Here is a 125,493-nt window from a genome sequence, read left to right on the forward strand (position 1 = left end):
TGTCTATATTTTAAAAAATCCTGCCGAGATTGTGATAGGAATCCTGTTAAGCAAGTATATCAATCTGGAAAGAATTGACATCTTTACTATGTTGAGTGTTTTAACCCATAAACACATTATGTCCCTCCTACTATTTTAGATCTGCTTTGATTTCTTTCATCGGTATGGCGGTCTGTTCGGCACAGAAGTCTTGCACATGTTTTGTTTGATTTATATCTAAGTATTTCTTTTCTTTTCAGTGATTCTCAATGGTATCGCATTTTTAATTCCAGGGTCCCTGTGTTCATCGCCGGTATATAGAAATACCGTCTTTGTAGGTTTATCTTTTACCCTGTGATCTTGCTGGATCCTAGAAGGTTTATTAGTCCTAGGAAGGTCTAACACATTTTTGGGGGCTATATTCCTTGGGATTTTCCATGTGGACACTCAAGTCATCTGCAAATAGGGTCGCATTTACGTTCTCTCTTTCAATTTGTATGCTTTTATTTCCTTTTTTTTTTCTTCTGTTGCACCAGCAGGACTTCGAGAACATGTTAAACAATAGTGGAGCAAACAGACATCCTTGCCTCGTTCCCCGTCTTTGCGGGGAAACATTCAGCCTTTAGTTAGGATGTGTCTTGGTCTGGATTTCTTTGGGCTTGTCCTGTTTGGGATTCACTTAGTTTCTCGAATCTACAGGTTTATGTCTCACCAAATTCGAGGATTTTCCAGCCTTTATTTCTTCAACTGCTTTCTCAGTCCTGCCCTCTTTCTTCTCTGCTCCCAAGATTCTAATAAGACAAATGTTGCGCCTTCTGTTATAGTTCCACGGGTCCCTGAGGTTCTGCTCATTCTTTTTTTCACCTTATTTTCTCTCTTTTATTCAGATTTGCCGATTTCTATTGTTTTATGTTCCAGATTACAAATTCTTTCCTCTGTCCTTCCATTCTGCTATTAAGACCATCCACTGGGGGGGATCCCCGGGTGGCTCAGCGGTTTGGCGCCTGCCTTCGGCCCAGGGCATGATCCTGGAGACCCGGGATCGAGTCCCACATCAGGCTCCCTGCACGGAGCCTGCTTCTCCCTCTGCCTGTGTCTCTGCCTCTCTCTGTGTGTCTCTCATGAATAAATAAATAAAATCTTAAAAAAAAAACCTGGATATTTTAACATTGTGTTTTGAAGCTCTGGATCTTATTTAGATCTTTTGTTTTAGGTGATTTTCTCTGACATCACTATGGAGATTTCTTGGATTTCAAGGTCCCTAGCTTGTCCACCCTCTTCTCTATACCTTTCAGGCTCTTTTTTACATTGGTTTGCCATATACTATTCAGGGTTTTTAGTTGTATTTAGCAGGAGGAATAAATAAAACTGCATCTACTCTATCTTCCCAGAAGCAGAAGTCAGGCAGGAATTTTAAAACTTTAAATTTATCTGTTCCTGTTACACATGGAAGCAAAACAATAAGACGTTTCTTATATGCAGACTGTTCTAGAAGCTATGTGGTCGGGGGCATTTGAACATGACCCAAATGGAATCTAACAAAATGAAAAGTTATTGAGAAGAGATAGTGGTAGGATACATGGGGAGAAAGAACAGATCCTTGGGATATTTAGGGGATGACATTGACATAGGTGATGGCTGGAGAATGGGGAATGAAAGAAAGGAAGGAGTCTAGACGGTCGGTTTAGAGCTTGGGTTTGTTTTTGTTTTTGTTTTTTGAGAGAGAAGGAGAGCAAGCAAGGGGGGAGGGGCAGGGAGAGAGGAAGAGAGTCTTTTTTTTAAAAAAAGATTTTATTTATTTGACTCAGAGAGAGAGAGCACAAGCGGGGGTGGGGGGGTGGGGGAGGGAGAAGCAGGCTCCCCCGCTGAGCAGAGATTTCCCCACGTGGGACTCGATCCCAGGCCCCGGGATCATGACCTGACCCAAAGGCAGGTGTTTAACTGACTGAGCCACCCAGGCGCCCTGAGAGAACCTTAAGCAGACCCCTTGCCCAGCAAGGAGCCTGACATGGGCTGGACACAGGGCTTGATCTCGTGACCCTGAGATCTGGATCCGAGGCAAAATCAAGAGAGTCGGATGCTTAAGGGACCGAGTCACCCGGGCGCCCCATAGCTTGGGATTTCAAGAAGTGACGATATTCTAAGATTGGGAACACGGGAGCAGGAGCAGTTCTCGGAAAGGGGGAAAGGAAGATGGATTTTAGGTGTATCGGGTTCAAGACGCTTACGGATCCTCCAAGTGGAGGCACCTCCCGAGCAGGGACGCCAGCGCGAGGAGGCACAGCGGAGAAGCCGAGGCTGGTGCCACTTGTCTGAACGGCCTCAGTACAACACGGTAGTAAAGTGACAAGGAAGGAGGTCACGTGCTGAGAACGGAGAGGGAAGCGCAGCGCGCCAAGAAGGGAACCTGCAGAGGAACAAGGCAGGAGGAGAGGGGAGGGTTGTCTTGGAAACAACAGGGGGGGGACTTGGGAGACAGAAGTGACCAGTGCACCAGACTCTGCAGGAAAGGGCGCCGCGGGAGAGGGCAGGGCCCCTGGATTTGGCCTCCCAGGAGCCGAGGAGCCTTTTCCAGAGCAGCTGCAGTGAGGTGCTCAGGCAGGAGCTTGAATGCAGAGGAGGGAGTGAAGGGAGCGAGGGAGGAGGGAGAGCACGTGTACACTCGCTTCTCAAAGCTTGGCCTCACGGGGCTGGGGGGCTGGGGGGCTGGGGAAGGAGCTGGCTGGCGGGGTCTTGTACTCATGCTTTAGGGTAGGAAGGACCTCAGCAGTTACAGGATGAAGGGGAAGAGCCAGTAGGGCAGGGGGTGCCTGAAGGTCCTGGGAAGGGAGGAGCTGCCTAGCAGAGCCGGGTCCCAAAGGCAAGGTGCAAACCACAAATCAGGGACGCAGGGGAGACGCCCGGGGCTCGGAGTCTGGAGGGACAGAGCTAAAGATGGGGGGGGGGGGTAATGTGTGGATAAGTTGGAGGCAGGAAACAAGAGGAATTTGTTTACTGGTGTCCGCCCCGATTACCTCGGTCAAGTGGGTGGTGGGGCCCCTGCCGGCTGCTACTTCGGGGGGCGACTGGACGGGGAGCTCGGAGAGGGAGGAGGTGCTGACCGTGGACGAGGTTAAGGGTCATCAGCCGGTCAGGTCGGACCCACGGACAAGAAAGGAATGAGCCAGACTTCTTGGGGATGGTCTCTTGGCGCAGGAACAAAAAAGGTTAATGTGCAGCTGGTCTGTGGGACACTGTGCAGACGGCGCTGCTGCCGGCGCACGGGGCTTGGATGGCTCGCGCTGCGCGGTTGTCGCAGCAGAAAGGAAGGACTTCCGTGACTCGCGGGGAGTTCCCTGGGCATCGGAGCCGCGAGGTCAGGTAGTAAGACGCGGTCCCGCCCCCAGCAGTTCCTGCTGCCAGGACGATGCTCCTCTTTATGCCACGCCGGGCCCGGCTGCTGTGACTGTGGGAAGCCCCGCGGCTCAGCACTTGGCTTGGTGACCCGGGTCCTCAGGGCCCAGCATCCGGGGCAGCCGGGGCCGTGGACACATCCGCGGCCCCGCTCTGCACACGGCAGCCACGGAAAGGTGCAGGGTGGGGACGCGGCGCAGGGCCCCGCTCAGCCTGCGGAGCCCCGAGGACACCGGGCCCGACATCAGCCTGGGCTCCAGGCCACTGCAGTCTCCAGGTGGGGGAGGCGGGGGCTGTCTCTGCGGCCACCTGCTGAGGCTGGCGGGGCGGGGATGACCAGCTGTCCGGGGGTCAGGCGCCACTCAGGGTTGCAGGAAAGGCCGCGATGGCAGAGGGAGGGGGAGACAAATCGTGTATTTCCAAGCCGGAGGCTCCGATGTGTGACCGAATCCTCTTGAGACGAAGCCCTGAGACAGGTCGTCCCCGGTCCCGCGGGAACAAGTGCCCACGGTGGGCCTCCTTCCCCAGGCAGCCAACAGCCCTCTCCTGGCCCTCCGCTGGCGTGTCCTCTCTTCCTTCCACTAGGGAAGGACAGGGACAGGACACCTTCTTGGATGGTCCTTCCTTAACCCGCACGGACCCCCGCGACGTGGAGCGGGGCCTCCCCTTGACGGAGGAGCAAGTGGGGAGTCAAGGGGCTTGGGGAGATCGGCAGTGGCCACGCGCACCCAAGCGGCGGGGCCGCGACTCGAACACAGGCCGCGTGCGTGGTGGCCTGTGAACGCTCCTCCCACGACACACGAAATCCACACGGCAGCGTGCGCGGGGCTGCCTTGTGCTCGGAGCGTCTGGTTACACGTCACAGAAGTTTGCAGCCCGAGACTCAAGGACGTCAGAGAGCAAGGGGGTGTGTGCCCGGCGGCCCGGGGTGGAGACGCGGTTCCCACCAGGGCAGGGTTGGGACTGAGCGCAGCCCACTGGGCGCCCCTCGGCGCTCCCGCCCTGACCCAGGTGGGCCTCCCGGGGCCTCGGCCGCGGCGTCTGGCTGCCCGGCCACCGCCCTCACCTGTAATACGCGCCGGTGGAAGCATGAGCCCTGGCGACCGCCACTCACCCGCACGTTGCCGAGGACTGTCATGGAAGACGCACGACGGCGAGACGCCCGCTGGATGAGGGCGGCTTCCGGCTGAGCTGGGCCCTCGGCCGGGGGCCGCACCCGCGCACTGGGACGCGGGCGTCTAGACTCGGCCTCTATCGACATCCACCGGTGGGTGGCACCTGGCAGGGGGCCTTCAGGAGTGTTGCTCATTCTCTCAGTGAGGCTCCGTGAAGCTGCCCAACCTGCCCCCCCAGTGTCCAGGGCCTGGGCTGGCCCCTTGGGTCCGAGGTCCCCAGAGGCGTCCCCGCCGGGCGCCAGGGCGACCCTGCCCCGCAGCCTGCACGCTGCACGGACCAGGACGGGGCGCTCGGCCCCGAGGCTGCTCCACAGCCCCCGCCAGCAGGGGCGTCTACACCTGCGCCCCGCGGCCTCCGATTTCTGCCCTGCTTCCGCTCCCTGGACGGCGACCCGCCCGACCCTCGGACCCTGGGGACAGCCGTCAGCTAGGAATCCGGTGCGGATCACTGCTCCCTGTGCTCTGGTCTCCAGGCGCCTGGCGCAACCTTCCTGCCACGTCCCGCCTTGGATGGCCGGCCCGCCGGGAGGGCCGCGGCCTGGGGCCCCCGGTGTCGCCCGGGACGCCGCACAGCCCATCTGCAGCACGACTCGGGGAAGCGCGAGGCTCGTGGCTCAACGGGGCACCTTGCTGGGTGGGCTGAGGGCGGCTTCCCAGCCCGGGGGGTGGGCAGAGGGTCCGCTGACCCACGCAGAGGCCCAGGCCTTGGACGGGGAGGGGCCTTATGGGCCTGACACCCGGTCGCCCGGCCTCATTAGCAGCCGCGGCGGCCGAGCCGGAGCACGTGGGGACCCGCGGAAGCCAGCGGGCCGGGACGGTGGCCAGGACGGCTCCCACACTTCCCCTTCCAGGTCACAGCGTGTCATCTGCAAACCGAGTCTTACTTCTCCCTGTCTTGTTGCCTGTGCTAGAGCTTCCGGTACGTTCTAGATTGGAACTGGGGAGAACAGAGCTTGTCTTGCTCCTGAGCTTAGCGGGAGAGCGTTCGGTTTCTCTCCACGAAGCCCGCCGTCAGCTGTGGAATTTTCAAAGATGTTCTTTCCCGGACGGAGGACGTTCCCGTCCGTTCCTCGACTGTGCAATGTTTCCATCACAAGCAGCGTCGGATTTGGTCAAACGCCTTGTCTGCACCTATTAGATGATCACGCGGGTTCTCACCTCTAACCTAGGAATCTGGTCTTTGCAGGAACTTGCCTCTCGGGCTGGAGTAACCCCCCGTCGCTGCCTGGGTCCCCGTGCGTTTTACATTTGGGGCGAGGGCTTGACGGTATCTACCACATGGACGGGCACCGAGGCGTGACTTAGCGTCTGCAGATCACCCTGAGAGGTGGTGGGTGGTGCGGCCCTGGGCAGGAGCCGAGCAGCTGGCAGTGGGGGAGTGCGGCCCTCCTCACTGATGAACACCCTGTCGGCGCAGCAGCCAAACCCACGTAGTTACCCAAGATCATGTTCACGTTCACCCCTTGGCTCAGGTTGGTTTCCAAGCCGAGTCCATCGGAGCTTCCCGGCCGCTGCCAAGTAGCAATTACCGAGGCCTCCCTCTGTCCCCCGCGGAGGTGCCCCGCCAGGAGTGCCAGACACGCAGGTGCCTGTTGGGGCGCCGGGACTGCCCTCTGCTGGCGGCAGGGACCAGCCACCTGCCTGACTGCAGGCCTCCGCGGGAGCAGGCTTCCAGAAAATGCCCAAGGTTCAAGGAGCCTCATTAGGGCCGCCTCCCCGCTTCTGGTGGCGATAAAGCCCCACACGACCACGACCACGACCACGTGAGAAAGCACAGAGACGCACGCCCTGCCTGAGAGGGTACTGGAGAGGCCCAGACGGCGCCCGGGCGGCTGCAGGCAGAGGGGGGCGGAGAGGGGTGGAGGGGGTGGAGGGGGGCAGAGGGGGGCAAAGGGAGGTAGAGGGGGCGGAGGGGGGCGGAGGGGGGCGGAGGGGGGCGGAGGGGGGCGGAGGGGGGCGGAGGGGGGCGGAGGGGGTGGAGGGGGGCAGAGGGGGGTGGAGGGGCAAGGGGGAGTACAGGCAGGGGTGTCACCCAGCCGGCAGGTGGCACGAGGCCCGGTGGACAGGGGAGGATGTGTCTCCGTGGGGACGACGGGCTGTCCACGCTGTCACGGGAGGAGGGCAGAGAGGAGACATGGGCCAGCGCTCGTGTCCCGTCGGGCATTGGTGGAAGGTTTCTCTTCAGTCAGTAAAACGGGAAGCAAATGCCTCAGCTGAGAGGGAGTTTTCAGGAGGAAGAGGGAAAGGCTGCAACAGCCGTCGGGGCGAGGGACGCAGCGGCTCCCCAGGGCCGGGGACCGCGGTGAGGGAGCCGCAGCACGACCTCCGAGAGCAACCAGTGGAGGGGCCCCTTCTGCTGAGGACGTGGAAAGCGACCGCTGTCACCATTCCCACCCGGTTACACAATCCCGGTTTTTCTAGAACCATCAGAGAGCTGAGATGACGAGGCACAAGCTTTTCAGCTCCTTTGCCGAGAGGTCAGTTGTAGGAAGAGGCCTAGCCTTTTCCTTCGGCCCCACACTGTAGGCTCTTCTCTAGATATATGGAACTTCTGTCCAGGGGCCACATGGGACTGCGGGGCGGGCGGAGGGGGGGGGTGTCCCGGTGCCGGCGAGGCGAGTGCTCCGTCGTGCACCGGGAAGACCCAGCTCGGGTCAGGCGGTCTCCACGCTCATCCTGAAGAGCGAGGCGCCCACGGGGGACCCCGCCAGCGTGGCCCACTCCCAGCAGAGGCCTAGCAGAGCGGCTGAAGCAAGGAAAGGGCGACACGGCTTCCCATTATGAGGGAGGAATTGGCGATCACCAGACAGAAGACAGACACCCGAGTGTGGAACAACAGCCGCACAACATCACCGGGAAGGGACCAGGCCAAGGGGAGAAAACGTGAAAGCAGCCCCCTGACGAACGTCCGCAGGGTTTTCAAGATGTCGTGCGGATATGAACAAAACAAGAGCAGGGCGCCGTTGGAAAGGAACAATCAGAAAATTGTTTAGAAAAAATGAATAGAGCAGTCGGAAGATCAAGTCCAAGCGCTTTCCTAGGACATAAGGCCAAGAGCTGGAAACCCGGGAGGAAAGGTAAAAGGCCTGAAAGTATCAATCCAGGAAGTCGATTACTTGACTAATAGACGTTCCGGAGGAGAAATAGAGAAAGTGGATCAAAAAAAATAATAATTTAAGATACTTCCCTAAGGCTCAAAAGAAACCAAATTTTTGGATTTTAAAAGTCCAAGCAGTATTGACCCCCACACACATCTTTAATGACTCTCTGCATTTTGAGGGGAGGGTACGTCCCAGAGCCAGGAGAGGGAGCAGGGCAGGGAGTTGGGGGCCGCGGAGGAGAGGGAGGGATGGGGGGGAGGCAAAGAGACAGTCGTTAAAAATCAGAAAACAAGGGCCCCTCGGCGGCTCAGTCGGTTGAGCAGCTAATTCTTGATTTTGGCTCAGGTCGTGGTCTCGGGGTCCTGAGGTCAAGCACCTTGCTGGGCTCCCGCGTGCTCCCTCTCCCCCTGCCCCTCCCCCACTCATGCTCGCGGGCTCTCGCTCTTTTTCTCAAATGAATAAATAAATCTGAAAAACATAAAAATCACAAATCAGATTGTCATCAGGTTGCTTGTCCACAACCGGATTTTAAAAGATAATGGATCCAATTCCTTCAAAGTTCTAAGGAAAAACGATTTTGGATCTAGAATTCCAACCAAACGTGAGGCTGAGGGGCGGCTGGGTGGCCCAGTCGCTCACACGGCCGACTCTCGATTTCCGCCCAGGTTACTGCGTCGGGGTCCTGAGATCAAGCCCCACGCTGGGCTCTGTGCTCCGTGTAGGTTCTCTCTCCCTCTCCCTCCAGCCTGCCTTCTCCTTCGCTCTCAAATAAATAAATAGAATCTTTTTAAAAACATGAGGCTGAAATAAAATGGTTTCAGCAATGCAGAGCAGACGACGATGGCTGCCGTGAAAACACACCCCGTGGACCTCTGGTTATGGGGACTGTCACTGAGGTGGGTCCACCTTTGTGCCTAAAATCTGTGACACATTTGTCAGCCGGTGACTGACTGTCGTGCAGACGGGGGACCCTTCAGTGTATCTGCCGAAGCTTTCCTTTGACTCGGCGGCAGTCTAGGTCACCGCACCCTCTGTCCCTCTCTCCGTCACCCGGCAGCCCACCTGCATCGCCGTCCGACGGCCTTCTAGGCCTTGCCCAGCTTCCTCCCTACCCCCTCATGCAAATACATTTAACCCCATCCTGGAACCTACTCGTATGTACAGAGAAACCTGGAGATGTGAGTCGCAGACAAAAGGGATCCAACATGCGTGTAATTGAAGAAGAAAACCAAAGTAATGAACCACGGGCGTTTTATTAAATGTCAGGGCACGCGGAGTACGGTCTGCTTCCTGGTGTTGACGACGACCTTCCGGAATTCTGAGCCCGCCCGAAGCCCTCCTTGGCTTTGAAGCCATGTGGTCTTGCATTTGCCTCTCCTGTCTTCCGGTTACTACAAGCGGTTTCAGCAGGTTCCTTACCCCCCACCCCGCCGGGGCCCTGGGGTCCTCATACGTACAGTGTGCCCAGTAATACCCACAACACACGGACGCACTGAAAACCACACGAGAGCGGAACACAGTGCCTGGTGCAAGACAGGCAGAGTGAACAAAGGTACAATTTAACTAGAAACAAGTTGCTGAAGAGAATCAGAGCAGATCACGCTACGTCTTTTCGTAACTGGGTCCTAGAGTAAATACAGGAACATTTCTCGAGCAAGACTGTGTGTAGACGTGGGACCAAATTTAGGGGCTTGAATCCCAGCATTATCACGTACTGATTGGGAGGTCTTCCATAATAGCTCTGCGCCTCAGTTTCCCCATTTGAAAACTATCGTCCTTATCTCTTAGGGCCGATATGAGAGTTTAAATGAGTTAGTACATGTGAGTATTTAGATGACTGCCCAGATCACAATAAATAATCAAAAATATTGGCTGTCACTGGGTTTGGATTACAGGCTTTGAGACGCTCCGGGTCCAGGCGCCCGATTGAATAGAATATAGGCCTGGCCTTTCTCCCCAGGGAAGAAACTTTAAAACAAAACGAAAACAAACTCACGATGGGCGATGCGGAGAACAAGAGCCACAAAAACTGTGAAGCTGGGAACCAGGCGGCTGTGCAGGAGCCCGGGGAGCAGAGCTGGTGGAGCCGTCTGCCGACTGCGGGGGCGGCCAGCCCGACTCACCTTCCAAGCCCTCCGAGGGCTCAGGAATGGGCTGCACCGGGCGCCTTCAGCACAGGGGGTACGGGAGGGGCTCACATACGAAGCCGGGGTTGGGGGGTGGAGAGCTGGCAAGGAGCGGTGAGGCTTCTTCCTTCTGGGCGCCCCGGGGCTGCACCAACGCGGCATCAGGCACAGGCCTTTCCGCACAGAGGGAAGCCGAGGCCTGTGTGCTGCCGGGGAACAGGCTTGGGGCGGGAGCGACCTGCAGGCTCCCTGACGGGAGGGGCCAGCCCGAGAAGCCCGGCCTGGGGAGCCCGGCCAGCCCGAGAAGGAGGCCAGTGGCAGGTGCCCGGTACACAACCTGTGACCCCCCGGAACAGGCTCCCACCTGCCAAGGCCTTCACACGTCCAGGACTTCCCAGTCGCTGTTTTCAGAGCCCAGTGTTAGTCAAGAGCAGACAGTCAAGGCTGCTCAGACCTTGGGGAAGTTCTCTGCTGTGGGATAAAGAGGCCCAGCAAATAGGTGCAAGGGAACCTAGGGGCGCCTGGGTGCCTCAGCCCCCGAAGCGTCTCTTGATTTCGGCTCGGGTCATGATCTCAGGCTGTGAGGTTGGGCTCCACACTGGGCATGGAGCCTGCCTGAGATCCTCTTTCTCCCTCTGCCCCGCCCCACCCTCTCCCTCTCTCTCAGAAAAGAAAAAAAATAATCTAAAAGAAATGGAATGAATGTGAGTAAGAAGAAAACTTCTTTTTTAGAACTACCGTTAATACTCCTGGAGAACAAGGAGAGACGACGTCGATGAAGCGAGAACTCTGTGTCCACCCAACCCCCCACCCTGATAATAACAATAACAAACGAGCTCTTGAAAATTAAAGCAGGATGGCAGAAACGAGACACTCAGTAGAAAAGCCAGATGCTAAATTTCTTCCAGGAAGAAATTTCCTGGAAAGTGGAGCAAAAGAACAAAGAAATACAAATTAAGAGAGATGACATGAGAAGTTAGAGGGCAAGTGGAATAGACCCAAAATCTGACCAAGAGGAATTTTTAAAAGAGAACGGGGGAGGCTAAGGGGACTAGATCATCAGAAATAGTTTAAGGAAATCCCCCAGAACTGAAGAACCTGACTTTCCAGACTCAAAGGGCCCAGTGGGAGCCTGCAAATCCACGTGACGGGCGTCACCGAGGACTGTCGGAATGTAAGATCCTCCAAGCTTCCAGAGAGGAAAACCAGATCACACATAAAAGGGATCTAGTGGCTTTGTGCTTCTCAGTAGCCACAGTGGCAAGGAGAGCCCAGCGGAGAAATGCTCCAAAATTCGGGGCAATTCGAATTTTGAAAAAAAAAAAAAAAATTCCAACTTGAAGAATTATTTCCAACTTCAAATTCTAGAGTCAGTTAACCATCAAGGAAATGTGAGGACAGATATGATAAAGACAACTTTGGGTTCAAAACCTCTACCTCCCATGCACCCCTTCTCAGGAGGCCGTTGCAAGCAAAGCAAGAAAGGGAAGGACATGGGATAAAGAGGATGAATTTCAACCCAGAGACGAAATCACTAGAAACATGGTGAAGGGAGATCCCAGAGCGACAGCCGTAGGCCAGGTGATAGGGCGAGTGTCTTGTCCAGATTGGGGCGGCGCGATGAGCATGGGCACAACCTCGACGGCTGGACCGTCTTTTTAACCCGACGAGGCTCCCGGAACCGTGTTCCGTTCCACCAGCGGGTTAAACTAAAACGGGGCAGACGTCCAGGAAACAGGAAATCCAACCTCAAGAGAAAGGCAAAAGTAAGTTCAGGGACGACCCCAAAGAGCAGTCGATCCCAGGAAGACAGCTACGCCGCAGGCCCCATAATGGGGAGCGGCCCCGATAGGAGGCAGCCGGGCTTCGTGAGGGTCGTTCCAACAGCCAAGGAGAAGGGAGAGAAAAAAGAAAGAATTAAATCCCTTGATGTCTGTTGACCTTGTATAAAAACGTTCTCAGACACGTTTGGAAGTTGTGGGGTGAACTGACAAGTCCAGAAAATTCCGCCAATGAACAAGCAAAGGGATCATTAACTCCAGATCAAACAGCAATTAAGAAAGGAAACACAATCGCAGCGCCCTGCAGTGCACGGCCGCGAACCGAGCGTCCTAGGCCATCGGGGTCACTGCAGGGTGTACGTGGGGGGAGGAGGGACGGGAAACGGGTGCGCCGGGCGGCGGGGGACTGGGTGCGCACCCAGCGCAGCGGGGAGGCAGCGCCCTGCACCTGGACACGAAACAGTGAAGGACGACACCATGTGCTTGTCACTCAGAAACGTGGGGACGCGGACACCCGGGAAGTGGCACTGCTGGCCGGGCTCCAGGACGGGCGTGCGCGGGGCGCGGGGCGCGGGGCGCGGGGCACGGGCAGGGAGCCCTACTTCCTTCTCAACGTGTTGCTTCACTTTGACGTTGAAACCCCGTGCGCTGCCAAAAAAACCCGCTTTATGAATGGATCGATTTCTCCTCGAGCCTTGGCTTGCAGCCTCGTGGCGGCCTCTGCACGGTTCCTTCTAGAAGGCTCAGCTTCCCTTCCGAGGATGGGGACTGCTCCCTAAGCTACGGCCGGCTCACCACGCAGCCGGGTGCCCACCGTGCTCCGAGATGATGGCCTGAGTGACACCAACTGCCTGCCCGGCCGCAGCTCGGCCCTGGAGCCTGGGACCTCGGGGCTAGGACCTCACCCCTGGGACCTCACCCCCGGTACCTCCGTCCTGGGACCTCGGGGCTAGGACCTCACCCCCGGGATCTCACCCCCGGGACCTCGGGGCTAGGACCTCACCCCCAGGACCTCAGCCCTGGGACCTCACCCCCGGGACCTCCGTCCTGGGACCTCGGGGCTAGGACCTCACCCTGGGACCTCAGCACAGCCCTAGGAGCGCCGTGGGGCCCTGGGGCCGTCCTGTGTGATGAGCCAGCAGCTCCCCATCCCGCTTGCAGTCCGATTCCAGGCAGTGCGTGTCCCGTCCCCTCCCCCCTGCCTCCCCCCCAGGCTGGGCCGCGAGGCCCCACCAAGGGCCACCAGGCCGTGTCTGTCTGGCTCTGGAGGCTGGAGGGCGTCCCCGAGGGTGGGCCCGGCCACTCCCTCCCCTGGCGCAGACCTTCCCTGAGTCCCCGCTCCCCCCAGGGCCCCGCTCCTCTGCCCTGTCCCCCGGGGCCGCCTGGCTGTGCTGGGGTGTCCGCGGGGCCGTTCACTCTCCTTGTGAAGACACGGGTTACACGGATAGAGGCTCCCCTCATCCAGCACGGCCCCTCGGACCCAGGGCTCAGCAGCACCCCACCCATGAGGGGTCGTGGGCTGAGGCTGTGAAGAGCCGTGGGGAGGAGTCGGGTGGGGGCCTGGGGCGCAGGTGGGGGTCGGGGGGGACACAGGATCCCATCCTGTCTGCGGGAGGAGCCCGGGGGGTGGGAGGACCCCGGTGGGGGCCTGGGGCGTGGGGCAGGGGGTAGGGGGGCAGCGGGGACGGGGCAGCCACAGGATCCCAGCCCGTTTGCTGGAAGATCCCCGGGGGGGTACCCGGGTGGGGGCCTGGGGCGCGGGGAGCAGGGGCCCAGGCACCGGGCGTCAGGAGCACCCTGTGCTTCCACCGGCGCGAAGTTTGGAGGCGGCGATAAGGCGCCGGCCCTTCGTCTCCGCATGTGACTGTCCCGCGGCACTAACCGGCCTGGTCCCCCAGGAGGGAGGACGGGACACGTGGGTGTCACCAGGGCAGGATGGTCGGCTCCTGGCCGGGGAGCCCCGGACTGAGCCAGGACACGGGTCCCGCCAGCCCCACCAGCCTGCGCTCTCGGGCCAAGTCCCTGCGTGGGAGAGTCCCGGCCCTCACCGCGGTGACGGTGGTGGGAGGCGCCTGCTTGCCCGCGAGCCCATCCCGCGGAGGCGAACATCGAGGCCCGGGGGACCACCGGCTTCAGGAGTGACTAGACCTGCGGTGGGGACGTGCGGGTCCCAGCCTGCTCCCGGGCCGAGGGCCCCACGGGACCGTCTATGGGACTCGGCGCTTCCCCGCAGCCAGGAGTGCCAGCAGGTGTCGGCCCACGTGGCCCCCATCCCAGCCATCCCGAGCCACTGGCCCCCGCGTCACTGGCTTCCTACTCCTCCCCGAAGCTTCTGGAACATTGTTGGTGGAGACAATCGGGGGGGCTGCGCGTGTCCTCACCTGCCAGTATTGGGAAAGGGCTGACTCGTCACTGGTGAGGGGGCATCACGGCAGTGACGTCAGACTCCGCATCAGATCGGTGACGTCAGACCCTGCCCACGTCAGTCTCACCCTCGTCCCTCTGCCCCCCGCCGTCCCTCTGCGCCCCCCGCCCTCCCCCTGCCCCCCATCCCGTCCCTCTGACTCTCCTCCCTGCGCTGTCCTGACCACCCCCCAGATGCCTCTGCACCCCCAGGGGTTAGTCCCCTGCCGGGCGGCCCCCCGATGCCGCGAGGCCTCAGGACGGTCTGCAGGGCCGCGGGCGGGGGCCGTAGGGGCTTGTGCAGGGAGGCCCCCGCTTCTCCCTCCATGGTCTCTGCTCCCTGCACACCTGTCGCCTCCCCCCAGCCCCCAGCCCCCCTGGCCCCCCCGAGCCCACCTTGCTTCCTGCCTCACAGGGAACAAATAACAGGTCACCCCCAGACACCCGCTCGCCGCCCGGCTGCTCCTCCCCTGTGCGTGTCCCTCCCGCAGGCCGGGCCCGGTGGCCTCTGCCTTGTCACTGCCTCCAGGCGGGTGCCCTGGGGCGACCCATGGGCGACGGGGCCACCGAGGAGCCCCGGGCTCAGGACGGCGGGGGGGCGGGGAGGGGAAGACGCCCAGGTCGGGGTCCAAGGCCCGGCGCTCGCCGCGGGTGGCGCTCTCACGCCTGTTTCTTCCCATGTTAGTTCTAATAAATAGGATTTCTGACAGCGACGTCCCTCGGCTGGGAACTCGCTGGGGCTCCAGCCACGCGGCTGACCAAACCTCGTTCTCCTGTCACCTGATGCTACGTGGTCCCAGCTTGCGGTGCTCAAGGACGAACCCGACCTCCAGGAGAATAAACCGTGTGACCACATAGGACGGTAGCGAGAGGCCCCGCCTGTCCCCTGGAGCGTCCCCGCCCAGTCCTGTGGAGCGTCCCCGTCCTGTCCTGTGGAGTGTCCCCGTCCCTGTCCCCGTCCTGTGGAGCATCCCCGTCCGTCCCCGTCCTGTCCTGTGGAGCGTCCCCGTCCCCGTCCCGTCCTGTGGAGCGTCCCCGTCCCATCCTGTGGAATGTCCCCGTCCTGTCCTGTGGAGTGTCCCCGTCCCTGTCCCCATCCTGTGGAGCATCCCCGTCCGTCCCCATCCTGTCCTGTGGAGCGTCCTCGTCCCCGTCCTGTGGAGCGTCCCCATCCCTGTTCCTGTCCTGTGGAGCATCCCCGTCCGTCCCCGTCCTGTCCTGTGGAGCGTCCTTGTCCCTGTCCTGTGGAGCGTCCCTGTCCCTGTCCTGTGGAGCGTCCCCGTCCCCGTTGTGCGGAGCGGCCCCGTCCCCGTCCTGTGGAGTGTCCCCGTCCCTGTCCCTGTCCTGTGGAGCATCCCCGTCCCTGTCCCCATCCTGAGGAGCGTCCCCATCCCTGTCCTGTGGAGCGGCCCCGTCCCCGTCCTGTGGAGTGTCCCCGTCCCATCCTGTGGAGCGTCCCCGTCCCTGTCCCTGTCCTGTGGAGCATCCCCGTCCCTGTCCCCATCCTGAGGAGCGTCCCCATCCCTGTCCTGTGGAGCGGCCCCGTCCCCGTCCTGTGGAGTGTCCCCGTCCCATCCTGTGGAGCGTTCCCGTCCCCGTCCCTGTTGTGCGGAGCGGCCCCGTCCCCGTCCTGTGGAGCGTCCCCGTCCCTGTCCCCATCCTGAGGAGCGTCCCCATCCCTGTCCTGTGGAGCATCCCCGTCCCAGTCCCATCCTGTGGAGCGTCCCCGTCCCTGTCCCCGTCCTGTGGAGCGTCCCCGTCCCTGTCCCCATCCTGTGGAGCGTCCCCATCCCTGTCCTGTGGAGCGTCCACGTCCTGTCCTGTGGAGCATCCCCGTCCCAGTCCCATCCTGTGGAGCGTCCCCGTCCCTGTCCCCGTCCTGTGGAGCGTCCCCATCCCTGTCCTGTGGAGCGTCCACGTCCTGTCCTGTGGAGCATCCCCGTCCCAGTCCCATCCTGTGGAGCGTCCCCGTCCCTGTCCCCGTCCTGTGGAGCGTCCCCATCCCTGTCCTGTGGAGCGTCCACGTCCTGTCCTGTGGAGCATCCCCGTCCCAGTCCCATCCTGTGGAGCGTCCCCGTCCCTGTCCCCGTCCTGTGGAGCGTCCCCATCCCTGTCCTGTGGAGCGTCCACGTCCTGTCCTGTGGAGCATCCCCGTCCCAGTCCCATCCTGTGGAGCGTCCCCGTCCCTGTCCCCGTCCTGTGGAGCGTCCCCATCCCTGTCCTGTGGAGCGTCCACGTCCTGTCCTGTGGAGCATCCCCGTCCCAGTCCCATCCTGTGGAGTGGCCCCGTCCCTGTGGTGTCCCAGCAGCTGTGGCGTCCTCCCCTCTGGGTCGAGGGTCCCCGTGGCCCTGCGGTCCTCCCCGTCTTGGGCCTTTCTCTTGGTGCCATCCCATGTGGCTTGTCACCCGCCGTCCCTCCGAGGCAGGTGGTGCCCACGCCCCAAGGCCTGTCCAGCTTCTGGCGCTGCCCGTGGCTCCCGCGTCCCGGCCCCTCCCCTCCGGGCCCCGCTCCGTCCTGCCCCTCCTACCTGGCCAGCGGTTCCTTCTCAGCCCCCTGCCCAGGTCACCCCTCAAAGCCTTGTCCGGGGCTCCTGTCACCCCCTCCATCATCCCTTTCCTTGCCGTCTGTCCCCCACCTGGCTCACGGGTCACTGGCAACGTGTCCAGCTCCCCGGCTGCTGTCCTGGGGGCCGTCACCCGCCGTGACGGAGCACCCCGGGGAGCTGTGCGCCTCCAGCCTGACCCTGTCCAGCACTCCCTGTCTCGGCAGGGGCAGGCGGCTCGGCAGGGCCAGGGGGACTCAGTCCCCACCCCGGGACCACTGTGTGCAGCTCAAGGAGCCTGTCCCTGCCTCTTGGAGTGGGACACGGAGGGGACGTGAGATGCAGGGTCCTGGCAGCACCGTCTGCAGCGAGACGAGGCTGGGGCCATGCATGGTTCAGCCCCGGGGCCTTGAATGCCGGGCCCAGACCCGGGCTCCTGCCCCCGTGCCCACCTGGCTTCCTCCTCTGTGGCCTCCGTGTCCACCCGGTCACCCAGACTTCTTGTTGATGCCAGTTTTCGTGAAGACTCAGGGGCAGTTACGGAGGGAAGAGGCCAAGGCCTCCCCGGCTTCCTGATCCTGCGGGTTCACTGGCCCCGGGGAGCTGAGGGTGGCTGCGTAGAGCTGCGGGGAGCTGGCGGGGCCGGGTAGAGGCCGCTCTGCACGTCCTGCCTATAGTCATGGTCTCAGCAGCCACTCAGGACACGGAGGGAGCCGTTCCACGGCTGTGGGCTCCTCGGCTCGCTGCCGTGGGCGTCCCCGCAAGGGGCTCACGCAGCCTGCGGTTGCGGGGAGAAGGCTGCCAGGTGTCAGCCTGCCCAGCGACGGGCCCTCGGGTGGACCTCGCACGTGTGTCCCTTCCCTGGTGTCAGCCCGGCTCGCTGCGCAGCCCAGCTCAGGGCTCACTCTCTGGGACGGGAAGGGGGCAGGGCCTGCCCTCTGGGGAGCCCTATGGGGGACGCCACCGCCCCCCGGGCCCTCGGGCTGCACCCCAGGGGCCCTGCCCCATCCCGCTGCGGCATCAGCAGGGCCCCGGGCTGTGCACACCCCCCGCCCCCCGAGCTCCAGGGCTCTGGCCACTCAGGACCCGGATGCCCGGCTCCAGGGCCTGCACAGGTCCCTGACGGGGTCCGTACCCTGGGGCTCACACTGCGGCCAGGGGCGGCTGTTGGGTGCGCCCCAACTCTGAGCCTGGCCTTTGGCCCCGTATGAGTGTGCATTTGTGCAGGTGGGAGGTGGAACCTACTCGGCCTAAGACGTGCAGCTTTGAGTGCTTGGAGCCTGGGCGCGTGCGGGAGTGCCCCGGGCCTGCCCTTGCAGGGTCCAGGGCCGGCACGTCGGGGCCGGGGGGTGGGGGGGACCCTCGCTGCGTGCGGAGCCCGTGGAGGTGCAGAGCCGCCTCCGGAGGGGAGCGATCCCGCCGTGCGCTCCGGAGGCAGGACGTCACGCGTGGACACCACCACGGAAGCAGACGCCATCGATTTCACGTTTATTGAGAAAGAAGCCGGGGGAGCGAGAGCGAGAGCGAGAGCCAGTGCGTGTTTGCAGATACGGGCACGGTGGCTCCGAGGCGTCAAGGGGCCACCCAAGGGCGCAGGGCGCGGGCTCAGCTGCTGGGGGCCAGGTGGGGCCCGGGGGAGGCGAGGCCAGGACCGGGGCGGGGGGGGCACCTGCCGGCGTCGGGGCAGCAGAGGGGGCAACGCCGCCTCCTGGCTCATCCTCCAGGGTCTGTAGGGCCGTCCCCCAGGAGCTGCCCCGTTTGGTGGTACTTTAGGGGCACGCGGCGTTGTTACACCGTCTTAGCTGGATTCCCGAGCTCAGTGATTGGAAGCTCCAGCGCCTTTTAATGAAAATCGCGCCCACGTGTTCCTCGGCTCCTCCGCGGTCACGGCCTCGTGTGCAGGTGAACCGCTGCTCCGCAGGGACGACCTGGGAACGGCCGAGGCACCACATCCTCCCACCGGTGTCCAGCGCAGTCTCCGTCTCTTCCGCCCCCACACGTGCCTGTGCCAGGGCCTGCTTTTATTTATTCTTTTATTATATTTTTATTTATTAATTTATGGAACTGCTTTTTTAAGCAATTGCTTCAGGTTTCTTAAATTGATCGTGAAAAACTAGACGTGGCTGCAAACTTCTTTAACCGCTCACTGCCATGTTGTATTTTTTTATTTTTTTATTTTTTTTATTTTTTTATTTTTTTTTTTTATTTTTTTTTTTTATTTTTTAATTATTATTTTTTTTACCACGTTTTAATTCCGTGTTTCCTCCTTTCTCGGGTTTCTTACTTGTATTGATTTTCTGACCAACCGGAGGCGTGACCGGCTCATTTTTTCGCCGTGATGGGCTCGGGATCCGCACGTGAGTAAACGTGCCTCGCGTGCTCCCCTCCCCTCAACGGCATCGAGCCTGCGGTTGACAGTCGGTGCCTTGTTTTAAAATAGGACGTTTTTTTTTTTTTAAATAGGACGTTTTCAAAAAAAAAAAAGGGTGTTTTGCACTTGATGGGATGAGCACTGGGTGTTATGCTGTATGTTGGCAAATTGAACTCCAATAAAAAGAAGTTTAAAAAAATAAAATAAAATATGATGTTTTCCATCACCAAAAAGCCATTTTATTTCTCTATTTGAAGTACCCCCTTTTCACGAGCGGCTGGTGCCAGTAAACGGACGTTACCTCCCGGCAGTGATTCTGCTCCACGGGGGAGCCGGTCCCCCAACTTGTCAGACTCGTCTCCTGCTTTGGAACTGCGGAGTCTCTACCGTGTTGTTTGCTGGCAGCGGGCGCTCCTGTCAGCCTAAGTGTGGCACCTGCCGGACGGGTGTGGGTCCACGTGCAGAGGCCCAAGGGGACAGGGAAGGGAAGAGTCCTGTGTCTGCTGGTCACGCGGCGTCAGGTTAGAGGGTGGGCACGAGGCCGTGGGGGCAGCCGCCACGTTGGGCCGAGTCCCCTGCTGCAGCTCGCATCAGGGCAGCAGGACAGGCGGGCTCCAGGGTCCCCCCCACCGACGCCTGACCGACCCCGGGGTCCCTCCCCGATGCCTGGCCGGCTCCTGGTGCCGAGGCATCCCCCGCCCCGTGCACCTTGCAAACAGGGCTGCCAACAGCACCCTGGCACCGTGGCCCGCCCGTGCCCCGCGCCCACTCCCAGGGGTGCTCAGTGCGCTCCGGGGGAAGCTGCACCCGCTGCCAGGCCCCTGCTTCGGGCCTGGCCACTCCCCTTCCCCACGGGGCACTGCGGGGCCCTGGCCTGGTGTCTGCGCCAAGCAGCCCCAGCATTTCTAGAGGGTGCACGGCCCTCAGCTGCCGCCTCTGTGCACCCCACACGGAGTGGAGCGAGGGGGCTGTGGGCCAGATGGGGCGATGGGGGTGGGGTCCCCTGTGAGGCAGGGCTCCCCCGCTGACCTAGAGCCGGCTTCCTCCTCTGTGTGGGTGATGACGGGAGCACCGTGGGGGTCTGTGGGGTTTACCCGAAGTGCTGCGGAGGGGACATGAGGCCTGACATGCGCAGGTGGACGCTCAGCAGCTCCTGGGCCGTCCCCTCGTGAAGCTCAGGATGGGGGGCTCCTTCGTCCTCTCACCCCCCCAGCACCCCTGCCCCCTTCACCCTGTGGCCTCCGCCCCTGCTGCCCGGTGGGCACCACCTGTGTGTGTTCTTGCGGCCCCTCCCCGCCCCGTGCGTCCAGGCTGATCTTCCTTGACGAGCTGCGTGCAGGTGCATGTGGCTGTTGCCTCCCGGGGTCCCCGTGCCCATCACCTCCTGGGGTCTCCATGCTCGCCACCTCCTGGGGTCCCCATGCTTGCCACCTCCCGGCCCCGCCTGAGCTCAGGCACACGCTCGGCTCCCCCCGTGCAAGGGCTGGTCTCAAAGGCAGAATGTCCCCGTGTGGCTGGAAGTCTCTACACGAGCCGCCCCGGGGGCAGGGAGGTCAGGGGCCGGGCCATGGTCGCACACCGGGAGCATTCACCAGGGCGAGTCTGCAGGTGAGACAACAGCAGGGACAGAGGTCCACCCGCCCCACAGACACGGAGGGGGGGGCACGTGGCTTCGGAAAGTTCTCCTGAAAATCCAAGGGCAGCTTTGGTGCTCAGAGGTTCAAACAGAAAACTGCACAAAACCACCCCGTAAATATATATAATAGATGTGTGTGTGCGTGTGTGCGTGTGTGTGTTTGAGCGTAAAGTCACAAGATAAGAGCCCAGGAAGTGGACCATCAGTCTGCACGTCAGCGGCTCGGGCAGCTCCCCTCTGAGGGGACGGCGAGGCCCGGGGCTGGCATCCCGGGGACCGCACGGACGGGGCACCCAGGGGACACGTGTCACCGCCCCCTGCCTGCCGGTCCCAGCCTCGCACCCCTGCACACGCGCCCTCGGGGGTCGGGAGCGCGGCGGGGGCCCCAGCGGCTGCGGCACGGACACCAGGGACTCGGGGAGCCCCGGCCTCGGAGGTCAAGCTGCCACCCCGACATCGGCCCCCGGGCATGGCTGCAAGGGATCCCCCCACGCGGTCCCGGCTGCGAGAGCTCTGACGTTCGCCGACGGGCCCCTGCGTCCCGGGTGCAAGTGCTGCCGCCGGGCCGACTCCCTCAGAACGAGGTCTGGAGGCCACGGGGCCCCTCTGAGCTCTTCTCCCGCCGCCCCAGCCCCCACACTCCTCCAGCCCCCTGGGGGCCGCCGGGCGAGGACAGCGTGGAGCCAGCCCGGCCCGCTCACGACGGCGCCGTCTGCCCCACACGCAGGCCCCGTTCCCTCCGTGCCAGCCCGGCCTCGGGGACGTCCTCACGGCGCCGAACGCCGACTTGGCGAACCCCCGTGCAGGCTGGTACAAGCCATCAGTCCCGCACCCCAAGGCAAACCTCGGCAGGGACGCGGCCGGCCCCCGGGGGGAGCGACCAGGGCTCTCCAGCAGGGGACGCCCCCCGTGTCCACACGGCCCGCGGGACGGTGCTCACGGCCAACACGGCGCCCGCACGCCCTGGGGGGGTTGGCCAGCCCGTGTCCCGCTCGCCTCCCACGACAGCTGGAACGGGTAAGTAGCCGACCGCGTGCTCCTTCGGGGCTGCTCAGGGCCCCGGGTATCGGGCTCATGCGTGGCTTTTGGAGCAGACGGTGAACAACCGTGGGGCCCCGTCCCCCCGTGGGGTGGAAAGCAAGCGTCTCCGCCACCTGACGCTGCTCGGCCTCTGCGGGGCTGCTGAGACTCGGGGGCATGACAGCTGCGTCCCTGGTGCTCGCGGGCGGCTCACGGGCTGGTGCGTGTGCAGGACGCGAGCGGGGCCGCGTGTTCTCCCAGGTGCTCAGCAGTGGAGGACGGCGCACCCCCGACCCGGAGCCACGGCGGGCCGACCGGGCGACCCCCGCAAGCCTCGCGCAGCAACCCACGCTCGGGGTTGATCTCTTTGGTGTCCGGGAGTGAGTCACGCCGCCGGGGTGGTTCGCTCAGCCCCAGGGTCAGCGGCGGGGCGGCCTCGGGGGGGGGGGCGCAGGGTGGGGACGGCGCGGACTGCCCGATGGCCCCGCCACCTCCGGATGCGGGGCGAGGGCTGGCTCAGCTGTTCCCAGCGTGGCCCTGACTACACCGGGTCCTTCCCTAACCCTGCAGGCCTCTGAGGAAGGACCCGGGGGTGCCCGGGGCTCGGTGGGCGCCTGCCCTCGGCTCAGCAGGGTCCTGCCTGTCCCTCCCTCTCCCTGCACGCGGCCCCCTCGCGCTCCGTCGGGTAAATAAGATCTTAAAGCAAGAACCTCTGTCTGCGGAGGAAGATCCCCATCTTCACTCCGGACTGTTGGGGGAGGCTGATTCTTCAAGGATTTATTTATTTTAGAGAGAGGGAGGGCGGGAGGGCGGGCGAGCACGAGGGGCGCAGAGGGAGGGGGGAGGCTCTCAAGCAGACTCTCTGAGCAGGGAGCCCGAGGCGCGGCTCGACCCGGACCCCAGGCCACGAGCTGAGCGGAAACCACGCTGTGGCCCTGGAGGGCGGTCGCCGCTGCCTGCGTGGGACCCGGCGGGAGGCCGGGGACTTGGGCCAGCGCAGAGCTCGGCGGAGCTGCAGAGCAGGTGACAGGGAGGGACGGCTCTGTGCCCTCCCCCCCCCGTGACCGCAGGCTGGCCCCGAGCTCCGTCCCCGGGAGCCCACGTGCCCAGCTCTGCACAGCCCCCTCCTCCCCGCGGACACCAGCCGAGGTCCGCAGCCCCCTCCACCCGGACCCCGAGGAGAAGCCCCAGCCCCCGAGCCCGTGCTCTCGCGTGGACCATCCCCCCCAGCACCCGGTGGTGGCCTCCGAGGTGCCACCCTGCATGCGGGCGGGGAAGGGCCTGGCTGGGGCCTCGGCAGCCCGGCGGCCCCTCTGCGGACGGACGCACAGACCTGGAAACGGCAAAGGGGTTCGCCCCCCGCCCCGCCCGCCGGAAGCGCCTTAGGGAACTGGAGCCCCGTGCCCTGTGTCTGCCTCCTGGCCCGTCCCGGTGCCTCGGGGCCTCTGTGCACCCTGCCCTCAGCGCGGACACCCACCGACCCCCATCCTCCTGGAGGGTCCCTGTTTGCCTGCAAACCTAACTCCATCGTCACGTCCTCCAGGAGAATCCCTCCGGCCCAGAGGACAGGAAGCCCTTACGTCCCTGTTGACCCCACCCCTTGCCCTCCTGGCAACGCGTCTAGGCGCCCCCTGTCCTTGGACACCCGTGTGGGCAGGGACCGCCTGCTGCCCCGCGACCCAGCTCTCGGGGTTTGCCGTGGCGGCCGCTTGTTGGACCGCGTGGCAGGAGCACAGGAACACACACGGCGGACCCGTGGCGTGAGGTCCCGGGACGATGCCCTAGAAGGCTCTGGCATTTGCACCCCACGAGGCCTCAAGGTTGGGAAGGGAATAAAGAGAATTTGCTGAGCGCAGAGCCCGTCGACGTCCCCTCGGAGCTGCAGCCACCGGCACGGGCAGCCGCGTCCTCCTGTGTCCCGGTCGCTCCAGCCACAGCGAGGCAATGCCCGCCGCCCCGGGGCACTTGACAAACACGGCGGGGACCAAAGAATGAACGTGAGATCTATTTTTTCAGAGAAGGCATCAAAGGATCGGCTTTTCAAGGCATTTCCCACATCACAGATTTTTTTTTTTGAGGCAGCGATGCCCCCGGCCGCCGGGTGGCCATCACAGGGAAGAGCGGGGCGGGGCGGGGGCGGCAGGGAGGGTGGGCAGGACGGTCACGGTCCGTCCCCAGGGGCAGCCCGCGCTCCGGCCCGGCCCGCGGCGCCCTCGTCACAGGGCAGCCTGGCCCCACCCCGGTCCCCGGTCCTCAAGACCTTCGCGTGCACGGACGGGGGAGCACACGGGGGCTCCCGCCTTCACTCCACGGTGCAGACCGGGCGCCGGCGAGGTCCTGGGCTGAAACCACCCTCCTCGGGGATTTGCTCGTCGTCTTGTCATCGTAACTGAAGAACAAAGGCTCCGGACCTTCCTGGAACAAGTCGATTGTCCTTCTGGGGCTCGGCTCCCGTACGCGTCGGGCAGGAGCATCTCACCCGCACAGCAGGGTTGGCATGACGCCCGAGGGTGCGACGCACGGAAAGCTGCAGGGTGTCCACGTGGAAAGTGAGGGCTCACGCGGGGGACACGGGCATCGAGAACTTTCACAAGTGCTTTCACGATCATCAGGACACGGAGGAAAAATACTCTTTGAAGACGCTGTGCTGTGAAGAGCGTGGATTGTCTGCTTCTCAGGAGCCAGCAACGCTCATTAGTTGATGCCCCGTGGGAGGACGTGACGACGGTGCCGGCACCTGCGACGACGGCTGCGGCCGTCACGAGGCCCCAGACGGACACACAGTGACGGGCAAGGGCGCTCAGGCTCCATCTGACCCTGGCCCGAGAGCACTGATCCCCGAGGGCTCACCTCATTCTCCTCTGCTGGACCCCGAGTGAGGGCCGGACCCCAAAGCGGCCACGGGTTCGCCGCCGGTTCCCGTCGGTCTGGAGGACGGGCCGGGGACACCTGACCGCACGGGAGCGAAACAGGTGCAGCCGCATCGCTCCTGCGTCATGCAAAGCCCGGGAGGCGCGGCGCTTCCCGTCTCGCGTTGATCCTCTCGCACAACCCAAGGCCGACAAGAGGATCTAACCCCCCCGATTTCTGCCCTGAGCGTGAGACCACGTTTACCCTAAGCTAAATTTGGTTTCAGTTTTGAATGCGCGACTCAAACGGGCCGGTTCCTGGCTGCTGACACCCAGCAAACCCTCCCGCCGGCCCGCTCCCCGGGTCCTTCGTCGTCCGCCGTCCAGGGCCCGTGAAGACAGCTCGGGGTTAGCGGCTGGGGAAGCGCAAGCGAAGCCATCAGCCCTTGGGAACAAAGGGGGGGGGTGGCAATGTGTCTGCTGAGTGTGCGCAGCGGGCGGGGACCCCACAGGGAGAGATTCCTGGCTGGGGCAGCTCCGTGGGCGGGAGGCCGCATGCCTGCGGGGAGGACCTGGCTCCTCGGGAGAGTCGGGCCCTGCCTGGGTTGGTCCGAGGCTGTGGGCGCCTGCAGCCCCCTCCGGCCTTCCGCCCGGGGCTCGGCGCGGTGCACGGCGTCCCCACGGGGGCGGCGCGCAGCCAGGCAGTGGCGGTGGCGAGAGCACTGGGCCGGGCGGGCGCCCAGCAGACCCACGCTCCGGCACAGGCTTCGCCACCAGCGAGCCGCGCGGCCGGGGGGAGTCTCCTGATTTCTCCGGAGCAGCCCTAGACGGAGGGCTTGGTCGCGCGATCTCCAAGTTCGCCCTCAGAGGGTGGTCCAGGGTCCTTGCCTACCCCTCCTTGGCCCTGCGCCTGCCTCCGGGGACAGAGATGGGAGAAGGGAAGGGGTGAGGGGAGAGGGTGCGGATGGGAGCCGAAGCTGCTACCAATCAGGACTCCACCTTCTCCTTCTTTTTGCTCTTTTTCAGGAAGGACGGGGTTCGGAATTTCTTCTTCTTTTTGGAGGGAGACTTGGAGGGTGAGCCCTCCGGGGACATGGGGCCGCTGGTGACCGACTCGGTTTTGTCCTTAGAGGTGTCGACATCCGTGTCGGCCGTGGTGGTCATCTGGCTCAAGCCCTTGCTGAGGATGTCCTCTGGGGTTGGCTCGTCCTCCCTGCCGTTGACCACCACTCCTTCCGGCTGCGTTGCTTCAGGCTCTGCGGTGCCTTTGCTTGTTTCCGTCTTAGCACCTTCTAGAAAAAGACCAAAAGATACGACCCATGAGAGTTCGATCGGGCGGGAGTTTCCACGCGGGGTTAACAGAAGCATTTCTAGGCGACTCTATAAAATAAGTCTAGAGCCACGGGAGGGACGGGCTGACGCCGTAGGGCCGAGGGCTGGGCAGGGTTCTCGCCCACCCCTGGGCCCCGGGCAGCTCTGACACTCTGGGGTCGCGTCTACAAACAGACACAGGTAACAGGGTCCAGAGGTGACGGGGGCCCCGCTTCCCTAGGCACAAAGCGAGGGGACAGACCCAGGTGAGGAGAGAGGCCCCAGGACCACGGAGAGCATCTAAGAATCGCTGTGACCGGTTCACGTTCACCAGTGAAAACACGGAAATGGCATTTTTAAAAAGCTTTTGCTTAAATTCCAGTTAGTTGAAATGAAAACGTTGGGTTTTCGTACCCGTTTCACATCCTAGGCCAGGGAGGGACTTTTGGACAAAGGGAGAGCGTCTCCCCAGGTGGCCCAGAGGGGAAGGCAGAGGGAGGATGGGAGTCCCCGCGACGTGGACCCACGTCCCGAAGGGAAGATGCCGGTCGGCCCACCCCAGCAGCTGCCTGGCGGCTCCGGGATCGCGGCCGTGCTCAGAGCCGGAGCTGCTCAGACCCGAAATGGAGCTCCCGCCCGCCCTCCCCGTTCCCAGTGTCCCCTCACTCTGCTTCCCTCGAGCTTTGAAGTGTCTGGGTGGGGAGGGAGCGTGGGGGTGCATGAGCAGAGGAGCTGCCTGACAGCATGGGGTGGGGGTGCACCCGCTGCGCCCCTGGGGTGGGGGCACTGGATGAGATATGACGCAGGAGGAATGAAGGGGAGACGGGAGGACTTCCAGGAAAATCAGGATTCTCAGGGGTAAAGGCTGGAGAAACGTGTGGTTACCTGGGACGCGGGGCGACGAGGGTCCGTCTGGGGGCAGGTGGGATGGGCTAGTTTGACTGGTACGGCCCCCCCCACCCGGTGAAAGCCAGCGCCCCCGATGGCTCCCTCTCAGCACCGACACAGGTCCTGGCCCCTGTGGGGTCGACCCCAGCCGCGCCCTCCAGGCCCCGGACGCCAGCGGCCACGTCCCTGCCCTTCCCACCGTGGGCTCCCACGCCCCCACCCGCCGGCTGTCCTCAGCAGCCCTCCCGTCGGCCCCAAGCAGACCCTGACCCCTGACCCTGAGCTTGACCGGCCCTAAATCTACTGCCAATTTACGCATTTTTCACTTTCATGTGTCATTTTTTTTAAGAGGACACAGCTGTTTGTGGTCCCCCGCGGCTCCGAGGAAGTCCACGGAGTGGCCGCAGCCGGGGGGGCTGGAGGAGGCCCAGGAGCTTCTGCTCCAAAGGTCTGGGGAGCCGCACCCCTGCGCCCTGGACGGTGGCACACACGAGCGGTGCTCCAGCCACATGGACGTGGGGACAGGGAGTGACTCCGCCACCCCGTGTCCCAGGGGCCCGCAGCCTCCCTGCCGGGCACCTGCCGGGCACCTGCCGAGCACGTCACCTTGTACGCTCCGGGCCGGGCACGGCCACCCAGCGGACCCCGCGGCCCAGGGCGCAGAGGTCTGGGGAGCAGCTCCCCCACGCCCTGGGACCCAGCGTCATCCATGCTGCGGAGTGACCCACGCCTGCTGCGTGACGTGGGCCCATAGCCTCTCACGCCGAGCGCAGCCCAGGAGGGCGACACACTCACGGGGGCCAGGGCATTCCGGGCTCATGGCTCCGCTGAGCCCAGGGACAACGCTCTGGACGGGCCCGCGAGGACCTGGGGTGGCGGCCCCCACGCCGCAGGCTCTCTAGGTGACTCATCTGTGACGGCAAAATAGTAGGCGACGGAGCCCGTGTGACGCTGATGCTGGGCTAACCCTCGGGAGGCACAGGACGTGCTCCGGACGGGCCACGGGGACAGAGGGTCAGCAGGACAGGGGCGGCCGGCAGGTGGGGGGAGGGGGGTGGACACACTAGACACGGAGGAAGAGGCTGGGACGGAGGGTCCTTCACGGAGGCCAAGGGGCAGGACACAGACGGGGGGACACTGAGGGGTCAGCTGGAAGGACAGAAGGGGACACTGAGGGGTCAGCTGGGGGGAGATGAGGGGGGACACTGAGGGGTCAGCTGGGGGGACACAGACGGGGGCACTGAGGGGTCAGCTGGGGGGACACAGACGGGGGGACAGTGAGGGGTCAGCTGGGGGGACAGAGATGGGGGGACAATGAGGGGTCAGCTGCAGGGGACACAGACGGGGGACACTGAGGGGTCAGCTGGGGGGACACAGATGGGGGACACTGAGGGTCAGCTGTGGGGGATAGAGATGGGAGGACACTGAGGGGTCAGCTGGGGGGACACAGACAGGGGGACAGTGAGGGGTCAGCTGGGGGGAAAGAGATGGGGGGACACTGAGGGGTCAGCTGGGGGGACACAGACGGGGGACACTGAGGGGTCAGCTGGGGGGAAAGAGATGGGGGGACACTGAGGGGTCAGCTGGGGGGACACAGATGGGGGACACTGAGGGGTCAGCTGGGGGGACACAGATGGGGGACACTGAGGGGTCAGCTGGGGGGACACAGATGGGAGGACACTGAGGGGTCAGCTGGGGGGACACAGACAGGGGGACAGTGAGGGGTCAGCTGGGGGGAAAGAGATGGGGGGACACTGAGGGGTCAGCTGGGGGGACACAGACGGGGGACACTGAGGGGTCAGCTGGGGGGACACAGATGGGGGACACTGAGGGGTCAGCTGGGGGAACACAGATGGGAGGACACTGAGGGGTCAGCTGGGGGGACACAGACAGGGGGACAGTGAGGGGTCAGCTGGGGGGAAAGAGATGGGGGGACACTGAGGGGTCAGCTGGGGGGACACAGACGGGGGACACTGAGGGGTCAGCTGGGGGGACACAGATGGGGGACACTGAGGGGTCAGCTGGGGGGACACAGATGGGGGACACTGAGGGGTCAGCTGGGGGGACACAGATGGGGGACAATGAGGGGTCAGCTGGGGGGACACAGACAGGGGGACAGTGAGGGGTCAGCTGGGGGGACACAGACAGGGGGACAGTGAGGGGTCAGCTGGGGGGACACAGATGGGGGACACTGAGGGGTCAGCTGGGGGGAGAGAGATGGGGGACACTGAGGGGTCAGCTGGGGGGACACAGATGGGGGACACTGAGGGGTCAGCTGGGGGGACTCAGATGGGGGACACTGAGGGGTCAGCTGGGGGGACACAGATGGGGGACACTGAGGGGTCAGCTGGGGGGACACAGATGGGAGGACACTGAGGGGTCAGCTGGGGGGACACAGACAGGGGGACAGTGAGGGGTCAGCTGGGGGGAAAGAGATGGGGGGACACTGAGGGGTCAGCTGGGGGGACACAGACGGGGGACACTGAGGGGTCAGCTGGGGGGACACAGATGGGGGACACTGAGGGGTCAGCTGGGGGGACACAGATGGGGGACACTGAGGGGTCAGCTGGGGGGACACAGATGGGGGACAATGAGGGGTCAGCTGGGGGGACACAGACAGGGGGACAGTGAGGGGTCAGCTGGGGGGACACAGACAGGGGGACACTGAGGGGTCAGCTGGGGGGACACAGATGGGGGACACTGAGGGGTCAGCTGGGGGGAGAGAGATGGGGGACACTGAGGGGTCAGCTGGGGGGACACAGATGGGGGACACTGAGGGGTCAGCTGGGGGGACTCAGATGGGGGACACTGAGGGGTCAGCTGGGGGGAGAGAGATGGGGGACACTGAGGGGTCAGCTGGGGGGACACAGACGGGGGACACTGAGGGGTCAGTTGCGGGGGACACAGATGGGGGACACTGAGGGGTCAGTTGCTGGGGACACAGATGGGGGGCACTGAGGGGTCAGCCCGGGGCAGGGAGGAGGCCCCCCACCTGCAGCGCATCGCCTGCCGGAGCAGCGTGGCCCAGGCCCGTCCCGCGTGTGTGCACCCGGGGGAGCCGAGCTCGCACAGGGCAGCGGCGGCGCAGGTCGTGGGTTTTACAGCAGGACACCCCCGAAGCCCCGGCTGCCCAAGCAAAAGCTGGCGGAGACCCACTCGGTTTGACGAAGCCCTTCCCCGCCCCCCCCCCCCCGCGGCAAGTGTTGGGGTGAGGAAGCCGCCCGCCTCACTCACTACGGAGACAGGTGCTGAGAATCGGGGACCCTCCATTGATGAAGCACAAAGGGGCAGCGATCGGGCGACAGGAGACGGTCCCGACGCTCGGTGAGGCCGGGGAGCGCAGCGGCCGGGGCACGTCGCTTGGAGCCCTGGCCCCGAGCAGACGGTGTCCTCGGGCGGCACCGGGACCGCGCTCGAGGCGGCGACCCAGCCGTGGAGGGGGCCGGGGGGCTGCAGGGCGCATAGCAGTCTCCCGGTCCCGGACACGGAAGATGTCATCGGGCCACCAGCCCTGCTGGGCAGCCCAGCGCCGAGTCCGGGGCCCCGGGGAGGACGGCCCCCGCTCCGGGGGCTCCAGAGCTCGGTCGAGACCCTTGGGTAATCTCGGGGGCACAGGCCGCAGCGGGGCCGGTACCCGCCGTGCGCAGCGTTGATCGTGACCCCGGCTGGATCTTACCCTTAAGTGTTTTTATTCTTTCTTTCATTGTATTTTTAGATTCTATTTGTTACGCTCTCAAGGACAGCTTCCCTCTAAGGACCCTGGGAAGGGAGAATACCTTGACAGACAAGGAAACTGAGGCACAAAGATGCTCCGATCTCCAGTCGGGCCTGGACCTAAACGCTCTGGGCCAGCACGTGCGCAGCGGTTCTCAGCCCGGGAGGGAGCAGGCCCGGCACGTTCTCCTCTGCCCCGGCCCGGACCGCTGGCGGGGACCACGGGGCTGCTGTGCTGGGGTCCAGGCCGCTGTCGGGGGTGGGAAGCCCCCCAGGTGGCTCCACCTGCCGAGGTCCCAGGGCTGCGCAGGACATCGCCAGCCTAACCTGGGAGCTTCTGGAAACAGCTCAGCTCCCACCTCAGACCTTCCGCCCAGGACCTTCGTCTTCGCGAGATCCCGGGGACCCCCACCCGCAGTGAAGCCTGAGCCCCGTGCCGGTGCCCCTAGAGGGACCACCAGCAGCCTCGTCGGGGTCAGGGGTCGGGAGGCCGCGCGCCAGCCGTCAGCTTCCTCATCATCCCGCAGGCGGAGACGCAAGTGTTAGGCCGCGATGTCCCGGCTCGTGAAGGAAAGAAGCTTAACTTTGGTGGCCCCGGTCTCAGATCCCAGAAAGCCCCCGGGCCCCCCGCGGAGCCCGCCCGGCCGTGGAGGCGCCTGGTCCCCTCCGCTCACCGTCTGCAGACCTGGAGGGAGACACCGCGGGGCTCTTCGTCTCCGACCGCGCTGGGCTCTGGGCCGCGGAAGCTGGAGCCGACCCCGGAGAGCCCGGCCCCTCCGCTGGGGTCTCCTTCTCCCCTGAAAGCACAGAAAGCCGCCTCGGGGTGGGCTCGAGCGGAGGAGAGGAGGGCAGACGGGACACCCACGGGTGCTTCTTCCTCCTCGCTGACCCCACAAGCCTCTGGGAGTCTGTCCTACATCCCGGGGGAGGCAGACGGAGGAGGGAGTCGGGGTCCCCGCAGGTCTCCCAGGGCGGCGTCACCCCGACGGGACCACGGGGCCGCAGGCTTCCCGCCCACGGTCTGGGTGCTCGGAGCTTCTTTTTCTGACTTCACGTTCGGCCCAATAACCCCCCGGGGATACAAAGCACCCGTTTTCTCCCCACTTTTTCAACCGTCACACGAGCACCCCGAGCCCGCCAGGCAGGGCCTGCTGGGTGCCCGGAAGGTGCCGAGCCCGCGTGGGGAGGGGGCGTGACCAGGGCTGCGCCTGGGAGGACGAAAGCCGGCCGGGAGCTGACGTCTCCGTGCCTCGGCCCCGCGTGCTATTGAAACACGGGGCGGGGGGGGGGGGGCGGTGAGGAGGGACGGGGCTGAGACGGCAGTTCTGGGGCTGGAGCCTGGGGGGAAGCCGTGCCAGGTGGGGACACAGGCGTGACTGCGAGCACGCAGCCGCCGTGATGGCACGTGTGGGGTCGACCTGAGACACGGGCCGGGCTGCAGATCCCGCAGCGAAGGAGGGGTGAGGGGGAGACGGGAGGCTGCTGGCGGGCGTCCCCCTGCAGGCGGGCCGGCTGGTGCCCAATGCAACGGGTCCGCCGTGGGCTCCCCTCCTGTCACCCAGTCACCCCCCAAGCGCCCTGCGGCCCCGTCGCACACCCAGCAGGCCCGGAGGGGCCGCACCCGTCACCCCGGGGGGCCCCTCACCGTCCAGCTCCAGCGTCTTCCGCTCCACCTCCTTCTTGTACTCCTCCAGGTCCTGGTCCGTGAGCTGGCTGAAGGGGTTGGGCGCCGTCTCCTCCGCGTCGTCTTTGGTGTCCGCGTCGCCCTGGGCCGCCAGCTGGCTCTCCGTGGACTGAAAGTCAACCACAGAGCGCGTGTCGCCCCCTGAGCGCCGCCACGGGGCCCGGGCCCAAGCTTCTGTCCCTCCCGCGGCTGCCGGCGCTCTCGCTCCTGGAAACAGCACGGCCCTGGGCCTCGGGGCGTCCGCTCCCCCCGCTGCCTCCCCCTGCCCTGGGGTCTCTGCCGTGCTCTGGATGCAGGGAGCCCGCCCTGTGCCCCGGAAAGAAAGGCGAAGGATGCGCCCAAGCAGAAGAAGACGCGTTTATTGCAGCCCCGCGGGTCGCCCGCGCCGTCCGCATGCACAGCCGCAGCCCCGCAGCCCCGCAGCCCCGCAGCCCCGCAGCCCCGCAGCCCCGCGTCCCGCCGCCGGCCAGCGCCCCCGCCCCCCCCACGGCAGCACGAGCCACAGCACAGGCACGAGGTCAGCGCAAGACACAGCGGCTTCAGCGTCGGTCCGGCGGTTAGTCCTGCTCCGCGCACGGCCGTAAGTCACAAGCGAGCCAAGGTCCTGAGTCCTGGATCTTCGGGGCCGGCGTCGCGGGTCCCTGGGGGCACTGCGGAGCCCCGGCTCGGGGGAGCTCACAGCCGGGCCTCGCGGGAGCCTCCGCAGTCCTCTGACCCCTCGGCCCCTTCTAATGTGGGCCTCATGCTGGCCTTCAAGGGCGCCGTGCTCGGAAGCCGAGGAGCAGCCAAAGAGCCGGCGCTCAAGGGACGCGAGCCCCGGCAGGGCCTGCGCCGGCCTCCGGCCACCTTCTCCTGACGACGCCGCGGTGCCCCCAAGGGACCTGCACACAGGCCCGTGTTGAGGACTCACTGCCCCGCCCCGGGGTCGCGGCAACTCTGACTCCCCACCCTGGCGCGTTGGCGGCCGGTGACCCTCACGGCGCCTGCACGGCCCCTCCCTGTGGCTGCAGCCTGAGCTCAGCGGCCTCCATCTGCTCCATGGGCGGAGCCGGTCCTGTGTCCCTCCCTCCTGGCCGCCCTCGGGGCAATGGCTTGCGACACAAGCTGCGCCTCTGACCTCCTGCCCTTCCCTATGCACTAGACCTGGGCGGCCCCATCTCAGCCCCAGAGCGACTCCCTACGTCCTACTCTACGTGGGTGTGGGGGCTCCCGGCCAGCCTGAGCGTGCACCGTCCTCACACATGTGCCCCTCCTCTGCGAGCACGTGGACGTCCCCCAGCGCCACGGCCGGCAGCTGCCGTGTCCACGCGCAGAGGCCAAGAGCACCAAGGGCAGGCCGGCCGGGAGCCCCTGGAACCGCCAGCCGCGCTCCCGCGACGCCCACTGGGCAGGAGCCGTGGGGGCCGAGCGGGGTTCCCTGGGCCAAGCTTGGAAGTCAGCGTCACTGCGGGGCGGGCGGGCGCTGCTCCCCGCCCCGGCCCCACGCCGTCCCTGGTCCTCACAGCGTCCGTCCTGCAGCAAGAGCGGCAGCGCCCAAGATCACGGACAAGGGTGGGCCTGAGGACTCAGGGGTCCCGCTGCCCGGCCTCGGGCCCCGAAGGCCCCGAAGGCGAGCACGCTTCCCCTCCGGGCAGGGGCGGCTTCTGCTGTACCGGGCTTCGGCTCTTCTCGGCAATGACGCTCGCCAGGAGCTGGGACTGAGGCCCCGCTGACTTCACGTCCTGTCGGTTTTGTTCTCGAATCTGCAGGCAGGGAAGAGAGAGCGAGCTAGCGGCTGCGCGTCGGGGGCGCTGTCGAGGGCGCCGGGGCCCAGGGCTACCGCCGTCCCCCGGGGCTGGAGGCCCATGTCCCCCGGGAGGCCCTGTCGGCGAGCGGAGCCCACGAGCACTGGGAGCCGCCGCGGGGGTGCAGGCCGAGGCGAGGTGCACCCTGGGGGGCTCGGTCTACCGAAGCCCCCGAGGGGTCTCCTCACTGCGCCGGCTTCCGGGAGCCACGACTCTGGAGCCTGGGTCTCTCCCTGGGGAGGCACCTGTCACCCAAGCCCCGCACACGGTCCTCGGACCACCGACCACCGTCACATCCCCGCTCCACGGGCGTGTCGACCTCGCACGGGCTCGGCTACGCCCGGAGTCTTTAACACGAGAAACGTAGCGAGCGACTCGTGGAGGACGAGAAATAAATACAAAGGACCGTGGCACTTCGAGGATGAGCCCAAAGGGAACAGGCATAAGGTCCACGTGGACTCGAGTTGGGCTCAGGCAGCGTCTGTAGGGCTGGGGTCGCCGGCTACCACCGCCCGGAGGGTTCTTTCTCGTCAGAGGGCCTGGGCACATCCTGGTACCTGCGGGGCCTCAGGCAGCGCGGCTCGGGCGAGGGGCGGCGGGCTGGGCAGCTGCCCTTACCTTGTTCCGCATGTCCAGAACCTCCTGGGGGTCGGTATAGAGAGGCACAAACTGGTTGGGGTTCTCGATCCGTATGGGCATGCCGCTGCTGGACTTGTCCACCTCGTCGGCCTTCATCCACTGCAGACACACGAGACCGGGGGGTGAGGCAGAGGCGTAAGGTCCGCACGCCGCCCCACGGCCCACCCGAGGTCTGGCCGGGCGGCCCACGGGGATGGTCAGCAGGCCCACGCACGGACGCTCCCCGCCTGGGCCTCCTGCAGGGCTGGCCGCCTCCCGGAGCAGAGACGGGCATCGGGGCCCTGGAGCGGAGACGGGCATCGGGGCCCCGGAGCGGAGACGGGCATCGGGGCCCGGGGGCCAAAGGGCCCGGCCAGCGGTCGGTGGCAGCTGGAGAGCCGGCTCCGCACCCTGACCCCCGGCGTGACGGGCAGGCAGCCGCCCAAGCACAGTGTCCGGTGACTTACCGGCTTCAGGTTCTATGTACTTGCTCAGAGCGGGGGGGGGGGGGGGGGGGGGGGGGGGCAGAGGGAGAGAGGGTCCCAAGCGGAGTCCGCGCTGAGCACGCAGAGCCCGACACGGGGCTGGGTCCCTCAACCCTGAGGTCGCGACCTGCGCTGTGGTCGCCAGCTGGGAGCCTGACGGTCGGAGCCACCCGGGGGCCCTGACTTATGATTGCACTTTGCAGGGCTGCTTTTTTTTTTTTCTTTCTTTCTTTTTAACAAAAGCCTATTCTCTTTGGCTCCTAGCTACTTTAGTGTCAACAAAACATCAGATGAAGAACCAACGTGTCCGTGAGTGTGCGAGAGCCCGAGACGGAGAAGGGGCGTGAGCGGGAGACTACGCAGGAGACCGCAGCATCCCGCCCACCTCCTGGGTTTGCACCCGCAGTCCAAATGCTGGACGCCCGGGACCTCCCCAGAAGCCCCGTGGGTGGGGGCAGGAAGCAAAAGCCACGTGCTCCCGGGTGGTGTGCAGTGGGGAGCGAGGGCCGGGCGGCCCCGGAGGGAGCTGCTCCCCAGGACCCCAGCCCAGCGCAGAGGTGCGGGAACAGGGACAGAGCCCCAGGGGCGTGAGCCCAGTGGGAAGCCCCATGGGAATCTGACCCCAGCCCCAGGCTTAACCAGAGGCGGGGCCAGGCCCCCCGTCCGCCCGCCGTCCCCCTTACTGTGGTCTTGGGCCGCGGACTACCCATGCTCCTCTGCACCTCATCAGCCACGTTGACCCGCAGGTAGGTGTTGGGCGTGTTGAGCCAACGGGTCTTCTCCTTCTGCTGCTTCTGGGCGTGCTGCCGCAGGGCGGGCACCGGGGCACCGTCCTCCTCAAACACGAAGGCCGTGACGGTGGCTGGGATTTCCACCTCGCTCTTGTGTTTGGTTTTCTCTTGAACAAAGGGGTAGCGGTAGGTGTAGCCTGTTCTGTAACCCTAGAAGGGACGGGGGCGCGGCCACTTACCGTGGGGAGAACCGTCCCCCGTGCACGGCTCCCACACGCCGCGCCCCCCCTTCTCCAGGACTCGGTCTCCATCCCAGTCTGTGCCCCGGCCCCAACCTCCTTCCTCCTTCACCGGGGGGCTTCCAAGGCTGTGCCCGGCCCTCAGAGCTCCCGCGTGCTCTGCGCTGCAGGATTTTTAAGAGTTTCCAGTTGATTCCAACAGTCAGCCCTCGTTTTCCCGACTCCCAGGTCTCTAAGCCGTTTCCTTCTCCGAAGCCGAAGGTCCGGCTCAGGAACCCCCGCCCCTGAGCGAGGGGGGGCCGCTGCGCACTGGGAACTGTCATCTGGACAGCTCCTGACCCGTCCTCCTTGGCTTTGCCTTTTTTTTTTCTTGGATTAAGGAGGCATTAAAATATGTTTCTGATTATAAAGAAAATACAGACCTATCTACAAAAACCAGGCAATATGGAAAAACATAAGAAAAAAGTGGGTTTTACACAAAAATCTCATCCCCAGGGACGAGCACTAAAAATCTCTGCGGTTGGGCTGCTCGGGTGGCTCAGTGAGTCAAGCCTCGGCCTTTGGTTTGGGTCACGATCCCAGGGTCCTGGGGCGGTGCTCTGCGTGGGGGGCTCCCTGGGTCAGCGCTCCCCACTGGGCGTGCCTCCCAGCGTTAGGATGAGAGGGAGGGAGAGTGTATAAAAATATACATTTTCAATTTTATTTTAAATTTTTTTTTAATTTATTTATGATAGTCACAGAGAGAGAGAGAGAGAGAGGCAGAGACATAGGCAGAGGGAGAAGCAGGCTCCATGCACCGGGAGCCTGACGTGGGATTCGATCCCGGGTCTCCAGGATCGCGCCCTGGGCCAAAGGCAGGCGCTAAACCTCTGCACCACCCAGGGATCCCACATTTTCAATTTTAATATCATATCTGTCAATGCTCGTCATCATGGTTTCAGACTTTCCCACCCTGCTCGGTAAGTTGTTTCCCAACAAAAGAGCATCAAACGTATAAATACGTTTTTAAATATCTAGGGGTCTATTTTATGTTATAAATTTTTGATAAATCAGGAATTCTTCTGGTTGAAATAAATGATTTATCTTATTTATTTCCCAAAGGGCTAGCAGTCAATCCTCCTCCTCCTGCTTCATAAGATGCCTACTTGCCCTGTGTTAAGCCCCCATATATTTAGGATCCATTTCTGATTCTCTGTCCCACTGCTTCGCCTGTCCATCCTGCACTGGGGCTCCGCTCTTTAGTTGCTAAAACTTTTTCACGCTTTACCATGTGATGGGACAAGTATCCTCAATTACTCTTCTTTTCATAGGGTTTTCCTGGCCACCCTGAGTTCCACTTGGAAAAACATGTTTGCAAAGTCCTTCTGTGCTCCCCTATCATTGAAGGGTTACATTGAGGTCATTGATTTGGAAAGGGGACCTCTTAACCCTATGGAATTATTTTTTTCAGATTTTATTTATTTATTCATGAGAGACAGAGAGAGGCAGAGACACAGGCAGAGGGAGAAGCAGGCTCCATGCAGGGAGCCCGACGCGGGATTCGATCCCGGGACCTGGAGTCACGACCTGAGCCCAAGGCAGATGCTCTACCACTGAGCCACCGGGTGTCCCCACCTTATGGAATTTTCTAACCAAGAGGAAACTGTGTCTCTTCACTGAATTCAGGCTTCCTCTGACATCTACTGGTAAAATTTTATGGTTTCCTTTAAATCAGTTCTGCTCAATGTTTTATGGTTTTTCTGCATTTGCAAATAGGGCTATTTCCTCCCATTACTGTATTTTCAAATATATTATTATATGTTAAGATGCAAAAAAACCGACCACTTTTTAAAATGCATTTTCTTAACTGACTACTTGAAAATGCACTTGTTATTTCTAATGTTTTTGTCTCCGTTGACTCTTTGGGACTTTATAGGCATGTAACCATAATACCTATACAGACAAGTAACTTTGTTTCCTTTTCAATATTTATTTTATTTTGATGCTTCACTATTTCAGATCGTGTTCCAGTATTATTCTAGAACAATATTAAAAGTGCTGACAGCAAGAATCATTATTTTGTTTCAAAATTAGTGGAAATACTTCTAGTATTTCACCAAGATATTGGCTCTTGTTCCGAGAAAAAAAAATATTTTAATCATGTTAAGTAAGTGCCCTCCTCTCTTAACAGCTATTATTTTTTTTATAAATGGATACATTTTCATCAAATAACCTTTTTTTTAAGATTTTATTTATTTATTCATGAGACACACAGAGAGAGGCAGAGACACAGGCCGAGGGAGAAGCAGGCTCCATGCAGGGAGCCCGACGCGGGACTCGATCCCAGGTCTCCAGGATCACACCCTGGGCCAAAGGCAGGTGCCAAACCCCTGAGCCACCCAGGGGTCCCCCAAATAACTTTTTTTTTTAGATTTTATTTATTCGCGAGAGTGAGAGAGAGCAAGCATGAGTGTGGTGGGGGGGAGCAGAGACAGCGGGAGAGGGAGAGAAGCTGGCTCCATAAGCAGGAAGCCCGATGCAGGACTCGATCCCGGGACTGTGAGATCATGACCAGAGCCGAAGGCAGACCCCTACCGACTGAGCCACCCGGGCACCCCGCAGATAACTTTTGATATTTATTTAAAAGACCAAAAGGCTTTTATCCTTTGATTCACTAAGATCATGGAACATACTTAGAAGATTTGTAACATCAGGCCCTCCTGGAATACTAGGGATGAGCCGTCCCGGGGTTATCGCGTGTTCTGACTAACGTCCCGCTGGACACCACCTGCCGGTCTTCGCGCAGCACTCGCCATCCACTCAAAGCGAGACGGCCCCGCACCTGTTAGAATTATGTGATGTTCCACGTCCTACTTTCACTCTCTGAAACAGTTTATTTATTTATTTATTTATTTATTTATTTATTTATTTATTTTTCTGAAACAGTTTAAATGGCAGAAGAATTATCTGTTTCTTAAAGATTTGATAGAATTTCTGTAGGAAACTCCCTTGCCCTGGTGCTTTGTCTAGGCGTCGGTTACTCGGCACATGAGTGTTAATGGGAATTGTAGTTTCCAGGCAGATTGTATTTTCCATCGTTACAAAGTGACCCTCATGGTCAGCCTGGCGATAAGGTAGGGATGGTTTGGACCGACCGGGGCAAGGAGAAAAAGATCAAGCAGGGCAACGACCTGGTCACGATAAAGAGGGTCCACGGCGGTGGCAGTGAGGACGGGAACACGAGTCAGGTACGGAAACGGTCCGGGGATGGGTTTTGTCCTTCACTTCTCCGACCAATCAGAGAAGCCACAGTCTCTTCCCGCACCCAGCTCCTCGTCGTGCGCTCTCCTCGCCTCCCAGCTGCCCCCCCCCCCCCCCCCGGTTATGTCACGTCACCAACTAAACTCTGCACCCAGGGACACCCGGGTGGCTCAGCGGTTGAGCATCTGCCTGCAGCCTGGGGCATGATCCTGGAGACTCGGGATCGAGTCCTGCGTCGGGATCCCTGCGTGGAGCCTGCTTCTCCCTCTGCCTGCGTCTCTGCCTCTCTCTCTCTCTCTCTGTCTCTCATGAATAAATAAATTTTTAAAAATAATTAAAAAATAAACTCTACACCCCATATCCTTTAAAGCCAACACGTCCGGGTGACCCCCTCCACGATGGACTCACGCAGCCGTTACGCAGGACACTGTAGGGCAGTCCGTGTATCACGTGGTTGCTACATTCAAGTCATGAGATAAGAGAAGCAGAAATAACTGCCCGAGAGAGAGCTGAGCCACAACATAAGACGGCGTCTGCAGCCCCAGAACTGGGGGCGCTCGGCCATCGTCTAAAAAAACTCAACTCCTACTAGAATGACTCCAAACTGTGAGTCAGTCTCCAACCGACGAGGCCTTGACAGCTTAACCCGGGTGCCGCCCCTCTCGTGCCCGCCTCCCGCGTCCCCCCGACTGTCTCAGCGGACCGGCCGGGAAGGGCAGTGGCAGGGGACTCACCAGGTTGTCCAGCATCCTCATGAGGGCCTCGAACTCGTGCTCCCCCAGCCGGCTCTTCTGCATGGGCCCGAAGGTGCTCCCTGCCCACTGCACGGAGCCGACCTCGTGGGGTCGGTGCTTCTCCTGCTTCAGGAGGATGAGGTTCTCCACGCCCCCAGCGCTGGACAGGGCGGACACCTGCGGGGAGGAGCAGAAGGCTCAGCCTGCGTGTGTGCACGCGCCTGGAGGTGTGAGCGGTGGTTGGGGTTTTCCTCCCGGAGGAAACGCCACTCCAGCCCTTGGAGACCAGAAGAGGAAGAAACCGCAAGTGTGAAGCCTTAGGAATAACGCAATACAGGGACGCCCGGGGGGCTCAGCGGCGGAGCGTGACCCCGGGGTCCCGGGATCGAGTCCCGCGTCGGGCTCCCCGCATGGAGCCTGCTTCTCCCGCTGCCTGGGTCTCTGCCTCTCTCTCTCTCCGTGTCTCACGAATAACTAAGCAACATCCCTCTAGAATACTAAACACTAAAGCAATACGGAAGGCTGAAGCGTTACCTGGGCTACAGGCCAACCTCAACCTGTGGTCATTTCTGGGGAAGGTGGGGGTCAGCTCCCGAGCGGCCGTCAGCGCCTGTGGGCACCGGCTCCTTCCCCGGGGAGGAAGACGTCTGGCGTCTGGCGGCTTTAACTTCCTCGGCCTGGGTGGTGGGCAGTGGGTGCGCACCGTGTTCTCCTTCTTCATCTTTCTGTTCGTCTAAAATCTCCCTCCCTGCCTTTTCCTTGTTTAGGAAGAGCCGCTCGAAGGAAGCAGGCTGGCGTCCTGGCCCTCGAAGCACGGCGCGGCCTGACCGGGCCTGACGGAGACTCCTCGTTCGCAGCAGTGAGCGCGTCCGGGAAGCCCAGACGGGGCCACACGACGCCTGGACCCCTGGACCTGGGGTGACCACCGCACCGTCCGGGCCCCACAGCCAGGGGCTACAACACGCGGCTGCGGGCCGCGGGCTTCAGGTTTGAGGGCGAGAGCCGTGCGACCCCAGCGGCCGGGTGCACGAGCCTGACCATCTCCTTGCCTCCTGGTCCCTCCCCGGGTCCAGCGCTCAGATATGACAGGTCACGACCGGGCGTCCGGCTGACTCCAGCAGCAGGAGCGCGGCGGCTCCGGGGGCTCCGGGTCGTGCGCCCGGGGCTGAGCTGCGCCCCTGGTCGCCTCGTGCCAGCCTGTCAGCTCCTCGTCAGAAGGGGACGCCGATCACACGAGCCCCAGCGCTCCAGTCTCTGCCAAGGACCAAAGGCTGCACTTCGGCCTGCGGGTGAGCCCGCGTGTCTGAGCCCACGGGTGGGAACACGCCCCAGCCCGCGCGGGCTCCGGCAGTGTGACAAGTGCCCAGGGGCATCCTGGAGGTCAGCCAGGCCGTCCCTGCGAGGTGACCCGGGACCCTGTGAAGACGAGGGGCCACAGCCCTCACTTTCCTCGCCCTCCGCATCCGGGACGCGTGCCCGCGGAAGCCTCATCTTGGACCCATGACTCCACACCTGGTGAAAATGGGGACTCCCCGTGGTTCATTCCAGCCCCAGAGCCGGGGGCCCGGCGTCCGGGGGGCAGACCTCAGCAGGGGCGGCAGGGGGTGCCGGTCGCCCCGAGTCCACGCCTACTGCCTGTTACGTGCCCTCACGAGTCCTGCTTCCACCGCCGCGCCCAGCTTCTCTGCTGCCGGCTGGGGAGCCCCCTCGGGGCCGCGCATCGAAGCCCGAGGCCCGTTACCGCGCCGGGCGGACCCTGTGGCCAGGTGGTGCTCCCCGGGGCCCTGGGCCCGGCACAGACCCTGGGCCGCGAGGCCGTGCAGCACTAGGGGCCGGCCAGGGACCTGGAGGCGGGCTCCCGGTGCGAGTCCTGGCCGGCCGCGTCCTCGCCCTGGCACTCGGGCCGCTCCCTGGCCTCCCGTGCCTGCCTCCCCCTCTGTAAGACGAAGGCCAGAGGCGCTCGAGCCTCGAGAGCGTCACCTAAGCTGATACCATAAGGCACCGAGAATGCCCGGGCGCAAGGAGGGGCACGTCCACGTTTATGAGCAATAATCTCGCCCATAGGAGAGGCCACAGGCCCCGGGACCTGCCGGTCCCAGAGGAGGACAGGGCTGGCCGGGGCCCCGCGTCCCCCATCTCCGCAGCCATGGAGCACGGGGAGGGGACCGTCCGGGCCTCCTCCCATCTGCTGCAGGCAGAGCTGGGCGCCTGTCTCAGCTGGGGTAACCCAGTGCCCAGGACCCCAAACCAATGGGGAGCAGTGGGAACACCGTCCCGGGAGGATGGGCCGGGCCCCGGGCCTGAGCCATGGAGACGGCCACAGCCGCGTGCTTGCCCGGCCAGGCCCCACCCCCAGCGCGGAAGGTGGGCCCGCGACGCAGCACGACCTGGGCACCGAGCTGGGGGCCGTCCCCAGGCCTGAGCCTGCCTTGCCGCCTCCGCCCCTTCCAGCTTCCTCCAACGCCTCCCTGCCCCCGGAGCCACAAGGAAGGCACCGGAGCCTTCCCGGGGGCCAGCTGCCTCCGTCACCCGACGCACTGGGACGAGGTGGCCTGGAGCCAGTCCCAACTGCAGAGAACGTGGCAGCAGGTGCAGCCGAGAGGGGCCGGGGCCTGGGGCTCTGTGCTCCCACCTGCCCAGCTCGCCCACTGGCACAGACATCGGTGCAGGGCCGGGGGCACGTCGGTGCCTCGTGGGGGGCACACGGGCATCTCCCCCATCCGCTCAGGGCCGGCTGCCTGCCGAGCGACGGGAGCCTCTTCTTAAGTAAGTGGGGGAGCTCGCAGGAGCCCGGATGGGGAGGCGAGGGCTGTGGGGCCTCCGCCAGGGGCTGCAGCTCCCGGGCCGGGGGGGCGGCTGCGCACCTTCCCCACGCGTCTTCCTCACCGTCCTCACACCTGTCCCCCGGCACAGGCGACCGCGAGGAAGGGCCCTGGGGGCTCCGCGGTGGAGCGCCGCCTTCGGCCCAGGCTGTGACCCCGGGGACCACGTCCTCATTGGGTCCCCGCGGGGAGCCTGCGTCTCCCTCTACCCGCGGCTCTGCTTCTCTCTGGGTCTCACAACTGAATACGGAAAATCTTAAAAAAATCGCTCAGAAGGGCGCCACCTGCCGCATCCCCACCGCCACTCGGGAGCATCCCAGCCCCGGGGGACCCCAGGCGGACGGCGGGTCCCGCGCCCGCGCGCTCCGCCCTGAGCAGCCAGGAGAGGGCACCCGGAGGCCCTCCCGTCGGAGGCGCCATCCTCACAGGGACCCATGGGGACCACAGCCCCGTGCGCCCCGAGGAAGCCAGGCTGCGGAAAGAAGCGGTGGGGGCGCCGATCCCAGCTGGGGAGGGCCCGGTCCTTTCAGCTTGCGTGGCCCCCCGGGCACCCCAAAGGGAGCAGGTGCGACCTGGCTAAACCGCGGGATCTGCGTTTTCCTACTGCTCTCCCAGCAGCCCCTCCAGGGGCCCCAGATCACGGGCAACCCCCAGCCGCCCGTCTCCTATCCCCGACTGTCGGGGGAACCTGACCGTGGGCTCCCCGTCATCTCGGCGGCTCCCGTGTCCGGGCTCCCGTGTCAAGCGCCACCCGGGCCTGCTGTCCACCTCTCCCGGGCTGGACCACGTTCACGGGCTTTGCCAACTGTGCCCTCCAGGCAGAGAGAGACCCGCCTACATGGCACCTGTTGGGCGTCGCCAGGCGTGACCCTTACACCCGGGACGGGTGCAGGGTGAGGCCTTCGATGCCCCTGTTATGGTTTCTCCGCGGCCCGACTGATGGGCTCCCCGCCCTGGGCCCCGGCCCCCAAGAGGGGCACATGTCTGACACTGAGAGATGTTCTAGAGCCACAAAACCGACTGAGTGTGGAACTTTCGAAGGATAAGGTGGCGCCAAGGCGGAGAAACAGGGGAGGCTTTTCCGTGCTGGGTCCCAGGACCCCTGTGGCCACAGCCGGGGCCTCCGTAGGGCCAGGCCAGGCCCACCCCGAGGGCCCTGCTCACCTGTATCTCACACGCAGCCTGCAGGTGGAAAATCTTGTAGAACGCCTCCTCCACGGTGTCCCCCAGGGCAACCACCCCGTGGTTCCTTAGCACCAGGATCTGCAGAGGAGCACACGGCCCATTAAAGCTCCGAGCCTTTCAAACGGGAGTTCAGGAGAGATTTTGCATTTATTCCAGGCCAGTTTCCACACCAGTCCCAAAGCACGGCCCCAACTCCTCACTCACTGCCCCCATACCGACACCCCGTGTCGGCCCACGTGTGATCTTAACCCGAAGCCCCCTCCCCGGGAGACAGGAGACGCTTCTTAAAACCGAGACCGGAGAGCTTGGCCCGTTTCTTTGGGCAACGCCTGGGGTTTTAGGTCTCGGGGCGCTCGGACGTCTGGAAAACTGGTGGATGAAATTACGTCACACCCAATACGAGGGTCTGACCCCAGAAGCAACCTCTTGCTCCTGTGACGTAGTTGACTTAGGGATCATCAGACGGACGGGGTTTCTCCTCCGTGTGTGACACGGGAAGACGGGACTCAGGCTGGAAATGGCTCAGGCAGCGACTGCCTTTCGAGGCCAGGCACAGGCGCCCGTCAACCCAGGCTCAGCGCCAGAATGTCCCGTGCTAAGCCGGCTGCGCCTAATCCCGCTGTTAAAAAATAGGTGTTTAGGGGCGCCTGGGGGGCCCAGCGGTGGAGCGCCTGCCTTGGGCTCAGGCCGTGACCCCGGGGTCCCGGGATCGAGTCCCACGTCGGGCTCCCTGCATGGAGCCTGCTTCTCCCTCTGCCTGGGTCTCTGCCTCTCTCCGGGTCTCACGAATAAATAAAATCTTTTTTAAAAATAGGTCTTTAGATTTAAACCAAATCATGTGAGATTGTTTTTCTGTATCAAGTTAGCAAAAAAAAAAAAAAAAAAAAGAAGTGATAAAACACTCAAATTTGGGGAGATCGCAGGGAAACAGCCTTCTCACACACTAGATCCTGCGGAGGGAGGGGGCAACATGCCCCTGTGACATAAGAGCCCTCGGGGTGTGACATAAGAGCCCTGGGGTGTGATGTAAGAGCCATTGGGGTGTGAGGTAAGAGCCCTGGGGTGTGACGTAAGAGCCCCAGTATGTGATGTAAGAGCCCCTGGATGTGACGTAAGAGCCCTGGGTGTGACATAAGAGCTCCAGAATGTGACGTAAGAGCCCTGGGGTGTGACGTAAGAGCTCCAGGATGTGACGTAAGAGCCCCTGGATGTGACATAAGAGCCCTGGGGTGTAAGGTAAGAGTCCCTGGATGTGACGTAAGAGCCCCTGGATATGACATAAGAGCCCTGCGATGTGACGTAAGAGCCCCGGGGTGTGACCTAAGAGCCCTGGGACGTGTGTCTGCAGGAACTTATCCTAAGGCGATGACCTGAGGCATATACAGGGGTGGAACCCAAAGGGTTTTCATCGCTTGTTATCTACTCAGGGGAGCCAGAGGGGGGCAGTCCTCCATCGTCCAGTCACAGCACCGCTAGGGTGGCTGGTGGCACAGCCATTCATACCGCGAGGTACAATCTACTAATTTAAAGGCAGTGACTTCGAGAATATTCAGAACCACACAAAGGTGCTTCCTGGATATTGCTAAGGGAAAAAGGAGAAGGTGTTTAGGATCCTAGCTCAGGAAGCTCAGGTGAACACCACCACGGAGCGTGCCCCGGAACCTCAGGACAACGGGGCAGAGGGAATTCCATCCCACTATTTTGTTCACGTGCGACTTCGACACACGTCCCCGAGCACACACACGTCTCTCACGCTGTCGGCTCTTGAGGCTCCCGCCCCAGCGTGTCTCCGGGGAACAGCGAGCGAACCTTGCAGGTGGGTCCAAGGCACTTCTGCAGGCTGACCCGGTCCTCCTCCTGCTCCATCCCGCCGTTGAAGTCGTAGTAGGCCATGTCCCCCACCAGCAGGGCGTTGTGGGACACGGGCAGGAGGCCGCACTTCATGGCTGACACCTGCCGGGGGACGGGAGGAGGGTGAGCACCTGCAGCGACCAGCCCCTGTCCTCACGGCGGGCTCCGAGGGGCACGGCCAGGCCCCACGCCTGCCCCTGCCCTGTGACCGTGGCGCCTGGCGGGGCGTGGCCCTCGGCCGCCTCCTCTGATCCCTGCGGCAGCCACGTCAGCACACGGCTCCCTGCGCGTCTCCCTGACTGCTCCTGGGAGGGCCCGTGGGAAGGAGGGCTGCTGCCCCCGCCGCCTGCCCCGTGCCTCCGCCTAGACTCCCAGGGGCAGCAGCAGTGCAGGCGGCACCGGCCCTCCGGGCTGCATGGGCGGACGTCCTCCGCCTTGAGGTCAGGGCACGAACACGGAGGCCCCGTTTTACTGGCAGCAGGGCGGTGGGAGCTGCAGGGGACCGCCACGATCCATCCCCACGCCCTGCCTTTTACTAGAAGGAGCACGGAGAGCTGGCGGAGAGCCGTCTGGCTTTGTCCGCTCGCTCTGCCCCACGCGTAAGCCGGGCCCTGCAGCAGCGGACGCTCAGCACAAATACATCAGTCTTGGCCCCAAATCTGGAAAGTCTGAGCGCTCGTAACTGCTGTGCCTCGCGGAAGAAGCCCCAGGCCAGTGACAAGCCCGCTCGGCTCCTCTAGGCTTGCAGCCTGGAGGTCAGTAGGAGGGGCTGAAGCTGGAGGGGACACCCCGCGCTGGTGGCTGTGCCTCAGGGACACACGGGCAGTGGCTAGGGCCCCAGGGGACAACCTGATGCTCCAGGGTCTTCCTTCTGCTCTGAGTTTCCTTGCTCGGATCCCCAGCGCTCCGCCCGCCCTGGGCGATGAGACGCGGCCGAGGCCAGATTCCCACCGTCCCACCGTCTATCGAGACCTTTCACCAGACCTGGGCCGGGGGCGGGAGTGCGGCGGGTGCCAGCCCTCAGCCCACCAGCTCCGACCGGAGCGCAAGGTCCAGAGGGGCCAGCACTTGGGGGAGGGCGCGTCTGCGTGTGTGCCGCAGGGGGGTGGGGGCAGTAAAGCACCCTCCGCGCGGCCCCCTGGGGTCCCCTAACCAAGACCCCAGCTTGGACAAGCGGAGAGGATTAGGGTCGGGACACTGAGTGCTCCCCCTCCTCAGCTTGGCCCGGGGGCTCGGGGGCTGAGACGCCGGCCGCACGCGACACTCACGGCTGCCGTGGCTGGCGTGTGCAGGTGGATGATGCAGCGCACGTCCGGTCGGGCTGCGTAGACGGCCGAATGCAGACAGAAGCCCGTGGTGTCCACCGGGAAGCAGCTGCTGCCTTTCTCCACCACCTCTCCCAGGATGTTCACCTTGATCTGGGCCAGGGAAGAGAAAGTTAGGGCCCCTGGGGAGGCAGACCTCACGGCCTTCCCCGCGGCTGGGCCGTAACCCTGCACTCAGAGCGGGTCGCCCCAGGTACATGTGTAGGCGGAGACAACTGACACCGTGTAAGCACGGAAATGTCCAGCAGCCCCTCCAGCTAACGGGAACCCCGGGGCTTCCTACCAACCACGAGCTTCAGCCTTGCTCCAAGCCCCGCTCCCGCCTCGGCGCACCACCCGGTACAGCACCCCTTCCGGGGACCAGCCTGCACCCGTTCCAGGAGCCAGCCTGCAGCTCTTCCCGGGACCATCCAGCACCCCTTCGGGGGACCAACCAGCCATCCAGCTGCCGGTCCTCCCGCACACAGCTGGTGGAGGCCGGGAGCTACCTGGGAACCTGGCTGTCGGCTCAGCGGCTCACCACCTGTCTAGCAGACAAGCCCCAACAACACCTTCGGGGACACTTACCATCAGGTCCCTATCCCCTTCCCAGCCTCCCCCCACCCACTGGGTCCGTGAGCACACGCAGCCGCCCACTGTCCTCCCAGGTCCGCCAGGGTCTGGCCGGCGCCTGGCTGGGTGTAGCTGCCCTCCTGCCGGGGACACAGGCCTCTCTGCCCTGTCTCTGCCCCCCGCCCTGGTCTACATTTCCTTATCCTGTGGCTCCTGGAGGCTCAGCTCCTTCAGCATCGGGCCAGCCCACACGCTCCTGCCTTGCCCCTCCTGTTGGGCCCCTGCACCCTTGCGGGGCTCCCCAAGTGTCCTGCTCTAGGGGAGCCTTCTTCACTCTGACTCAGTCATCGCCTGCCTTATCTGCCTCCCCAGCGAGGCCACAAATGCCTTCAAGGCGGAGCGTGTGCCTCCTTGCGTCTGGTCCCAGTGTGCCTCGGCCCTGACCTCCTGACACGGGTGGCCGTGTGCAGGACACTCACCTCCCTGGGCTCAGTGTCCCCTCCTGCCTGTAAAGCGGCCTGGGCAGTCAGGGTCCCACCCTGCCCAGATGCTCTGTGACTTGGTCAGCTGGCTCTCCTGCTGCACACCTGGGCTCAACCTGTATGCCTCAAGCTTGGGGGGGGGGCCCGGGGGCACCCTCTGCCCCCCGGCGTACGCACAGCAGCAGAGCCTCGGCATCTAAGGGCCACCGGGCCTCTTCTGCTGGTAGGACAGTCCTTCCCACTGCTTTCCTCCTTCCACCCAGGAATCTTTCCTGATCTGGAAGCTTCTTCCTACTGTACCTAAAAGGAGCAAGAGAACCCAAAGGGACCCCAGAAACTATTGCTAATGGCACCGGCACTAGGCGACTCTTGATCTGCTTGGAGACAAAGCACTGGCTGTTGTCCTAAGGTATTCCCCGATGCAGACTTTGCAGACTTTCCAGTATTTTGCAGACTTTATTCCCCAACTCCCAGACTTTAGGGTCCGACCCCAGGCCCATCTCCTCCTCCTCCTCCCTACTGCGACGTGCTACCTGCACCTCACACTTGGCCTCACGGTTGGGGTGTGCTATGCTTTGGGACGACGTGCGAGACCAGAGCGCGAGCTCCACGAGGAGCAGGAGGGCAGTGGCCGATCTGGAAATGACCCGTCATTGGAGGCTGCTTTCGTGTAGGGAACGGACCGCGCGACGCTGGACTATACGTACCAGGCTGGACGCGGTGACCTCACTGCAAGAAACTCCCTTGGGGCTAATGAGGAAGTGATCTTGCTCCTTGCTGACTCTCAGCTGGAGGGAAAACAGGCGTTCTCAGTGGCAAGGAGGGGGAGGGGTCATTCCCGGGACACTCTGCCTGAATGCCCTCCTCCCCTGAATCCATGGCACCCAAAATTCACTCACAAGAACCCTCATCTTCCCCCAGCACCGGAGAGATGGAGAGGACCTAGCCTTCATTTGGAACCGTGGCAACGGACGACACGAGGACTCCCCAGTGGTCAAGGGTGGCCCCAGGAATAGGATCCAGGGGTTCCCAGCTCCTTATCCAGGGGGGGGCCCCAGAAGGGTGAGCACCGGTTAGAAACCTTGGGAGGCCCAGTGCGTGGCCACGCAGTGGGCGGGAGCTCTCCCTGGGGGTTTTGTCAGGGCCGCGGGTGGTGCCCACCCCGCCCAGATGCTGTGCTCACCGTGACATAGGTGTCACTCAGCTGGGCCCAGCCGTAGAGGTCGAGGAGACGGTAGACGCTGCTGATCTTGCACCGCATGAGCCGCTCCCCCTTGGCCAGGTTCAAGGAGTCGGCCGTGTGGAGGTCATTGATGGGCGTCATCATGGAGAAGTCTGCGGGGAAACAGGGTGGGGACGGGGCCGCTCGGGCCAGGGCTGCCGTGTGCCCCGTCCCTCCTCGCCCTCGCCCTCGCCCTCTCTGAATTCTCGCTGGCATGTCCACTGCACAAGAGGCGTCTGCAGGCGGGGGATTAAATATTCTCTGACCCTCCTCCCGGGGGTATTGTGCCCAAGAAAGTCTTCTGCTTATTCAGAGAAAAACGACGTTGCTTTTGGTCAAAAATCATGGCCAGATTCAAAGCACCAAATGGAGGGTTCTCGGAAGGCCAAGCTCCCAATAAAGATGGGCCCCGAAGAAAGGCAAGAGTAGGTGCCCGCGCGGAGGTGCGGGTACGTTTCAGAAGCCGGTTTTGGTGAAGATGCCGCCAAGCAGGAGGCCTGCTTATCAGCCGAAAAAAAAAAAAAAAGAACTAGACCACGCAGCGTGACTTCTCAAACGACGCTGGCCCCGCGCGGGCCCCTGGAAGGCGCGAGAGGTGTCTGGTGTCTGAGCCCCGCACTTCCCTCTAGTCAGTGTCTAGAAACCAGTGAAAGCACCAGCAGGAAACGGTTCTGGCTTAAGATGACGCCGGGCTGGGAGCCGCTGATGCTGCCTCTCCCGACACCCACCCAAACCCTAAGGGATTAAGTGCCCTTTCGAGCTTCTACTGCCCCAGTGAGCTCCCTGCCACACGGGGGAGGCGCGTCCCCATCCGGTCTGCAGCCCGGGGAAATGAGCTGGTCTGCGGGGATGCAGGGCGGGGGCTGCGGGGCCTGCAGGGCGGGCATGTCGCCACTGAGCCCGTGCCCGCGGCGGAGGGACACCTCCAGGGACGCGCCTACTGACCATGGTTGACGGGAAAGAGAGACAAGTGGTCCAGAGGCTCAGCTGAACCGGCAAAAATAACAACAACGGAATTCCAAAGTCAACACTTTCCAGCTGGAACCAGCCAGGGCGGGATCCCTCCCTCCGCTCTGCCCCGGCTCCGGTGGGCTCTTTGCTTGGGCCCTCGGCCCCCCTCGCAGCCACAGGCAGGTGTACGGGAGCGCGACCCCCGACACAGCCAGGCCAGGGAGCTGTCCTTGGGAGGGTCTTCGGACCCGACGGCTTCAAGTCCTTCTCTTACAAATAGCTGTGGAGGCCCAGGGCGCCAGGAAGCCAGGATGGGTCCAAAGCCTCATCATCGTGTCCCACGTCCCCTGTCGGTGTCCCCCTGCCCCCCGCACACCCAGGTGGGAGGAGAGACCAGAAGGCTCCACAGGCCTCCCCGAGCCCCTGCTCTCGGGGTTTGGAGAGAGAGAAGCTTATTCTGAGCGGCCTCACAAAAGCCAAGCCGACTGAGACTGAGCGCAGGCTGATGACTCGGAGCCCACCAAGCCATTTACTCAAGGGATCCAGGAAAACACAGAAAAAGCTGAAAACTCCCTAACCACCCCAAAGAGCGCTAAGACTGAAGGACACACTATTGCAAAAGAGAAACCCAAATAAAAACACAAAACGGCCGCAAAATCCTAAGGCAAACGGAGCTGAACAAAGAACAACCTCTCTGTGCTTGAACCCCCGACTCTTGGACCTTCCCCGCTTAGCGTCCGGTTCAGACGCCCCCAGGGCTCATTCCACGTCCAGGCTCCCCACTGTCTTCCCGCCAGAGCTGGTCGGGGCCGTGGGGATGCTGCTCGGCTCCGCTTCTCTCTCAGAAGAAAGAGCATAAAGGCAGGGACATGAAAACGATGAAGAAGAAAGGGAGCGCGGCGGGAGACAGGCCGGAGGGAGACACGTTCAGATCCCGCCCCGGCCGCACGGAACGACTTGTGAGCTGGAAACAGACCTGCCCTGCGTAAATCATAAGGATTCACTACGTTCCGAGGGGAGCGTCCACAAGAGAAAAGGCTTGCAATTATATGCTTCCCGGCACATTTCTGAAATACGAGGATAAAGGGGAAAACGCACCGACATCTGCCAAAAGAATGTTGGTTACCTACAAAGGAACAACAACAAAAAAATAGGCTGTTTCAGATTTCTCTGATATGGAAATAAATGCCAGGAGGCAACGCCGTCGGAGGTCTGCCAACGGACGAGACTAAAGTGACACGAGGCAGGTAAACGGAAAAGAAGCATCAAAAGTAGGCCCAAAAAATAAACAGAGGTTACAATATTATTATCAAAGTGGAAATGAGGGAAAGCCATTTCCTTCTGGAATATTCACCCTTGGTAGCAAGAAGGGAGGAAGAGCGAAGGCAAACGCCCCCAGACAAAGCCAGGCAGCGGAGCCCATGGCGGGAGGGCCGCTGCGCCGGGCATTTTACAGGAACTAAACGTTGATCCATAAAGAAGCTATAGCTATAAAGACCACTCACATATATAAGTAATTTCATCAAGATACAAAGCAAAAGCTACTAGAAATACAAAGAGAAACGAACAGTAATTAAATATGCAGAGGAAGAAACACAACTCTCATTTTTTATAAAATAAAAAAAAAACAAACGAAGATACAGAGGAAATATTATGCCCTGGAGATAGAGTCTGTATTTACATATCATTTAAAAATGATATTATTAGGCTACAGAGAAAAATCTCAATAAATCCCCAACACAGACATTAAATAGACCACATTTTCCAAACACAATGCAATAAAGATAGATGTTATCAACAGGCCCTTAAAAAAATACAAATTCAACCACTGGGAAATGAGAAAACTCATTCTCAGAGAGTTCTTAGAACAAAATAAAATCAAAACAGCAACTGCAAGCTATCTAGAAATCAACACTAAAGGAAATATTGTGTCAAGATGCCTGGGACAAGACCAAACTTACACTCAGAGAAAAAAATCCATGGCCTAAAATGTCTTTATTATTGAATTAAAAATGAAAATAAAGCATCCATTTTATTCTACCCTATAAAAACTAAAAATAAACCAAAGAAAAGTTATGGAAAAGAATTAGTGAATAGAAAAAAACAAAATCAGTGAATTTGGGAAACTAGAAAATTAGTAGAACTAATATAGAAATCCAAGAATTGGCTTAAGTGAGAACATCTATGAATAAACCAACATCTGGATTGGCCATAAAAGAACGAAGGAACACACAACACCAGGGATGAGAAGAGGACGTCATCTCGTTTACAGCACAAAGTTTAAATGGTAGAATATTGTAAATCACTCTAATAGTTTTGAAAATCTCCATGAAATGGATTATTTAAAACATATAGTCAAAATTTACTCAAGCAGCAGCAAAATAAGTTTTTTAAAAACCCTAGACGAAACTGAGAAAAATAATGTTATCAAAAATGTTCCAGATCTGGATGGTTTTACAAGTAAATAATAAATCTCCAAGGAAGAGAGACTTCCTACCTTATTTAAAATCCATCAGGACAAAGAGAAGGGTGGGGACCACTCTGACTTATCTTATGAAGTTACAGCCCAAATACCAATACTAAATGAAGACTGCACAAAAAAGTGAATTTCTGACCAATCTCATTCGTGAATATGCAAAATCCTGAATAAACGCCTAGCAAACCAAATCTAGAAGAGTATTTTCAAAAGAATGCATCAAGACAGGAATGATTGATTTCAGGAATGAAAAAAAGAGTTCAATATTCAGAAATCTATTAATATAATTCATCATATCAATAGTGCAAAGAAAGAAAAATCAATAAACGCCCAAAATGCATTTTATAAAATTCAACATCCATTTCTGAGAAGAACTCATATTGAACCGGAATGAAAAGATACTTCCTCAATATGATAACGAACTCAAGCTCTTGTGATAAAGGATTTCTATTAAAGTCAGAAACCAGACAAGGATGATTACTCTCTAATCTATTATTAAACGTTGTTCTGAGAGTTGTAATGGATGCAGTGAGAAAAGCAGAAAAAGAAACCAAAGGGTGAATGCTGGAATAAAGGATTGAAAATGACCATTATTTGCAGGTCATGTGATTTTTCGAGATACAATACCCAAGAGAAGCTATGAGAACTTAAGAGTGCAACAAGAACCTACTTTCCCTGGAAGACAGCTATAACCAGAAAGAAAGCTGAATGGAGGAAAAAAATCATTTAAAATAACAAAGTTATATAAAATTTCCAGGATAAACTTAATAAGAAATCAGTAGAGACCATAAGAAAATAACGGCTAACCTTTTCTAATATAAATAAGAAAATAAAATAATAAAATAGAAAATAGAGTAAAATAGAAATAAAATAGAAAATAATAAAATAATAAAAATAAAATAAAATAGAAAATAATAAAATAAGAAAAAAATAACAACTAACCTTTTCTAAATGGACATTTTTTAAAAAGGCAAATAAATAGAGGACATACATCATTTCTGAACAGACTTAAAATTCATTTATGCAAATATTTTTAAAACCCCTACTCTGTGCCAGCTACTTTTCTAAGTCCAGGACACAATTCTAGGATATAGCAATGAACAGAACATACAAGTATCTTTTCCCCATGGAGCTTATATTCTAATATAAAATTATAAATTTATAAATCCTCCACCAAATTAATCTATTTATTTAAAGTAATCCCAATCAAAATCCCGAAATGGAATTTTTGAGGTATACGGGGGGTGGGGAGGGGACTTAACAAACTCATTCTTAAGTTATTTTTAAGAATAATTAAGGCAGGGACCCCGGGGGGCTCAGCGGTTGAGCATCTGCCTTCAGCTCAGGTCGTGACCCCGGGGTCCTGGGATCGAGTCCTGCATCGGGCTCCCTGCACGGAGCCTGCTTCTCCCTCTGCCTGTGTCTCTGCCTCTCTCTGTGTCTCTCATGAATAAATAAATAAATCTTTTAAAAAATAAATAAGGCTATTTGTCCCATGAGATTATAAAACTTGGGGAAGGTGCTTCCGAGTGCGCAATCAAAAGTAACCAAGGATTCAGCTCTATGGAAATTAAAGAGTTCTACAATATAAAAACATGAACAAAAAAGGCAAAGGAGGAACTGGAAAAAAATTGCAATATATTTGACAGGTAATAGGGAACTAGTTCCACTTTATAAAGATTTGAAAACGCATAAGAAAAGAATATGCAAGTAGAAAAACTAGCAAGGAAAGCGATAAGGCAATTTACTACAAAAAAAAAAATCATCCCAGTGTGAAAATGTATCTAATCTCATTAGTGATCAAATAAATGCACATTAAAAAGTACTATTTTTCGCCTATCAAATCGGGAGGATGAACCGAATAGTATAATTCGTACTGCAGTGAAGATGGAGGAAAGGGCGCTGCGCGGCGCTGGTGGGAGCGTGAGCTGGATCCGCGCTTCTCCGGGGTGATCTGGCATGACGCGTCCACATCTTTAAAACATGCGAATACTTGAATGCAACGATTCTACTTCCAGTAATTGGTCTTTAGAAAACGATCATAGAATAAACGAGAGGATTTACTGTATCGTTGTTCGTAAGAGCAAAAAGCTGTCAATAACCTAAAAGCCTACAAACGGGAAGCCGGTCAGATAAGCTGCGCACGTTCCACTCGCGCAGGACCGCGCAGCGTCACCAGCCCTTTATTACAGGACGATGCTCTGCCGTGTGTGGGAAAGCCCCGAGGTGCGCTACAGCTCTCCAGCCTACGTGAGCAATGTGATTCCATTCTTGTTTTCCTCATCTATGCGTGTTAAGAGAAAAAGGCGGGAAGGATACGCACCAAAATATCGAAAATAGTCATTTCTTGGTTGTAAGAACACAGGACCCTGATGGTAATTTCCCCTTTTTCCTCGTTATTTTCCTGATTTCTGGTCGCAATCCTGTATCTGTGCGATCGCGGGATAGTGTGTTTGTTCCTTCAAGGCTGTGGGCAGAGCTTCGGACCCAAGAAGAGGGTGTCATGCCCCGGCCTGGCTGCGGAGTCCGGCTGGCCTGTCCAGGGGGTTGCGACCCCCCCCCCACCTGCCACCTGCCAGGCAGCGGCTCCCGGGCACCGAGGAAGGGGCGTGAGTCAGGGGCTGCCGCTAGCAGGCGAGGACCCTCCTTCGGTTCTGCATGCACGGCGGGGGCCGGCGGCTGGACCCTCTCTGCACCCCGGTCCTCAAGCAGAGGCCCCGTAAGAGACTTCTAGCTGCAAAGCCCCCCCTTTCACGCGACCCACGGACGAAGGGGGACGCGGAGTCACACTTGGGCTGCTCTGCCTCTCCGAACAGTGGCACCAAGTCGTCCTGCTCCCTCCCCCAACAGAACTAGAGACTTCCCCGTGAGCCCCACCCCCCCCCCGACTTCTGGGCATCAGGGGTGACTCCCCTGTGGGTCTTCCCATGCCCTGGCCCCTGGCCACCCACCCGCTCTTCCCCACCTCGCTTCCTCCACCCCTGCTCCTGGCAGCTCCCCAGCTCCCCACGTACTCATGGAAGATGCCGGGAAGACGGCGTGCGAGGTGCTGGCCATGAAGTCCGCGATCTGCCGCAGGGCCCAGATGTTGGAGGAGTTGTTGCCCTTCTTCATCTGCTCCTGGATGAGGCCTTCCAGCTCCTCCCTGAAAGACTGAAGCGGGCGGAGGCGCTGGTCCCCCGGTGGCTCTCCTGCGGAGGCTCCCGACCCCTCCAGGAGCCGCCCCTGCCCCGGGTCAACTGGACCAGGGCTCACAGGGCCCCTGGGCCTCAGACGGCACCGGGAACCCACGGGGACCTCAGGAGCCCCCCAGCTGCTGTCGGGGAAGGCCCCTGTTGCTCCCTCCGTCCAGAAATTCAGGCTCCAGGTCCTTCCCGGGTCCCGCCCACCCAACTGCCCCCCACACCCCCCACGCCTCCGCCATCAGACGTGCAGGGCCTCGCTTCAGTCACCGAGAGCCGTGTTAGACGGCAGAGCTGAACGGAACGGCGTGCGGCCCCGGCGTCAGCTCTGCCTGGGCTCTCGGGACCCCAGGCTCCCGGGACACGGAAGGATACGCTGTGCTCCCCGCGGCTCCCGCGCCCCCATGCCCTGCTGCCCTAAGGCTGCGCCTCCTGCCCACCCGGTGGAGCCACACGGGGCCGAGGAAGGACGGGGCCAAGCGCCGAGACCCGGTCGGTACCAGCTGGGCGCCCTCTCCTCCCGCCCTGGCATCGCCGCCTTCAGTACCGCGTGCCCCGCTCCTCGCAGGCCCCCTGCCACCAAGGCCTGGGCCTCGTGCTCACTGGGCGCCCTGAGCACGGTCACACCCAGCCCGCCCACGGTCCTGTCTCCCGAGGCCCAGTGGGGACAGAGACGCCTGCTCCACCCTGAGCGCCCCGGGCCGAGGACCGCGTGGTGCCTGGGGACCGGCTCCACCCCGCCCCTCCTGTCCCCACCCGGCCCGGTCACCGGCCGCCTGGTCCACTGAGCCCCTGCTTTGCTCCCGGGGCACCACCTGCTCGAGGACGAGCTCTGTGTTCGCGCCGCGCAGGTGCCCACGGATCGCAGGCAGGGGTGAGCCCTGGCAGGGCAACCGCTTGCCCCCCTTTCCCTGGCCCATGGCCCCCTGCCCCCCACTCTCAGCGTCTAGGTGCTTCCGGACCCCTTTGACGCCTTTGACCTCTGCCCCCGCGCGTCAACCTTACTGCCCCGCCGGGAGGTCCTCGTGGTGATGGAACATACAGGCTCCCAGCTTCCCCCCTGCGCCCCATGGGCCCCGGGTACCCAACATCCCTGTCGGCTCGCTGCTAACTCGGGGAAAGCGGGAAACAGAGGCAGGGCCCTGTCAGACCCACCCCTCCGGCACCTGGCCCAGCTGCCTGCGCAGAAACCAGGTTTTTGCCGTCCCGCCGACTAGGGAGCGAGCCAAACACCCACGGGGCCAGGCCCGGCCTGCTCCCGGGCTCAGAACGGCCAGACGGGGCCCAGTGGAAGGGGGAGACCCTGCAGGGTCAGCCAGAGGGCCGGCCGCTCCCCTGCCCCCCCACCGGGCCGCCCCACTCACCGGGCTCTGCAGGATCATGGTGACTCGCTTCTTCTGCTCCATCAGGCTGAAGTCCTGCCGCAGGTCTGCGGCGCGGCTGCGGAGGCGCAGGTACTCGGGGTCATCGTCGGGAAAGCGGTCGAAGTACTGCGGGCCCTGCGGGGGCGGCGGGGATGCGGCGTCGGGGACAGCGTCCTCACTCATGGTCCTGGCGTGCGAGCCGAAGCCTGGAAGCCTGTGGAGGAGGCCGGAGGCTGCTCCTGGTCCGCCCGGCACCTGCAGCAGCGCTGCACCCCTGCGGGCCCGGAGCGTCCAGCAGGCGCTAGCACCTGCCAGGGCCACCCCCTGCCCTGCTGCCCATCACCCCTGCCCTGCTGCCCGCCACCCCCTGCCCTGCTGCCCAGCCACCCCCTGCCCTGCTGCCCATCACCCCTGCCCTGCTGCCCGCCACCCCCTGCCCTGCTGCCCAGCCACCCCCTGCCCTGCTGCCCATCACCCCTGCCCTGCTGCCCGGCCACCCCCTGCCCTACTGCCCATCACCCCCTGCCCTGCTGCCCGCCACCCCGTGCAAGCGAGTGCACACTGAGTGGAACACGCCCGTGACGCGTGCCCGAAGTGCGAGGCTGTGCCCCGGGGGTCAGCACGCACACAGGGACAATCGCTGGATCCAGATGAGGGCCAGGGCGGCCTTGCGACGCGGCCGGGACCCCTAGGTTTTCCCTCGCAAGCGTGCTGCTTTCAGGGCCTGCTGGCGAGGGAAGGAATGTTCTCGGACTCTACGGGAGCCCGTTGGAGAAGCTGCATGTCCAGCTCCACCTCCCGGCTGCGGCTCGGGCCACACCCGCTCCCTTCCTGTGTCCTGTCCTGTCGTGTGGGCCCCGCTAGACCTTCCAGGGCACCGGCCTCCTTCCTGCTGCGTGATCCCCTCTCAGGGGACGACAAGCAGTTCTTGACTGAACGAGGATGAGCTTTTGAGGACGAGTGGAGATGCCAGCAAGGGTGTCGGGGGCTGGCACACCTGGCTCCCGTCCTCACCCTGCCCTCCCCCCTTCACTCCACAGGAGGCGGGGTGCTCTCCTGTCCTGCTGGAGCACTGCCGCCTGCCGACTGCCACCTCCCGTCCCGACCTGCTCTTCCCCCTCGGCCCATCCTGTTCGCCCAAACCTTGACCTTCATTGCTGGCAGCAGGTCATCACGCAGGAGGCCTTGCGGCAGCCAGGAAAGCACCCCACAGGGCAGGGGGCTCCGCCCTCCCTCCACCTTACAGCCCCTCTGAGTGGGGCAGCTGGGGCGAAGCGCCAGGTGACAGGAGAGCTGGGGGTCCGCCCCCCACCGGCCCAGAACACTCAGATGACCTTTCCTCCTTTCCCTCTCCTTTCATTTTTCCTCCCTCCCTCCCTCCCTCCCTCCCTCCCTCCTTCTTTCCTTCCTTCCTATTTGCCCCTTTCGGGGAAGAGCAAATAGCAAAGTCCAGGGAGGGAGCACGTACAGATCCCTCAGCTAATGGCCCGAACCCTTGGCCTGGAGCAGTGGTTCTTACACCGAGGAGCATGTTGGAATCCACTGGGGAAGGGTTCAAGATACTGATATCACGGATTTTCATGTTACTAGCCGGGGGTGTGACCTGGACATCAGGATTTTTAAAAGCCCCCTGGGTGATTCCAAGAGGCAGCCAGAGTTGAAATACCCCTGGCCAGACGTTAGTAGCCGTGCCGCGCGACGGGAGGCACCCAGGCCGGGTGTTGGCCATTAGTGAGCCAGCCAGAGACGGCACAAACGTCACCTTCTAATTCCACTGGCAGGTGCCACTTCTCATGGCTGTCCCGGCCCTGTCGTCCGACTCCAGTGACCACCTGCCACCACACACTTATCCTGGGACAGCACGCGTTCCCCAAATGCCACCACAACCTGCTTTTGCGAGTTTGCCAAGCCATGACGTCTCACATCCTTATGGATGCCCTCCCCGGCTCTCCCCTACCCGGCGCCCTGCCTACTGCTCCTGCAGACGAAATATTTGCCTGTGAGGGGTGGAGTGTGGGGGAGGCAGCTTCAGGAAGTGGCAGCCAAAAAACCCCAAAAGCAAAAAAAAATTCTCTAAAGAAAAGTGTAAAGCAGATACGGCAGGTTGCTAGAATGGCTGAAGACGTACTTAGTGACATTCAAGGCAGATTCTTCATCCCAGTGGAGAGAATCACTGAGTCCATCAGGGATGTTCCCAGGGCAGTTAGCTCCGGACTAGAAGTCCGAGTCTACACTGTCACCCTCACTCGCTCATTCTCTAGCTGCACGGCCTTGAGCAAGTGGTAATTTCCCTCTGTGGGTCTCATTTTTCCATCCCTAAATGAGGGAAAGAACAGAATAAACTCTGGGACCCCTCCCAGCTCTACACTCTACGGAGAGAGACAGATTCACGTGGAAATGCAAAGGATGGAGGATCTAGGCTGCCCAGAGCCAGAGACCTTCTTCCTGCATCCTCGCCTCCCACCCCCGGGGCCTCTCCCTCGAGCCAGATGCCGACTGGGCAGCTGCCAAGGACACACACGACCCCCTAACATTTGCCTTGCAGGTTCAAGTCAGGCCCACGTGTGTGGAGTGAGTCACGAGTCCTTCTCCTCCACCATGCCCCCAGCCTGCTCCTGCAAAGAGAGGCAACAAGGGGTTGCAAGGACAAAAACGACGGGACAGCATCAGAGCTGCGCAGACATGCAGTCTCCATCCAGATCTCCTGGGCAGAGAGCCCCGCGGACATTTTCCCAGGGGCACTGCCCCCCCCCCCCCACATTTTAATTATATCACTTCTGTAGCCCCAATCTTCAATGTTTTTTTTTTTAAAAACAGGCAGGCAGCCTCTCCCAGGAGGTACGATAGATACACACACGGGGATGAGCTCCCTGTGTTCCTTACAACTCAGGTCCCACCAGCTCCAGAGCCACCTGAACCCCCCGAGTCTCTGGGGCTCGGATCATTTTGGCCAGCACAGCCCGGTACTGAGCCTTCCTGGCCTAAATCCTTTCTATTCAGGTGGAGAAGGCCGCCCTCTTTCCTTCCCCCTGGAATGGCTGCATTCTCAGGAATGGGTCCGTGGAGGCTGAAGTAGCATTCCCCTCCCTGAAGCACAAGGGTCCTACAAGGAAGTTCAGGTCCTGCTGGACAGGAGCCCATCCCCCAGGCCCCCAGGGCTGCCTTCGCTTCTTAGAGTCCATCCCAAGCAGGTCACTCCAGAGATGCTCCAATGGGTAGGGGGCAGGAGATGGAAGCCCTGACCCCCTCAGCATGACAACGGCGGCCACAGAAAAGCAGCCTTCGACTTTACGGGCCAGAGGCATCCTTTTGGGCTTCTCCCTTTCCTTCCAAAATGTTGCACAGGTGACCAGAGTTCTGTGCCGTGCGGCTTTGTGGTTGAAAGCATGGACTCCAGACCAAGAAGAGGGCGAGTTCCAGTCTTAACCACGCGGCGTAGCAGCTATGTGATCCCATTGCACAAGTCACCTAACCTCTCCGTGGCTCGGTTCCCCCGTGTATGAAATGGGGGTTGGACTGTTTAGCTACCTCGTTAGGCTCTTCTGAGGATTTAGATGAGTTAATGTATGTGAAGTATTCAAAACAGTGCTATTAAGCATTTGCTCTTATTATGTGTCATTTAGGGGCTAAAATCATCATAGCATTAGGAACTCGAGCAATAAGAGGCTCGTGATTCAACTGTAAACAGGTGCATACTGAGTAACTGTAATTATATGTTGTAGCCCCAAAACCTAATTCAATCTTGAGCTATATTAACAAAAAGAACATCTAGAAAAAGACCGATGAGAATGACTAGTTCTCTGATTAGATACTGGGAACAGGTCAACCCGGAGATCACAAAAAAGAGGACGAGCAGGGTGGTGACCATCAGAGGCCAGTGCTCGGTGGGCCAGGTGGGACATCATAAAGAATGTAGCCTTCGTCCCCAGCTCCTAGCAGAGCTTCCAAAAGCCTTGGGATTTCTAAAATACCTAAGGACATCGGGAGGGTCTTTGGTTATTCATGATGAGCCCATTGCATCGAACCTGAATTTACGCCCACGAGGCGACTTCCGGTGGGCCCTTCGATGGTTCAAGGGAGAGACTGGCTACCAAGAAAGGCCAAGCACAGGGTTAGAAGGTTGGAACATTAGCCGCATCCCAGCCACGGAGGACAGAGGGGGAGGGGTTGGAAGTTGAGTTCAGTCAGATGGCAGAGGGGGGCCCCTGGGGGGCTCAGGGCTGGAGCGTCCGCCTTCGGCCCAGGGCGTGACCCCGGGGTCCCGGGATCAAGTCCCACATCGGGCTCCCCGCAGGGAGCCTGCTCCTCCCTCTGCCTGGGTCTCTGCCTCTCTGTTTCTCATGATTAAATTTTTTTTTAAATCAAGTGGCAGATGATTTAAACAACTGTGCCTACTAGTAATAAAGCTCCCCATTAAAAATCTCTGGACATCAAGGCTGGAAGGAGCTTCCTGTGGCAGCTGGGATAGTGATACACCCAGATTCTGGAAGGAGGGGACGCACAAGCTCCGCACCAATCCCCCTCCCTGCCCACGCCCTGCCCTATGCGTTGTCTCCATGGGCTGTTCCTGACTTGACTCCTCCATCGTACAACTGGAATCACAACTGCAGTCCCTCCCGAGTTCTGGAGTTGTAGCGAATTAGAGACGGAGGGCGGCACGGAAGCCCTTACCTTCACAGCCAAGAGAGAGAGAAGTGCCGTGGCCTGGGGATCCTGCTCGTGGCTCCTGAGGCAGGGGCAGTTCCCACTGGTGACTTTGCCTACAACCAGCGTAGTTAACTGTGCGCCCGTAGCTAACCAGCAGTAGTTAACTGTGCCCGTAGCTAACTTGTGGTAGTTAACTGTGCACCTGTAGCTAACCAGCGGTAGTTAACTGTGCGCCCGTAACTCTAACCAGTGGTAGTTAACTGTGCCCGTAGCTAACTTGTGGTAGTTAACTGTGCACCTGTAGCTAACCAGCGGTAGTTAACTGTGCGCCCGTAACTCTAACCAGTGGTAGTTAACTGTGCCCGTAGCTAACTAGTGGTAGTTAACTGTGCCCGTAGCTAACCAGTGTAGTTAACTGTGCACCCATAACTCTAACCAGTGGTAGTTAACTGTGCCCATAGCTAACCAGCGTAGTTAGCTGTGCGCCCTCTGCGCGGCGGGGTGTCAGAATCGAGCTGAGCTGCAGGACGCCTGGTTTGCGTCAGAGGACTGGAGACACAGGGCGCCGAGCAACCGTCTCCATGATTACTGTCACTCCCGGGGCGCTCCATGGGCGGGCATCCCCGTCACTGTCCACAGGCACAGGCACACTGGGTCTCAGGGAGAGACGCTAACTTGCCTGACACGAGCGGAGTAACGAGCGGGTAACGTGGGGTCAGGGTCTCCTCCAGGACTGACCGGCCCCAGATGCTACTTGTCCCCGGACGTCCGTTGGGCTCCCACGGTGCCCTAAGCCTGGTTCCCTAACTGGTTCCCTAGGGCCTGCAGGGCCGCAGGAGGTGGGGATTTTAGCTGAGGGGCCACGCACAGGCGCACCCGTGGCAGCTGCTCGGGATGGAAGGCGGGCACCTTGCAGGTGGGCACCTTGCAGGCAGGCACCTTGCAGGCGGTGCGCCGTCTCCTTGGAGGAAGGTGACCAAGGGGGCTGTGTGAGGACTTTGGCCCCTGCCGGGGGGGGTGTGTTTGTGCCTTCTAAGGTCCGTCAGACTCACGGCAACGAGTCCCCCAATCCCGCTGGCGCCTGGAGGCTCGTCCTGGTGAGACGGACCCAACCGAGAAGTGTGCCTCACGCCCCATCACCACCAAAACTGCCAACCAATTACCGGGAGGCTGGACCGGCGCTGTCCCAGGCTGCGGCTTCTCAGGGCTCGGCCCGTGCACCCGCTTCACTCTCGGGGCGCCGACCGCATCTACAGGACCTCAAACATCCGGGTGGAGGCTGAAAAACACAAGCGCACGTATCAGGGTCTTGCACTCCTCACCCATCAGCTGCTGAGAGATTCTTAAAGATGAGCGTGAAGTGGAATTTGATGTCAAAGCCCGTCCCGTCTACGGAGCAGGAGCGGCACGGGCGGCTTCATTATCTTCCCAGGTGGGGCCGACGTTCTTTTCAGAGAGGAACTGGGAGAGCCCTCCCCTGAGCCTTGGCCTCTCTCCACGCGGCCGAGGGAGCACAATGCACAATCCCGCTTGGCGCGGAGGCCCACGGCTGCCAGGCTGGGAGGCACAGGGTGCCCCATTCTGCGCCCCGGCCCTTCACGAGGAGCCTCAGCGCACAGCCGCTGGTGGGAGAGAATTTCGGCTGCAGCCGAGGAAGCGGGAGCGGCCTGGGGCACAGCACGCCGCAGGACAGCGCGGGGGCTTCACGGGCACGGCCACGGGCGGGGACACACCCTGTGGGGCCAGCCTGTCACGACGTTCATCATCAGAACATTCAGACACACGGAACATGAGCCATGGTTCTGCGCTTTCGGCCGGGCGTGCGGGCTCAGCGAGGAGGCCTGTGTCCCCGGCTGGCGGCCCCCCAGCTCCTGCCCACACGGCCCCGGGGCGCTCCCCGGCCGTCCTTCCTCACGGCCACTTCAGCTGCGTCCCCCACTCTGGGCAGACTCGCCGACCGCTGGGCGCCGGGAGAGCCGGTCTCGGTAGCTGTGGCGTGTGCGAGGGGCTAGGCTCTGCGCACCCGCGGGGTCCCCGAGTCCGCCCGGCCGGCCGGCGCACAGTGGGCTCCCCTGGACCCGGTCCTGGGCTCGCGGCTCTCCGGGTCCTGGCCGGTGCTTCTGTGACTCTTCTCTGCGCTCGGCTGGGCCCGCTGCCGGCGGGGGTCCCCCTCCCACGGGCCTGTTTCAGCTAGAACGGGGTCACGGCCACCCGGGGCTGCTTCTGTCCCACGCCCACCCCCGTTTCCAGGCTGGCTCGCTCCGGCGCAGGCCCTCTGGATGCCGGTCTGTTGCGGGGCAGCCACGCACGTCCCCCAACTGCCCCTGCAGCCTCGTGAGCTGAGGCACGAGCTCCTGCCCTTCCGCAGCGGCCCCTGCCACAGGGGTGCGAGGTCTGTGGCCATAACCTGCCAAGACCTGGATTCTCAGAGTCTGAGCTATTTCTTGTGTCCACTGAAAGAACTCATTGTTTTGCCCCCAGGAGCGACCTGCACCACCTGCATACGGAGACGGGCACCCGTCCCCCAGGTCAGTATGCACTGGACCCTAACTCCTATCCTGACCTCGGCTGCTGTTAAAATTCTGCTATTAGAGGTTCATTCCTTGGGTTGTAGCGTTACCCCCTGATTAAAACGAAAATAGGCCTGAGGGTTATCAGGCAAACGTAACCCCCCCATGGAGCTCCAACCATCGGGGTCTGCTTGCTCGGCCAGGCGGGGCAGGGCCCCAGGACCACAGCGGCCACATCACCCTCCACGTCCCCAGGTCCCCGCACTCTGCAGGCTTAGTGCCCAGCTGTTCATGCACCTGCGGCAGAGCCGAGAGGCAAGGCGCCCGGGTCACGAGAAAGCAGCACCCCGCCCAGGGTGCCCGGCACCTCCCCGGGGCAGGACCTGCAGGGCCCCCGCTCCCACGTCCCGTCGGGCGGGGCTGCCGGGCGGCGCGGGCTCGGGGTTGCTGCCCTAGGTGGTGGCCCACTGCGCTGCGACGCTCAGGGCCCTTGCTCACTCAGGTGCTGCCCGGCCACTGCGGGTGGGCCTGTGCGGGCGGCCAGCCCTGACCCAGCGCCGGGGCCCCCTCCACGGCTGGCCCCTCCTCCCGCACTCGCACCTCACCCGTCGCCAGGGCCCCCAGTCTCATGGCCTCGGCACCCCGCCGTGACCGCATCACCATCCGGAAGGGCCATCGTGCCGTCACCGCCCTGCCACGTGCCCACCCGGGCTCCCGCCGCCTGGGGCAGCGTTCCTGTGCTTCCTTCCCGCTGATGCTTGCTCTTCTGGCCAAAATTCAGCCAAATTTAGATTGTAACACGGATCCTTTTTACAGCCACCAAACATAAAGGTTTAATTCTGAATTTGCCTTTTCGAACCAACACATGCTGCGTGCCAGAGACCCAAGGCCCCCCATCGCCAACCGGACGACTGGGGGACCTTGCTTTTGTCCTTCCCTTGCGGCTGCCACCCAGCAGAGCGGGACCCAGGCCCTCACCCCGTAGGTCTCCCAGGGCCTGCCCAACCCCGGCCGCCTCCTGTGGGTGCCTCCCACCGCCCACACCCGGTGGCTGCCTCCCTGCCTTGTCCAAGCTCACCTCTGCCCGGAGAACTGTCCTCGTTTCCTTCTCCTTTGGGTCAGCAGGTCCTCCCCTCCCCCACACCCGGTCCCTTAGCTCCCGCGTCACCTCTACTCCCCGATTCCCTGCACCCGCTATCTGACGGCACCAGGCTACGTCCCGGTGTGGGCGGGCGGGCGGGCAGGGGGGGGCTGCACCTGTGCCCCAGCTGCCTCCAGACCCAGTGCCCCTGCTGCCCCGATGTCAGTCAAGCTGGAACTCCGCTGACGGTTCCTGAGGCCGCACTGCGGGGCCCTGGGGTCCCGGGGGTCCCTGGGGGGCTCATGGTAGGTGCTGGGGAGCAGCGGCCTCACAGGGAGCCATGGGCATTAACGGAGGGTCCGTGGCAGCCCCCCTGGTGCACGGGCCTCCTGCTCGGCGACAAGCCCCTCTTCTTGGCTGCTGAGAAGCAGAAGTGCCGTGACCCACTGCTGCTCGACGGGCAGATCCAAGGTCACGGGGTCGCACTGGTTACGGGGAGAAAGGGGCAAAGGGGGACAGAGTGGGGGCCACAACAGGTGCCACAGGCCGTTGCTGCAGCCCCTGGCCGGGCTCTTACCTCCCCCTCCAGCAGCCCCTCCGCTGCCTGGGACCCTCGACTCTTCGCCCAGCGGCGCCCTGAGGCTCCGCCTCGCGTGTCCCGCTGTTGCCCTCCCGGGAGAGCAGCCGGGAACGGCACCCACGCGGGCACACCGCGCTGTTCTCCTCCGTGTCCCCCGCAGACCAGGCCACGGATCACAGGAGTGGGAACTCGCGCTCCTACGGGTCACTCCTGGCGGCTCCCGAGGAGCGGAAGGTCTGGAAAGGGAGCATGGGGGCCCACGTTGTGCGAGGAGCTGGGGCAGGCAGGCCCGTCTCCCCCTTCAGCGGGAGCTGCCCAAACAGGACGGGCCCGAGCGCCCCGAGCCTGGGTGCAAAGGTGCGGCGCACGGCGGCGCCCAGCTGCCCCGGCCCCACAGCACAGCCTCCCGGCCAAGCCTCGGACCTGAAGTCGGAGCCCGAGCTCACTGACCGAGCCCCGGGGCCTCCGGGAGGCGGCGGAGGCCAGGGCCTCGCCCCGCTGCTCCCCTGGGCCCGGCCACACCCTGCCTGGCCCCGCAGATAGAGGGAGGGCACCTCCGCGGGCGCGGCTGAGGCCTGTCCCCGGCTCCACCCGGTCCTGAGCCCCCGAGTTCCACGTAGGTATCAGCTGCCGTGACCACGTAGGACAAAAACAGTTTAAGGGAAGAAAGGGAGGAAGGAGAGAGACGGTGAAGCGTCCGCGTCTGTCTCCGGAGGCCCCTCCGCGGAACCCCGAACGTCCAGAAGCCTTGCGCGGCCGAGCATCCCCGACGCCCCCTTCCAGCCACGTCCGCGGCATTTTAAAGCCCTTCTAGTAACGGGCCCCAGGCCTACCGGTGGGTGGGCACGTCCCCCCCCTCCATCACCCAGAAGTCGCACTGTTGGGCGACGAGCCGACCTGGCCTCCTTTGTCACCACTCGAACTCGGCCCCACTCTCTCTCACGGGACAAGCGCGATTATTTGCTCTGTACCTACCGGTGGCCAAGAGTGAGCGAGAACTGGGACTGGGCAGGAGAGGAGATGTCTCCAAAAGAAAGGAGACCTGGTCCCCGCCTGCCACAGACCCGCCGTCATATTAAGGTGAAAAATACGAGCACGGATACAACCGCGTGTGTGCAACAAGCACCGAGCACACCCCTTGCAGGCCGCCTCTGAGATGATCGCGTCTCTCTGCACACACACACACACACACACGGGGAACTGGAGATAAATGTTTGTTTTCAACGCTGTTTTGGAAGAGGGGACTGGAAGCCCGAGGCCCACGTTTACGAGGACGCAAGTTTTCAGATCTTGAAGGAAGACGTTATTCCCTCAACAAGATTCGGGCTGTTACACCCAGATGGGGAGGGGCCTGCTGGGCCCTTCTCATCGGCGCCGAAGCGCAGGGCGGCCCCCGCCCCCGGCTCTCAGGGGTGGACCTGGAGGCTCCAGGGCAGGGGGTGACCTGGTCGCAGCCACAGACCATCCAAGGGCAGAGCCTTGCTTGAACCCATCTGGTTCCAGAGCCTGTCGGCCCCTTGCACTTCACCACGCGTCCTTCTCCTCCACGTGAAGGTGATGCAAGGGGCCCGGTGGGAAGGGCAGCGGGTCAGCAAACAGCTAAAGCCCGAGGCCCAGGCTTCCTACGCTTCAGAGAAGCCCCGTAAAGGATGATTCGGTCCCTATTTCTGGCATGGGGACCCAGAGGGGATGATTCACAATCGCCTGCGATGGAGTTGGGGGCAAGGGTGGCTCGTGGAGGGATCACGGCAGTCCTGGGGGCAGAGCTGCTGCAGAGCCTCGCGAGCCAGGGGGCCCCAGGGAGGCCCCAACCTTGAGTCTCCGGCCCTCGGCTTTAATCCACTTGTCAGGCATCTCCGCCACCAACTGCAAAACCGTGCGGGCTTCCCGCCTTCAGTGAGGGGGACGAAGGGGGGCTCCGGACGCCCCGGTGACGGAGGGACAGCGCTGAGCTAGCAGGAAGCCTGGGCCCAGCCTTCAAATGCTCAGTCCCCTCAGTGAAAAGGTCAGCGGAACGTGCACACTGTGTGGATGAAAGCTCGTCAAGGGGACGGCCTAATTGCTCTGACACGTCCTGTGATTCCCTGCTCCGCGCCTCCGGCCGCCCTCGAATCCAGGCACGGACACCCCCGAGCCGTCGTCTTGTCCACCTTTCACTTCCGGCCAAACCGGACCCGAGACCACGGAGCTCTATTTTGAAAAGCGTCCCCTCGGTCAAGGTCAGACGCGGAACAGTCGGTTCTGCTTTTTGGCCTCAACTGCGGTCATTTGCTCTTGGGCAGGAGAGTGAAACGTGACCCGCTGAATCACGCGGCGGGACTTCGTCGCTCGCCATTCCCGGTTCCAGCCCGGAAACCCGGAGACAGCTAGTGAGGACCTGCCCTGCCATGTCCACTAGGCTAAAGGGCGTCCTAGGCCACGGGGGTGGAAACATGCTCTTTTATTGAGCACGTTCAGGTCAGAACTGTTTTGCTGTTTTTTTTTTTTCCCCCATTGGTTTTTTGGGGAGGGCTTTCCTACCTGCTGGGCACAAAAGGAAATTCTAAGAGGACCTCGCATCTAGGACGAGAGCGGGCTCGGACTCCATCCGAAGCCTCCAGACGAAGGATGCGGTAAAAATTCACGGCTGCAGTGACACCCAGGCCTTGCCGAGCTGGGGCGTGGGATGAAGACCCCACGGGCCTGGGGAGAGGGGATGGTGAGGAAACGGGCTAAAGGGTGGGAGGGTCTAAAGGCTTGCATGGAAATCGTGCTGGGCTCTGCAGTCTCAAGGCAGAAACATCCCCAGAGCCTGGGAAGGGAGGCTCAGGCTGCCACGGAGTCCCTCGTCCTCTCAGGGGCAACAGGAGGCACCTGCCGGACTTGCTTCTCCTCCCAGTGATCCTCCCCGCGGCTCTTTACGGCCTGGATTTTATTGTGACGGTGCTAAGGGAGGAACTATTTCAGCTTCTCTCCGTCTCTGCGTGCCGGTGCATCGGGGTCAACCGCGCGCTCACCGAACCCACGTCGTCGTCTTCCTGGCGCCCATTCCCCGGCCTCCCGGCCTGGCGAGGCTCTGAGCGGAGGTGATGCGCATGGCCCGGCGCCCAGGTGACTAGGAGCAGAGGCGCCTGCTCCACACGCTTTGTCCTCTTGCCTCCCTGCTGGATGCAGAGGATCTGGGAGAAATTCTGGGGCCTCGGGGATATCGCGGCCACCGACTGCAGGGGGCTACGGTGTCACTGCAGGCGGCCCCGAGCGACTGGGGGCGCTGAGGCTGCTGTTACGGCTCACGGCCCACCCCGAACGACACAGCCATGCTCTGCGGTCTGACCTCGAGAGGCTTTCCCGTCGACTTGATCAGGGTCACCCCTTGTCCATACTTGACATGAATACTTAGCTGAATCCGCAGATCGTAAGACAGGACCTCCCACTTCAGGGGCTCCTGAGATCCCATAAAGTCACCGATAAAACTCGGGAAGAAGGAAGTGGAAGATAAGCGGCACGGCAGCAACTTGCGGGAGACGCTGGAGACTCAGGCAGCTTCGCCTCCAGGACATCCGCTTGAAGAAGTGTCATTCTATGTGCCGGCAAATCGAACACCAATAAAAAATAAATTTATTAAAAAAAAAGGGCAGCCCCGGTGGCGCAGCGGTTTAGCGCCGCCTGCAGCCCGGGGTGTGATCCTGGAGACCCCCATGGAGCCTGCTTCTTCCTCTGCTTGTGTCTCTGCCTCTCTCTCTGGGTCTCTCATGAATAAATAAATAAAATCTTAAAAAAAAAAAAAAAAAGACAAGATGAGACAAAAAAATGGAGATGGATCCACGACCTGAGTGGTTGAAAACCACCCTGGCTGGGAGTGCTCTCCAGAGGGCCTCGCACATACCGGGGGCTCAACAGCTGCTAGTTCCCATCTCCCATGTCCTCTCTTTCAGAACCTTCCCAGACCTGCCTGCCTTTCCCCAATTTTGGGAGAAGACAGATTTGAGGCAAACAGAGGGAAGATGAATAACTACTGAGGGGACTGGGGGGTGGCAAGTAACTCAGTAGAAGTCCAGGCTGTCTCCCTGCACTCAGGGAGGCGGCCCCACCCTACGGCCTTGCGGCTAAGAACTCCGGAAAGCATCAGGGGCCCGGGATCAAACCCAGCTCTGCATCTGTCTAGCTTCGTGTATTTGGGCGAATCAATTAATTTCTCTAAACCTCAGTTTCTTGGCCTGTACAATGGACACAGGAACAGAACCTCCTTAGATGATTATGCGAAATAATACATGAAAGCACAGGGCCTAGTAATCGATATGGGCTCAATACACGTTAGGTGCTACTATCGAATCACTCTTCCTGTGGCCTATTGACGTCGTAACAATTGGATTTCTTAAAACTGCAGCCTGGATTCCACCTTGCCAGCAAGCATACATCTGGGCTCACCGCCCCATCAGATGTTCTCAAGGGAACGTCAACGCATCCGTGAAACTCGGCTTAAAAACATTAGGCAGATTATGTTTGCTGCTGAATTTCTGTACTAAAGACTCAGGTAGATTTTTGGTCCGTAGGCGGTTCTAAATGGCGGGTTTCTCTTTTCCATCCGAGCAGATAATCTAGAGATTCCAGTGCGGTTACCCTGTTCTCCTTGCATCCCTGATGAGAATGCCTGGACTGCTTACAGGTTTTTCCAGCTAATTCCCTGACCCCCCTGACCTGGCTATTTATTACAGACACAGAAAGCTGTGCCCAGACATCTGACATGCCTTGTGCCTTGGGAGGACGGCTGGCCCTTCCCGGCAGTCGAGCTTGGGATTAGAAGAAAGGGGTGAGGTTTTCAGTCTGGGAAAAATACAAGTGGCAAAGGGCTGCAAACCAAGGCAGAAAATCACGGAGGGTTACAAAGTGAGTGAATACAGGGGGAGGCCCCCCCTTTCTCACCTGAAAAACAGAGGCATTTAAAGTAAATTAAATGAAGATTTGCACCTGGTTAGTAAGCAAGATAGGATACATGCTGAAACATCCCCCAAAGGCCTAAACATCCCCAAAAGGCCTTAACATCCCCCCAAGGGCCTAAACATCCCCCTAGAGGCCTAAACATCCCCCTAAAGGCCTAAACAGTCCCCCAAGGGCCTAAACATCCCCCAAGGGCCTAAACATCCCCCTAAAGGCCTAAACATCCCCAAAAGGCTGAAACATCCCCCTAAAGCTCTAAACATCCCCAAAAGGCCTAAACATCCCCCTAGAGGCCTAAACATCCCCCAAAAGCCTGAAACATCCCCCTAAAGCCGTAAGCATCCCCCAAAGACCTAAACATCCCCTCAAAGGCCTAAACATCCCCAAAAGGCCTAAACATCCCCCAAAAGGCCTAAACATCCCCCAAAGGCCTAAACATCCCCCAAAGGCCTAAACACCCCCCTAAAGAGCTCTTTGATAATAAACAGCCATAAGGCATTTAGCCAGGACAAGCTGTGTCGTGGGAAAGTGCACGTATCCAGTACTAAACGAAAATGCCTTGGGGTGGAATAAATAATACCTGGAGGCCCCCCAACCTCCAAACACTATAGGGTGGGGGTGGGATAGCTGCCCACACTGCATCTTTGCCTTCTTTGTGCCCAGCCTCCCTGGGAAGTGGGACAAAGGGCCGTGATGCCATCTCCCTCCTACACCTTTGAACCCTGTATAATTCCAGAAACATATTACATAATTTCAGAAGCATCATCATATGACAAAGCACACAGATTCTGGCGCAGACTGGTTTGTGCCCAAGGCTCACCTCTGCTAGCTGTGAGATTTTAGGTGAGTTACTGAGCCACCCCATGCCTCCGTTTCCCCATCTGTAAAGGGGGGTGGTGATTATGATAGCAACCCCAAAGGGTTGTCGCAGCCAAAAGAATTCATCCCTGGAAAACGCATAGGACGCGATCTGTCACGGAAGACACATTCAAGAATGCTGCGATCATTTGGCGACGGTCAGCGGCGCGAGTGAACCCAAACTCCAGGCTGGACCCCTGAGGCGGGGGGGCACTGGCATGCGGCTTGGAAGCACGGACGTGTCCGAGGGGGTCTGTAGTAGGTCGCACAGTGGCACCGCAAAAAAAATACGTCCATGACCTAACTCCCGGAACCTGAGAATTGGGGCTTATTTGGAAAATGGATCCTGAACGATGAGACTAATTTAAGAATCTCGCGCTGAAATCGTCCTAGAGTATCCAAGTGTGCCCCGAATCCCAGCACACATCCCTGACGGGACGCACGGACAAGACGGCCCCAGGAAGACGGGCAGCTACGGGCGTGACGCAGCTGCAAGGCCAGGAACGCCAGCGCCCAGCGGCTGGAAGAAGGCAGGATTCTTCCCCTGGAGCCTTTGCAGGCCGCGCAGCCTCGGTTGTGCACTTCTGGCCTCCAGAGCGTCTGGGCGCTACTTTAAGCTTCACGCGCACACAACCTGCCGAGGGATCTACCAACCTACAGGCTCTGGTTCAGTCGCCTGGGGCGAGGCCGGAGACGCCGCACTTCTCCAACGATCCTAAGTGATGCCATCTTCACGGCCCACAGACCGCGCTCTGAGTGGTGAGCGCGTAAGAGCATATTGTCACCGGCAGCCCCGTGATGATAAAGGGGACGCGTGGAACAAAGGGCCGGAGGTCGCAGATCCAGTCAACTGCTACACTTGGCCACCGTGACAGCGAAGGGCTGGAGGACAGAGAGCAGAAGCGGGGCGCGGGCTGGGGCGGCGCAGCTCCCCAGGCCCGGTCGATGCTTCTGAATTGAACAGCAGCTCACTGGGGCGGTACTAATGGGTTCCGACGGCTCCTGTTCATCACTCTCTAACAGGGTCAACCAAGAAGTGGTCTCATCCTTTTGGTTGGAAAAAAAAACCAACAGTAACAAAAACGAAATAAGATCTCCTTACCCCGGCTTACGAGGGCCCCAAATAATTCTTAGGAGAATGGAAACGCTGGTGATCGAGTCCCCGTTTCCCACCTTCGGTGAACCTGACGGAGACTTATGCATCAGCACTTGTGTTTTTTTAAAGATTTTATTCATTTATTTATTTTGAGAGAGAGGAGGAGGAGGAGGAGCAGAAGGAGAGGGACAAGCAATTCCATGCTGAGCGCGCAGCCCCACATGACCCTGAGATCATGACCCGAAATCAAGAGTCAGACGTTTAACTGAGCCAACCAGGCAGCCCTTCCCTATTGTTTTTACGGAGTGGAAAATGCTTGGTCCAAGAGGCAACGAGAACTCGCCTGTCGTGTAGCCTGGGCTCTTCGACGTGGGAGTGGGTGTTGAGAAGCTCAGGCTGGTCAACGACAGAGCAGAGGCCACCGGCACGTCTCAGGTGGGGGCAGGAGTGGGGAAGCTCACCCACTAAAACAGCCTGGGGCTAAAAAACAAAAAAAAAGCTGGTCTGCCAAGGGCAACGTAGGCATGGGCAGAAGAGGCCGATGCCCCGTTGGCCTAGTTAAAAAGAAAACCAGCAGCCCCAAATGGAGTCGTGACACTAGGCCAAGTCACCAAACCGGGCCACTGTCTAAGCTGCCTACAGTCCAATCCCCTCCCCACCCCCCCGCCGGAAATGTCATCTTGAGTGGCCTGAAGGAATCAGGGGTCACGCAGAACCCGTCCTGGACCCTGACAAGGAGGCCATCCACCACCAAGACCCCCACCCCAAGGACGAGGAGGCCATCCACCACCAAGACCCCCCACCCTAGGATGAGGAGGCCATCCACCACCAAGACCCCCACCCCGAGGACGAGGAGGCCATCCACCACCAAGACCCCCCACCCCGAGGACGAGGAGGCCATCCACCACCAAGACCCCCCACCCTAGGACGAGGAGGCCATCCACCACCAAGACCCCCGCCCCGAGGACGAGGAGGCCATCCACCACCAAGACCCCCGCCCCGAGGACGAGGAGGCCATCCACCACCAAGACCCCCGCCCCGAGGACGAGGAGGCCATCCACCACCAAGACCCCCCACCCTGAGGACGAGGAGGCCATCCACCACCAAGACCCCCCACCCCGTGGACGAGGAGGCCATCCACCACCAAGACCCCCGCCCCGAGGACGAGGAGGCCATCCACCACCAAGACCCCCCACCCTAGGACGAGGAGGCCATCCACCACCAAGACCACCTGCGCTGTCCCCTAAGGGCACGTGGCCTCTCCCGGAACGTTCCTGTCCATTCCTTTGCTAAGTGTCTGGCCAGGTCCTGCCTGTGCAGCCCTTCCCTTCCGTCAGCTCCTCCCAGCTCGCCCACTGCTCCCCGATCCGTGAATTACTGAATAAAAGCCAACTGACCTTCAAACTTCTCAGACAAATTTTGTCTTTAACAACCTCACTACGTTCGTTTCCCACGGATCCCTCTCCAGCGCCCGCCTGCGATCCAATCCACATAGACGGTTTTGTCCCTAGAGCGGGTCACAAACCCGCGGCATCGCCCGCGTCCGGAGCCACGATGGCTGTGCCCTCGGATCACGCGGCAGCTCCCGCGTTCTGGAGGCTGCAGACAGACGCCCTCTGCGCTCGGTCAGCAGGAGGGGAGGCGGCTTCCGGGGTCAGCGTGGGCTCAGGGCAGGGCAGGGCCACCGGCCACGTCTTCCCGGGGAACAGGACCAAGTCCTCTCGGCCTTCACGCCTTGGCCAGTGTGTCTGCAGGGAACGCCCGGCCCAGACACAGGGCCACCCCCCAGCCCGCCTGGGCCCAGCTCTTCCCTCCCCTGGCCAAGGCCCTCCCATTCCCCAGCACCTGGTTCTCTGGCGCTTCCTGGCTCTGGCACCTGGCGTTTGCCACCAGGCTGGCGTCTTTTCCTGCTATTACTCACCCCTGCACGTGAGTCGGGGCAAAGACGACTACTGCGTGAGTGTCCCCAGCTCTCCGCCCCGCAGCCTCGCCTCCCTGACCTCCAGGAGGACCCCCCTGGCCTCAGGGGCTCTTCCGTGCTTTGTGGGGTAGGATGGAGGGGAAGGGAGCTGAGAGAGAACCAGGGGGACCGTTGGGGAAGGCGAGTCTGAGGCACCGTGTTGGGAGAGGAGCAGCAACGTGAGGTGCGAGGGCAGCAGCAGCGGAGAAGGGGGCTCAGGAGCTGTGGGGCCACCCACTCCCCGTCTCACAGTCAGGACACGCAAAACCTCGAGTCATCGCGAAGGGCACTGAAGCGCGTCCTTGAGGTCACAGCACGGCACGCGGTGTGGACGTCAGGGACGTGGCTGCAGGAGGATCCGTCTACGCCTCCGAGCTCTCCTCCGCGATGGCCTGCGGGGTCATTCCCGCACCCGTCGGCCGGGCCGGGGAGCCCACGGTGGCAGGGCCGAGTGGCCTGGGATCCCCCCGACGAGGAGCCTGACGCCCGGGAGGGGTCTGCGGCGAGAGCGCCTGTGTGCGCAGCGCGGCCTGACGACGCCGTGTGACCGCCGTGCCCCCTCCTTCCCTTAGGTGAGGGGACAGCAAACCCATCCCGTCTGCCCGGTGCTGACCGGACACCCGCTCCGAGCAGGTGCTTCGTGTGACGATCCAGGCGGCGTTCTCGAAAAGCCTGCCACGGACACCGGCCCGCTGCGAACTGTTCACGGCAGAAGCCCCGTGTGGACGCGGGGGTCCTCCGGGTCACGGGGGCGACCCCGTGACCTCCTTCCCTTCCCCGAAGGCCTCGTGTCCGTCCGGGGCGAGTCCGGCGCAGAAGGCGCTCAGCGCCCCTCAGGATGCCCGCGGGCTCCTGGCGGCCGAGCCGCGCGTCTCAGCCAAGGCTCCTCTGGCCTCAAGGACACAGAGTCCAGAGCGACCGTCCCAGCGACGGGCTGCTCCCGCCACCCGCCTTCCCTCCCCGCCTCGGCTTCCTGTGGCCTGTCCTCCTCGCCCGTTCCCTCCCGGGCTGCCCACCTCCGTGCAGCTTCCCGCGGGAGGGGCCCTGGCCCCAGGGCGGGTGGACCCCCCCACCATCCCCAGCCTCCCTCCAGCCTCCCCCCTCCCCGGCAGAGTGGCCTCCCGCTGGGCGGGCCCTGGGCGGCCCCGGGACGCTGTCGCCTCCTGTCGCCTGCGCAGACGGCCCGCGGTGAACGCCCTCCGCCGAGGAACGTCCGTCCTCGCGAGCGCCCGACGGACACACAGCCCAGCTCCCCGCCCCCTTCACCGAACCCTGAGAAGACGGAGGCCGAGGGCGTGTGACTTGTGCAAGGAGGGACCCGGGGATAGCCTGGCCCGGCGGCCTGGGCTCCCTGGCTCCGCCTGCCTCACCCCTGCGGAAAGCCGGGGGGCTCGGTCTTTGCATTTGAGCCCCGTCATGCGGCTTCCGGGGCCCAAGCCCCGTCCCCTCACGTGCCTGCTGGACGCCAGGAGCCACTCAGGCCTTTGCTCCGCGAGGTGCACGCTCGTGCCTTAGTGTAGCCGGCCCCGAGCACAGCCAGCCCCGTGGGCCTCTGTGCCTCAGTTTCTACGTCCAAGGGAACCAAAGTGACCCCAAACCATCACTTCCAGAGGCATTTAAGCGGTTCTCTCAGTGCATGAAGCAAAACTCAGCCCCTTAGATTTTGGAGCAGACGGAGTCTCAGCTCCGCGAAGCAGGCTTGATTTAATAGTTATTTAAAACCTCGCGTCTTAAACACGCGGCGCTTCTGCTAATTAACGCCTCGCGGTTTCTCAGGAGTGCCACCTGCGACGTCGTGCGGCGGAGGGCTGCGGCCCGGGCGGGGGATGCGCGGGAGCTCGCCGGCACCTCGCTTGCGAGGAGGGTGCCCCCCCCAACCCAGTGCGTGCGACGGGGTAGAGGCGGCACCGTGGGACCTCGCGTTTCTCTCAGCCACACTCGCCCTACGAGAGGGCAGCTGTGCCGCCCAGGACCCTGACGGAGGCTCTGGGGACTCCGTGCCCCGCATGTCGAGGCCCCGCCGGCAAGGAGGCTGCTGCGACTCCGTCAGAAGCGGTCCCGCGGGAAGAGCCGGGGGCCTGGTCCTGCATCTCGCACCGACCCTCTCCGCGATGAGAACAAGCCCTGGACGTCCTTGGGCCTCTGGGCCCCCGTGGGCAGCCTCCGAGACGCCCTGCGACCTGGCGCCCGGCGGTGCCCCGTGGGTCAGAGGCGGGCTCGCCGTCTCCCTGGCCATCCTCGCTGGCCCTCAGACGTGCCGGGAGCGTGGATGCGGGACAGGGTCTGCCGGGACCCACAGGGTAGCAAGGTCCTGGGGTGGGGAGGACGCCTCCATGTAAAAAGCCGAGCCGAGGATGCTCCTGTGAGGGGGGCCCCCGGCCTGCCTGGGGGGTTGGGGTCCCCCCTTCAGAGGATGATAGATCAGAGGGCCTCGCGGGCAGCTCCAGGAGGCTACAGCTCGCCCTTTGCCTACCGGGAGAGGGGGGCAGGTGAGAGCAAAGTTTGAGCCACAAGAGGAAGGACTTGCCCAGAAATATCCCCGGGAGGTACCGGGTCGTGGCCCCCGCTGCCCGTCCGTGCACCTGTCCGAGGGGCCTTCCTCTGCTAATTAGCTCCCATCCCATCCGTCACCCTTGGCCCACGGGTGCTGCTCAGTCTCCCATCTAACCCAGCCAGCACCTGAGTGCTGTGCACCGACACGACACGCGCAGAGTAAGGTGGATTGGAACAGACGCACTGCTCGTGTGAGCTCAGGGTCCCGCGGCCACGTGTGTCGCATCTGCCTCGGGCTACGATGCTGCAGATCCTTTCCCCGCATTTTCCCGGCAGCAGATGTTGCCGCTTGCGGGAGGCATGAGATGGCCCTGGCCTGCCTTCTCCTCTGCCACCTGCAGGCCGCTCTTGGAGGAAGGGGGGTGGCGCACGAATTAAACAGCCGCCGCCCCAAGACAGGCTGCCCTGCCGTCGGCCCGGGGGCCAAGCAAGCTGAACCTGCGGGCTCGCATCAGGGAAGGGCCTGGGTCCCAAAGCCTGTCCGGAGGATGCCCTGTGAGCCAGCGTCAGCCTGTCGGGCGCGGACTCCCCCACCGCCCAGCTGCCTGGCCACGCGGATCACTTCTAGCTAAAGGAGGAAAAGATGCTTTTCATGCGGCCGTCCAGGGCGCCGGGGGAGAACCTACCTACTGACGCCTTAAACGTGTGATCAAGGTGTTGCTGGTAAAATACGTCAAGGAGCAGAAACAATGCGGCGGGAAGCAAGGGAGGACGCGACGCTTGGATGCCAGCGTAGACGGCGTAACTGATGTCGCCGTGCCACCTGGGACGTTTATGATATTTTTAAAATACAGTAAGAGTTGGCGAGTTTTCAGGACCGGGCTGCTGCATGGATAAAGAAAGGATCTTCTTTCTTGTCGCCGAGTCCCCGCTCTCCGCAGACACACAAAGCCCACCCCCAGAGGCCGGCGAGCAGACTTCATCTCTGTTGTCAAGGAAACCAGTCTGTTCTCAGCTCCAGAATTAGAAAGCCGGGGCCCAGCCTCAGCACCGCCTTCTGCCCACTTCTCCACAGGGCCCGCCACCTCCTCCCCACTGGGGACCCCGAGAGCATCACAGCGCCAGGAGCACCGGCCGGTGGAGCAGGGGCCCCTCGCACGGCCCGAACCAACGCAGCCGACGGGTGCACAGCCCACACGAACAAGTGCACCGGGGGAGATGAGTTCATCCGTAAAGGGAGAGAACAGTTGACGAGGGACAAGCGACTGACCCACGTGACTGGGAATGGCTTAGGGAAGTAGGATTAACCCTCCAATGCCACCCAGCACTTTTTTCTCCAAAACACCCACCCTCGCATTTCTCCAAACGGTAGAGTCAGCCCACTGGCATCTACCAAGGGCTCAAACCTGGTGCAAGGCGGGGAGTGGGGCCCAGGGGAGCCTTTCGGGGGTGAAGGGTCTGGGTAAATATTCCCCTGTTGGGGAGGGGGCACTGGAGAGTCAGAGGTAGGGAACCCCAGTATTATAACCACCAGGGAAGTGGGGTCAGAGACAGGGAAAGACCGAGGGGAGGGGAGACGATGGCTGGTACCTCCCGGGATACGCTCTGCGACACCCGAGCGCGGGCAACGGGGGCCTGAAGGGATACACGTTAGGGTCGGTCCTGCCCAGAAAACAGCCACTGTGCTTCATGCTCTGAACTCCCTGAGCCACGTTGTCAGAAGTGAGCGCCCTTTACCTTGCATCACCCTATGTGGACACGTGCTTTATCCGTCCTTATAAACCAACAGTCGGGGCAGCCCCGGTGGCCCAGCGGTGTAGCGCTGCCTGCAGCCCTGGGTGTGATCCTGGAGTCCCAGGATCGAGTCCCGCGTCGGGCTCCCTGCATGGAGCCTGCTTCTCCCTCGGCCTGTGTCTCTGCCTCTCTCTGTGTCTCTCATGAATAAATAAATAAAATCTTTAAAAAAAGGAAAAAGAAAACCCAAGAGTCCTGCAGATGCAGTCCCGACCCATCTCCCCCGGAAGGACCCCTTGCAGGTACGAGGCCTAGGCGTGGCTCTGCGGAGTGTTCGTGAACAAAGGCTTCTTCTAGACACTGGGACATCACCCACAGAAAGCGCTCACAATTTTGAAGTCAATTAGGAGAAAGAATTTTAAGATTATCGACTCTCGAGTTCAAAGAGTGGTGGTTGGGTTTTCAGCCCCTGCGGTGCTTTCTCCGACTCTCCCAATTATCGCGATTGCCTCATTACGACCGATAACACCACTGATGAGGACGAGCCTCGTCACAGGAAGCCACAGTGAGACGCGGGAGCAGGGAAATAGGGAACGAAGGGCACTCCCGGGATTAAACGCTAAGAGGGCACGGGGTGCCGGGGATGAGTAACGAAAGAGGAACTGAGTCCTTATGGGGGGGAGGGGGCCAGTCCTGGGACACGGTTCATGCAACACAAAGTTTAAAATATCCCAAATCCGGGATCCCTGGGTGGCGCCGCGGTTTGGCGCCTGCCTTTGGCCCAGGGCGCGATCCTGGAGACCCAGGATCGAATCCCACGTCGGGCTCCCGGTGCATGGAGCCTGCTTCTCCCTCTGCCTGTGTCTCTGCCTCTCTCTCTCTGTGACTATCATAAATAAATAAAAATTTAAAAAAAATAAAAAATAAAAAAATAAAATAAAATATCCCAAATCCTTCGCCTGGATTTCTCAAGCGCTGGTAAGAATAGAGTCTCCAGCAGTACTTTTAATTCTTAATTTTATTTTTTATTTGAAGTCAATTAGGCAACATAGAGATCATCACTAGTTTCAGACGCAGTTTTCCATCCTCCGTCCTTCGCCCGCAGTCCTTAAAATCTCCCTTCTCCTCCCCGATGCACGGCACTCGCCTAAGGCAGCTAGACAGGCCTTTCCCCTTCGGCTCAGCCTAGTCTACCCTTGGCCCCCTTCTTTCTCCTCACCCCCCCCCCCCCAGCTTCACCTCCATTATGCAGAAACCTCACTCAATTTGTCTTCCCTTTCTCCTGCCCTGCCCACGTCTCCCTCCAGGCCCCGTCCCTCTTCCCCCACCGTGCACCCAGGAGCCGCGGAACAGGCTTCATTAGCCCGGCCTGCCTTCCCCCTCGGGAGGGCCCCACAGGGCAAGGGAAGAAGCCGTGTACACAAACCGGAGTCGTCCTCAAGCGTCCAGGGAGCAGAACAGAAACACCGAGAACAGTCAGCTGGACGGCGATGACGTCTGCTGCATCCCCTGCAGAAGGACTGTGCCGGCACGAAGGCACAACCGAGGCTCACGGAGCAGCGCGGGGCGGGCCAGGCGGCCGGAGTCGGAGCGCTGCCCACCGCGCCGCCCTAACGCTAGTTTCTGGAGAAATACAGGGTCAGGCAACCACATTTTCATAGAAACGACACGGGCTGGCTGAGGTTTCTAGAGAAGACTCCTCACATTATGGTGAAATTTAAACTGGGCAGCCCGGGTGGCTCCATGGTTAGCGCCGCCTTCAGCCCAGGGCGTGACCCCGAGGTCCCGGGATCGAGTCCCGCGTAGGGCTCCTTGCAGGGAGCCTGCTTCTCCCCCTGCCTGGGTCTCTGCCTCTCTCTCCCTCTCTGTGTCTATCATGAATAAATAAATAAAATCTTTTAAAAAAATAAACAAACTGCTTTCTGTGCCACAGAAAACTGGTGACGGCTCCTTGACTGTGCTGACCCACAACATTCAGGTGGTTTTGCAAAATCCCCTCTGGGCCTCATGATGCAAGCATAGCAGTCCCCTGAGGTCGGTCCCCAGGTTCAGCCGAAATTTCTAAACAAAGAAGACGAGACAGAGAGCTAGGGACTGGGAGAAGCTATTTAGCCTGTTGGGAACATCTAGATTTGCTCCTGTGCCTTTCAAGAAGCTGCCCAGTTCAGAAAATCTTATTAAGATCTGTAAAGGATCTAGTTCTTTCCATACTTGATTTAAACAAACACACAAAAGTTGAATGAAATACTCAAATCATAGCAGCCTGGAGGGCGGTGGAAACACTTAGCCCAGCCGGTACGCTCCAAGGGCTCCGTCAGGGGAGGGAGGCCACCCCTGTCATCAAACGGACACTTGGGGGCTTTGTACTGTTTTGAGACGTTTAATTCATCCAAGCGATGTTCTGATTCCACCTCCCTGAGAATTCTTCTGCGGTTCAGCTTCTCACCTCCGTGTGAGGCCCAAAGACAGCAAGTTCTGGCAAACATGCCATAGATTGCCTCCCATCTTCGCCACCGCTCTTTAGAGCGGAAATTGTTATTCCCATCTTACAGACGGGAAACTGAGGCCTGTGGCATTTACGTTTCTCAGAAACACAGCTAATAAGTGGCTGAGCTGAACACTCGCCGTGGGCTCATCCGATTCCAAAGCCCAGGAAACCAAGAGGCATAGCAATTGTTTCTATAGCTGGTTTATTTAAAAAGAAAAATTAAACACTAGTCGAGAGACTTATTTATAAATGCAAACAAAAATCTGGTCATGGGTGACCAAAAGTGTTGTAAATGATGACAAATATTATAAGAAATGCCAGTTGAGGATGGTGTCTACCTAATGATCCATTTACTCACTCTCCCTCGACTTTTCATTAAAACCCCATGTTGAGTCACACATTAAATCAGATCAAGACTCACAAAGACTATTAGACTAGAGCCAGAGCAACGATGGGCGTTTATTCATCACGAGACCTAAGAGATTAGAAGGAGAGGCCCAGGTGGTGACTGACAGGCACCTTTCTTTGTCACTTGGAGGAGACCAAGCTGAGTAGATGGCGGTGACACCTTCTTCCTCCCCCACTGCCTGCCTCCCGGCTCTGTCCTCCCCAGAAACTTCAGCAACCTTCCCACCAGCACATGGAAGCGGTTCCTTGAGAGGCCAGAGCTGCTCCGCACCTCTTGTGAGCATCTCCTGCCACGTGCGGCACCTGCACCAGGACGGCAGTGCTCGTCCACAACGCGGCCAGGGGCGGGACGGACTCCAATCCCACGCTGCAGCGGGGGACTGGAAGACACAAATAAGAAGCGACGATCACAGGAGGTGTGTGGGAACCAAGCAGAATCCACCTCTGGGGGGGGGATCCCTGGGTGGCTCAGTGGTTTAGCGCTTGCCTTCGACCCAGGGCGCGATCCTGGAGACCCGGGATCGAGTCCCGCGTCGGGCTCCCTGCCTGGAGCCTGCTTCTCCCTCTGCCTGTGTCTCTGCCTCTCTCTCTCTCTCTCTCTCTCTCTCTCTCTCTATGTCTATCATGAATAAATAAAAATAAAAAATCCACCTTTAGGCTGCTTATACAAAGATATGTGTATGTCATCTAACATGATTAGAAATTATTAGCTATCAAAAAAAGAGAAATTATTAGCTATCTAGGAAAAAATAAATGTAAACAAACAACATTCATACCAAAGACAACAAGAGTCACAGTAAAAACCTCTAGACAAGGCAAAGATTGTTTTTATATTTGAAAAGAGTAATTCCCACAATGAAAATATCATATTGAAGGGCTGATGTTATGCATCAAGTAACATAGTGTTAAACTATATATATTTTGATGTATATGTATACACACATATTCGTTATAGATACATATAGGCTACATACACATACACGTATAATCAAAAGCAAATGAGAATTAGTTAGAAAATAACGGGATCAGGCAGCCCCGGTGGCACAGCGGTTTAGCGCCGCCTTCAGCCCAGGTCGTGATCCTGGAGACCCGGGATCGAGTCCCATGTCAGGCTCTGTGCATGGAGCCTGCTTCTCCCTCTGCCTGTGTCTCTGCCTCTCTCTCTCTCTTTCTCTCTCTGTGTGTCTCTATGAATAAATAAAATCTTTAAAAAAAAAAAAAAAGAAAGAAAAGAACGGGATCCAAAAAATAATGGATGACATTAATGCACTTCTCAGTTCATAACAAATTAAAAAGGTTAAAAAGTGAGGGGAGAGGGTACAAAAGCCTGAACAGGTCGATCAGTTAGGCTTAAATGTATCCCTCGACACCCACAACTCACAATACAAACTCAGGAACCAGTAGGTTTGGATGACAAGGTATATATTGAACATAAACTTATAGAAAGCAGTTTCACTGCATGCATCGAGAGCAGGGCAAAATGCCTGTTAAACAGTCCAGCAAGGCATTTCTTCATTCTAGAAGCATCATTTATCTTGAGGGAAATAGTGCGGTTTTTATGTTTTTTGTTTTGTTCTATTTTTCGGGTCTAAGAACTTTTTTGATGGGCCTCTTACAAAAGGAAAGTGAGTTCCTGCCTCCCTTGCTGTGAAATGAGAAATATATATATACTGGTCTCTGCCCCCGGTTCCTGACACAGAGCTCCTAAAACCCTTGGAATTTTCTGGATGACAGGGAGGATAGGCGTGTCTTATACAGAGTTCTTAAATCCCTTGGAGATTTCTGGATTATAGGAGCATCTTTTGTTTTAAAGAAGTGACTCTTGTTGGGCTTTAGAATGGAGGCGGGTCACCAGAAAGACCAAGGTATGATCAGGAGCCTGGAACTTTCAACCCTATCTCCCATCTTCTAGCACGGCGAGGGGGGCTGGGAACTGAGCTAATAATAATCGATCATGTCTCTGTGATGAAGCTGCATAAAAATCTCTACGATGCAGGATTTGGGGAGCCTCCAGGTTGGTGAACGAATCCACATGGGAGGAGGGTGGCCCACCCCAACTCCACAGCGACAGAGGCCCTGTGCTTGAGACCCTTCCAGACCTCACCGTCTCTACCTCTTCATCTGACTGTTCATCTGTATCCTTTATCATTTATTATATAATAAACCAGGAGACGTAAGCAATTCCCTAAATTCTGTGGGCTGTTCTCGCAAATAAGAGGGGTTGGGGAACTCCTGATTCACAATCAGAAGTGTGCAGAGACCTGGGCTTGCAAGTGGCTTCTGAAGTGAGTGTAGTCTTGTGAGGCTGAGCCCTTAACCTGTTGTATCTGATGCCAACTCCTGCTAGGTCGTGTCAGGTTTGAATTGAATTCTGGCATTATGGAATTGGTCAGTGTATAAAACAAAAACAAAAACAAAAAAAACTCACACATTTCATGTCAGAAACACTGTGGGCAAAGGAAACAAGTCCCTTTTACCTGCCAACGCCTACCAGCCTTGATGTGGGTGAAGATGGGGAACGAGGGGATCGGCAGTAACCAGGGAATCAGAAGTGGACACCAGCAGCAAATGGGGAAAGGTGGGGGGATGCAGGAGTAGGCAGGTGCCCTGGACGGGAACACGGCCGCACCAGGGGCCTACGGAAACACACAGGCGGGAATTAGCCGTGATGGGGAACGGCCGATAAATCTCAAGAGTCGTCAATGCTGAACTAAATTTCAAAGTCGTTTCCAGCCTGTTGCTGTAAATACCTTCTGTGAGCCTGATCCTTTGGTCCGCAGCCTGACAAGCACAGAGCCTGGCGCTACTGGCGCTCTGGGAGGAGGAAGGCGAGAGGACAGCGTTTGGTGAGGGCAAATGCATGACGCACAGGGAGCTCCTTGGGCAGGACGGCCACGCCTGCTCCCCGGGATCTGCGTCCTCTCCACTTCCGGGTACAGAGGAGGGTGATCCTTTCCCACCCGCGTCCGGCTCGGTACTGCCTGTGTCTTCTTGTGATCAATGAACTATGAACAGAAGCTCCTCCGGGAAGAAGCGTTTTAGAGCCCATCCCCCTGCTGCAGCCACCCGCACTTTCCAGATGGTGACAAATCCATCAGCTTAAGTCTCTAAGTAAGGGAGGCGTGGGACAGGGCCCCCCTCCGGAAAGTAGGAGACCTGCAGCAGGAGCCAGCGCGAGATCTCTCTTGGGCTCAGCCCCTGAGTCACGGAGGGGTTTGATGCTGCAGCATGGCAGGTCAGTCACAACACGGTCTGAATAAGGTCCTGGTCTGTAGTGTAGACTAAGAAGTAGACCAAGAAATGCAAGTTCCTCCACCCAAAATGTCCCAAGTAGGGGCACCTGGGAGGCTCAGGGCATGACCCTGGGTCCCGGGATTGAGTCCCGCGTCCGGCTCCTCGCAGGGAGCCTGCTTCTCCCTCTGCCTGTGTCTCTGCCTCTCTCTCTGGGTCTCTCAGGAATAAATAAATAAAACACATTCTTTTAAAATGTCTTAGGGAATCTGTGAAAGGCATGGACCTTCCTACAGTTTGTGGAATAGAGGTTTGAGCCATTTTGGTTATGTGTCAAAAGAAAGGTAAACTGTGTATCAAAAAGGGACTAGAGATCTTAGAGACATTTGGATGACACATTGATGGAACATTTATAAAAATTTACTACAAATCAGGACAGAAAGCAATCTCCAACAAACCCTAAAGATTGAGAAAGACATATCTGACCACAAAACATTAAAACTAGGCAACACATTTTTAACAACAGAAAACCGCCACTTAAAAACAAAACAAAAAACAACCACCACCTAGAAATCTTAAAACTCTCCCCTAAATAACATTTGTTCACAAAGGAAATCTAAACTGTAATCGCATATTATTTAGAAAATTACAGAAAGAACGCTATATGCCAACCATCGGTGGCTGCAGCCAGAGCCACATTTAGAAACAAAATAAGTCTTACAGCCTTTGAGGTTTTTATTAACAAGACTGAAAGCAAAATATCTAAGCACTCAACTTTAAAGGTTAGAAAGACGGGGGCTCCTGGAGGCCCAGTGGGTTCAGCATCTGTCTTTGGCTCAGGTCACGATCCCAGGGTTCAGGGTCAAGGCCCCAAACGGGCTCCCCGCCCAGCAGGGACTCTGCTTCTCCCGCTGGCCCTCCCCCTGCTGTGTGCGTGTACGCTCTCTCTCCCTCTCACTCACTTTGTCTCTCGCAAATAAATGAAATCTTAAAAAAAAAAAAAAAAAAAAAGAAAAACAGAGTAAGTTTAAGGAGAGAAGAAGGGAATGAAGATAACAATAATCAGCGAAACAACTAATCCAAGAGGTGGCTATAAATAGGTATATTCTTGGCAACTCAATAAAGAAGTGGCTAATACATGAAACTGGGAATGGGAACATACCACTTTATAGAGGGAGAATGACCATCTATGAGGACAGGAGCACAGGCAGCCCAGCCAGGGGGGCTGGGGAGGCACAAGGGGAGGAAGGACTGTGTGATGTTACTCAGCAATGACCCTGCTTTGGAAAACGGCTGCCTAATTGTGTCGAGTGTTACCATTTGATCTGGCAACTTCCAGGGAGAGCCGTATTTGCAACAAGCTCCATGCGTGAGTTACAAGAAGCACAATTCGCTACAGAGAGAACAATCCAATTCTGCTTTGCCGGTGTTGGGAGGGAGGGGACATCCTCATGAGTAGTCCATGGTGCCTCTTCACATTTCATACTGCCCTGGATCCGGATGGGTGCCTCCCCCTAGGACCGGCTCACAAAGTACCCCCAGTTACTGGAGACATAGGAGGGAGCCAAGTCCACCAGGAGAACAAGCTGACGCCAACATGCGGTACAAGAGGTGTGTCTAGGCTTCTGAGGGTGGTGACGGTCAAGGCCTTCCCTCTCCTTCGAGGCCCGGGCCAAGCCCCTCCTCCAGCCTGGGCCCCTACTTACATCTGCTTGGTGAGGGTGGGCCCTAATGTAAACTACGGACCTTGGGTGGTCGTGTGCCAGCGTAGGTGCCTCCATTATAACACACATACCATGCTCGCAGGGTGCGCACGGCGGAGGAGGCTAAGCAGGTGTGGGGGCAGGGAGTATATGGAAACCTCTGTAGCTTCTGCTCAGTTTTGCTATGAACCTAAAAATGCTCTTAAAAAAAAAATCCTTTTACAAAAATCCAAGTACCGTTTGCAGCTCTGACTAGGCAACCACCACTTATCGCCCTTCTTTGGCATTTCCTTGCTTTTCTCTCTCTCTCTTCTCTTTCTCTTCTCCTTCTCCCACTTCAGACCATCTGACGGCCCTGGAGCCAGGGGGCCAGGGTCATAATCCCAACTCCTCCCAGCTGTGGACTTGCAGGCAAATCAATCAACCAGTTTTGACATCTCTCCAATCAGCAATAAAAGGAAGGCGTTTTCAAAGTATCCTGAGAACGCTCAAGGTTCTAGAGAAATGCATCAGGCATTCTGTAAGCATCTGATTCCATCTGTTCTTCTGGAAAGACTATAATAAACCAGGCCTTTAATATCACTAATATAAATATGTCTCAGACTACCGATCCCTTGTGCCAGTTCTTCTTTTCCATAACTGCTTTTCCTTCTGCAGACTGGAGAGCTGCCTAAAACTTGTCCTGGGACAAGAAAGTTCTATTTCTGAGCTTGTGATGTTTTTGAGAGCTAACGCCTAGGCATGTCTGCTCACACGAAAATGTGCCATCAAGTGCATCACCCAAGACCATGTGCACCCGGCCCAAGGAGACGCCACGGGCAGCTCAGCTCCACCTGTGCTGGGAGCCAGCTCTTGATGCGGCAAGACTAAGTTTTGGGTAACCCCATCTAACTTTACTTATACGTAGTTTCTTTTAGGGGAAGTGGAATAGTTAAATTTAAAAAGAGAAACGGGACTGCTGGTTTGAAGACAGAGAATTTAAAAAGAAAACATGATGATGCCTGTGACCAAAGTGATTAAATTCAAGGCGAACCGCCGAGCCAGACTCAGCCGGCACCTACTGATCCTTCCACTTTTTGGCTACAGAACCGCAGTGCGTGAAACAGGAGGAAGACCAGGAAAGACAAGACAATGCAGTAGCTATTACCTGTCTTCAGCACTCACCTTTCAGGACAAGATCCATTCAAGCTCTTGATGTGCTCTGTAGCCAGCTCTGGCAAAATGAGCTTTGGGGGTGTCTGCCATAGAACATGTACCTAGTGAGCCTAAAAATGAGGTCCTTGGCTACACTCAGTATAAGACAAACATCCCAACGTGTTTTTTCAGGTTATGCAATATTGAAGTCTGACAGTGCACGTTTAACATCGCCCAGGAGGGAAGAACACATGCTCTCCTGTAAAAGCTTATTAAATCTTATGCTGTAGACCTTGTTACATATGCATCAACCGAAAAGCCTACTTCAAAAATATGGTACTGCTGTCAGCACAGTCCCCCCCGCACCTCAAGTACCCAAGACTGTGCATTTAATGACTTAAGTAAATAGGTCAAAGTCATCACCACAAAGTTACATCTTGTGATGGATTAGGTTCCAAAGTCCATTAATAAGGCCGAAATTGGTTAAAGTCAAAATTATCCCTGGACATCTCAATGGCCAGGAAAAATAGAGCAATAGAGCACGATGGTCGATGTGTCGCCCCACACAGTAATGTGCATGTGCAAGTAAGTAACATGTGCATTGTGATGTCCGACTCACAGAAGAATCCACGCAGAATGTAACCTGGTCGGCCTCTTTACGGTTTCTCTGGGAACTGGATTACTGAAATACAGGTGAGCGCGAGGAACTTCTGCTCTACAGGAAACGTTCAGAGTTTCACTGATAGAAAGGCAGGAACTTGTGGTTCTCATTATGCTGCTTCTTGGACATTATAATCCCTCCGGTAATTAAGAAGGAGAATGGATGCTCTTGGCACACTTAACACTGACACGGGAAGAGGAGAAATGTCCTCTCTTCTCAGTAAGTATGTAAAACCTCAAGCACATTTGTGAAATTTGGAAAGACTTGTCAGGTTTATTTTTAAATAAATCTGTTGGGGTTTTTTTTTAAGATTTTTTTTTTGAGATTTATCTATCTATCTATCTATCATCTATCTATTTATTTATTTATTTACAATAGACACAGAGAGAGAGAGAGAGAGAGAGAGAGAGAGGCAGAGACACAGGCAGAGGGAGAAGCAGGCTCCATGCTGGGAGCCCAATGTGGGGCTCGATCCCGGGACTCCAGGATCGTGCCCTGGGCCAAAGGCAGATGCCAAACTGCTGAGCCACCCAGGGATCCCCCTTTTTTTTTGTTTTCTTGTTTTTGTTTTTTTAAGATTTATTTGTTTGTTTGAGAGAGAGAAGGAGCGGGAGGGACAGAGGGAAAGAAAGAGAGAATCTCAAGCAGGCTCTGAGCTCAGCACAGAGCCCAACAGGGTGCTCCATCTCACGACCCTGAGATCACGACCTGGCCGAAACCGAGAGTCAGACGTGTAGCCGACTGCACCACCCAGGTGCCCCTTAAATAAACCTGGTTTTGAGAACCCAGGAGTAGAGACCTCCCAAAAGCATGGTTGTAGATCTTTTTTTTTTGGTTGTAGCTTACTTAAAGCCATCCTTGTACATGGCAAAAATACGCACAAGCTATTAAGAAGTAGGAATCCCTTTCAAATCAAGGTTTTAATGTGCCAAGCAAATTAAGACCTTGTCTTTAAACATTCCCTTCTCAGAATTCCTTGTAATATTTTGGGGCATGCATTCCAGAATATTAGTCTTCCACTGCAAAGTTTATTACCTGTTCCAAGGCAAGGTGCCGATATAAGTATTTCAAATGAAGCAAGAAATCATTCTGCGTTTTTCTGACGAGAAGCTCACTAGATACCTCTGAAACACAACAAGAATACCCCGGCTTGCCCATCTTGGTGATATTTTTAATAAATCAGCTGAACTTAATTTGGCAACGTAGGGTCACAATATCACCTGCTTACACATCATTCAGCGTTGAAAATGAAAGCATGTGTGTACTTGAAAACTCTGAGTAAACACCTGATAGAAGTAATAGCTGAAGAAAAATTTAATAGAATTGTTGGACATTTTGCAGTAATAAAAACACACTGAAAAGACTTTTCTACGAAACACTAAAGATTTAAATTGGCTGAGTGGCTTGTTCAATCAACTCCATCCAAACCGAACGCTTGGAGGAAAGAGATGAGCGCTGCGGTTAGATGTTGTCGGTGATTCAATTGAGGGAAAACAGCACATCCGGCAAACGCTGTGCAGAAGGTAGGCTGGTGAGCAAAGCCAGGCCCCATCCTAGCAAATACGGAAATCACAGTTTGGTGCAAGAAACGGGCACTGGCCAGCCACACGGAAACCACTGCACGTGTACCTGCGATCACTGCTTTTGAGGAGAGACAATCCTGCCGGGAATACCCACGCGGGGAGGATTCACCCACCAGTAAACAGGCCTGAGCCAGCCTGCGGGGGACGACACTTGGACTGATCCTCCAAGGAAGAGAAAGAGTAAACAATGAAGAAAGGAGAAGAGAAAGAACCACAGAGCCTGGGGCCAGGGCACAGCAGGACTGGGGAGGCTAGAGGCCCCTGCCCTGTCCAGACGTCCAGACAGCGTGATGAGGAGCAAGGGGCTTGGACTCGGGCGTGGGGAGGCGGTGAGAAGTGCAAGGGTTTGAGAATGTTTAGGAGACAAAAAAAAAAAAAAAGAAAAAGAAATCAAACAGGACTTGATAGTGACCTGGGTGTGCCTCTGCCTCCCTCCTTTCAAGCTTTGGATCAGTTAATGGGACTGAACCTAAGATTCCAAGGTGAACTATTAGGGGTCCCTCCCTACCCCTGCCATAGATTTGGGTTTTGTTTTGCTTCTTATTCCCACACCATTTTCCAGGCAGTGCCACCAAGTACGGAACCAGGGAGCGAGCAATTACATGCCGTGGGGAGAAGGTCCTCAGGGAATGGAAATGACGCTTCGATGTCCTGGGGTCTGGTCTCCTCCTGGGGCACAGGCCACACCCGGAGGTTAGCTCGGCACTGCTAGCATCCCAGCACAAGGCAGGGAAATGCCATGTGGTGAGGCCCCCCCCCCCCCCCACTGCCAGCCTATGGCCTCAGGACACATCCCCCTGGAGGAGCAGCTGTCTTGCTGCCTGGGAGATCGCCTGCCCCTCCCTCTTGAGAAAGCACAGCAGATGCTTTTTATATAATGTCCAATTACTCCAAGGAATGTCATCATATTTATGATTAATCAGTTGCACACACTCAGGGACATATGTGAGACGGATATTCAAGGGCAACAGAAGACCCTGCAGAGCGGAGAGAAACGAGGCCAGCATCTGTAGCCAGGAGAGAAACAATTAACCGTATACACTGCGCGAATCCCTCTCGGCGGAGACTATTGCCAAAACAAGGACTAATCTGATCTAAATTCACTGTGAGGCAAATCTGCTTTTTAAATCTATAGGTTATGCAAATAGCGGGGGAAAGTCGTAAACAATAAATACCCCTCGTCAGAACTCAAGGGGAACGAGCTCCCAAGGCAGCCCCCGGTGGATCGGATTCTGGCGCCGGCAAGGATTCTTTCAGGAAGGAATCGAATCAAACGGGAGCCCCCTAACTTGCTTTGTAAGGCCAAGCTCCAAGGTCAGTGTGACGTCCGGCCCCCGTGGCCCCTGTCGCAGGCGGCGTGACTGTCCCACTCTCCGTGGGGGGAGTCCCTGGGGCTCTCTTCCGCTCCAGGGCCCAGCACACAGCCCCGCCCGCTTCCCACCCGGGCCTTAGAGGAGCTGTGGGGCGGGTGCCCACGCCAGGGTCCCGGGGGGTGCTGACTGTGCCGTGGCTCCTCTCATGCCCACCGGGACCCTCACGAAGTCGGTCCCCCCGGGGTGAGCAAACGGAGCAGCAGAGGTAAAAGGGTGTGTCCTCAGTCACACAGCACCTAAGGGAGGACAAGCAGGTCTCCAATTCTTCTACCCCACAGACTGGGGCGGGGGAAAACCACTGGCCTGGGAGTCCAATACTTGGGGTCAAGGCCTTATGCGGTGTCCCCTTGCTGTGTCGTCCTAGGATGTTCACCGAGCTCCCCAGCCGGCAGATTTCCCTGCAAGCCCAGAGTTCAGTCTCCTCCACTCTCCCCTCTAAGACAGCGACTGTCCCCTTCGCAGCTGCGCTTCCCACCACCGAACACAACCTGTAGCTACGGGATTAGCATCTGACCCAAAAGCTTTTGCTGAGACAAATGTTTTTGGATGGATTTATGGGGATGTGTCCTTCCCCATCCCACAGCTTTTGGCCGAAGTGCGGGGAGACAGCAACGGTTTAGCAAGGAGGCCCTACTTGCAAGGTGGCAGCTGTCTCCCACGCGGCATCACGGCCAGTCTCCGACCTCTGGTGAAGCCCTAGACTGTTAGAGGAGCGAGAACTTCACCTGGCACCAGTCGGACTGATACGTCAACATTAAGCTCAACAGGCAGAGACCCAGAGGCATGGACAATAGAGAGCACAGAGCATTCAAGAGCCACATCTTGGTGCCCAACACTGGCTACGGGAGCCACAAGAAAACACATCACATGCTGCCCCGTGGTTTCCAGAAGTTCCTAGTCCACAATGTCAAGGAGCTTGAAGCCCTGCTGATGCGCAATGAATGTGAGCAGAGACTGCTCACAGTGTCTCCTCCAAGAACCACGAAGTCGTGGTGGAAAGAGCAGCCGAGCTGGCCCTGAGGGTCACCAACCGCAACGCCAGGCTGCACAGCAGAGAAGATGAAGAGACAGCGTACGCGCATATCATATTTGTGTTAATAAGACCATAAAATTCCCAAACAAACAAAAAAAAAAGGTTTAGCAAAGGGTTCCTGCACCCCAGAACGCAGAGTCCAGCAATGGAGTCAGACAAGGAGCCACGTCTTGGGGTATAATCCAGAGCTGCAGGGCAGGTGCGCACCCAGCGCGCCCCAGCAGTCACCCGGGCGGGAGAAACTCATCCTGGCTTCTGCTACATTGCCCCCTCTTAGAACCTTCTAGACCCCTTGCGTACTCCAGGGACAAGATCCATGGGTCAGTGGCTTGGGAACCACTTACAATTTTTAGTGACCTTTCTGAGACATTATTCTGTGATAAATCATTTCCTTTGCACTTGGGGGCGGGGGTCGGGGTTACAAATTGAAAAAATTTTTCTCTGACGAGCATGTCAACTACCAAAATAGTACAAGGGCACTCGTGCCTTTGGATAGGAGGCCCGTGTAACTTGTGGGTCTTCTGGAATGCATAATAATGGCATAAAGTTTAATCGTTTTTGAGAAATTGTGACATGTTTTTGCTGAAAGGAAAAACAGGTGTTTTGACATCCCGGAGCGGTTGGGTTGCCTGCACCCAGAATGAGGGAAAGAGCTTGTGTACGAACGAGGAAGTGGAGACTGGCCCAGTGTCCGTGGCTGTTGTCCCCAAGGCATTAGGCCCCACTTGCGGAGAACATTTCTGCTCTCTCAGGTTTGATGACCTGGTTGCCTCACCCTGTGGCGCTTTCCTCCTCCTCACCGCTCTCCAAAGGCAAGATTAGAAACACCACATATCCGGACGGAGATCAAAAGGAGATCTTTTACGGAATCCGTCGAATGTCTCTGTACCTTTCTCTTTGACGCTACCACCGCGCGGCGCCGCCTCCTTTCTCCTGGCCTCTGCTCTCTGTGACCACACGACGTGACGGCAGGGGAAACCAAAAAGAGCAGCAGACCCTTTCAGCTCCTCCTGCAATGTGCTTCACGTTGCAGGTCCCACCTGGGGATGGAGGCTTGCACGTTGGAGCCCCTGGTGATTAGATAAGTGACCACAACAGTGATCATTGAGGACCCTGGCATTTATCAAGTCTCCTAAGTCACAAGGTGACCTCGGTGGTCTCTGAGAAGGTGGCAGTTTGTCTTTCCGCTGCTTTAAACATTGGCCGGAAGAAGCGGCAATGCTTCCATAATGCACTCCAAATGTATTACTCCAAACATGGCAGCTATATATTTAAGGGATTTGGAGTCAGGGAAGCTCCAAATTCCATTAGAGCACATTAAAGAAGATGAAATTAGCTTAGGAATGCAAGCACACATCAAGCCATTAAATAATTTAAAAAGCACTTAGGGTAGCATGGAGCCATTCAAGCATGGGCACTTCAAACTTCTTGAGTGAACTGAGCTAAATGTTTGGGCGGGGCGCCCGGGTGGCCCAGTGGTCGGCTAAACACCTGCCTTCAGCTCCGGTCACGGGCTCAGGGTCCTGGGGTGGAGCCCGCATCGGGCTCTCTGCTCAGCAGGGGAGCCTGCTTCTCCCTCTCCCTCTGCCCCTGCTCGTGTGCTTTCATTTACTGTCTCTCAAATAAATAAAATCTTTAAAAAGGTGTTTGGTAGGATTACACTTGGAGGCTGGTGAGAAAAACCTGGCACTCTAAAGGAAACACTCTCTTGCGGAGCACGACGTGGACACATCTTTCACAGGGTGATCTCTCGGTCACTAATGCCCTGGGAAGTTATGTGTGGCCATCCCTTTCTTCCTTCCTAACTGAACCTCAATTTTGTCCAATGTCCCCAACAAAAACCCTGCGCTCGTTAGGCTTCCCTGAAGCTGGCAGCAACTCTAGGATACAGTCCTCGTCGATCATGTGCAAACAGAAATCTGTTGGGAATTTCTGGGAAAGCTGGATTTCCTAACAGAAATGCTACCCCGTCTCCATCACTCCTTCCTCCTCCTCCTCTCTGGCTGGAAGGTAGTTGGAAGATTGGAAATGGAGTTTCTGGTTTGCAAACTTTCAGGAGAAAGAATACCACCTGCTGAGCATGACACAGCAGAGAGCTAGAAGGAGCCTGATACGTGGGGGCCACAGTGGGCCACCGGGTCAGCCCAGACTCTGACCTCTGGACTTTCTTTTTTATTTTATTTTATTTTTCATTTTTTAAAATAAATTTATTTTTTATTGGTGTTCAATTTGCCAACATGTAGAATAACACCCAGTGCTCATCCCATCAAGTGCCCCCCTCAGTGCCCGTCACCTCTGAACTTCCTAAGTGAGGAAAATAAATCCCTATTGGGCTAAGGTACTGTGGTCGGGTTTCTGTCTCATGAAGTGGAGGCGACCCTTAGTCAATATAGAGCCAGAGACAACAGTGCTCTCTATCCAATAAACTCTGGAATTGGTAGGATAAACACAGGTCCTCCTAAGGACTTCCTCAGCCCTTTATATCCCAGAGTCTCCAAGATGCTTCGAGAGGAGGGAGGAATACGGTGTCTCCCAAATTCTCTTGACCATCAAGACTTTTATGTTTCATGTTACATTTCTTGAGGATATTGTCCTACCAGACACAGTTCGGAAAGTAATGTTTCAGGTACTCTCTCTCTCTGTCTCTCTCTCTCTCTCTGGACTAAGAACACACGTGCCTCTCCGCAGCATACAAATAGACGTTCTTAGCAAAAGATGAAACATAAAAGCACCGTGACTCTGCATACTGGATTGAACGGTATCTCCCCAAAATTCATGTCTAACTGGAACCTGTGAATGTGACCTTCTTTAGAAATAGGGTGTTTGTAGAAAATTAAGAAGTCATAGTGGAATAGGATGGGCCCCAATTCCACTGGTGGGGGCTCCTCATAAGGAGAAGGAGCTTTAGATATAAAGAGACGCAGAGGAGAAGCCCATGCGACGACGGACGCAGCCACTGGACTGATGCGGCTACAAGCCAAGGACTCCGAGGATGCTGGTAACCCGAAGGCAGGACCAGGCAAGGAGGGGTTGTTCCCTTAGAGCCTCCGGAGGAGCGTGGCCCTACCAACACCTTGATTCCGGACATCTACCCTCCAGAACTATGGAGAAATAAATCTCCTGTTGCAAGCCATCCAGTCGGTCGTATTTTATTAAGGCAGCCCTAGGGACCCAACGTACTTCGGGACATTGTAATGAAGTGTAAGTCATTATAAGTTCTTCCCCCCGCGTCCAGGATGAGGATTAAGGATCATCATGGGTGGAGGCCTGGCTCAGCCCCATCTGTCTCTTCTACCATATTTAAGATTCTTGTAAGCAAACTTCTATTCTTCCCATCTCTTTTCCTTGAAACCAAATTGCATCTTGAAAACTGTGACATTAAAAAAGGGAGAGGTTGACGTTTAGAAAGAAATGTCCTAAAGAATAGCTTTTCAGGAACCCTAGATTTGCCAGTAATCATGGCCTTGCCTGGGGTGTCTGTCCTCTCTTGGCTTCACCTGTCTGCTGTCTGTAACCCCGGGGGTGGACTGGAAGGTCTGCACGGCCCCTTGCACTCCGACATGCTGGAATTCCAGTGAGTGTTCCACATGTGGGACATCTGACACAGGCTCCTCGGAGACATAGAGAATGGCAGGCCCTTGCTAATGGTCGGGGCTCCTTTTGAGCTTTCCTGAGTTCATTTATAGGCAAGAATCTTGCTTCCTAGGATATTTGAACTGAACCAGAGAAAGAACTGCAGTGTCATGTTTGGTGTAATGTTTGCCTCAGCGTATCGTTAAGTTCTGAGAGAGAGGAATGGTTCTTTAGAGACGGGTGTGATAGAAATCACCAGCATGATGATGAATGTGTGCCTCCTTTTCCCACCTGACAAACCCACACTGACAAAGCCAAGTAAATTACTCACATTACAAAAGATGTCTTTATGGGGCAGCACCTGGGTGGCTCAGTCGGTAAAGCATCCAACTCTTGGTTTTGGCTCAGAGTCACGGGAGAGTCGGGTGTTGGGCTCCATGCTCACTGGGGAGTCTGCTCGAAGATTCTCTCCCTCTAACCTCTCCCCGCCCCCCAATAAAATAAATCTTAAAAAAAAAAGATGCCTTTATTTTACCAACAAGATGACTAAAGATTTCCTTTAAAATGAACAGTGTAGCCAAGTAGTGGCTCAACCTGTTTTCTAATCTAAACAACCCCAAATCCTTGAGATTTTTCTTCATCTGAACTACTTTCCATCTATTAGACCACGTAGGTTGCCTTCTTCTCCTGAACCCCGGCCGCTCCCTCTCGCAGGTTGTGTGATAACCAACACGGAGCCTCACGCTCTTGAAACTGCCCGACGCCGATGAAGCTTAGCCAAGGAGCACATCTTGGAGCTTAAGGTCGTGTTCTCTGTGCATCCTATAGGTTACGGGAAATGCAGGAGTGAAAACAGAAGAATCCCTGCTTTGTACAAGGACGCACACGACACAATGTCTTTGTAAGGTGCATCACGGTATTATTTTCAGACATAAATATTTTTAATGTTTTAAGTGCGTATAGCCCTTGCCAAAAATGGTTTGAGAAAGCTAAAGAGACTATAAATCCTGTGACATGCACACCCTTTGGACATTTGCCTATGGATATCTGCAATGTAATCTGTACTTAGCAAGGACACAGACACTTAAGATCGTACCTCCCTAGTTCTCCAAGAATATCAATAGCCCTGTTGACTACCATATTTGCAAAGGAGGAGAAAAGTAAACCAAAAGAATGAATTGGGTTTTTAAAGTCATAAACTGATCATTTACATAGCATTGCCTAGAAATAAGTTTTCCTCATCTAAATAATGAGATTAATACTACCATCCGCCTTACAGGGTTGTTGTGACCACTAGACTTTTAATACATATAAATATAAACGTACCTATATGTGTTAGCTCAAGCTACCATAACAAAATATTATCAACTGGGCAGCTTATAAACAACAGAAACTTATTTCTCACAGTTCTGAAGGCTGAGACGTCCAAGATCAAGACACCAGGGGATCCGGTATATGCTGAGGGCCTGCTTTCTAGTTCATAGAGAGCGGTCTTCTCACTGTCCTCACATAGCAGAAGAGACAAGGAAGCCCTCTGAGGTCTCTTTTATAAGGTCATTAATCTCATTATTGCAGAGCCCTCATGACCTCATCATCTCCAAAGTCCTCGACCTCCGAATACGATCGTATTAGGGATTAGGCTTCAACATATGAATTCTGGGGAGACATAAATATTTGGTCTATAGCAAATGATTAACACAGCCTGGTATGTAGAAAGTGCTCAATAAACGTCAGCTACTACTATTATGATGGAGCCAAGTGAAATATTTGGGATACGTTTTAGAGGATTAAGCCAACAGAATTTGCTGATAGGTTGGATGGGAAAGCGAGGACAATTCCAAGACTTTTGGTTTGAGCAACTGGGAGGATGATGTAATACAGAGAGCTGGTCTGAGGAAAGAAATCAAGACTCTACTAGGGTCATGTTGGGCTTGGTCTGAATTATCTAGGAGAAATCCATGCAGAAATGTCAAGGAGGCATTTGGGAATACAAGTCAGTAGCCCCAGTGCTCAACACTACTCTAAATATGATTCCAGGCCCGTAGCCTCAGCATCACCTAGGAGCTTGTTGGAAATGTAGAATCTTAGGCCCCACCTCAGATCAATGGAACCAGAATGTGCATTTTTAGCAAGATCCCCGTGATCCATATGCACAATACGGTTTGAGTAGCACTAAGCTAGAGTTCTGAGAAAAAGAGAGACTAGACACATTGGCATATAAACAGAGTCCAAAGCTAAGGCCTGGATGAGCTCCCCTGGGGGAGTGTGTAAAGGAGACTAGGTGGCCCAGGGTAGAGCCACGGGCCTCTCCCACATTGAGAAGTCTGGTAGGTGAGTAGAACCTCACAGAGGAAGAAGAGGAACAGCCAGTGAAGCAAGGGAAAACCAGGAGAGTGAAGGGGCTCAGAAGGCCAGACAATAGGTTATTTCGAGAAGAGGCCCACGTGTTGAAAGCTGCTGATGGGTGAGATAAAAACAGGGAAGACACCATTAGATTTAGTGGCAAGGAGGTCATTAGTGACCTTGACAAGAGCAGTCTCCGTAGCATAGAGAGGACAGAAGCCCACGTACAGACCACGGAGGAGAGAAAGTGAGACCGCGAGCAAGGCCATCCTTGCAAGGAGTTTTGCTGAGAACCCAGAGAGCCGGGGGCAGTCGCTAGAGAGGAGACCCTAGAGGATGCCGGGATGGCAAGGGGAACGCTGCGGTAGAGAGACGGAGGCGGAGACGGAGGAAAGAGATGGGGCCGGGGCCGGCGAGCAGAGAAGACAATGACCAACTGCTGGCGTGGTGATTCTGAGGAGGTGAGAGGCAACGCGGCCCAGATCCCAGAGAAAGGGTGGCCCCCGACAAAAGCAGGCCGGCTCTGCTTATTGCTTCCGTCTCTCAATGAAATTGGAGGCACCCGGTAAGGTGGGTGGGAGTGGGAGGAAAGGGGATTGTTTAAAAAAAAAAAAAAAAGAGGAGTCAAATACTTATTTTGGAGAGTGGGAGAGTAAATGCTTCAGGACTGCCACGTGGTGCAGATTGCTTCCTTGAGATTTGGGGCAGGCATTTAAGAAACCCCCACTTCCCCGTAACATGCTTCATTCCTCCACAGTGTCCTGTTCTAATGCACGAACATGGATTTTGAGAAAGTGAACCTTCTCCGAAAAATCTTTATTTTTCATGTCACAGTTTATTTTATTAAAGGTTACCACCAGCAGAGCCAGGCTAGGCAAGCGAGTCATCTCAGAGCCACAGCAAGACAGTGATATGGAGGCACAGAAACCTCCTGTCCCCTCCATGAGATTTATGGCTGGGGGTGACGCGGGCATTAATGACATAAAGACAAGATGCCGCAGGAGAGGAAGCTTTCCTTCTCTTCTCACAATGCACCAGACTGCAAGGAGGTCTCTCATGAGACCGGTACTCTTGTAAACAACACCAGATACTGTTAATTGCCTTTAATTGGGTTTTGAATAAGCCCAAAGTCAATAACGCCTCCTTGGTTACCCTCCTTCCTGCTTAGAAGCCGATCTCATCAACAATCCCATAAATCTTCGCAGGATTCCCTAATCCTGCTACATAAAGCCCATTTCTGTGATCCAAGAATAAAAAAAAATCTAAAGCCTCACTCTCCTGAGCTCATTGTTCTCTCAGAGCACACATCTCCTAGAGTTGGGGCATTGGCACCATGTCGATAGCCTCCGTGTGCCCACAGACATGTCCATCTACTTCCACTGCTTCAAAACAACCCATTGCCTTGAGGGCCCAAGGCTCCCGACTAGACAGATGTCCCGTCAGCCCCGCTGTGGCTATCCCCCACCACTCTGCTGGTCATTCCCCTCACTCACCGATGACTTGACCGTCTTGCTCTCCTTTCTCATTCCTGATGACGTCAACATTCACACCCACGGGGTGATCCACCCAACACCCAGGCTCAGTCGCCCGCACCCATAGTCATATGCCCTAGACCTCGCCGTCACCAATACGATTACCACCTCCAACATCTGCATTCCCCATCCTCTTCCTTGGCCAGCCCCTTCCAGCCTACCTACTCTAATTCCCCAATGTCTCCGAGACCTTTTACTCACTTTTCACTATCTACCACCAAAGTCCACTCTTCACATCCCTCCTTACCTGGCTTATAGTCCAGCTGGGTAACAATCCCCTCGCAAAGTACCTCTAACTTCTCTGTTTCTCTCTCCTCTACTGTTGTCACCACTCCCACCTTTGGCCAAACACTATAAGACCTTGCTCCCGGTGTACCACTGAGTACTTGACACTTGCACACAGCTGTGCAAACTGGACCTATTTCAAAACTCTCTCCAAATGATTTCTGAACATTACCAAGCAACCTTCCTTGGTGTAGGCTCTTTGAGAGAATCATTTCCCACCTCCTCACTCTCTCCTCAAATCCCCACACCCTCCTTTTCTCCTCACTAGAGTGTGATCTCCTAGTTCACCAAGGCACCCCCAGGACCTGGAACAGTAGCTGCGTGTAGAGGTGTTCGGTTAACACCGATTGACATAGTCAAACGTCACAAACTTACCTACCATCACGATACATTATTCACTGTTGCTAGCACACCTCAATCACATTAAACTTTTATTGCTATAAAATGCACATAGAATAAAATTTATCATCTTAGCCCTTTTTAAGTGCACCATTCGTAATGTTGTGTAACCATCACCAGCATCCATCTCCAGAACTCTTTTCATCTTGTAAAACTGGAACACTATGGGGCAGCCCGGGTGGCTCAATGGTTTAGGCCACCTTCAGCCCAGGGCATGATCCTGGGGACCCGGGATCGAGTCCCACATCGGGCTCCCTGCAGGGAGCCTGCTTCTCCCTCTGCCTGTGTCTCTGCCTCTCTCTCTCTCCTGTGTATCTCTCATGAATAAATAAATAAAATCTTTTAAAAAAAGAAAAAAAAACTGGAACACTATGCCCATTAAACATTAAACAATTTTCCCACCCCAGCCCCTGGCCACCACCGTGCTACTTCCTGTCACTATGCCCCTCATGTAAGTAAATCATACAGTACTTGTCTTTCTGTGACTGGTTTATTTCACGCAGTGTATGTCCTCAAGGCTCATCCATGTTGTAATATATGTCAAAATTTTCTTCCTTTTTAAGACTGACCATTATCCCATATGACATACACCACCTGAATGTATATCCCATCCATTGATGGGCCACCTGAGTTGCTTCTCCGTTTTAGCCATTGTGAATAATGCAGCTATGAACATGGGTTATTCAAATATCTCTTTGAGTCCCTACATCAATCAAATTTAAATATACATTTTCCTGAATATTTGTTTATGTAACGCTCCTTTCTCTTCCACCCAAAAATTAACAGAAGGAGTTATCTGAGCCAAATATCTAATTTAAAGAGATACTTATTGAGCTAAGGATGTAAAGACCAGAATTTGGAGTAAGCACATTAAAAAAAAAATGAATCAATATTATAGCTGTCTTGTTCCATCCCTCTCTTACTTCCTAAGGGAGTAGCTCCTCATAATATAAACCACACAATCCTCCAGAAAAAAAAGCTCCAGAAGTAGCCTGGGCAGGAGGGAAGGATGAGATACCCCAGCTCCTGACTTCACCCCCTCCACCCTTCCCGTGTTATCTTCCTCTTAGGCAACTCTCCCTACATCCCCCTATAGAGCTCCCCGCACCCCCATTACGCTTCTGCTCCCCCTCTGAGACTATCTGAGACTAAGGAAATACCCCTTCTGCGGTCTGCCTTAGGATGGCAGAAACTCGCAGACATTTCAAAGACAAGAAACCACCAAAAAAGAGATACGGTGGCATTCAAGCTCCTGAAAAGATGCTCAGGGTCATTGACATTAAGGAAGTGCAAGTTAAAACCACAGTGAGGTACTACCCCACACCTATCATAACGGCTAGAATCAAAACAAGCAAACAAACTAGCAATACCAAGTTCAGTGCAACTAGAAGTCTAATACATTGCTGGCGGGGATGCAAAATGGAGCCGTTCCGAGAACACTCCAGCAGTTTCTTATAAAATTAAGAATACACACACCATAAGGCAACCCCACTCCTAGGCATTTATTTACCCAAGAGAACCAAAATACACAAAATTTGTATGTCATTACGTACAGTGGCTTTAGTTATAATCATCAAAAACTGGAAACAGCCCAAATATCCTTTAATGGTGGATAGCTGAACCCACTGGGACAGTCATCCAGAGAAATATTACTCAGCAATCAAAAGAAACCAACTACTAACATTTGTAGCGACGTGGATTAATCTCAAAAACATTATACGAAATGAAAGACGTCGGACACAAAAGACTACACTGTATGGTCTCATTTATAGGACATTCTGGAAAAGGCAAAAGCAGATGGGCGGTTGTCACGGGCTGTGGGTGGATATGGGAGAGATTCACTACAAAGGGACACAGGGAGCCTCCTATCTTGACTGCGGTAGTGGTCACGTGAGTGTATGTATCTGTCAAAAATCACAGAACAACATACTTACGAAAGGCGAACTGTACTATGTGTGTGCTATATCTCGGTAAGCTTGACTTCAAGAACCACAAGCAAATAGAAAGTGGCCTTTTTTGCATAATACAGGGGACATGATACTAAATCACACCAGTGACACAACAGCAGCAGAACAAATAACTTTCAAAAAACGGGCTTCTGATCCTACAGAAGCGGCACTCCAGCCTTGGAGAGCCCACATCTGATACAGTCCCTTGTGTGACACTCCCAGGCTCCTGGCAGCTGGGCATTCATCTCAGCCCCTCTCTGAACAGGGCACCAAGACCCTCACTCCAAATCCACAACCACGTGAGCCCTCTGATCGGCAGAAGCAAGATGCCTGACATCCTAAAAGACGGAGCCCACCCCTGCCGCCTCATGCACGCACCCCGGCCATACCTCCTTGCGGGCCCAGAAGCAAAAAACTTCACTAAGCCATGGGACGACACAGCATGGTAATTAGAGAGCAAGAAAGGAGACCTTCTTTCTCAACTTCTGGGCAGCTTTGAAAGACTATTTTAGCAGGTAAGAGGTAATGAAGAATCTCACATAGGAGAGACGCAAAGATAATTACCGATCAGTAGTTATTATTGCTGACTTGCTCTGCAAATAGAAATCCTGCTTTCTTGGGAAATGCGCTCCATTTCCCAGCAGACTCGACCTTTGTGGGGATGCACCCGCCCGCCCGTAAAAGCCTGATGAACCCAATCCACAGAGATAAAAACAAGGCCCTTTTGCATAACTAACGCTAGAGATCTGCTTTATAACATTGTCGACTTAATTAAATATTGCTTCCTGGGTGTCCCAGTTGCAGAGTCCATGGATTTTTGTCCCATTAGTATAAATTAACTTAATAGATTTGTTCTTTGACAATATTCTCTTGCTATTTTCATTTTGTATTTGAAGTTGACTAATGCCTAACATCATGTTAAGGTGAAAGTCTCCAATTTTAACAAAATAGCAAACAGGATAAAACAGCAGACAATTTAATGATGGAAAAATTTGCAAATATGCAAGATTAGAAGCCTACCATATAATGACCCCCAAGTACCCATCATCTAGTTCAGAACAGACTGCAATTTTCCCCAAGAGGGCCGGGGTCATGCCTCTTGTTCCAATGCAATTATTCATAGTACCTCCTTTCCCTCTAAAAAGTGCCAGTTTAGATGTTATACCCAATCTCAACAATTACCAACTTGTAGTCCATCTCAATTCACTTCAACCCCATTCATCCCCAACAGAAAAAGAGTCTGTATCATTTCACCCATAAATAGAATAGGTTTTGAAAAGCAGATTTTAATTCTTCAACGTCCTAGAACCTGATACGTCTTCAGTTCAGAACCAAGTATAACAGGTACAGTCTTCAAAGCTGGCCACAGTTTTTCCAGCCTTTTACAGTTAAGATACATAAAACAGGAGCCCCAGAACTCTCTTCTGTCTCGGTGACCATTGTTAAGGCCGAAAATGAAGCAATAACCTGTAAATTAGATGGAAACGTAGAGGCAACTGGAATTTCTTATGTTACGTCCGTATCTCCAGACTTATTGCTGAACAGAGCTCCACGGGCGCCCACGAATCCTGCCTCCTTATCCGGGAGCCCCCCTGCCTCCGGGGACGCAGGGTGTGAACCCACTAACTGTCTCTGTTGGCTGCTCCGTTCTGGATCTAAGTCAAGCGCCGGCAACGCTGACCGATGATCTCCGTGGCGCACGGCCAGTCACTGCGGCCCAGGTTCCCCGGAGAAGTTTCTCTTTTCCCTTAACCCCTCATCTCATCCTGGGCTCCTGCACACTATTAACCAAAGTCTTCTGACTTGCCAGCTTGCACCTTCCTGAAGAGAAACGGCGGAGTTGGCTGGATTGCATGTAAGCCGCAAGGCATTCGCGGCGACCGCACCGTCGGGGAGAAGATCCTGGGACTGCGTGGCCACGGGCGTCCCGGTCCCACCGCCCACCTCCCGCTCTCTCCTTAGACCTCATGCCGCGGGTCATCGGGGAGTAAACGTGCATAGAGCAGGCCGTCATCGGAGCAGGGTTCTGCGAGTTTCTGCAGGACCAAAAGCAGGTGAGAACTGGTGACGAATGTCTGGGGCCCAAGTGGCGTCAGCCCGGACTCGAGGCGGAGTATGCGGGAGCCAAGGAGCAGCGCCCGGCGGGCCGGCAGGCACCGTTGACGGCAGGAGGGAGGGGCTGAGCAGAGGACACCGCTTGGCCCCAGCCCGGCACCGGGCTGCGGCCACCTGCGGGCCCGGTAGTGGGGCCTCGGCCGCTGCGCAGCCCGCCGGCGTGGCCAGTGGAGGGGTCCTCGAGGAGCCGCACACCCCGCCGGGTGGGCCGGGGCAGGCGTGACGGTGCTGGGGCCCTGGGCCACCGCGCGAGCACTTCCGACCTAGGGCCGAGGGTCGAGAGCCGGGAGCCGGCCGAGGGTATGAAACCCTAGCATGTGTTACTTGTGAAAGTATCAACCCAGATAATGAACAGGTCAGAACTTTCCAGCTTTTAACATCACTAGAATTACAGACAAATCATAGGAATCAACTACGGCCAACGGAACAGAATGAATATTTTACCGAGTTCGATAATGCAAAAGTAAAGCGAGGCTGGAGGGAAGAGGAAGCGGGGTAAGGAGGGGTGCTGATCGCCTTGTCCTACGCGGAGCGGGGGGTCGAGGGACCCAGTCAACAGGCTGCGGAGGGAGAAACCTGGTTTTAACAAATGCATTGTGTGGAGCCGCGGGGATGACCAGAGAGAATGAGGAGATGCAGGGATGATGTAACCAAACGACGTCCTTGGCTTTCACAGCAGGTCACTAGGTGGGATCGAAGCTGATGAATTCACAGACATTACGGTTACCGGTTACCGTGAGCATAGGATTTCGAGATAGGAAGGGAACTACAGCCGGGGGGAACCGCCGAACGCGGCTGGCGGCTGACCGGCCGCGGCCTGGGCTGGGCAGACTGCTGCTTTCTGTTAGAAGCCCTCCGGCCTACTGGGGTATTAACTGTGCACATGCATTACCTTAAAGCCAGCAAAAAACCTGAGGCGGTGGCGGGGTGGTACAGAGGGGGAGGGAGAAAAAGAAAGAAAAACGAAAGAAAAACGGTAGGTCTGATGGAAATGCAAGAAAGGATGCGTCAGGCACAGTAGGGCAGGAACAAGCAGGCAAGGGGTTAAGCTGGAAACTGCATAACTATGGTAACAGATGTAGCTAATTTGGGACACAAATGAGGGTGTTGGAAGGATCTAAGAGAAATGTGGTGCTAGGAGGGAAGAAGGATAAATTCTAAATAAAGGGATGTTGAGACAATCAGTAAGGATGCTCTGGCATCTGACACAGTCACGGAAGGAAAGAACCAAATGCACCCTCTCTTTTGGGTGTCTTTTCACCGTCCATTTTCGGAGAGATTTTATTTATTTATTCATTTGGGGGGGGAGTGCGTATGATGTGGGGGAGCGGGACAGGGAGAGAGAACCCCAGGGGGCTCCACGCCGAGCATGGACGTGGGGCTCGATCTCATTACCCCGAGATCATAACCTGAGCTGAAATCAAGAGTCAGATGCTGAACCGACTGAGCCAACCCAGTGCCCCTTCACCATCAATTTTTTTTTTAAAGCAGAAGTCGAGAGACCTTATATGGGCTCCACGCCGAATAAAGGAAGCAAACATAATGAAACTCAGGCTCGATAAAATAATTTAGGCTGAAAACCGAGTCCACTGGCAAAAGAAACTGTCTTCATAAAGTCCTCACGCGTTTCAAAGTCTAATAGTATCATTTCCTCTTCCAGAAAGAAAGATTTTTTTTTTTTTTAAGATTTTGTTTATTGATTCCTGAGAGGCAGAGAGAGAGGCGGGGCGGGGGAGCACGGAAAGCAGCAGAGGCCAAGGGAGGAGCCTGGCTTTCATCCTGGGAGCAGGGGCAGGTGGAGATTCAAGTTCTGTTTCGGAAAGATCGTTGCGGAGGGTGGGCCAAGGGGGGCTCAAGTTCAGGGCAGGCAGGGGAAGGGGAGGCTCGGGGTGACCAGGTGGAACAGCGCAGGCAAGACGGAGGCCAGCTCATCCCCGCGGGGTCCAGCTGAGCCCCACGGAAGCTGCTGGAACTGCCATCACTCGGCCACCTCCGGAGTTGGCTGGCGCAGCAGGGGATACCTGTCACCGCCCCGCGTCTGTTGTTTGGCTCTTGTTTGGTGTCTGCGCAGCCTCTGTTCCCTGCATGGCCCAGTGCAGCCACCAGCCCGAGGCCCCAGGTCCTCACCGTCCCCTCTGTCAGCTGCTTGGGGGCGTGGGGGGGGGGGGAGTCGGGGCGGGAGCATCCACGGGCCCTGGAGCTGCCACTGCCAGACACCAGAGGCGCAGATGCCTGGGCCCAGGGACACTTTTTTTCCGTCCTTATCTCTATTTTCAGCCACGACCATTGGGCTGATCAGAACGGACCTGGTTCAGGGCCCTGCTAACGGCCGGCGTTCCCGGGGGGCCTCACTCAAGGTGCAAGGAGCTGATAAAGGTCCCAGGGCCGCCACCCCTCCCCTCATCAGGCCACAGCCCACCCGGGCCTGCTGCAGCGAGCCTAGGATTCCAGGAGCCAGCGGGGAGGCCCATCCTGCTTCTGCGGGGACGACCCTTGCTGCTCATGGCTGGCCAGCGCGGGCTGACGCCGTCCCTGCCGCGCGTCTAGGGCGTCCTCGGCGAATCTGGGCCCAGGTTTGTCGTCTCCCTCTTCTCGACAACCTAAAGACATCTCTTTCTGTGCCCGCTGTGTCCGGGCTTCCACACTCGATGTCCCCCTCCCAGGAAAGGCCTCAGTCCTTGCAGCCGGGCCCGAAGGAACCCAGCGCCCATAAAACCCGTGCGTGATACAGCGGGATACACTGCCCGGTCTCGGGTGGGCACACAGCGAAAGGAGAGCATCAGAAGCACAACTAACCCGAGACCGGCCTATTTTGCTTAATCCTTGACAGATCACTCCGGCGCAGAGAAAGCCTAAACACAGGTTTGAACGCTACAACCAATACACTGACTTTAAGCTACACAAGCGAACACCGTAGTCCACAGAGAAAAGGCTTTCTTTTTGCCGCGTTCAGTGACACGGGCGCCTCTCACCTGTGGCTTATGCGGGCGTCAGGCCGGGACGCACCTGTCCTGGAAGCGGGCTGCTCCGCGGGTGCTCCCTGGGCCTGGGGGACTTTGCCGGAGTTGTTGAAAACAGAGGCAGTTTTTGGTGTTACGGCCTTAAATTTCCTTCAAGTTAAAACTATGGTGCTCGAGTATATAGATAAAATGTTAGAGCGTAATGTCTCTTCCAGAGATTAAAAATTCTGTTCCAAGAATCTTGGGTGTGTCCTTGTACCCAGTGCAAAAGGCTTAAACTATACAGAGATCGCTTTTGGAGAAAAAAAAAAATTTCTCACGGACCCAGGGATGACCTAAGTCATTTTTATTAAAATGTATCTTAAAATACACATACTTATTAAGACCAGTTCTAAACACTCAGGCATTATAGTTTTATGTTACTAAAATGCCAAAAATTTGGGATCCTTGGGTGGCTCAGCGGTTTAGCGCCGCCTTCGGCCCAGGGCATGATCCTGGAGTCCCGGGATAGAGTCCCACGTCGGGCTCCCTGCATGGAGCCTGCTTCTCCCTCTGCCTGTGTCTCTGCCTCTCTCTCTATGTCTCTCATGAATAAATACATAAGACATTTAAAAAAAAAAAGAGAGAGAGAGAGAAGCAGAAGAAACTGAGATCAGAGAGGTTGAGTAACTTGCCCAAGTTTCACAGCTAGCGAGTAGAAAAATGAATTTGAGGTCAGACAGCCTGGCTCCACTCAGTCATTACACCGAATTGTCTCATTGCCTTGGACACAAGGTAGTAATCGGGGGTTACTAAATCTACGTTAAATGTAGACCTAATCCAATTATTGCTGAAACCAGCAACAGCAAGTCTGTCATTGTGTTTTCACTACAACGCCTGCTGCTAAGTCGCTGCAACTCAGTGCATGTGACTGTGGGAACTAGCATGAGAGCATCCCTCCTTGCCAATATGGTGCTGATCCCAGGAATTGTTCTTTTTGAGCCTGACAAGCCTGTGCCCTGTGTGGACTCAGTCTTCTTGCCAGGATGCTCTAATTAGACTCCTCTCTGCCTCATGACCTAAGCAACCAGACCTGCCCCTGGCTCACAGGGGAAGATACAGAAGCAGATATAGGCCCCACCCATTGGCTTTGGGGTTGCCATCAATTCAGAATAGGGGCGCCTGGGTGGCTCAGTGGGTTAAAGCATCTGCCTTTGGCTCAGGTCGTGGGATGGAGCCCCACGTTGGGCTCCCTGCTCAGCAGGGGAGTCTGCTTCTCCTCCCCCCCAGCTTGTGTGCACTCTCTCTCTCTTTCTCTGTCAAATAAATAAATAAAATCTTTAAAAAAAAAAAAAAAAAAAAAAAGATAATCCAGGGGGATCCCTGGGTGGCTCAGCGGTTTAGCGCTGCCTTCGGCCCAGGGCATGATCCGCGGTCTCAGGATCGAGTCCCAGGTCAGGCTCCCTGCATGGAGCCTGCTTCTCCCTCTGCCTGTGTCTCTGCCTCTCTCTCTGTGTCTCTCATGAATACATGAAAAAAATCTTAAAAAAAAAAAAAAAGATAATCCAGAACCCATTTTCTTAAATAATAAGATTATCACTGAAGTAAAACTGCTAACTTTAGAGAAGATACAGATCTCTCAAAATGTGTACGTCCTCAGCACCTCAGTGGTCTGGGAGACCCGGGGAGTGATGGCAGCTCACACTATAAAAACAGCGGCGCGAAACCCTCCTTGCGTCTGACAAGGACGTGACTGAAGACATCGGTCAAAACACTGTGGTATTTGCAGAGTTCCCTGCTGCTCTTAGAATCAGGACTTGTTGTGCTTCTCTTGAGATGTTTTTATTTTGTGTTTTATGTTCTGGACACGTGACGTTTTGTGTCTCATACTTTGCACAGCGCTCAACACTACCCGAAATCGTACCCTCACTTATGGGGTTTCCTGATGAATGTCGGCTTTTCGGCACCCGTCTGTAAGGCTGTAGGGGCAGAGACCATGTCTGTCGCTGTACCCTTCGCAGAACCCGGAGCATAGCAGGTCCTCACTGAGTGTTAAATGAACAAATGGGTGAGTGAGTCAATGAACAAATAAAATATATGAGCCATGGGTTGGTCAGTTCTTCTTTCTCCATGAGATGCTAGAAAGTTTAGAGCTGGATTTGTTTACCCTCATACCAACTATAGAGGGTCTCACACGTGTATTTTTGTATTAGCTTCAGTTTGTTTTTTTTTTAGCTTCAATCTTAATGCCATTTTATAAATCTACCCTTAGTCTTTCTTTCTCATTGACTTCTAAGTTAGTCTCCCTTGCTATGTTCTATGAAGCCTGATAAACTGTCTCAGATTCCTTGTAGAACAAGGTTGGTGATAAAAATATCTATCAAAGGGTTTTAAAGATATATTTAAAACCTTAATGCTAAACTTTCTCCCATCAAACATATTCGATCACCTGTAAACTCTTAAGAATAGCTGTGATTTGCTAATTCCAACACCGTCTTAACATTTCAAGCAAATTCAACCCAAAGCCTGGAAACCACACATGCTGCATCATTTCAGGCAGTGGTGTATAGTTTGTGTGGAATGAGCAGATTTCTAATAAGGTTGGGCAACTGGACACGAAAGAACATACTGCTTGCCACAAAAATGTATGGACTTGGGATCAAAGAATGATTTATCTTTTGTGGTTCTGCAAAATATATTGAAATTACAACAATAATAATAATAGAAGGTTAGCTATTGGGGATGGGGAGAAAAAGCGGTGGGTCAGGGGACAAGCAGGGCTGGGCAAGATCCGGGTCCATCGGCATTGACAGAAGTCTGATCACCTTACAGAATGAAGGGTGAGCACCATGAAGCAAAAAACATTAAACGGTCTAAATCCCTCTGTAAAATCTCTACTGTATACTATCCATATGCCAGCGGCCAGAGTGACTTGCAAGTCTGAGCCTCAGTTAACTGCTCTCATTTACAGCAATTTCATTTCAAACATTTACCAATTCTCTCTTAAAATGAAACCCAGGAATCCCTGGGTGGCTCAGCGGTTTAGCTCCTGCCTTCGGCCCAGGGCGTGATCCTGGGGTCCTGGGATTGAGTCCCACGTCAGGCTCCCTGCATGGAGCCTGCTTCTCCCTCTGCCTGTGTCTCTGCTTCTCTCTCCCTCTCTGTATCTCTCATGAATAAATAAAATCTTTAAAAAAATAAAAATAAATAAAATGAAGCCCAATTTTAAATCCCTTTAAGGAGGCCACCCCTCACTGTACAAGTTAAAGACACAGCTCATGCCCCTCGGCTAGACCCCCTGCTAGATGGGAAAGGAGGTGGGTCCACACTCCCCTGTCGCTGCTCCTGCCAGGATGTCAGACCAACCCCACCTTTGGGCTTAGAAAGCACAAAATGTCCATTTACCAAACCGAGAACTGGTTTCTATTATTTACAAGGCTCATTTGAGTCCGTGGAACCTTCGACAACAAACTGTGAGAGGCAAGAGTGGGTGTGAGGAAACAGATGGGTAATAATCATGTGTCACAGATAAATGACAATTTTTAAAAGAATCTGATAGGGTGTGGGCTGGGTCCCCCCCTTCCCTTCTGTCTTTCTCTCCATCTTTCTCTCTCCCTCTCTCTGCCAAAGGGTGGAGATTACGGAGGAAAAGGAAGGGGGAGAGAAAGCAAGACAATGGGCAGGCCGCCGCCTGAGCCTGAGCCGCATCCTAAAGCAGCCGCCCGCCCCCACCTGCGGGTGCAGGGTGCAGGGTGCAGGGTGCAGGGTGCAGGGTGGCCCCCCCCCCCCCGGCGGAGGGGGGAGGGGGAGGGGAGGGGGAGGGGAGGGGGGGAGACGCAGGGGAGGGGGGTGAAAGCGGAGGCAGCAGCGGCTGGCCGGACCTCTGGGGGACACCGGCCGGTTTTCCCTCCAAAGTGGTGGCGGCGGAAAATCCAAATCCACTGGGGACTTGCTCACGTGCCGGCTCCCGGCTGCAGCGGCGGACCCTGCCCACGCCGCCCCCCTGCCCCGCAGCTGCTGCACAGCGTCTGCCTGGGCCGGGCCGCCGCGGGGACAGGGGACAGGGGACAGGAGGGGGACACGGAGCATCCCGCAGGCGGGGGGCACGGCGGGCAGGGGGGAGAAGGCGGGCAGGGGGGGACAAGGTGGGGCACGGCAGGGGAGGGGGACAAGGCGGGGCAGGGGAGGGGAGGGGAGGGGGGGAAGACGGGCAGGGGGGGACACGGCGGGGCAGGGGAGGGGAGGGGGGACACGGAGCATCCCGCAGGCGGGGGGCCACGGCGGGCAGGGGGGGACAAGGCGGGGCAGGGGCGCCCACCCCACGCAGGGGAGGGGAGGGGAGGGCGGGGCAGGAGAGGACAGGGGAGGAGAGGATGGGGCACGGCAGGGGCGCCCACCCCCAGGCAGGGGAGAGGAGGGAAGGGGAGGGGGAGGGGGGACACGGCGGGCAGGGCCAGGGCGCTCCGGCCAGGCAGGGGAGGGGAGGGGAGGATGCGGCGGGCAGGACCGGGGCGCCCATCTCCAGGCAGGGGAGGGGAACGGGGGACACGGCGGGGCAGGGCCGGGGCGCCCCCCGCCGGGCAGGGGAGGGGAGGGGAGGATGCGGCGGGCCAGGGGCCCCCATCCCCAGGCAGCGGAGGGGAGGAGAGAGGAGTGGGGGACGCGGCGGGGCGGGGCGGGGCAGGGACGACCCCGCTGCCCCCGCAGCCCTGGGAAGGAAGCGGCACCTGTCAGGCGTGGCCCCCGGAGCCAGCGCGCCCGCCCCCCGCCCCCCGCCCCTCGCCCCGCGCCCCGCGCCCCGCGCCTCGCCCCGCACCTCGCCCCGCGGAGGCCGCGCGTTGCATCATCCGCGGAAGCCCCGAGGCGGCGGGCGCCGGGCCCAGCGCGGACCTGCCCTGCCGCGCGGCTCTCGGATTCCGTGGAAACGACCCGAAGCCGCGGCGCCCGCGGGGCTCACCTGTGCGCGGCCGCTCGCCGGTCCCTGCTCTCCCCGGGGCCGCCGCCCCGCTCCGCCGTCTCCCCTCGGGCTCTGCTAACGGGCGCCCCCGCCGGAGCGCAGGACCGCGCGTCCCTCCATCCCGCAGCCGCGCGCTGCCCGCCGCCGGGGCCGCGTCTCCGCTCCGCCAGCCCCACAAAGGGCGGCCGCTCCCGCTCGTCCTCGCCGCCCCGCCGTCGCGATCGAATCCACTTCCCGCACGGGGCGGGAGGGAGGCAGAGCTCCCCTGGCGGCGCGGGGACAAAGGGACGCTCGGCGGCGCCCACAGCGCCCCCTCCAGCGGGCACGGCCCCGCCGCCCCGGCCCGCTGCCGCAGCGCCCCGCCCCGCCCCGCCCCCGCGCCGCAGGCCCCGCCCCGGCCCCGCCCCCAGGCCCGCAGCGGCCCCGCCCCAGGCCCCGCCCCAGTCCCCGCTCCCAGGACCGCAGCGCCCCGCAGGCCCCGCCCCCAGGCCCGCAGCTGCCCCGCCCGGCCCCGCCCCCAGGCCCGCAGCGCGCCACAGGCCCCGCCCCCAGGCCCGCAGCGGCCCCGCCCACAGGCCCGGCCCCAGGCCCGCAGCGCCCCCGCAGGCCCCGCCCCGGCCCCGCCCCCAGGCCGCAGCGGCCCCGCCCCCAGGCCCAGCCCCAGTCCCCGGCCCCAGGACCGCAGCGCCCCGCAGGCCCCGCCCCCAGCGGCCCCGCCCACAGGCCCCGCCCCGGCCCCGCCCCCAGTCCCGCAACGGCCCCGCCTCCAGGACCGGCCCCGCCCCCAGGTCCGCAGCGGCCCCGCCCACAGGCCCCGCCCGCAGGCCCCGGCCCCGCCCCCAGGCCCGCAGCGCCCCACAGGCCCGGCCCCAGGCAGGCAGCGCCCCCGCAGGCCCCGCCCCGGCCCCGCCCCCAGGCCCGGCCCCAGGACCGCAGCGCCCCGCAGGCCCCGCCCCCAAGCCCGCAGCGGCCCCGCCCGCAGACCCGCAGCGCCCCACCCAGGCCCCGCCCCCAGGCCCGCAGCGGCTCCCCCCACAGGGCCCGGCCCCAGGACGGTAGCGCCCCGCCCCGGCCCCGCCCCCACGCCGCAGGCCCCGCCCCGGCCCCTCCCGCAGGCCCGCAGCGTCCCGCCCCACCCCGCGCCACAGGCCCCGCCCAGGTCCGCAGCGGCCCCGCCCACAGGCCCCTCCCCCTGCAGGCCCTGCCCACAGGCCCGCAGCGCCCCGCCCCGCAGGCCCCGCCCCCTGCAGGCCCCGCCCCCAGGCCCCCGCACCCCCTCCCCCCTCCCCCCTCCCCCCCAGGCCCGCAGCGCCCCCGCAGTCCCGCCGCCTGGGCACCCCCCCCCCCTCCCCGCGCCCGCGTCCACTCCGTGGGTCCCGCAAGGGCAAGGGCAAGGGCCGGGAGCTACCAGGAGGATCCTGCTACTGGAGAAAGTGACACTGAGCTTCCTTAACGGATAGACCCTCCCTGGGGTTAAAAAGGGAAGAAGTCTGTGGTCCGGGAAGGAAGGGGACCTGCCTTTAGAAAATTAACTCTCGGGATTGCAATGGCGATTGCTGACCGTGTGCACTCTGCTCCGTCTTCAACCACAGCAGGTGTCGGGCCCAGGCTCGGCTCCTCCGCGCTCCCCTCCCATCCCAGGAGGCAGGTGCTCAGGGACCAGGCAGCCGGATGGAGACCCGGACCGCCTGACTGCAGCCGTGGACCTGCCGCTAACTAGCTGTGTGGCCTCGACCAAGTCACTTAACCCTTCTGGGCGGCGGCGTCCTACTCCGGGAGCGCACCGTGCACCTGGAGGTGGCCCCACAGGCTCCAGCGGGCCCACATCAACATGCCTTCTGTTTTCTTTCAACGTGGATTGCAGGGCCAGGATGGCTTCCAGGAAAGCTGTGGTCACTTCCCACACCCGGATCAGGGCCCCGCTGCTCCTCTTAGGTTATGGGCACCGAGGCCTTTAGATACTCCCATAAAATCACCAGGCCCCACCCAGTGCTGCTGCAGAGCCAGACTCTGAGTGGGCCCAGGAATTTTGTATTTAACAAGTGTCCCTAGTAAGTCCTTTGGGCTGACCTCCCAACGCCAGTGTGTGAGTCCTAGGGCTCCAGTCTCAGTCCTGGTGACTGTGTGGACTGAGGAAGAACTGACCCTGGGGTCTCACTTCCCAGCTGGAAAGTAAGGGTAACAGCCCTGGCCCTCTGCTATGGGCTGAACTGTGCTCCCCCGACCCACCTGCTGTCGCCAGTTGCTATGCTGAAGTCCTAACTTCCAGAACCTCAGAATGTGGCTATTTGGATATGGGATCCTCAAAGAGATAATGGAGATAATGAATGACATAATTAAAAGATTAAAAAAAGTAGGTGATAAGGGTAGGCCCTAATCCAATAGGACAAGTATCTTTATAAGAGGAAACGTAGACAGTCTGGCACAGAGGGAAGATCATGTGAAGACACGGGAAGAAGTCAACTGCCAACAACCAAGGAGAGAGGAAAACCAAACCTCTGGACACCCTGATTTCTTGATCTCTGGTAAACTTCTGTTGCCCAAGCCACCCACTCTATGCTGCTTTGATATGCCAACAGTACAAAGCTACTAGTCTCCTACCACCCAGGGTTGTTGTGCAGACAAAACAGGACACCAGGTGTAAGTACTCACAGCCTTATTACTGATGAGAATGAGACAACCAGCAGCCATAACTCTGGCCACACAGGGTGGGGTGGCGAAGCAGCACCCGCAGCTGGTGGAGCGCCCCAGACTCCAGGGAAAGGCAGTCCTGGCTATAAAAGTGGCAGAGAACTTGGCCAAATTGTGTCCTACTGCTTTATAGAAGGTAGAACTTACAAGCGATAAAATTAGATATTGAACAGAGGAGATTTCTAAGCAAAATAGTGAAAGGGCAACGAGGGTCCTTCTTACTACTAATAGTAAAATACAAGAGGAACGAGGAATTAAAGGAAGAATCATGAAACACAAAGGAACCAGAGTTTGAAGACTGGGAAAAGTCTCAGCCCATCAACGCTGCAAAGGGGGGGGGGGGGGGCAGAAAAAGCAGGACAGGATGAAGGAAGACTGTCGAATTTCTTGGATCCTGCATGACGAAACCACAAAGCTATTCGGGTCCAGATGTGCCCTGCTCTTCCAGGAAGGGGAAGAACGACCCCAAGGATGATTCAGGGATCATCAGGGCTGCCATCCCAACCACAGGCCTAGGGGTCAAGTTGGCTTCCTCCTGGGCTTCAGAGGGCAGGGCCACCGCAGAGCTGCCTGGGGTGACGCTCCCACTGCGGCGGGCCTGGAAGGTAGGGTACTGAGCCAGAGTACTACAAAGGCTGACCATATAACGGAATTGGCCTCGCTGGGTCCGGGGCTTGCTTGGAACCCACCGCCCCTTTCTTCTGATTTCCTCCTGTGGAATGGGAAGGTCTGTCCTACGCCTGCTTGCGCTTGTATTTTGGAAGCACCTAACTTGTCCGGTCTCACAGGCTCATGGCTAGAAGAGCATTTCACCTCCGGATGAATCATACTCAGGTCTCCTCCGTACGTGATTTAGAGGATATTAGAGGAGACCTTGAAATTCAGACTTTAGAACTCACGCTAGAACAAGTTAAGACTTTGGGGGCCGTTGAGATGAAGCATATTTTGCATATGTTAAGGTCATGAACTTTTGGAGTTGGGGGCCAAAGGCCAGGGATTGTGCCCTGCCCCCGAAATTTGTAGGTTGAAGCCCTAACACCCAACTGCAACGTGACTGTACTTGGAGATAGGGCTTTTAGGTGGTTGTTAGGGTTAAATGAGGTCATAAGGTTGGGGCCCTTAATCTGACAGGATCGGTGTCCTTCTAAGAGGAAAGGGGATAAGGGTTTGCTCACTCACGCACACACCGCCTGTTCTCTCCTTATGCCCACAGCCCCCTGCCGTGCGAGGCCGTGGAGAGAAGCCTGCAAGCCGGAAGAGCAACCTCGCCAGAAACCAAAACCCTTCTGGCCTCGACCTTGGACTTCTCCAGAACTGCGAGAAATAAATTTCTGTTGTGTAAGGCACCCAGTACAGGATTTAGGTTGTGGCGGCCCACGCAGATACGCAACCTCTGCGCCTTGGTTTCTCCACCTGTAGAGCAGGGAGGGACCCTGATGCCTATTTCACAGGATTGTTGTGAGAACAAGGTAACGTGTGAAGCGTAGGAACAGATACAGCATATATAAGTGCTGCGTCTTTGTGAGCAGTTGTTATAAAGATGAAGACTGTCCCCATGCTGAAGGTGCCTTTGGCCTGAGCTGGGTACCTAGACAGCCTTGAAAATTGTCACCACCAGTGGCTGATGATTACCACTCCTCACTCTTCTAGCTTAAGTTTATATTCCAGGCAGCCCCAGTGGCGCAGGGGTTTGGTGCCTGCCTTTGGCCCAGGGTGTGATCCTGGAGTCCCAGGATTGAGTCCCATGTCAGGCTCCCTGCATGGAGCCTGCTTCTCCCTCTGTTTGCATCTCTGCCTCTCTCTCTCTCTCTCCTCTGTCTCTCATGGATAAATAAATAAATCATTAAAAAAAGTTTATATTCCTACTAAAGGTTAATTTCCCCCAAGAAGGGGAATAGGCACTTATTCGTCAAGTGATGGAAACAGAGTGAAGGATATTATACAGAAGTCCTGAAAGGATGAGGATCGGAGCTGCATAGGGGTTGAGGGGTAAGCAAAAAGGCTGAAGACCCTGAAGCCTACTTCTTCAAAGCATGAATTTAAGGAAAAGGAGTTGAGTAGATGTGTGACAAGTAAGGCCATTTAAAGAGTAATTGTTAAACTTTGAAATATCACAATTTTTAAAGAGACTCCAAAACTTTCAAGAGTGCATTTATTTGTCTCTAGAAGATCGCCCTGGGCGGGGCCTGTTCATTTTTCATACTTGGGGGAGCCTGTAACAGAGAAGAAAGTTCCTTATAAGTGGCTAAACGCCAAGAACAGACCGTTCCCAAAAGAACTATATAAAAAATGTTTCATTAGTCATCAAAGCTTTATAAGTTGAAAGATAGCATTTTTTTAACCTTTTGAAATTTCATTATTTTAATACATCCCACTGTTAGCAAGGATATGGTGAAATCGGCACTGAGAGCTGGACGGGTTATAAAGTGACCCCATGCGTCAAGCCATAGATTGTACCTACCTGTGACTCAGGACTTCCACTTCTAGGAACCTACCCTAAAAGACAGAAAGACATAAACACATCAGGCTGTTTGCCATATTTATGACAACAAAAGCCTGAAAACAACTTAAATGTCCAAAATTAGAAAACCATTCCATTTAATGGACCATTCAAACTTGTAGTAGCCTCTAAATGTGTCAGTGATAGAATAAGAAGAAACAGAAACATGGTGTTGTATACGCCGTGATAGTTTCTTAATTCTGTTGTATAAGAAAAATTTCGGAAGCACTTTAGTATATTTTCATCAGTAGTTTCACTAAGATGGTAAGATCATTTTGGGTCTTAATATTCTGAAATCTCAACTTGAAAAAAAAAAAAACTCATGATGAAAAATAAAGTCACTGCAGTCAATCACTGTGGATAATGAGGTGCTATAGTCACATGCCCTGATTCCATCCTTCACTGACCCATCTGGATATTGGGCAAGTTCCTTAACTTCTGTTTTCTAGTTCCCTGATATGTAAAGTGGATATAATTATACAGCACAGGGTGGTCATGAAAATTAAATAATACATATACACCACCAGGAATGGCGCCCAGCACAAAATAAGTATCAATAACTTCTGATCTTACTCAAGTCTTTCCACTACACATGTGATTAAGTGAACATTAATAGTTCAAATTTAGGTTTAAAAGTCTCATTTAGATTTTTAAAAAATTGTCGCATATCCAGGGTGTGCTAAAACCTAAAAGGCAAACTCCAGTATAACTGGGTTTACCCAAAGACTTAAAGGATAATTTAACCCTGTAGCCTAGAGTTGTACCATCACCCAACTAAGATCATCACCTTAGTTTGGTTTTAAGCATTAGCTAGAAAATTCCAGGAATGTAAGTATATAAGTATCAGAATATGGAAACTTGAAGATTATTGATGTTGCTATAGTTCTTTTTTTTTTTGAAATGCGTGTTGGCCTCATTTGAATAGTTGAGGGTCTAGGAAGAGGGTGGTCTCAGAAACAGACTAGCTTGCTGCTCAGTCCCCCTAATTAGGTGGGTATGTGACTGTTGTTGGCTGTATAACTGTATGGTTTGACATATCATTCAATGTGCCTTTCCCTCCCCCCGCTGAGCCAAGGCTTGGGGTGGGGGCAAGGAAAGACGTAGCTAGATACCACCCAGAAGCCCTCGCTCAGCTTCAGATTTCAGTTCTCGGCAACAATAGTCTGAAAAAGCAAGGCTCTCATTTGAAAGAGGCTGACTTTGTTGGAAGGGAGAATAAGCGTGTGCGTTCTGGTGGGCCAGTGCTCACCTGGCAGCTCAGGTGGTCACCAAGCGGGGAGGAGGCAAGCGTGTGATGGGGAAGACTTCCTACAACCAAAATGGAGATGACGGTTGAAACAGCAGGAAGTAGTTATTCAGAGGGGACAGAGCTAGTTTGTGGAAGCTGCCGCGTCCCTGGGAGGAGCCCTGTACCACGTCATCCTGGGCCTCGACCCGGGGATGGGGAGGAGTTACATGAGGGAACAGAACCCAAGAAAGGTAAAGAAGGATCTAAGGAGAGCAAGGATTTGTACCCACTTCTTGGGAGTTTATGACCACGTGGCTGAGGGACATCACCAAGTAGGTGCCTGAGGGCAGTGGGAAAGTCAAGGGGACCAGAAGATGCCTGCGTTCTGAAGGGAGAAGGCCCAGAAAGCCTGGCCTGGATAAGAGAAGCCACAGTGGGGCCATGGACATCCAAGCAGATGTCAGCTCAACAGGATGGGGCCCAGGAATAGCTGGGGAAGCGCACATGAACACTCCCGCTCCAGCCCCGTAGAACGGACGGACAGCCCTGGCTGCACCTAGAGGAGGACGAGAGATCTCCTAGGGGAGATGGCGTACGAGGCAAAGAGCCCCATAGGGCTGAGCATCTGAGCATTGAACAGATACAGTATTTACCCTTAATGGGGTAAGCAAGCCAGTCTTCCCACCACCTGAGCCATGGGTCTTACTGGGTTCTCGAAAACAAGTAGAAGCCAGTGTAGAAAGTTACATTCCTTTCCCTCTAAACTGTGCTCATTATTTGTCAATCCTGCTTTCGTGTGTGAAAGCCCAGCGAGGACCCGGAGATCAGAACCCAGCACTGCGACCTTAGCCTTGTCATCGCACATCTCCAGGGGGGGCCGCACGGATGGTCGTCCAGCAAATGAGCTCCTTTATAACGAGCAGGGCTTTGGCCACCAAGTCCCTTGGGCCTGTCTTTTCCCTTGGGGACCTGTTCCAAATTGTATGATGCAGGAAAACTCTATTCCTATGTTCTCCTCACCTCAGAGCACCCCCACGAGGCAGGTGCCCCAGGCCTATCTTCCTCACTGGTGTTGCAGAAGGATACATTCTTGGGGACAAACGTCTTCCAAAAAGGGAGTGACCCAAAGAGGACCGGAAGAATTCCCCAAAATAATCAAGTCGTACTTATAGCCCCTACCCTCCCACCAGAAGATCTACCGTTAACACTATGTTGTTAGAGCCCATCTGATTGCTAATCCATTCCGGATAGCCCAGAGATTAGAACAGGCCGAGAAGGTAGAGGGTGGGAGGACACACTGACCCCCCTCAGGGGCTGGCTTCTGTGGTTCCAGTACTCGATGGCTTTCTGCAAACCCAATGAGACGTCTATAAGGGACGTCGGTAGCACGTCAGAGAAGTCCTGCCTCGACCTTTGAGGGGGGATTTTCCTCTGTATCCATGTGGAACCAACAAGATAGGCCTCTATAAAACTCCTATAAATATTCCCTCCAGAAGTCCGCTAGAATAGATTAGGACTTACTTCATTAACTTAACCACCCGGCCCATCATATGTCAGGGAAATAGAAATTATTGGCTCTGTCGAGTTGTGCTCGGCTCACGGACAGAGTCAGAGCACATGGTAGGTAGAGATCTTAGGAAACACACCCAACTTCGCACACGTTCACCAAACCCACTTTTGTGATTAGTTTTTCTGTGGGGACGGAAGACCGAGAGTCACAACAAAGGAATCTCCCTCTCTTATTTTCATGAAGAAATTCATCTCTCCTCTAACATTTTCTCCTCATCCCGCTCAGACTGAGCCTCAAGAGTCTTCCTTGAATGCCGCTCGCATCTCTTCCTGAGCAGCTGCAGCCCGAGGCACCCTCCGATAGAGGAGCCGTCACTCCCAGGTTGGATGGATCCTGTCCCGTCTGCTCTAGATCTCACCTTTCCCAAGTTCCAGGGAGAACAGCCGACATCCGTATCATCGCAGCACCAATCCCTGAACCCCCAGACTTGAGAAGACACAGCAACACCCTGAGCCAATGCAACCACTAGAGTGGCCTGCACCGGGTCCTGGTACCCTTGGTCCAGGCTTGCAGAGTTTAATACCGAAACCAGTACTGCAGCAAGGGGGGGAGGGGCTGATGGACCAGACAGCACCCACTCCCTCGAAAGAAAGTTCAAGCTTTGAAAATACTCTGCTGGGTGAACTCATCAGGACATGCCCGGTAGGCTACCAGCGACCTATGGTTCCCAGGGAGAAGCCTGAACCCCCGCTCCGAAGGAGGTTTCCTATCACACACCAGCGCCCGGGGGAAGTGGGAGATGGGAGGCAGGGCACAGGTGCTCAGCACCTTCCCAGGGGGCTGATGAACATCCCAGCTGGCTAGACCACCGCGTTTCAGAGCTTAAAGTGCTAGCAGAGGCAATGTCCCCGGGGATTAGCGTCACACACAGATAACCGCAACCTGGTAGCGGAAATCACCTCCCGCAGAGGCTTCCGTCCCGCACCAGCCCTTCCAAGGCGCACTCCCACGACAGGCCAGCACATCCGGGCCCTAACAGGTGCTCCTGTTCATCCACAAGCTCCCTTCCGGAGCCCTCTGACCCCAGCAGAGTTGGCGTCTCACCCCAACATGAGGACGGGCTTTGTCCAGGGAAACGGCCTCTGTAGGAACTCCAGCGACTCTGAACATAAGTCAGAGCCTCGCAGGATATGAAATGCCCAAGCCACCAACACAGGTGTCAAAATAAGCAATGGCGGGTCAGTGAACATCCTGGCACCCCGACCGATTCCAAAACAGCAAAATCCTATACCTTGAAAGCCCAAATCTTTTTTTTTTTTTTTATTCATGAGAGACACACAGAGAGAGGCAGAGACACAGGCAGAGGGAGAAGCAGGCTCCATGCCGGGAGCCCAATGCAGGACTCGATCCCAGGACCCCGGGGTCACGGCCTGAGCTGAAGGCAGATGCTCAACCGCTGAGCCTCCCCGCTGAGCCTCCCAGGTGTCCTGGAAGTCCAATTCTAAACGAGCCTCACCAGGACTTCGACACTGACCCCTATTCCTGCCACGGCAGGTGCAGCGGCTTCACGCAGCTTGTGGCCCTCTCCATTTGCAGACACGCTTGCTGATTCAGTCCCCAAGTGAAGCTGCTCTGGCCCAAGAAGTTAATCTCCACGCCTGCCATCAGCAGATTCTTATGTACTTCATTTGGGATTTTTGCCTCTCAGGAATGTTGTTGATCTTGCATAGCCTGCTCTGACCCCATCCTCAAATCCCCAAAAATGCCCGTCTCTGCCAGCACCAGGATTCCACTCCTCAGGATCCTCTCCAAGGGCAGGAGGAAGGGTGCCGTGCCTGCAAACGGAAGCTGGAGGTGGCCTGCCTCCCAGACTCTAAGCCCCTCTGTACCTAAGCATTTCAGTCCAATGAGTCCCATCAGCTATCTCCAGGTTCCCAGTTAGGGTGTGTGGCCAGGACCCCGAAGCCCTGCAGAGTCACCTCTTCAGGTAAGCGGCATACCCTTGTGAGAATTGTTCGGCAAACAAAGGCCAGGCTGAGCTTAGTTTCTCTGGACGCCCTCACTCCTTCCTGGTTCTTGATAGTAAAGTGCAGGCCTTTATAAAGTTCTTAACAATGATTTTGGATACCTGCTCAAGCCACCTGCTTAGCTCACAGTGAGGCAGGGGGACCCATGGTGGCCCTAAGTGCTGGAGGCTAAGCAGAGTGAGGATGGCCTCCACACACGGAGATGGCCGAGTCCAGGGTGTCAGAGACCAAGCAGGTGCGGGACGTGCCTGCGCGGGGGGCGGCCCAGTGCAAAGAGGTGAAGTCCAATCAGCAGGAGAGGGGCCTTGAAGGGCAGCTGGCATGGAGGGTCAGACCCAAGCCGGGTAAGAAGGGTAAGGGGCACGGGGAGAAGACACCCATGCCAAAGCCAGCAGGCCTGCGTGCGTTAGGTGACCTCAGGTGGTGAGCCAGAGTCCAAGCAGGTGAGGAGGCGTCCCTGTGTGGGGGAGGGGTGGCCTGAGCTGACCGTCAGCGCCAGGGAGAGGGTCCTTACAGAGGGACAGCTTGTCACAGGTGCTGTCACAGGCTGAATTATGTCCCCTCACAATTCACATGCTGAAGCATTCAAGAGCTATGTGCATAAAGAATTTACATCCATAAGAATGTTGGTGCTGGGCAGTCCGGGTGGCTCAGCGGTTTAGCGCTGCCTTCAGCCGAGGGCGTGATCCTGGAGACTCAGGATCCAGGCCCATGTCAGGCTCCCTGCATGGAGCCTGCTTCTCCCTCTGCCTGTGTCTCTGCCTCTCTCTGTCTCCTCTCTGTGTATTCTCATGAATAAATAAAATCTTTAAAAAAATAAAATAAAATAAAATAAAATGTAACGAAGGGTGGGCACCAATCCATGATGATTAGTCTCTTATAAGAGAAAATCGAGGCACACATATGCAGAGGAGAGACTATTTGCAAGCCAAGGAAAGAAGCCTCCGAAGAAACCAAATTTGCCACCGTCTTGATCTTGGACCTCCAACCCCTAGAACTGTGAGAAATAAATTTCTGTTGCTTAAACCAAAATCCGTGTATTTTGTTATGGGAGCCCTCACAAACTCATTGGGGTGCTAAACCCCAAAAGGGGTGAAGAGATGAGCTACCGCACGGGGAAGACGGTGGAGAGAGAGGAGAGGTGAGTCACACGTGGGGTGTCCCTGATGAAAGAGCCGTTTCAGGGCCGGGGATGGGAAAGTGCATGACGCTCAAGCTCAGAGCATCTTCTGCCCGAAAGGAAGTGGTCGAAGAAGGAGAGTGACAGGTCAAGCAGAAAGGTGGCCCATCTGAGGGGCTTTCACTGGCCACAATGAGGACAACTTGAGTAACAAAATAAGTCATGAAACGCTGTGATATCATGATGATATAAACTGCGACACATCCGTCCCGTGGACTAACACTCAGCGGAGAGAAGGGGGCCTGGACTTTCAATACAACCCCTGGGATGGTTTAAGGGCACTGCCCTACGTAAAAGTCCAGACCCTAAAGGGTACACGGGACTTCTCTGGATTACCTTTGTAACTTCCTGTGAATCTATAATTATTTCAAAATCGAAAGTTTCACAAATACAGAATGTTGGATGCAGAACGAGACGTAGAGATGGCTTCACCACGGGAAGCGAACGGCTGAAGCGAATGTCCTTAGTAACAGAACAAATCAGAATGCACCCCACCCAGTAGGGGGTGATCTACCCCCCGCAAAGATTCATGTCTGAATCTAATCAGGAGGAAACAGACCCAAATCAAACACCTGACAAAACTGGGCTATGATCCTCCAACACGTCAAGGTCATAAAAGCCATGGAAGGACCAGTGGAGTGTTCCAGACGGATGGAGGCTAGAGGTGTGACAGCTAAATGAACTCATGCTTCCAGCTGGACCTTCCGCTAGAAAGGACAAAAAATTTAAGTGTGTTTCTCCCCTTTTCAAAGAAAGTTCCAGTTAGGACTTTTCTGCATCTTACTAGAAAGTGTTAGTCTCCACTTTCAACCTACTTACTAGCAATGGCCTATTTCCAGGATCAATAACCCTTGGAAGATGAGGCCGCCCTATAGATCTTTGCTGCCGGCGTCGCCCAGCCCAGTTCACGCCCGTGCAGCCAGGCGGCTCGGCACAAGGATGACGTGCGGAGATCTCCCCGCCAAGGATCGGCGAGGACTACCCGCAAGGAGGGGTCTTGCCGTAACACCTGGAACCCATGAAGACGTCACTAACAGAGAGCCAGGTTCGAGGTTGACCTTAGGTCATAGCTTCACCCTGACTTTTGCTCTCGGCCATTCTCTGCGAGCTCCTGTGGTAGCAATAGGAATTCTGCTTCCCAAGCGTTGGCTGGAAGGGAAGGCTTGGTTGTAGGGAGGTCAGGTGGCCGGAGCATGAACACCTGAAACGGCGCGTGTGCAAAAGTACAACCCTCAGGACACAGTAATCAAGTCAGAAGTGGCTGCCAAGGGCAGCTGGTCCGCAGGGAGCCTGCAGGACTCCACACCCGAGGAGACCGCTATGGGGCCAAGGGAACAAACCAGAGCACTTGCTACAGGCAGAGCTAGGATGCTGATTGCGCAGGTGTACGCGCACGTGAGCACCGACGGGCCAGCCACTGCCCCAGACACCTCTGTGACACGATGCCATTTGAGTCGTGCAACGGCCTGATGTACAAGGTAGGTATGATCACCGTTCCCATTCCACAGACGGGAAAACTGGGGACTAGAGAGATTCGGTAGCTCACTGGCTGTCGCAC

The 125,493-nt window shown here is 57.5% G+C and overlaps 1 protein-coding gene and 1 pseudogene across 5 annotated transcripts; one reads left to right on the plus strand and one right to left on the minus strand.

Annotated features, from left to right (window-relative positions):
• Positions 1–23,520: 23,520 nt before the first annotated feature.
• ADD2 (adducin 2) lies at positions 23,521–113,104 on the minus strand. 5 transcript variants are annotated; one of them, XM_072746143.1, is made up of 17 exons: positions 66,033–66,460; positions 63,028–63,143; positions 59,346–59,533; positions 57,218–57,431; positions 55,686–55,824; positions 49,206–49,357; positions 48,730–48,810; positions 46,932–47,081; positions 45,622–45,765; positions 43,792–43,890; positions 39,806–39,982; positions 35,545–35,802; positions 34,377–34,496; positions 33,627–33,716; positions 31,936–32,083; positions 30,965–31,087; positions 23,521–25,669 (listed from the first exon to the last, which is right to left on the minus strand). In XM_072746143.1, the coding sequence occupies exons 4-17, from the start codon at positions 57,398–57,400 to the stop codon at positions 25,365–25,367; spliced, it is 2,169 nt and encodes a 722-aa protein (XP_072602244.1). In that variant the 5' UTR covers positions 57,401–57,431; positions 59,346–59,533; positions 63,028–63,143; positions 66,033–66,460; the 3' UTR covers positions 23,521–25,364. The 5 variants fall into 5 exon arrangements, with proteins under 5 accessions (XP_072602244.1, XP_072602241.1, XP_072602242.1 ...); XM_072746140.1 differs by lacking the exons at positions 59,346–59,533; positions 66,033–66,460 and adding an exon at positions 112,800–113,104; XM_072746141.1 differs by lacking the exons at positions 59,346–59,533; positions 66,033–66,460 and adding an exon at positions 112,800–113,102 and having other exon boundaries at positions 57,218–57,472.
• LOC140597506 (large ribosomal subunit protein eL32-like) lies at positions 86,818–92,783 on the plus strand (annotated as a pseudogene).
• Positions 113,105–125,493: the final 12,389 nt, after the last annotated feature.

This window comes from Vulpes vulpes, unplaced genomic scaffold, assembly GCF_048418805.1.
Source record: "Vulpes vulpes isolate BD-2025 unplaced genomic scaffold, VulVul3 u000000657, whole genome shotgun sequence".
NCBI classification, from domain to species: Eukaryota; Metazoa; Chordata; class Mammalia; order Carnivora; family Canidae; genus Vulpes; species Vulpes vulpes.

What these genes read in the sequence shown, in the direction of transcription:
- ADD2 (XM_072746140.1), bottom strand. Translation starts at nt 57,400, where the DNA reads ATGAGTGAGGACGCTGTCCCCGACGCCGCATCCCCGCCGCCCCCGCAG. An exon ending in TGAGTGACACCTATGTCACG is followed by an intron (nt 48,811 to 49,205) that starts GTGAGCACAGCA and finishes TTTTCCCTCCAG; the next exon opens with CTGAGAGTCAGCAAGGAGCA. An exon ending in GCCTTGGACCCACCTGCAAG is followed by an intron (nt 43,891 to 45,621) that starts GTTCGCTCGCTG and finishes GCTCCTCTGCAG; the next exon opens with ATCCTGGTGCTAAGGAACCA.